The 144,179-nt window shown below is 42.0% G+C and overlaps 2 protein-coding genes and 3 long non-coding RNA genes across 7 annotated transcripts; 4 read left to right on the top strand and 1 right to left on the bottom strand.

Moving 5' to 3' along the window:
* The first annotated feature begins 13,974 nt into the window (after positions 1-13,974).
* Positions 13,975-74,113, top strand: LOC309689540. The gene is made up of 3 exons (XR_014271429.1): positions 13,975-14,362; positions 73,154-73,208; positions 73,589-74,113. It is a non-coding gene; the product is annotated as an uncharacterized lncRNA (long non-coding RNA).
* LOC309689544 lies at positions 36,387-71,578 on the top strand. 2 transcript variants are annotated; one of them, XR_014271433.1, is made up of 3 exons: positions 36,387-36,463; positions 46,065-46,183; positions 71,459-71,578. It is a non-coding gene; the product is annotated as an uncharacterized lncRNA (long non-coding RNA). The 2 variants fall into 2 exon arrangements; XR_014271434.1 differs by lacking the exon at positions 71,459-71,578 and adding an exon at positions 46,721-46,917.
* A 3,239-nt stretch (positions 74,114-77,352) lies between the features above and the next one.
* LOC309689535 lies at positions 77,353-83,543 on the bottom strand. The gene is made up of 3 exons (XR_014271425.1): positions 83,478-83,543; positions 77,580-77,674; positions 77,353-77,471 (listed from the first exon to the last, which is right to left on the bottom strand). It is a non-coding gene; the product is annotated as an uncharacterized lncRNA (long non-coding RNA).
* LOC309690191 (uncharacterized protein) lies at positions 78,095-82,273 on the top strand. Its single transcript, XM_082507117.1, has 5 exons — positions 78,095-78,157; positions 79,148-80,114; positions 80,426-80,593; positions 80,915-81,010; positions 81,488-82,273. The coding sequence occupies exons 2-5, from the start codon at positions 79,149-79,151 to the stop codon at positions 81,818-81,820; spliced, it is 1,563 nt and encodes a 520-aa protein (XP_082363243.1). The 5' UTR covers positions 78,095-78,157; position 79,148; the 3' UTR covers positions 81,821-82,273.
* A 17,871-nt stretch (positions 83,544-101,414) lies between the features above and the next one.
* LOC309690192 (uncharacterized protein) lies at positions 101,415-108,124 on the top strand. Of its 2 annotated transcripts, none has more exons than XM_082507119.1 (11): positions 101,415-102,812; positions 103,390-103,478; positions 103,676-103,825; positions 104,707-104,831; positions 105,258-105,394; positions 105,740-105,833; positions 106,136-106,253; positions 106,392-106,615; positions 106,745-106,916; positions 107,095-107,222; positions 107,711-108,124. In XM_082507119.1, exons 2-11 carry the CDS (start codon positions 103,391-103,393, stop codon positions 108,026-108,028), a joined length of 1,554 nt encoding a protein of 517 aa, XP_082363245.1. In that variant the 5' UTR covers positions 101,415-102,812; position 103,390; the 3' UTR covers positions 108,029-108,124. The 2 variants fall into 2 exon arrangements, with proteins under 2 accessions (XP_082363245.1, XP_082363244.1); XM_082507118.1 differs by lacking the exon at positions 101,415-102,812 and adding an exon at positions 103,071-103,114.
* Positions 108,125-144,179: the final 36,055 nt, after the last annotated feature.

A 144,179-nucleotide genomic window follows, 5' to 3' on the forward strand; every position in this document is an offset into this window, starting at 1 on the left:
TGAAATAACTGTACAACACAAATTAGAATGAAGGGTAAATTTAACTGGGAAGAATAAGATAAAGATAAATATATAAATTAAAGTTGAAAATAAAATAACTGTACAACAAAATACACAATATAGAACTATATAAGCATTTTCACAGACAAGCATTTACATGTGCCAGAGAAAACGTGACTTTTCATATGCTGCACAGTGTCTGATAGTTTCGGCTCCTCTGCCTCTGCTAATAACATTGCCTGGTGGACTCCACTAATGTTAATGCATAGCAGCATCCAGGCTTGTAGAGCATGTTAAGTTTTAATCACAAAGACACTTAGCTACCAGGGTGTTTTATTTAGAAGCGTGCATGAAGTGCTTGTCATTGTGACAGCCTGTTTCTAAATTCGCTGTTGTCATCCAACCTCTGCACAGTGAGCAGGAGGAGGCCCTGCTCCTCTGTCGTCCAGTTGCTCCTGCTGTTCTTTGGTATGTATGACATTAGCTTGGTTCTCAGCAGATGTGCCCATCACACTGTTGTGTCTTCATATTTGTTGGCAGCTTCAATTTCCTGCTGTTTCTTCTTCATCTCAACATGTCACAGGCACGGCTGGCACCAGCACTGCACCCGTGCACCTCTGCTGTGTGGAGATTACACTCTTGTGACCAATGACATTCGTCACTTTCAGGTTTTTGGGGACTGAATTACAAAAACAAACAAAATAAAACAAAAACAAAGCTCATGTTGTTTTTTAGTGATAATTTCCTCCTGATTGCATTCAGAAGTCTTACTTTAAAGTAAATATTTGTTTATTTTGTGTATTGCATGCAAGGAATTTTACTGTCCGTAACTGTCTGTCAGAAAACCCTCAGCAAAACAGATCCACACCTTGCCCCTTTGCACCGTGCAGGCGGAGGATTGTATTGCCTAAATTAATGTTATTGACAGTAAGTGGTGGGTACATTGTAATGCATTTGATAAATATGTGTAATCAAAGGGATGGTTTTTGTTTTTAAGTAAAATCTGTCTGAATCCTTGAAGCTGCGTCATGATATCACCTGCGGCATATTTTTTTCTGAGCTGTTGTGCAGCTCTTGATTTTTGTACCTGTGTATGTGCAGCATGTCATGTCAGGGCTTGAGGCATAAGTGTGTGAGTGAGTCAGTCTCACTGACTCTGCGTGCAGTTCACTGATACATCGATGCATCAACACAGACGTTCCTGGATTACACTAAGATGATTACTGTAAGAGTTGAAAAAGATGAGTCATTCTTCAGAAAACACGGAGAAAACTTCAGGTGATTGCTTTGCTTTCTCTTTGACTTCAGTATGAAGCAGTGATTGTTGTCTCAGCTGTTAGTCATCAGTCTGCAGCGACTCTGCATGGATGTGGTGCTGACATCAGTTTGAGACCAGCATGTGCCGTTACTATCCCAATACTGGGGCTCAAATTAATGCTGATTTGACGTGATAATAACATTTATTTTTATTTTATTTTATTTTATTTAGGACAGTGCGTGTTAATGACCATACATGTAAAAAAAAATTACATGAATGTAAACATACCAGGCTAATTTCCATCTGTTGTCCTTAAACATAAAAAAATAGACATAATAATTCATAAAAAATGCATAATTCATTCATAATAAAAACTCCATCACCAAACTCACACATACACACCATTCTGTTCCCAAATAAAACATTAAAACTATACAACTCATACATGATCACACACTTGATTTGTCCATAACCAGTTTTTAACCTTTGCCTTAAACAAATTGAATGTCGAGCGTTCTCTAATGGGCTGAGGAAGACTGTTCCACCGATGGCCGCCCTGCACAGAGAGGACGTTCTGCCCAAATGCTGTCCGTCTGTGGGGTATAAACACGTCTCTGTGGGTTGTAGCTCGAGTGGTCCTGTCTGAGCTTTCTTTATGCCTAATGAACTGCTTCAGTGGTGGTGGAGGGAGTGTAAGACTTTATATATTAAACACACTCTTTTAAGTTTCACTAAGTTATTGAAGTTCAGTAATTTATGTTTTTGGTGGTGGGAAGTCGGTTTTTTGTCACGTAGTTTTAAACTTCTTTTATAAATGTTTTCAATAGTTCTGATCTCTTATATCAAGCCCTTCAGTCACTACTAAGTCAGAGCAATATGGTATTATTTGCTTTTAGTGCCAGATTTCTACTATTTTCTTCTTTTTCTGCCTCTGCCGCTCTTTCTTCTCCTCTCTATCTCTCTGAATAAGTTAGTGCTCATAGTAACTTCACCTATGGTAGCATGTTCAGCCTCAGTTATGTATCATTTTTGTTTCCACCTCCTTGAACTCCAGATCTCCCACGTGTCAGCCAGCCTCATCTTTGCAACCTTGTCTCCCCGCAGACTCACCCTCCTGCTCTCTCTCAGCTGCTGCTTGCTGTTTCAGCCTCACACACAGGTGGAAAACAACCCAAAACAAAAACACTTGCACTACCGGACTGGTTGAATTTGTGAATTACCATCTGAATCTGCCAGTTCTGGTAAATATGATTCAAACAAGCATCAGTGGCAGAGAAGCCAGTCATTCTGAATTTGGCCTCTCCGGTCACACATGGGCTGTGCCACCTGGGTGAAGGCCGCCTGACCTGTGAAGAGATCTGTGAGAAAAGGATGCACAGTGCCAATATGTTGCTAGCACGACAGCACGATAGCATACCATTCATTACTGTAGTTTCACAGATGACAGAGTTATATGTTTTGTGCTGAGGCTAGTGGAACTTCTTGAAGTGGAACAAGAGGTACATCCTCTGCTTTTCCTGTAGCTCCATGAAACAAGCAACAATAATGGGAAAGTTTTCTGAGATAACTATAATATAGAAAATGTAGTTCCATCAGACTCCAAATGAAAACTTGCTCTACAATTGGTTTGAAATGATACATCAGGACTCCGACATTAATAACATCTTCTTTGACACATTGTATTTCAATATTTTGTGGACCATCCAGCGTATACAGTGACAGGGTAACACCCAGCTGGCACACAGAACTCTTTAATTTGCAAAATAATAACCCTCAGTCATCATCTAACAGAGCACAGATGGTACGCTAACATTGTTCAACCAAACTCCAGAAAGCCACTTCTGATACGTGATTAAACATGTAAAAGGCACTTTTCCAGCCAAATGTTAATCACATTGTGAAATCACATTTTACATTCTACTATAATCCACTTAATGACTTGGCACCAGAAGTGTTGACATGCTAGGGAGCTGCTGTGTCTCAGTACTGCACGCGAACCTAAGGTGAGTTCAAGGGTTGTTTATCAGGGCTAATTCACAGATGAGAACCATTGTCCCGGTGACTGGTATCATGTGACTCTCATGGCTGGTTTAATACTGAAGCAGCAGGGAGAACAGAAGCCTGCACTGTTTCACCTCTCATCCGAGAAGCTTCTTGGATGAGAGGTGAAACGTCTTCAAGCAACTTAAAGAAGTCCAGACGCTTTTCTTTGCAAGCTCCTTTGACTACGATGACCTGGATGACTGAGAACTTTCACAGACAGAAGCCTGCACTGCAAAGCCCGATCTTTGCCCTCCAGTCCAGCCAGCACGTCCTTCCCAGCGTCTCTCAGCTCACATCCATGCAACAGGGGTCTGTATTAGAGGCTTAGTTTATGCTTCAGGTTCAACACCAGTCTTTCAGTGTTATGAATGTAATTTCATAACATAGTTTAAATCTGCAGAGCAGGTTATGTTCAAGACAAATGATCCACATGTAGGGACCCCGGATTGTGGTCCTGTCTCGATGTCTCAGTCTTGATTAAAAAGATGATTTCAAAATAAAAACTGTCAATAGGAAATCAACCTTTTAAATGTCAGCAGGGCATCTTTGTTAGACCTTCTAGAATGAGAAGGTTTGATTATGTCACTGCAAACCTGACTCGTCTGCTTTTTACATCAACGTCTGTCCATCTGCACTGCAACAACAAGAACAGCTTATGAGCCTCAATCCACAGATAGTTAGAGAGTCTATGATTTTTTATATAATCTATTTTTAACATGGATGATGTACATGAATAAATGTTGCTGTAAATGAATCAGAGTTAGCCAATTTTCACCTGTAGGTTACATTTTAAAAGCAACACGGTTTTAGAGATGAAAGTTTTTATCTTTCCCTGCGGAGCATCTTTGAGAATTACAACTATTTCTTGCTTTTATTCTATTCTTTTATTATTGTCTTCACACAATGCAAAGAAATTATTTTGCCTTAATAGCAGTCAGAAAAAGAGTACCCAGGCCTTGTAGAGGTTGACATGATATACATAAAATTAATTATGGCTAAAAATTACAACTGGAACCAGTTTACACATCACATGAAAACATGTAAAAGATCTTCAGAACAGTCAGTGATACATTTCTTGACTTTAGATTTTATCCAGCTGGCCATCGTATGTTTTAATACCTGTAGCATCTCCAGTCAAAGTGCTTAAAGTATTGAAAAATATGAACCAACAGACATGACAGTGGTTGTCACCGTCGCTCATAGCAACAAAGCTCTCAGTTTAAATTGGTTGAAGCGTTTCTATGTGAAGTTTGCATGTTGCCCTGTGTGTGTGGGTCCTTCTATGGTTCAAACACATGCATTTCAGGTAATTGGTGCTTCTAAAATGGCCTTGAATGTGAGGTAGACAAAGTGCACGTAGTTGTGTGGGTAAATATAGCATGTAGTCTGAATTGCTTTGAGTGGTCAGTAAGACTAGAAGAGTGTTAAGTTCGGGAAATGACAATCCATTTTCAAGACGACAGTGTAAGACCTACTCTGAAGTTCTCTAAGACAAACTGAACCTGATCTGCATGAATATAAAAACAGTCCACTGTAATCAAAGAACAGCTTTAGTCACTCCAAAGACTCCTGCATTAACTCAGTGCTGTAGCTAGAGCATCGTTTTGTGGAAATAATGTGTGGGGCGATCGTGGCTCAAGAGTTGGGAGTTCGTCTTGTAATCGGAAGGTTGCCGGTTCGAGCCCCGGCTCGGACAGTCTCGGTCGTTGTGTCCTTGGGCAAGACACTTCACCCGTTGCCTACTGGTGGTGGTCAGAGGGCCCGGTGGCGCCAGTGTCCGGCAGCCTCGCCTCTGTCAGTGCGCCCCAGGGTGGCTGTGGCTGCAATGTAGCTGCCATCACCAGTGTGTGTGGATGACTGGATATGTAAAGCGCTTTGGGGTCCTTAGGGACTAGTAAAGTGCTATATAAATACAGGCCATTTACCATTATATGCTATAAAAATTCATTACAAGCACGACTGAAAAATGTACTCCTCCACGAGCAATAACACACTTTGCCTAACCTGAAATCCAATCAGATACTTTTCTGATAATCAAGTCACGGCGCTCGGTCAGCACCTGTAGACAAATGCGCCTGTGTGAGCAACAGAGACACAGGGAGACTGATGTAGACAGTATGAGGCCAAATTAAAGTGCCCTGCAATTTTGCTAAGGCCATGGGGGTCATAACCATGGTAACCAGGAAGCAAATTTGTGTCTTTGGACGTGTGTGACAATTACTCAGACCTAATCAATCAACTATGTGCAACAAAGCAGGAGGAAAGGAGCCTGTATGATTTAACAATCATAAAGAGATTCCTGCCCAAATGATAAATTGGGAATTTGAATGTGTTATATAATGACACACTTAAAATATAGGAGACTGAATACCTGCTACTAAATGTTCAGAGCTGCGGTGATTGTGACAAGCCATTTTGTGGTAAACATGCTTCAACTTCAGACTTTCAAAATTTGTCTTTGTGTGGTTAACTTCAGGCGTATCCAAATGAAGAGGCCCGCAAGAAAAACTAGAAAAAGTTGCATTTCCTGTGAAAATGCAGTGTGAATGCTGTCTAGTGAAAACTGATGAAAAGAGCTGAAGAAGCTGAAGTTTGTACTGAAAAGAGGTGAAAAAGTTGAACTGTCTGCTGAAAGGAAACGTTGCCATGAGGTGGGTTTGAACCCAGGCTTTCTGGTCTCAAGGCTGCTACTCAGCTCACTGAGCCAAATTGGTTCGCAGGAAACTGAAAAAAAGTGAAAAAGCTGAAAATTCTGCTGAAATGTGGTGAACTTTTTGAACTTTCTGCTGAAAAGGGATGATGAAACAGAAAACTGAGCTGAAATTTTTACTGAAAAGAGCTGAAATTTCTGCTGAAAAGAGCTGAAATTTGTGCTGAAAACAGGTGAAAAGGCTGAACCTTCAGCTGAAAACAGGTGAAGGCGCTGCAATTTTTGCTGAAAAGAGCTGAAAAACTCAAAATTCCGCTGAAAAGAGGTGAAGAAGCTGAAATTTGTGTTGAAAAGAGTTTAAAAAAAGTTGAACTGCTAACTGAAGGAATTGTTGCCATAAGCAGGATTCGAACAAAGAATAAAGAGAAACAGGATCTCAACAGTGTGAATGCCTATGAGGCATTCACACAATAAGGACCGGTAGTGTTTATTTACTGACAAACTGTAGCTTCAGCTGTACGTTCACTACTGCACACTAGCTGTTTTTGACTGCCAGCACCTGCCTGATCTAAACTCGGCTACTCTACTCGGCCAGTGTTGATAGTCAAGCAGCAGCAGGTCTTGAGACATACTGACAAAGAGATCAGACATCTGTGGCACTAAAATGAAACCTCACCCAACCCAAGGAGATGGCATGTAATTTGGAATGGGTCCAGTCCAGGTCTCTAGTTGCATCTTTGTCCTTTACGAGCGGCGTAGCCACCACTGCCCAGCACTGTGCAGTCTGTGTATTACAGCACATCCTGCACAGTGGTGTGAAACATTTTTAGACACCATACAATCCTGTCTCCTAGCAACAATGTTCCCATGCAACTCAACTGTTTTTGTGTAATGTAACGTTTACAGTAATGAATGAAGTGTCCCTTTTATGAACTGTGTTAGTGGGCAGGAGGTGGCTCAGGTGGATGAAGGGCATTCATTAACAGAGGACCTAATCCACTAAGGGGCAGCGTTAATTAGGACGTCTGAATGAAACTAAAACACAGGAAGAAGAAGCCATTCCCTGAATAAGCACACTGTATCTAAAATGTGCTTCGGCGTTGCATTTTTCCTCTAAAAACAAAGGCGTCATGCAAATTACCGAGTGGCCGATTTAGGCAAAACCAATAGCCAAGAAACAAAAGAAAGGCCTTAAGGGATAATCTGCATAGCAGAATGGAGATCGTCTGAAAGAAGGCTCATGTTTGGCTTGAAGGAGCCTGAGGAGGAAGACAATCCCTCTGATGTGGAACTATTTGTCATCAAGCATGGATATTTCCTGCAGAATACTGTGATATTCTAAGCAAGTGCTAATGCCTGTGATTTCCCAAGGCTAAGGTCTGCCTAGAGGGGGAACAGGAAAATATCTTTAGAGCTGTAAAGCAAGAACCCACTGGGAAACGATGACAAGAAAAATCAGAAGATAAAGGACAAAGTAGTAAATAAGCACAAAAACAATTGAACCTATTCCATACCGTCACTGTCATTATATTATGCTGCTATTCATACTGTCATTATATTAATGCTGCTATCCTGTATATATTGTACATACTATTGTTTGAGTACTTACGATTGTTTTTTTTGTACTTTTTATATTTTACATTTATATTTATTATTGAAACTTGCACCAAGGGAGTGGCACTCCAATTTCGTTGTACTCTGTACAATGACAATAAAGGCTATTCTATTCTATTCTATTCTATTCTATTCTATTCTATTCAAAGAACAGTTTATCCCTTGGACAACATCCAGCTTGAGGTTATTGCATATTCAGCTGTCAGATTTGTAAGGAATGCAGCCACATCCTATTCTGACTGAATGATAAAATTGCAAAAATACAATTTAACAAAGCAAAAGATGCCAGAAAGGAAGACATACCATTTAAAAAAATACATTACAAGCAAGAAACAGCAATTTAACCTTCATTCACATTGTGCACAACCTGGGGGCGTCTGGTGAAAAGGGTAATTGGATATACATCAGCATAAAGAAAGCCTGTTGCCTGGAGAGAAGAGTACAAAGTTCACAGGTTGAAGTCTGGAGACAGAGCTGTGGGAAGCAAGATAAATAGTCAGAGCGGTGAGTTTATGGTGAGCCAACAGTCAATGCCTGTAAGCACACTCTCATTTTGGTCAATTAAGGTGATGACTGAAGGAGAAAAATTAAAAAGCGTCCAAAGTGTTAGGCACTGTGGTAACATGCTGGCAAATCAGCCACAGGACGCTGCAGAGGGATCTGAGGTTGTTTTAACTTCCAGTTGTCTAAATTCTCAACGATTTAAATAATGTATTTTTTTTTCTTTAATAATGCTCCACCTGTGTCTGCGTGCGTTCTCTCTGGGCTTCCTGCCACAGTCCAAAGATATGCAAGGAGTCTGTGTTTCTAAACTAAATGTGAGCTTGGCTGTCTGCACATGTTAGCTGTGCGCCTGGAAACCTGCCCACAGTGTGTCCTTCCTCTGAACTTAGAGGATTGAATGAATTTTAATATCATATGATGCAGAGCAACCCTACATGAACATACACAACAGTAGCTTCCGGTGTTTCACTGCTTCTTGTTGGATCGTCGAGCTATGGAGCTATAGCTATGTGGATGATCTGATATCGTCGTGTTGGTGTTGATCCTGGAACAACATAGTAAATGTTGTTCCAGGATCAACATTGCAAGTGACCAATCACATTGTTGTGACATTATTCTTTGGCGCGCCAAGCCATTCGTGCATTTATGAAGTTCCAATGTTGCAAGGACAATATCAATTCTGCTCAGCGTTTATTAAAGGGTCAGGGTCCGTTGATCGGCGGACAGAGGCGGTTTCTCGCAGCTTAAGTACAGTTTTTTGTTTTCGGTGGTTTTTCCCGAAGTCACAAAAGTATGATGTCACAACATTCTGATTGGTCACTTGCAATGTTGATCCTGGAACAACATTTACTATGTTGATCTGGGAACAACACCAGCACGACGATATCAGATCGTGCATAGCTTTGTACAGTCCCGATCAAAAGTTTAACACCACTTGAAAAATGGCAAAAATCATATTTTGCATGGTTGGATCTTAACAAGGTTCCAAGTCAAGCTTCAACATGAACAAGAAGAAATAAGAGTGAGACAAAACATTTTGAGCATGCAATTTGTTGAAAACAGCACTTAAACTGAAACAGGCTGTTTTACAGCTGATCAACTTTAGGACCACACCTCCAAAAAACCCTGTAAACCCCCAAATCAGAAATCAAAGTTCCAAACATAAACTCAGTAACGAGTAGCTCCACTGTTATTGTTAATCACTTCAAAAATTCAGTGCGGCATGCTTGATGCGAGCGTTTCCATGAGGTGATATGAGCATTTCTCCAAGTGGTGAAGACGGCCACACGAAGGGAAACTACTGTCTGGAACTGTTGTCCATCTCTGTAAACTTCCCTTGCCATCCATCCCCAAAGGTTCTCAGTTGGATTTAGATCAGGGGAACACGCGGGATGGTCCAACGGAGTGATGTTATTCTCCTGGAAGGAGGACCTTGTCCTGCGGGCATTGTGTACTGTAGAGTTGCCCTGTTGATAAACCCAGTGGTTACCACACTGACGAGGGCCCTCAGTCACGAGGGACGCTCTCTGCAACATCTGGACATAGCCAGCAGCTGTTTGACACCCTTGCACCTCCCGAAGCTCCATTGTTCCACTGAAGGAAAAAGGACCCCGACCATTATGGCGCCCCCTCCACTGTGGCGTATAGAAAACATCTCAGGTGGGATCTGCTTGTCAAGCTGGTAACGTTGGAAACCATCAAGGTTAAAAAAAAGCTTTCTTCCACCTTTCAAAGTTCCATCTTTGGTTTTCCCTTGCAAAATCCAAACAGTCAGTCCTGTGGCGTTCAAGGAGACGAGGCCTTTGAAGATGTTTTTTGTTTTTGAAGCCGTTCAGTCTCAAAAGCCGTCTGATGGTTACGGGGCTGCACCAGTAATGGCCTTAATTTGGGTCAAGCAGCGAGCTGCAAGAGACCCTGTGTATGCAATTGAACAGCCCACCACGTTCAAAAAGGGAAAGTCTTTTTGTCTTTGCCATCAGAACGTCATGACAGTGTGACTGACAGAAAATGACAATGAATCCACATTTTTGTACAGATTTGGCCTTTTAAAGGCACGTGGTCCTAAAGCTGTAAAATGGCCTGTTTCAGTTTAAGCGATGTTTGTAATAAATTACATGCTCAAAGAAATGTTTTGTCTCACATTTCTTCTTGTTTCGTGTTGAAGCTCTGCTTCGATCCAAACATGCAAAATATGATTTATTTTTTACATTTTTCAAGTGGTCTTAAACTTCTCAGCAGGACTGCATGTAAGATTTTTGTGCTGTTAACATAACTGAAGTGAAACGTTACCCATTGTTGTGTGTTTTCCTGACAATGCTGAGGAGGAGCAGAGTGACTGCAAAAGATTACACAATTACGTTTGAACATTATGAAAACAGCTCTCAGTTAAAAGGTTATGGATGAGATGAGCGGGCACTACCGAAGGCGACTAAAAGTTTTTAAATATTTTTATATTTTAAAATGCATCAATCAAAGCACTGACCATCTGGTGACTGACACACTTATAATATCCTGTGTGCAATCCCCTGAATCCCTTCACGGTGTTTTACGATTGCTGTCACAAAAGATTTGAAGGAAGAATTTTGGTTTTTAATTGGTATTGAATTCCAAGTGGCCTTTAAAATGTCATAAAGTGTGGCCCTTAAGAGCTTTAGAAAGCTGCTCCTGTTGTAAGGACATGACAGGTGTGAATGGGAGGCTGACACAGGCTGACCCGACCATTTCATTGCTCTAAAGCAAAGGCTGTTGGAGGAATTTTCTTGTGGCAGCTGCAGACGAGAGCAGAGAGCTCAGGAGGCTGAGGATGAGTTTAGCGGTGCAGCAATACCCCAGGACCCATTAGAAGCTATTCTGTATCAAATCAAGTTTAAGTCCTCGAGCCATTTAGAGAAGAGGCAGACCAGACATTACATTAAGTAAAGCTTCCATGGCTGCACTGCCGTTACACCTTCAATCAAACCAAAATGCAGGCTCCCTAAAAATAGCTCACCATACATTTGGTTTAGACTGAACTCACTTTGTCCAACATGCGCTGCTCAGCTGCTGGAATGATTTCCAGCCTCCTCCTCAGATAAATGCACCTTGCCTGGAGGCAAGATTAGTCACGGCCTGCTCATCTCTTAAGGATCGTTAACCATTTAGCGCTGTGGCCCCGCCAGGCTCTCTGACAAACTATGCTGACTTTATTGACTGATACATTACGGTAGCATCGCAAATCTCCCAGGAAACATTACCAGCAATAATGCTCACAGTGCGCATGGTTAGTCAGAATTCTTTAAAACTGAGACAGATTTATGTGGTAAGAAGTAAATCTAAATGTGTTAAATATGATGAATTAAGATTACAGGGATGGTACTCTGTGGTATTTGGCACCAAGGTCTTGTCGTGGCTCCTTTAAGTACAGAGAGTTATCAGCTGGAGCCTTCACAGATGAGTGTTGTTCCAGAACAGTACCTGTCACTGGTTCATGGTGTATTCGTCCCCATACTGCTGTCAGTAGGTTCTCACAAACCCTGACATTTCAGAAATGCTTCAACTCAGTCGTCTAGTCGTAGCAATTTAATCCCTGGCTCAGGCCTTCACACCTGCACGGCGAACTGTCCTCACCTGCAGAGTCTGACACTGTTCTATCTACTGTCACAGTGTTACCATCATCTTATTCTGGGTGATATTTTTAAATAAATATGTGCATTTGAGAGAGCATCATCTGCAGGCGAGAGGCAGGACTGGTACAAACAACTCGTTACATTTTGAGGAGGCTTCAGCTGCAAGGAGATAAATTATCCATCATCAAAATCAATCCAAGTGTTTGGACCTCTCTCTCTGTCTCTGTCTCACACACACACTGACTCTGCTTAAGACATACAGGAAAATAGATGGACCGGTCCTGTGCACTCAAAAAAATCTGTTGTTGGATGAACACAATTTAATCACGGCACCTTTTTTCCACGTGATTTAACCAAGTACAATAACCCATTTTTGACCATGTCAAACCAACACATTTGGCATTTGGTGGTTTGATGTAATCAGATTACGTTGGATCAATGTAGTATACTTACATTGACTTGAAGTGATTCATTTAAGTATGTAGAGTGAAATTTGTTTTAATTCATTCTACACAAGTTAAAAACTTTAGGAAAACACAATGAAATCTTGTTGTTTGAACAACTACTTTGTTAATCAAGGCAATTAATGAACCAATATGGGGGTTGATTATTTCATAGAGGTAAAGAACCATTTGCACTTACATTCATGGACAATCTAGAATCACCAACTAACCTAACTCTAACTACACACTGCAAACCAGCCAGATTGTAGATTTGAACTTAGGCCCTTCTTGCTGTGAGGCAACAGCACCAACCATCAAGCCACCAAGCTGTCACTCCAAAACCAAAACTAGAAAAGCTGTGATTGATGCAGAATGTTCTGTACGTTTTTGTCCTTGACAGGTTAAACCACAATAATTAGCAAACACAAGCTGTGGGTGTCGTTGTCTGCCTCTTAAGACTCCAGCCATTTTCCTGCAGTTTGACATCTAATGTGATCTTGTGAACTTTGTGAGTCCAGGCAACGAACCACTCTGACTAGATTGTATCCTGTCATCTCAACAAGAACAAATTAAGTTGCTGAATTTCATGCAGATGCTACATGATGTAATTATGTTCACCATAGAAACATGAAATTATTTAGTTCAAATTACAAGTTTGAATCTTGTACATGTAACAACCACCCAATGTCATTTTTTTTAGTGTGGAAGTTGCTTCCTATGCAAATATTTTGCTATTTGAAAAACTGTTTTACTCTGTTTGTAGCCTCAGTCATGTTTAACCGCTCTTGCTCTGTGTTCAATAAAAAGAGGAATTATACTTTGTCACAACATTGAAACTTTTTTACTTTGTTTGTAATGAAATGTTGCTTCCACCCAGCGTAGCAGCCAACTCGCTGCAACACGAAGGCAGCCGTCTTTGATAAACAACGTTCTCTACCGATCAATTTTAAGTTATGAGACATTCAATAAAATCAGTTTAATCTCATGTAGGCACAGCTAAAATTACAATCAATTCTTGTTTATTTAAGCTCTATATTGTCCTATTTCACTTTAAATTATGTAAAAATGAAAGTTGAATCATATGCACAAAAGAGCAAAATGTATTTTTTCTTTCAGATTTTAAATTAGTAATGTCCTACCTGTGCTGTATGTACACAGTGTGATACAGTGCTACACAGCTCTGCGCTATATTAAAGCGATCTCTTTGTGAAGTCTGTTGGTGAGAGTAGATGATGGTACAATTAGGCCCTTGGAAAAAGCCCATCCTGCTAAAGGCTACACACACAATACTTCCATGAGAAGCAGCTGAAATCAGCTACATTTGCTGAATGTTTGCTAGTGAAGACACTGATCACGGGGAAAGTAAAACACTAAATGGAAACCCTTCCATGATACACTGAGGGCAGGGATAGCTCAGTAGGTAAAGCGGTTGCCCCATGATCGGAAGGTCAGGGGTTCGAATCCCCTGAACGACTACCCTGAGGTGCCCCTGAGCTCCCCGGGTGCTGCACTGGTGGCTGCCCACTGAGTGAATGGGTTAAATGCAGAGAAGAATTTCCCCAAGGGGATCAATAAAAGTGTACATTATATTATTGTTATGAATCCTTCAGGGACAGAAACACACTGATGTATTAACACTTCAGTCTTGATCACAGTTTACCGAAGACTGAAATAACATAACAGCCTTTGAGGCTGTGTTCACACCTCAGCTGTTCAGTGCTTTCAAACGGACTCCTGTTGTTCTGCTTCTTGGTGCTGTTTGTTTGGGCAGATGTGAAACCAAAACCTTTGGATGAAGCGGTCTCAGTGAGATTCCAAACGAACTGCAGAGCAGTTTGGATCCACTGAGATCTGGGGCCCGTTCTTCGTACGTCGCTTACTACATCCAAGATCAAATGACACATCCAAGATCAAATCATCGCGCTAACCGTGAGCTCGCTAATCCGGTTCCCCGAACACACCTGCTGTTGACGATTAGTACAGCTGGACGCAGTAATGTGACATCACTGGGTGTCGTAAAAGGGGCTACGCATCGATAGTAGAAACATTGATCGGCAACCCTCTGATTGGTCGGCGAAAATGTCGACGGAGCGCGCTCGGCTCGGTATTTTTCGGCAGCAGAGCAAGAACTCTTGAGTGAGGGATTTCAGGAGTTTCAGAGTTTAATCAGAACGCAAGGGAACACTGCAAAGGCTGCAAAAGCAAGGAGCGAGGGCTGGCAGGAAGTTGCTGACAAATTAAACTCGTAAGTAATTTAATAATAACAATAATAATGGAGTGGATTTATATAGCGCTTTCCAAGGCACCCAAAGCGCTTTACAATGCCACTATTCAGTCACTCTCACATTCACACACTGGTGGAGGCAGCTACGGTTGTAGCCACAGCTGCCCTGGGGCAGACTGACAGAAGCCAGGCTGCCATATCGCGCCATCGGCCCCTCTGGCCATCACCAGTAGGCGGTAGGGTAGATTTATTATATTACACTATATTATCCAATATTATATTACATTATATTATAATATGTTATATTTTATCCTCTTTCACATTAGAGCCACGACAGGACCCACTAGAACATGGGAACAGGTAAAAGTGAAATATAAGAATATTCTACAGAATGGTAATATTTATCACTTATATTGCTTTTAGTCTCTTGGAAAGAGACCCTGAAATAATCTGTTTGTTTATAACAGCAACCAAGAAAAGGGCAGAGGAAAAAAACACAGGTGGTGGTCCTGCACCCCCTCGTCAACAAGTTGGTTACGTAAATAATACCCTCACGGGAAAATCGATATCTCTCTATGAGCACACTGTCGCGCTGAGCTAAAGGATCCTGTCTATCCCGCAATATACGCTGAATTCTGAGGACTCTCCTTATCAATCTTGCACCTTCCGCAATGGGTGGCTCGCGTATACGGACAGGACATGGCTGCGACAGGCTTCCCAAATCCACCTTGGCTTTTATAGCCGTGGTCTCTCATCTTGATTACACGAAGTAATTTACAATTACTACTCTGAAATATGAATTACATCTGTAATAATCACATACATGTAATAGAATGTTAATAGTACATTTCCCTTTTTTAGGAAATGACCTGTATGTATCTGTGTGAAATCAATAAATGGATCAAGTGCTGCATTGTCTTTAGTTACATTGATGTTATTTATTTATGGTGAAACAGTGGTGGAATATCGCTGTTGCTTTCGTATAAATGAAGCGGACATACCTGCGTGGCTGCGATCTAATCCTGTTTACATAAAGTAAACCTGCTCCCGAGCAGGTTTACGCTTACGGCTCTGTTGCTATGACAGCAAGTCCCGGATGAGCTTCGGGGAACCGACTGATCCATGATCACGCGAAATCGTCAACAATCTAATCCGGCTAACCTACTTAGCGAGGTACGAAGAACGGGCCCCTGATCTCTGTTTGACCAAACTACCAGGTGTACAATGCAAGTTTGAGCTGAACACCTTCCTGTGTGCTTTGATTTCTAGATTTCTTTGATTTCTAAACACTCTGATGTGGTTTATTAGTGACATGCTCGCTTGGAGTTTTGTGTGAAATATGGCCAAGCAAAATGAAATGTGACAATGCTCCGAAACACTTTGTGATTTAGTGTTTTCAGTATTTAATTGTTATACTTCCTTAGCATTAACATGGCTGGTATCGACATTGTGAATGTATATAAATATGATACTTAGGAGTCCTTTAAAGCGTTCAGTGTGACGAAGGTGGAATCAAACACTCACTGTGACCATAAACCTGGTGCCGTATCTCCAGAGCTGAATAACACTGGACATAATTCTCAGATAGTTTGGGAAACAAACCAAAAACAGAAACCATGTCACTGTTTAAAACGACTGATTTTCAAACAATAGTACCACGGTGCACAGTGTTTGTGCAGTTTGTCTGTGTGCAGTAGAGTGTTTGGCTTCTCTTAGAGTGCCTGATTTAAAAGTGGCTTTTCTTTTACGTAACATTTTCTTATCAAGAGGAAAAACATTATGCGATGGAACTTTTTTCAGCCTCAAGCATCTTTTATGCCATGTGTCACTGCCATGCATGCACACACACATGCACTCACACATCTGGGTGTAAAACCGAGGCCATCAGCTGAGATTGTGCTCTAATTCAAGTTGGCAGAGAGGACTTGGGATGAGAGCAACGAGTAATCAAGTAGACAGATGAGAGAGGAGGAGGTAAGAGCAGAGCGAGGGCAAACTAGGAAACATGAAAGTAGAGGAAGGAAGAAATTTGACCCGACAGTATCTGGGTCGTCTTTGGCAGATGAAAAAAGAGACTGTAACAGAATTAGAAGCTCTTCAGTTGCCAAAAAACTCAAAACCTGCACTTTGTGTAGGTTATGACACTGGTTTACCACAACACTAAGAGAAGAGATAAAAATCACAATTTAAATTCTTAAATGGAGAATAAAAACAAGTGAACATGGTGCGTGTGTCCCCGTCATCCCTTAATAATCACAAGGTTTGTAAAAAGCATTTTGATGGTGACAAATTGTTTTTAGGGACATTCAAAAATTAAACCAAAAGCAACAAAAAGCATCAACCCTCTGATGTGGGAGACACTGTCCTCACAGTAATATTGAATATTCATGATGAGCTGCCTGAAACTGACTGTGAGGTTAAACTGGTGTGTTTCATGATGAGAAGAGACGCCCATTTAAAGGAGGATATACAGAAAACTTGGTTGGTTTGTCAAAATCATCAGCTGGATTTACAACAAGGCACGTGTTTAACAGGAAACATAAAAAGGGTCAAAAAGATGAAGGCTGAGGAACACAAGTGAAAATAATTTGTTTATTGAGTGCAGAGCAAACCATCTTTATCAAGCGGAAAGAGAAAACCTTACATACATAAAGAACATTCAGCTAGTTGTGACCTGTCACTGTGAGGCAAACACAAGCATGAATGAGGGTGTGCTCGTACTCTGCACGTACTGTGCTCAAGCATGCTCGCCTGCGCTCACCGTGTGCAGAATAATCTGGGCACGAGTGGGCATCAGCCTGTCTCACCAACCTCACTTCTTCCACTTGCTCTTCGGTGTTTTTGAACAGCATTCTTGCAGAGCGGGAGTTTCATGATTTTATGCACGTCGTTACTTAATTGGAGAAGCAGTGACATCCTGTCTTCTCCTATTTGTTACTTACTTAAAGCAGTTTTTACGGAGGCAGCTGTCAAAGCAGTGCTTGAGAAAAACATTGTTCCATGTTTGGGCCCATGGCTAACCAGGCCCAGTCACACGGGCACGCAGCATTTAGTCAGCTGAACAGGATTTAGGGGGTGAAACACACTCGGGCACAGCACAGGTTGCCTGTTGTTAGTCTGCCTTTAAGCTGGAACCTTCTGTTCAGCTTTGATTTCTAAAAGGGATTAAATAATGAATGCAGACCAAAACTGTTCAAGAATCAACTGGATAGATACAGCCAGTCAAAGAAGTTAACACGATGAGAAAAAAAAAGGAAATCGACATGAACTCGATGAGTAAAACCCAGCCTGGGAAAAATAGATGAGAAAAATCTATGAGTACATATGATCAACAAAGTTATAGGATTGGATAATTGAATTCGATTTTATTTATATAGCGCCAAATCACAAGGTGCCTCAAGGTGCTTAATATGGTGTGCATGGTTTTCCATCGCTCTTACCTGAATAAAGGTGAAATGGAAGAGGCTAAAGCAGACCGCTGGGCCCAAGTCCAGCCTGCTCCCTACACTTTGTCCTGCCTTGTCAAGTCCAAAGCTGCTTTTATGGTCTTGGAAAGGTGACACATTTTGTGCCCACTCTACTCCAAAAACTGCCCGTCTGCCTGCAGTGAGCTTCGTTTGCAGATGGTGCACAAAGTCTGTGGTGCTAGCCGTCTGTTGGCTACTGTTGCCTGTGCTGTTGTTCGTCAGTCAGCCAGCACCGGAGCAGAGCCGAGTTTTAATGTACAAAACGCTGAAATGAAACCGAATGTTTAAAACATTGAAGTGTTGACTGCAGCTACTATCTGTGCTTTTTACACTGCGTTTGTTTCACAGTTCTCCTGTTCCTGGTCAGCTGCATGGTCTGTTATGGCCCACTTGTAAACCAATCATCATCTGCATCCAATAATGTGCAGTCAAGATTTTGGAGGCTGCGTGGACGTGAGGATGCGTGAAAGCTCTTCTGCAAAGAATCGGCTCTGTGGGTGCAAAACTTCGAACATTCACTGACTGCAAACACTTTTGCACAAAAGCTTCAGTATCATGAATCTATTTAAGTTCATGGGTATCTGTCCAATTACTAAAAATCCCTTGACTTCAGAAACTTAGCATTAAAAGAACGTGATCTCCCACACAGTTCTTTCAATAGTGATGCTAACTTGCTCAAATTAAAGCTGAGACTCTGCACTTGTACACTGTAGTGCCCATTATTATTTCTAATTCAATGTGACACTAAGGCAGAATACAATGTCTAAGTGTCTAAAATATTCCAAGTGTTTGTATATATAACCAACATATGATGAAACCTTTAAACATGGTTATCTAATTATTTCTTGTATTTGGAGCAGCACAGTGTATAGTGTTTGCAGCTGACGGATCCATTTATAATGAAGAAACATAAAGTGAGTGGAGGAAAGAGCAAAAACATAAATAAAACAGAGCCGTGGTGAGAGAATAGACGTGGTTAGATGAAGAGAAAGAGGTGCCTTAGGGGAAAGAAACGATGGGGAAGAAAGAGGCTTTAAGAAAGTGAAAGCTGCAGAAATGGAAAGGACAGGAGAGACGGGGAGAGGATGTCTCAGATAAAGAGAAAAAAGGGAGAGATGGAAGGAGATATGCTATGAAACAGCAGCAGGGAGAGGGAGGGGGAGGAGGGGGACTGGTCCATTGGAAGGAAGGAGGCAGACAGTAAAGAGGAAGAGAGTGATGAGAGGAGGGAGTGAAGTGGAGGATGAAGGAGAGCAGTGATCAGTGCTGGGCTGCGACCCCACTTAGTGACCAGGCAGAAAGCTTTCCACTCCAGCAGCCTGCTGGCTGCATGCCCTGCACCACACACACACCAAACACATGACATGCACACTCTGTGACTGATGCCCACTTCACATCACAGTTTAAACCCGCACTAGGCAAGATCTTAGAATGAAGTCCAGCTTTTTTATATCAGTCCAAATAACAACATCAGGCTCCATCTCTGCTTACACCACATATACACCACCAACTCCCCTGATATCCAAATTAACCACTGCTGTTGTATTGTGTTCCCAAGGCCAAGTCTGAATATAAAAGTGCCCAAACTGTGGAACTCAGAAATGTCGACGATCGAGCTCTTTACACTTCCTCTTCCCAGGAAACCATCACATGAACATTTGGTTTGGTAGCACAGAGTGATCCATGTATACATTCTTAGCTGCATATTTGTCTCTATTACCAAAACCATCTAGAGGCATCTCACTGTGAATTTACACAATGCAGCAAAACTATGAACCTAAACCTCGAGCCAGTGTAAGAACAAACTGACCAGAGCAGCTGATGAGCTGACAGCAGAGTCCTGATCGCAACAGTCTGAGTGGCAAGTTCTCAAAAATGCCTGAAACAACTACAATAAACAGTATACAATTATGCCCTGAAGATTTTGCAAATACTTTTATACTCTGGTGTTTATCATTTTCTGTGTTTTTCTACTGTTCTGATATCAAAAGTTAATTTAAGTTAGAATGTTTTCTTAGATTTGGTAAATGTTAAATATGCAATTGTAACTCTCTGGTGCCACCTTAAAACCTGTAGTCGGTAATAGGAAATGATGTCGTCAGTAAACAGGAAGTAAGTCTGTTAATAGGGCTTTGGAGCGTGATGTCACGGGAGGGGGCGTGGCCAGGATTTTTGGTCGACGCGCCATTTGAGCAGACCAAACAAAGGGCGAAAGCACATGGATAATATGAGCCATGGTTCGTACTTGCTGTGTTGTCGATTGCAATGTTAGATCGCACGATCGGGAAGGGAATAAGCTGGAAAATGGGCTCTCTTTTTATCGTTTCCCCTCCTGGAAGCAACGTGAGGGATCTCATGTATCGGATGTTACCAAACAAAGACGTCAGGCCTGGATAGGAGCGGTGAGACGAGCTGATATCGAGTTCTCTACCATCCCCAGATTTCTGTTGGTGTGCTGCTGGATAAGAGAGTTAAGATTTGCTGCGTTTTGGTAAATATGTGCCCAAGTGTGGTTGTCAAACCAGGGCGAATGAAACTTGTTAAATATTCTTAAAAATGCTGTGTTGTTTGTACAGTTCATTGTAACCGATGTAACTTTCTATAAAGTGTTTTCAATAAAACAGAAAAGACACGTTTTTGTTTTTTTAGTCAAGACTTGCTCAGATGTATTTAGTAAGTACATACACATGACATGCAAACTATTAACATGGCTATGCAATGCCTGCTTTATGCTGTCTGTTTGGTGTTAAAAAGAACACTTAATCCCCAGACACACCTTCCCACAACAGTCACACATTGTGAGTCCGTCTGAAGATGCTCCGAGTTCAGGAAAATTTGTGTTCACTAAAAAACCGCATAAACTAACCTGCAGTTTGTGGTGATGTGCTGCCATTGTCTTGGTGTAGGCCTCTTCATGTGTAACGCCACATCTTGTTTGCACAGTGGACACAGACTTTTCGGGGTAACACACACGATTCACAACACTTTGGGCTGGTGTGTCCAAATACAGCATGCATCACCGAAGCTGTGACTCCCTGCACGCCAGCGAAACCAAGCAGGGGTCTTGTGCTGAAATCTGTGTCAGTTTTGACTCATGGCCTGCTAAAATGGTGCAGCGCTCCCACAATGCATTGCGGCGTTATGTCAACTCCAAAGCCCTATTAAGGAGAAGGCATGTGCAGCACGGTGGCCTTTAGTGATGGTAAATTAGATTCTTTTTACTGAATCGAGTTTTCATGAGTCACTCATCAAAGTGAATCGGATTTTTTGAGTCATTTGATTCACTGAGTCAGTCGACCAGAGAGTGCAAAAAATGTACATTTTCCCTCAAACTTAATTTGTTTCTCTTTTCATGTAAATCCTACTGTTAAGATGAATGATTCTAAAAGAAAACAACTATTTTATAGAGCAAAAAAGAGCAAAGGGGGTGAGTGAGTGAGTGATTCGTTCGCTCTATGATTCAGCACAGGAGGGAGGGGGTGAGTAGCTTAAATGTGCTGTTAGCATGTTAGCAGAGCGATGCTACTGTGAACCGAGGAGCTATTTTCTTGATGTGAGCTTCTACTCAGGGTTTTTTCTTCCAGTTCAGAGCAGAAATATTTTTGTCACGATACTGGATGCTGTGTTTTTCTCCACAATTTTAATTATAAGCTAAATATATTGCTGCTAATGAAATTAGTTTGCTAACAGCAACAGGGATGAGTCAGTGAGTCAGTAAAAAGATTCTCGAGTATTGAACGATTCGTTCATGATTCACGCATCACTAGTGGCCTTAGCCAGTTAAATCCAGCGACATCTACATACATCCTATGCCTTTGGTAGCATTGTGGGTATGTACAGACTTGTTTTATGTTTTATGTGCATGTATAGACCATTTTCTTTCAAGTAAGTTCATTTTTCTACAAGTTTAATGATAAAACCAATCTTATGCAATTTACGCAAGCAATCGCTTATGGGGCTAGTCAAAGGGGAACGACAAATTTGAGGCATTCATTACAGCAAGAGTTGTTAAAATCATAATTTAATGTTTGTATTTGAGTTAAAAAGGGAAGTAATTCATATGAATATTGCATGTTGACTTATATTAAAAAACTGGGTTAATATATGTTCATTGTTATACATGTGTGTAATTATGCCTTGTACAGTGTGTTACAGTTTCACCTTTCACCTTTCCCTGTGTCAATAAACCGGGAATCGTATCGTCAGAGTCTTGATGTGGGGAAGGAGTTTAGCTGACTGCCCAACCACAGCAGAGGCATCTACTCTTAATTACACACTCTCATCACGAAATGTGCATTTATTAATTTGCAAGAAAAAGACACAGTGAACATCTAACACATTTCTACATTACGTTGACTGATAGCTATTTTACTGGTTTTTATAAAACTTTCTATAGATATGACAACCCTGAATCAAACTATATAAAGTAGTTTGAAGACTGTGGAACTGTCTTTAAACGTTCCAAGGTGACGTGTTACCGCAATCACATGAACATTTTCAGTAACACAGCAGTTTAATAATTTACTGGACTGATTGTCTTACGTTCCATGGAACTACGTTACATACATTTGAGACTATTAATATGTTAATGATAAGACACCTCTAAAATATCATTGACAGCTAAATTAGCTTGCTAACGAAATTGGCATCATATTTGGTAATCACTTTACAGTTGCAATTGTGCCATATACCTGTTATAAAGATTTTTCTCTTTTTCAGAACGAGAGAAAGGAAAAAAAATTCAAATGCGCCTTTTTCTGGCTGCACGCTTGCAATGCAGTCAGCTGACTTTGGCAGTGTTGCCAACTTAGCGACTTTGTCGCTATATTTAGCGAGTTTTCAGACCCCCTTAGTGACAATTCTGGCGACTTTTGCTGGTGTTATTAGGACGTATCGCTCTTACTCTCAACAAGCAGCACATGCTGCCGTGGGCATCTCGCCCGTGCCAAAGCGCTCACAGGCGGCGGATCGTCGTCACGCAGCAGTCGCCCCCAGCTGCTATCAGAGCAGGAGATGTTGACCCATACGCGTCCAAAACTGCAAATGAATTGTGCATGAGCGAAGCCGCTGCTCCTGTCCTGACTGTAATGCAGTCAGTTCTTCTTTTAATCTTACTTTTTGTGGATCACAGGTTTTAAAACTACTTAAAAAAACACAGACACAAAAAGTAACTCTGCCAGAGCGCCCATTTCGGGTCACTTTTGCTGGTACCAAGCCCGGATAAAGGAGGTGGGTTGGAATTGTGACATTAAAAAAACACAATAGTTGCTAAAAGAAATTTAATTTGTGGTTCTAAATAAATTCTAAATGCATTTATTGTGTTTTTTCCTCACTTTGTCTCTTCCATGATGATATTTTTCTCTCCTACAACGTAGGTTACAATTACATAAGCATGACCAATTATGCAAATTACGCGATAACATCATTTAGCGACTTCTAGCGGCTTTTAGGACAGCCAATAGTGATTTTCCTTACTGAGGAGTTGGCAACACTGGACTTCGGTTCATATGCAGGGAGAAAGAAAATAACAAAGCAGTCCATCACATCTGAGGAGTGGAGATACTTTTGTTTTCATTCCACAAAAGAACAAGAGCACAATTAAAGTAAAATGCAAATTGCATACAGGACAGAAAAAGTTGAATAATGCTGTTAACACGACATTTGCACACACAGCATGATAACACAAAGCTAACAATGAACCAAAGTAGTGTTAAAGCTAAGTGCATGCTAACCCCAGCCTAGCCTGGCCTTTCTGAGCTAACGAATGACCTGATGAGCAGTCACACAGACAAAGCAGAAACACTGCAGCAATGATTTTGTAGTCGTTTTGGCCTGGATACTTGCACTGAAGACATGCTGAATTGTCAAACAACAATTTGAACATGCACTTGACAAAGCCTGTGCTGCTGAAGTACATGCACAAGGACGGGCTTTTTTCATGAGGATGAAGATCATACCAGTTTTTGCAGTTCTTTATACAGCTGGCTTTTTCAGTAAAAAGTAATGGCCTCGTCAAAAAGTGAGTTTTTCATCCATCATGCAGCTATATAATTAATTCTGTCCACAAGGACATGCAGATATTGCTTGTTAAGTCAGAATCAAGCTCGCTGCTTTTTGTTGGTTCTTAACCTTCTAGTGCACACACAATCCGACATACACACTGACCCCTTCAAAGCTTTCACAGCTGATCAATACGTCCTGTGGAAAAGTGTTTTCTTGTAGTTTAATTATCTTTCTTGAATATAGTCGATGCTTTGCAAGAAGCTCTGCATCAATCAGGCCGTTGCGCCCCACAAACACTCCAGATGAGAACATTTGTTTATACACATGTTCGGCTCAGTGGAAAGTGTCAGACTTCTCAGTGTGATCATTCATGGCGTTGTAGTAATGAGTATACCGACTCGAGAGATGTTTGCAGTGTGTGAGCAGGATACATGCATGCACACTACATAATCATGATTCATGTTCTCACAGAAGGATGCCAGACCAAACAGAGGCACACTGTGTAATCTATTAATCTCCATAGCTGTATAATAACCTGCTCTCACATTTTTCCACTGTTATCTTTTGACACTCAGATGTGTCACACATGAAATAACTCAGTGCTTGATTCAACCCAGTGTCAGGTGTGCCTGACCGAGTGGATGAGTGCAGCTTCTTTAGATTGTCTTACATTACATGTACATACATTAAATAGATTTGGCACTAAAATGTCACCTCTGAATATCAATGACAGTTAAGTTAGCTTGCTAATGTAACTGGCAATGTTAGCTTAAGTCCGTTTAGAGAAAGAGAGACTCAAATTAGCCAAAACCCCCCAAATTGTGCCGCTTTTATATTTTCTCCATGTACTTTATAAACTTTTAATCAATGTTTTGTTCGTGTTTTCTGTTTTAGATGACCTGACCGTACTAGGTAGAAGCAGGAAGTCATAAAGCGTAGGAGAGAATTCACCATGAATATTAAACTAAATAACCTTGCTTCAATGAACTAAATGCACTTTTTATTTTTAACTGCTGTGAAGTTGTTTGTTTTTCACATGCTAATAAAGACTATGTTTATTAATATAATTCCAGATTGTATTTAACATCATTTTGACATTTGTCCTAGCTTTAGCTGAAGCAGAGTGTATTTTTCACAGTATTTTGAATTGTATTAATAACTCAGTGTTTGCTGTCTGCAGCTGCTTTTCCTACTGCATTTATAACAAAACATGCACTCTGTTTAATAATTTACTTTCCTTCAATTATTTGCTGAAAAAAAAAACTATTAGGGGCCAATATTTAAGTTTCCAGTTTTTCACTATGTTGGTATTGTTGCACCTAAACACAGACTGTGGTTTGGCTTCTGTCACTGTGACATGATGACACGACTGCTCTTACAGTTTTATTTCAGATCTTTTTTATGTTTTTATTTTGATAAAGGGCTTTGATGACAACATCTCTGCAGATGAAAATGTACTCGAGGCTGCTGCTGATGAGGAGTTAATTAGTGATGGCATTCAGAGTGCATATCAGAGGATATGAGCTGGGAACAGTCAGAATATGTCCTCAGCTGCCTCAGCCATGCTGCTAAAAAACCCATGAGCAGAAAAAGTACCAAAACTAAGAAAAAAACGTAGTTTTGGTAACTGACCTGATTTCCAAAGTTTCTCTTCACTGTCACAGTGAAAACAAATGCAAAAACACACACAAACAAACTCAAATGTGCATACTGTTCATATTGTTCAGGCATAAACATCCTAAACAAACAACAAGTGCTGTACAGAAACAAAGGAGTAAAACATAAAACCACTGACACTCACATAAAAGTATAATAATACACATAATAAACATATCAACTCACACCAGTCTGAATGCTATCAAAAAAAGGTGTGTTTTCAAAAGCGTTTTAAAAACAGGAAAGGCAGCGTGGCTGTGGCTCAGGTGGCAGATCGACTACTGGAAGGTTGGTGGTTCGATCCTTGGCTTCCCCAGTCTGCATGCCAAGTATCCTTGGGCAAGATAATAACCCCAAGTTGCCCTCTGATGCATCCATCGGAGTGTGAATGTGTGTGAATGCTTAGATTACACTTAAGTATAGAAGGAAGTGCGTGTATGAGTGGGTGTGAATGGGTGAATGAGGCAAGTTGTATAGAGCGCTTTGAGTAGAAATGCACTATATAAGAATCAGTCCGTTTACCAGCGTATTCCAAAATTTGGGGGCCATAATGAAAAAGGCTCGTTCTCCTCTAGATGCCTAGATTTTGGGACGACCAAGGTAGCATCTGAACAATAACCTGGACTCTCTGCAGGAGAGGGCAGAGCAGTACCTGCTGCGGAGGCTCAGGTTTGGACCCACTTCCTCTCTGTGTGATACTTTTGTTCTTACATTCTCAGTTTTTAGTTCATGGGAGAGTTTTGTTTAGTCTGATACTGTTGTTATTATTATTTTCAGACCTCATTGTTTTTGGAGCACTTACTTGATTACTTTTCTGGCATTGTCAGTGCGTTTGGGTTTCATTGTCCACAGTTTTGGACTGTGGTCTGTGCTCACCTTTGACTTCATTGTTCAGTGCGTGACCATGTTATCTCATTTCCTGTCTTACTTTGGTAAATGTCTTTCTCTTTAGCCTTCGGGATGATTCCTTGGTCTTCCACTCTGTTTCCACTCTGAGTGTATTTCCTTCATTTTTCTTGCTCTCGTTCAGTTTGTCCACTCTTTTGGACTTTTTGGATGTTGGACCTTTGCTTTAACCGGCAACAAACTGTTCACTTTTTGTTAAATCTGCCTGTCAATCAGTTCTCATATCCCAACATATGAGAGTTCATTTTTCTCTCTTAGTGTTGCCATCTGCTCTAATAGTCATAATAATTATTTACCTGTTATGGAACTGGAGCATGTCAATTTCATTATTTCCTAAATTCCTGAAGTTACACAGAGTTCTGTGTGAGGACAAATACTTTATTACAAACAACTACTTTGGTTTTGTCTTGTTTGGCGAGTGCTGGCATCTCAGATTCAGTCACCATCTGATGTATTCATGCTGTCAGAATGTTAAGAATTTGAAAATCATTGTATTCTGTTTTATACATTTTTAAACCAACTTTGTGTTGTTGTTACAGGCCTTCGATGGGGTCTGTTTTTAAACTGTTTTTTTAACAGAAAAGCAGAGACAGGAGACATCAGTTGCGTTCGGTCTGCAGGCTCTTCCTCGTCTGAGGCAGAGACGCGTTGCAACGGCCTATCGCACTCACCACTGTCTCCCCCTTGTGGCAATGCCACGCAATTACATTGTCCATAACGCTAAATGAAAAGTACAATACTGTGGTGGACCACTGGAGGGCTCCACTCACACCCAGTTCTCAGGAAGTGTTGTTGCTGTGTTTTGGAGGGAAAGTGTTCAGTTCTGTGGTGATGAGTAATAAACTTGCAGTGTTTATCGAGAGCTCTCATGTCGTCTGTGTTTACCTCCACATTGGTGACCCCTGACTCGAATATGCTGCAGTCCGATGGTGGCACCGATTCCGCTCTGGATGCATCAGCAGCCGCCAGCTCTCTGCCTCCGGCTGCAACTACGTTTGCTGTGGTGCTCGAGCTGCCGGACTTTTGGCTTCACGATCCCCCGTCGTGGTTCGTGCACGTGGAGGCTCAGTTCGCCCTTCGTGGCATCTCGGCTGACGACACGAAATATCACAATGTGGTGGCTTCTCTCGACCCGCTAGCCACCCGTCATGCGTTGACGCTCCTCCGGGACCCACCCACCCGAGGGAAATACGCCGCCCTTAAGGAGCTGCTTCTTCGGCGCTATGCCCTCACCGACGCAGAGCGAGCCGAGAAGCTCCTCTCCCTCTCAGGCCTGGGTGGCGGTACGGCCCTCGAACTGATGGAGCACATGCTATCCTTTCTCAGACTGGACGACGGGGGATTCCTCTTCGCCCACATCTTCCTCTGACAGCTGCCGGCGGCCGTGAGGGCCGGCCTCGCCAACTCTCCGCTTCTGGGCACGAAAGATTATCGCTCCCTGGCTGAGGATGCGGATCGTATTCTCCTGGCTACCCGCACTTTCCACGATCACGACCTAGTTCCAGCCTCGCCGCCGGCGCCTTCCACTTCCCCGCTGACCTGCCACGACGTACCCGATCCTTCGCTGACGGCAAAGATCGCGGCACAGCGACACCATGGACGGGACCTCTGTTTCTACCATCAGCGTTTTGGCGCTGGAGCGCGCCGCTGCCTGCCGCCTTGCGCTTTTCCGACCCTGGGACATGGACCCCGCCAGCTCGCTGTAGCGGCCGCGACCGCTGGCGACAAAGAAAAACTGCTCTTCATAGAAGACTCGCGCTCTGGGAGACATTTCCTGGTCGACTCCGGCTCCCAGAAGAGCCTCCTTCCCCCGTCCGGAGCCGACAGTTTAGCAGCAGGCTGCGGACCGCAGCTTATTGTGGCTAATGGCTCTCCCATCGCAACGTTCGGGGAAAGGTTCGTGACTGTTTGTTTTCATGGTTGGGATTTCCAATGGACCTTTGTTGTTGCCGCTAGCTCTGTACCTATTCTGTACCTATCGATGCACTGTCTTTTTCTTCAATGCCCTGTTTCACTCGCGCCATTGAGCCCCTGAATCGGGCTAATTTAGTGACTTCAGGGAATTTTTTTCAGCGGTTGCTCTTGGAGTTCCCTTCACTGACTGTTCCTAATTTCTCGAACACGGCAACGAAGCACGGGGTTGAACATTATATTCCGACGGTCGGTCCCCCGGTGTTCGCACGCGCGCGCCGCCTCGACCCCGCGAAACTCTCCGTCGCTCGGGAAGAGTTTGCCGCAATGGAGCACCTCGGCATAGTGCAGCGCTCGAATAGTGCCTGGGCTTCTCCGCTACACGTGGTGCCCAAGTCAGACGGTCGGTGGCGGCCGTGTGGGGATTTTCGCCGTTTGAATAATGTCACGGAGAACGACCGTTACCCCATTCCCCACATCCAGGATTTTTCCGCCCACCTCGCCGGCACCTCGATTTTTTCTAAAATTGACTTGGTGCGCGGGTATCACCAGGTTCCCGTGCGCGCCGAAGACGTCCCCAAAACTGCCGTTATTACCCCTTTCGGCCTGTTTGAATTTTTGCGCATGCCGTTCGGCCTGAAAGGCGCCGCGCAGACTTTTCAGCGGTTGATGGACTCCGTTTTGCGCGGGCTGCCTTTCGTCTTCGTGTACCTTGACGATATATTGGTGGCCAGCTGCTCTGAGAGTCAGCACGCGTCCCATCTGCATCAGGTTTTCCAGCGCTTGGCGGCACACGGCCTGATTGTCAACCCCTTCAAGTGCCAGTTCGGCTTGCCGGTTCTGGATTTCTTGGGCCACCGCATTTCCGCTGATGGTGTGGTTCCATTGCCAGACAAGATCCGGGCCGTTTCGGCTTTTCCGCGTCCTGCGTCCGTTAAAGCGCTGCAGGAGTTCTTGGGGATGGTCAATTTCTACAACCGCTTTCTCAGAGCTGCGCACCTGCTGCAGCCTCTCTATGCTGCCTTGAAGGGTAAAACAGCTAAGGACCTGATTGATTGGCTCCCTGAACACATCTAGGCATTTTCTGGGGCCAAGACTGCGCTGGCAAACGCCGCCCTGCTGGCCCACCCGTTTCCGTCGCCGGAGATTGCGTTGACCTCCGACGCGTCGGACGTGGCAGTGGCCGCAGTGTTAGAACAGCGGGTCTCCGGTGTCTGGCAACCGCTTGCTTTTTTTAGTCGCTGTTACGTCCCCCCCCCACCATGGCGGAGGCAAAGGTAGGAAGGAGACAGCAACACTGGACAACCACAATCAATGAAGGAGGAAGACCACAGAGCAGTTAGGTATCAGGCAGAATTTAATGGTTGGACAGTCAATCTTAACAACAGAGAAAAGGTGGGGGGGGGGGAGGAGGACTGGGCGGTTGATCCAAATCAAAGAAAGTAATAAAACAAAAAGAGGTCGGTAGCTTCCAGGGCCTAGCCTAACTGAAAGAAAAATGCAAAACAAAAGGCCTACCTAGCTACTCGATAAAAGTCAGTGAAAACATACAAGGGTGGCACCAACCGCATAACCTAGTGTGTCTAACAGAGTAAAATCTACAACCAATGTATAGGGTACCCCGGCTTACCTGTCCAGCCTCCCACCACACACAACATACAGAAGCCTGTTCGCAAATGTTTGTCGAAGCAGAAGCCAGCAGCCCCCAGCTGGCCAGGGAGCGGCTCATTTGTAGTGTTCCTTGGAGTGTGATTGGCCAACTGAGCCCAGTCCAGCCAATAGACACCTGCCAATCAACTTCAAACTGGCCAATCAGAGGAGGCCTGACGCCTGAAAGATGAATAGAACACAAAACAGAGCACAAAAGCAAAGCCACACCCCTTGGCACGTAACAGTCGCACACTTAGAGACAGTGAGCGCAAATATAGCATTTTTGACAGGGAGTTGCTGGCCCTACACCTCGCCTCACGGCATTTTCGTTTTTTTCTCGAGGGTCGGAGCTTCACCGCGTACGTCGATCATAAACCTTTGACATTCGCGATGTCCAAGGTCTCTGATCCGTGGAGCGGGCGCCAGCAGCGCCAGTTGGCAGCCATTTCCGAGTTCACAACGGACATTCAGCACGTGGCTGGTAAGTCCAACTGCGTGGCTGACTGTCTATCCCGCATGCTGGTTTCTCCTGTTTATGTTGGCATAGACGTTGAGGCTATGGCCGCTGACCAACAGGCCGACCCAGACGTCCTTGCCCTTCGGTCTGCGCAAACGTGCCTTGTACTGGAGGACAGACCAGTGTGGAACGGCGGGCTTAGCCTGCTTTGCGATGTTTCCACCAGCCGTCCACGCCCTGTAGTTCCCCTTTCGTGGCGTCGTCGCGTTTTCGACTCCGTACACGCCCTCTCTCATCCAGGCGTCCGGGCCTCGGTCAAGCTGGTCAGCTCTATGTTCGTTTGGCCGGGCCTTCATAAATCGGTGAAAGACTGGGCAGCCGCGTGCATCCCATGCCAACGCGCTAAGATCCATAGGCACACACAGGCGCCCCTCGAATCCTTCCGCGTTCCAGGGAGGCGTTTTGATCATGTGCATGTGGATCGGGTTGGTCCTCTGCCGCAGTCACAAGGTTTCACGCACCTTTTGACTGTAGTGGACCACACAACCCGCTGGCCTGAGGCAGTGCCTCTGGCGTCCACTACAGCAGCAGCAGTGGCCAGGGCATTTTTGTCAACGTGGGTTTCACGTTTCGGTCCCCCCGCCGACATTACCTCAGACAGACATGTGTGGTGGACCACTGGAGGGCTCCAATCACACCCAGTTCTCAGGAAGTGTTGTTGCTGTGTTTTGGAGGGAAAGTGTTCAGTTCTGTGGTGATGAGTAATAAACGAGCAGTGTTTATCGAGAGCTCTCGTGTCGTCTGTGTTTACCTCCACAATACCACCATAAAATCCGATCTTTTACATCAAAAACAATTCACAAAAAAATTACAATTGTGACCATACACTTGTGGGCGTCACATTGTATTAACTTCAAACATAGTTCAGTATTCACAGCTGTCTCCTCTCTCCTCCTTATTCACTGCATTCATAGTTCAATCGCCTTTCAGCGCAAAAGGCCTTCAGTGGTTGTCACACCAAGTACTCATTCTGTTATTTATTCATTGGCATTTCATTTATCCATTTCATAATAGTATAGCTTTAATAGCTTTTAGTTTTTTTCTGTTATGGATCTTTTCATAATCATCCTGAGAGGTCCTTCTCATACATGCTGGTTTAAGTTTAGTGAATCAACTCTCAACTAGTGTTTTCAGTGTTTGAAAAAAAAAATACAGACAGATTAGAGTCAGGATTTTATTTCATTTCATGAACTTCAAAGCTTCACACTGTGGTTAATAAATGTAATCAATTCAAACTGGTGCAATTAAACGTTTCGTCTTTCACAGAAAATGAGTCTCAGCTTTTTCTGTGACCATGTGACATTCATGTTGTAGCCTGTGGCTGTAGTGTTCACATCATGCCAGTTATGTGTTTAATTCCTGTGTTAAGTCTTTTCCCACAGAAACAAATCACATACACTGAAGATGTGTAAAAGATTACAGACATGAGTGTAAATTTGAAAGAAAATAAAAGTTTTATAGGCTCCAGCGCCGTACGCGACCCTGAAAAGGATAAGCGGAAGCGAATGGATGGATGGATAAAAGTTTTATTTTAATGTTTTTCCTTGGACAAAGTGTTTTTAGTGGGAGAAACTTTTGTCACTCATCCAAGCGACTTCTGCAGTCTCAGCTAAATGCAGGTTTCCCCAAATACATTAGCATGCAAAGTGCCATGACCACTGATCAAACACCACTGATCAATAGTCATGAGTACCGTTCACAGAGCTGGGGAATGGCTGCAATCACAGTGAATCCCAAAACATGCTGCACCAAAATATTGGTCACCCACAAGGATCCGGTCCTCAACCTTTGCTCCACAGATGGTTTAATGTCAGACACTAATTTCCTTTAAGGTGTTGCAGATAAACACAACAAAATAAAACGATACAGACAAAGACAAAAACTGTGGTATTTTGTAAATATAACAATAAACGTGAATTCACTGTGTAATTGTGTAACTTTATTAGCAGCGTCCTCCTGAAATGCGCCAACAACACTGAGAGTAACATCCTCCTCTCTGCCCCTTAATGCTCTCTGGCCGCTATGGTAAGGCATAAATATTTCTTTCAAAATAAGACACAACTACAACACGGGAAAAGACCCAGGGAAACCAAGCTAACGATAAAAATCCTGAAAACCATAAACTTCACACCTGAGCCTCAACTCTCACGGCCCGGTACAAAACGACTCGACCGTTACTGGTCCACGGCCCGGCGGTTGGGGACCATTGATCAGTGGTCATGAGAATTTGCATATTAATGATCAAGGAACTGACCTCCCAGCCCATTGTTCATTCAGTGGTTACTGTTTATAAGGTTGGACACCTGCAGTCAGCTGAGACTGAAGACATCAAACGTTTCTCCCACTGAAAACATCCAGATGAACAGAATCAACTTTTTGGGATTTCCTTTCCTTTTTTTCCTTGACTGCAGTGTAAGGAAACTTGTACTATTTTCTCTGCTCACTTTGCCTTTTATTTTGCGAGAGGGCACAGCCAGCTGAACAGGGTACAAAGAAATATATGTTTCTGGTAATTTTCTGAAGGACTGCTCCTGTGGGCAGCTTCTTCACAACATGTAAAACCATCTGTGACTGCTACATGACCAGATGCGTCCCACCTCCCTGGTAGCTTACAGTGAGCCGTGCTGTTCAGCTGTGATGAAAGATGTCGTCACTGGCCTGTGGAATGGGAGCAAGGAAATTATTTATCACTCAACTGCTGCACACCAAACACGGTTTACACAGTATTATTCACCCTGATGGGTTTGCCCTCCACCATAAAGTGGATGCCTTTAATTTTCAGGCTGTCTCATCCATTACAGGGTGGAAATGGAATCATGCAGGCACTGATCTATTATTACCCCCCGCATCCCCACCATCATCCATCACCTGCTTAGTAAAAGAAGTAAACGAAGAGAATAAATTGCTTCTGAAAACCGAATTAGCCATAAAACAGACATCGCGTTTAGACTGTCTCGATGCAGTTTCCAGAAGCAGAAAGCGCCACATGTAAGTGTGAGGACAGTCTGTGGTGATTGTGTCTCGTATACAGTTGATTCACAAAGGAAAACGCTGCAGATAAATGTGTTCTTTTCTCTAATGAGACAGGGTGTGTTTGTCACAGAAGCGCTAACAATATGTTGCACTGCTCCGCAGCCACCCACTCACATTCAGCCTCTCAATCTTTGACACTGTGTGAAAGTGATTAAAACCTCTTCCTGGTAGATGGCTGCCTCCCCCGGTCCCTCGCCTCCTTCAGCCTGCAGGCTTGAGTGGGTGTCCGCATGTGAGCATTTCCATACTATTGACTAAGGTTTAAAGATTTGAACCGCAACACAACACAGTGAGTAGCGCCCATTATTAACCCTGAGCATGCAAACAGATGCAGGTGCCAAGTAATCAGAACTGAATGAATGATAAAAAGAATCGTTTGGCTCAAAGAGGTTGATTGATAAAAGTACAGACAATAGAAAGACATCAACAGTAAATGTTGGCACAGACACATGCAGCAATCAGTGAATCCACCAAACCGATCAGACTGTAGCTCATCCAGTGCCTCAGATCACAGCATCCTTCGCTCATGTTGCAGTATTTCTAATAACTGTGATTTCAATTTATGTCACATTTGGTAAAAAGTGTCAGCGTGAAACTGTTTTGTAAAGAAAAATAATGTCTGCTCATATCGGTTCAACGTGATTTCATTCGCACATGCAAAGATGTGTGTGCGCTTGTGAAAAGAAGATTGTTTGTTGACCCAGTGAACAGGGACTGTTTGGTTTCTTCTTTCACATTACAGCACTGAAAAAGCCCAGCTACTTCCTGACCCACACATACAGAACAAACAGCCCTTCAGGAGATGCATTTCATTATATTCTGTATCAGACACGTCTTCAGAATCTGAGAACATCACGCAGTGCTGTGAAACACGCCCTACAGCAGGCGATCTGCATCAGAGGTTCGAGAGTAACCAGGCTGGGATGGCAGCAGTTTACTTAAGAACTTTGTTTCATGGCTCAGGCTGAGACTTCTTGTTCTTACGCCTCATAAATATGGAGGCACAGTTGGTGAAATAGGCTCCAAGGTAAAACTGAGGCCGACTTTTAAGAGTGTAAGTTGTTTGGGTGTGAAGACAAGCAAAACCTGAGACTGCCTGTCGGGATCCACGTACTGAACTTGTTAAAAAAGTTTATTATTATGCATCTCCTGACTACTTGTAGAAACCTGAGGGTCTAAGGTGAGACACCAGGTGAATGGGGTAAAAAGTCATAACTATTAGACGTCACCATGAAACTTCCCCCGTCGATTATTTTCCTTACGTTATTTTTTTATACTATATTTTCCTCCCTAACCATTTTTAAGTATTGAAATGATCTAATTAAATATGTCCTCATTTACACACATTCAGTCTGATACCAGGTTCAGGCCTGTGCAGAACAGCAGTGCAGACAGAGCAGAGGGTAGATGTGAGGATGGCAGGGATGGGGTGAGATGAAGGCGGACGATCTGATGTGGTGACTCCTAAAAGGTGAAATTGAAATAAGAAGATGATCCACACAGTTCATAATGAAAGCTAAAATGTGACTGCATATTTGGATGTTTTGGTTTTACTTATTCTAAGTAATCAAAGATCTCAGTTCATTCCAGCGATTAGGGACCAGAACAAACATCCCAATTCTTAATCTGTCAAGGGCCAGTGACACCTTGTCCATGCTGTCATGGACCAGACCTAGATAATATTTAATATAAAGATAATATTTAATATAACTGATATAAATCTGGATACAGCTGATTTTAAAATCTTTGATTGACACAAAATTGGACATTCTGCAAATCACCAGTTGCGCAAGGTTGTCTTTGTTGCAATAACTATTGTGTATTTGCCACGAGAGCGCGTCTGTGATTAGTGGTTTGGATTTGATAAGCACGACTCCGTGAGACGTTACTCTGTAATGAAACACAGCAAACAACTGAAATATTCACGAGAGGAAGAAAAACATCCTTAAATGATCACAAACGAAACTGTTAACTTACTACTGCACCATGCCATGCTGCTAATAAACCATTATATGCAGTATATTCAGACAGACTCTTAGTACAAATGATCCCTGTCACTATGCCTGTGCACTCAGCAGGGGTTTATTTTAAAAAATATATATTTTACTTTGTACATCTGAAAGAACAATTTTGTCCCCAGCAAGAATAAAGAAGCTTCGGTGCTTTGCTACGAGATAATGTCCCCTTTGAAAAGGTGCAGATATGTCCCTGAAGGGCTGCCACATCTTCATCACAGCACCTTGCACCCGAGGATGACAAAAGCATACTTTCATATTCAAAGAACATGAATATGTAAATATAAATGAACATGCATAGAATATGTGCTCCCTTTTGCTCTCAGATTACTTTTTGTGCAAAAAGCAATGATGATTACATTTGTGATGCACAAACACAACCAACAACACAACAGCTTGGATGTTATCTGCTGAACAGCTTTAATGCTTTATTGGAAAGTGTTCACTGGCAAAATGCTTCAAGTCACACGTACCTTGCTTTATGTACAATGAAAATACATATTTCTGACTTTTAATTCTGGTCCGTTTACTAGCTGACAGAAGTAGAGCATTATCCTGAACTGCAACTGGATCCAGACTTAACCCAGTGGTTCCCAAACTGTTTTTGCTGCCCCCCCCCCCCCCCCCTTTGTTTTACAAGAAAAATGTTCGCGCCCCCCCCCCGGCGCGCACGCACGCACACATCCTCCAACCACACACGCCCATATTCATCCATTGCGGTTTATTTCACACCTCAAACATTTAGTAAACAATTAAGCAAATACAAGTAATCTGCAATAAATTACAGGTGGTAATAAAAGAAACTACTAACTCTTTTACGCTGCGTCCGCACCTACACGGGTGATTTTGAAAGCGCAGCTGTTTCGTCCACGTAAACGGCGTTTCCAATCACCGAAAACGGAGATTTTTAAAACTTTTTTTTGCATTTTACGAGGAATACAGAGTTCGTCACACAACATCAAAGGTATGCGCCTTTTTCCACGTCACGCTGTGGCCACGTTATTGTTTACATGAGATGAATTGCAGAATGATAGAGACGAAATACTGTTAATCTGACTGTCTGCAGGTTTTACACGCAGTTACTGTCCCTCCATTTACAAAGGCAGAGGCATCACAGTGTCATTATTTTACTGTAGTTGTTTTTTCCTGTGTAATAATGTTCAACATTGCTGTCAATACATTTTTCAAAAAACGCCTCTCTGTTCAAAATGTGTTCAAAAACATAAACAGCTGTGGGATCCTGTTAGTCTGTGATTTAGAACCGGGGGGACAAATCGTGGCAGGATCAGCCTGATGTTATTTGTATCCAGCTGTAACTTTACTGTATAAAGAGCAAACATCTCCAACATGTCAGGAGTAGTTAGTCATTACAACAAGTGTTTGAACTACAAATCACGAATGTGGGATCCTGTTTGTCTGATTTGAAGAGCCCAGCGCTGCTCCAGGGGAAACCAATCCTGCAGGGAGACCTACCTCTGCACCTGTGCAGGTGAAACCAAAGGGAAGAGTTGCTTCACCATATTTTCTAGTCTTTGGCTCAGAATGAAGTTGGTTTGGAAACATATTCAGCGATGCTTCATCTCCTGCTTTGCATTTCTGTGGCCGCCCCGTGCTAGCAGTGTCCAAGCGTTTTGCTTTTCTCCCCCCTTTTCATACCGTGCCCCCCCCTGCAATGGCTCTGCGCCCCCCCCCTAGGGGGCAGGCCCCACACTTTGGGAAGGTCTGACTTGGGGGAAGGTTGGTTATGAAGTACAATGAGCAGACGCTGCACTCACTGGACATGTAACTGGTTAGAGCTCAGCTGGGGAGGGGGGAGTTGCTGGGAATGGTTCAGGTAATGGGGCCATGGAGGCTGATATGCACAGGTGGTTTGTGTTTGCTAATTACTCTCTTCGTTTATCTCGGTCTTGGAGCTCAGAGCCCAGGAGGAAAACACAGCAGAGCAAAGGAGTGTGGCATGTCTCTTTGTCCTGATTGTAATTCTTTAAATTGACTGGGCAGTGATAAGAGTGCACAGCTTAGTGTTAGTGCTCTCCTGGTGTGTGAAATAAACATTGCTGATTGCACCTTTTCTGATTATCCTCTGACCTGAGGGGAAACCAGTAGCCAACAGACTCGTCAGCCAGCTTACACCAGCTCTGCTGTTACAGTACATTTTACAAACTGAAGCTGAGGTGGGTGGTGGGGGTGCACCTGATGGTATTAAAATAAAACAGGCAAAATAAAGTTGAAATTGTGTTGTTAGAGTGCAGAGAAAGAAGGCAAAGAAGGCAATCTTATCTGTTGTAACTTTAAACCCCTTAGTGATGAAAAGACCTACAGGCCATATTTAGAATCTTATGGATTTTACATTTTCATTAAAGCCGGGCTACTATTGTTATTTTTTAAAATGAAAAAGCTAGTCTGAAATAGGCACACTAGTCTAATTTTGTAGGTGTGTGTGGAAGTTCCTATATACATACATACACATAAATACTCCAGTGGGCCATACTGGACCTTGAGTTAGACAGGGTGAGTCTGGCTACCTCATGTAAGCCACAGGTCCAGCTCATATGGGCAGGAGGTCACATTTGGGTCGAATAGAAGCCATAACCTATCAGACCCATCTTATGACATCAGGCCTTATTAAGCAAAACTTGCCATTAGTGCCCGTGATTGGGCCTATATGTGTCTGTTATCTGGAGGACACATTGATTATGGGCTTTATAACCCACTAACACCTCAAAGTGGGATAAGAAAACTCGAAACGCCGGGTCCAATGACTCGTGTCAAATCTACTGACAACTAGCACTGATATTTTACACACTGTACCTTTTTTGTTTTTAATTTCACATGAACTCAAACATGAGAGACTTACACAGAACTGGACTTCTTTGCTCAAATAGGAAAGTAGCTCTTGCTGGAAAGAATGCATTTAAGACATTTCTGCATTATTCTCATTTTACAGATACAGAAGCTACATGTGCCCATCTTTTATTTACAGTCTGTGGTTTGAAAACGTTTCGAAGTCTTCTCTCAAAAAAATGCAAATGGTGCTGATGGCGCTGTAGCCCACCTGGCTGTGCACAAGCATCCTACACTGAAGGCTACATGTCTGCATGTCCCCTCTTCCTCGTCCACTTTCTCCCTGTATTCCCGCCTCTTCTCTGTGCTGTGCAATCAAAGGCTGAAAATGCAAAGAGAGGGAATGTGCAGGAGCTGGATTTCAGTTGAGCCTGTGTGTGATTTTGTGGCCTGCCTGCACTAATGCTCAGTGTGCGATTACACTTGAGAAGAATACCAGTTAAACACCGTGTACCTACATGTCTGTGGTGAAGAACTCAATCTGCTATATGAGCCTCATATAGCATTGGAACCTCAGCCACACAATATTAATACACGATGAATATAGAAAACATTGAATGGGAATTTTCTGAACACACCCTCTGACCATTTCTAATATTCATACTGAGTGTTGTTGACTCATTGAATATTGGAGCTGACTTACGGTGCCATATGGACTGGTGATGAGCTATTTATATGTTACCCGGTCTCTCCCTCATTCAGTCTAAACTTCTTGGCTGTGGGCTGTATAGTCTGAGGTTTAGTAGAGAGAGCATGCGGGAGGGAAATCCACTCAGGTAAATTATTCATCACAAGGCTTGCATCTAATAGAAGAAGCTGGAAGTCTGCAGCACGTGGCCCAACAACAGCTTAAAAAACTGGGATAATATTTGTCAAGATCAAAGTGACACAACCCAAATTATAATTGATGCCACTAAAGGCGGTGACATTGCTCTGCTTAATGATCAAAGACACAGTAACAAGCAGCACAATCAGTCAGGAGCGGCTGTCATGCAAAGCTGTTCCAGGAGGCTGGGCCGAGGCTATGCAGGGCAGGAGCCAGCATTCAGGGCCTGAACAGACACCCCAGTGCTGAGTTTATAACTGCAGCAGCAGCAGATGAAAGGTCTGGCTCACAGAAATCACTTGGACAGAAAAGTACGTGTTCTGCAGAAGATAAAATTCAACTTCAGTGATGAGAATGTTGTAGAAAAATGTACTAAAATTACTTATGGAGAATTAGCACGTAATCTAACTTTATTACCCAGAAAAGAAGTTAGATAAGACTATTTTGACAGCACTGTCGGATGGGATCTGCTTTGCTATGTAACGGCACTTTCACCCAGGATGCTGCACGTGCAGCGATGCGCTGAAACCAGTTCCATTCTATTGCTGGTGCCGCGCAATAACAGTTTCCCGCTACGCTGAACAACGAGTAGCGCAAGTGCGCCAGCGAGGAGTACTCGTTCATGTGAGTCAAGTGCGCTGTGACGTACCTTCGCGTGACCAATAGAAACGAAGCCTACAGCTGCGCTAGGTTCAGCCACATGCTGTAGTTAGCGGTCAGCGCAGCGCCTGATGTGAAAAGGCTTTTATGCGGTGGCCAGTGTGCGCTCACCGGTCCACTTTGGACTAATCATTGCAAATAAAGTTAAAAAGGATAAAAAGTTAAAAATGAGCAATATTTGAAGCACAAATAAACAAGACCTCATAGACCTCAACTAAGAGCATCAAATTAAAAAATACAAAAATAGCAACATCACACAGTGGCTTCCAGCAAAGTGATAAACGTAACTGAAACTCTGCGGAGCAGCAGGTCAGTGGTGGTGCTGGGTTCCTCTAGGGTATTTATATTCTCTTCTTACTTCTTAATTTTGTTTATAGTGTAAGTTTTAAAATTCCTGACTGCTGGGGGCCTTCAGATCTGCCAATATCTTAGTTCTGATTTGTAATTTTGAAAAGTCCCCTCAGTTGCTCACTTCCTGTTTTATTTTTGTGGTCTTCTGTCTCTGGTTTCTTCATAAAACTAAAGTTGTACTTCCCCTCCTGGTTTACTTTCACTGATTGTCTTTGTGTGATTACGTGGAACTGTTTCTTATTCCCTGAGTCATTTCCTCCTCTCTGATTACCCACATGTGCATAAATATTTCTTTCCACTTTGTTTTTGTTGCAGCATCGGTCCCGTTGGGTTTTCCTTGTGTTCTGGCAGTGCCCATCCTCTTCCTCCTCAGACAAAGGAGCAAATATCTGTCCTTAGGGCTGTTCGATATAACGATATATATCGGATGACGATATAAAAACGTCTATCGTTTCATTTTACGCTATCGTTTGTTTCATGGTGTCACAAAATAAACTGTTTTTGTTTATAAACCTGTTTATAACCTGTTTTTCTCATTGTTCTGATGGTCCCTGTAGTGGCTGTATTCAAGTTCTCTCTTTCTCTTATATTTTATATAACCACACTATGGACGAACAAGCGCCTGTTTTTATGTGTTGTCTTTAGCAACAACGACGGTAACACCATCGCGTGTCCGCTTGTTTATGTTCCACATAAACCTTTCACAATAAAGTTCAAGATCCTGTTGAGACTTTTCAAAATAAACTGAATCATGTGAAAGAGCAGATTATTTACGGATGAGAAGTAAAAAAGAGCCGCCAGGTGCTAAAAAATAAACCGTAGACTCAAACGTTAGAACAGGCTTTTCCCCGCAGTACGCCGTGTAATAAATACAAAGAAAACGGCGCCGTTACAACTTATGTCTAAAATGTATCGTTTCATGCATCGGTTAAAACACTCGACTCCAGCTACACGACGCACAGCTGGAAACACTTCATGCAAGTCGAGCTGCCCGAGATTCATATCGCACAGCCCTATCTGTCCTGCTGATGGATTAAGGACTTTCTGTGTCCCCGTCCAGCTCTACTAGAGTAACTGCCTGTCTTCTGAAATGTCCTTCATCTTGAGATTGAGACCATGCTGGGCGACACAGCAAACCTGGCAATGGCACATACTGACGTGCCATCCTGGATGAGTTGGACTTCCTGTAGGTATCACCTCTACTACCAGTAGTGAGACTTACCTGTGCAAAAACAGTCAGGAAATGAGGAAGAAACCTTTAATGAATTATCGTCTACGTGTCTGCATAGAAAGACGTTTCATTAAAAACAAGTAAAGGAAAAAAGGAATTTCAGTGATCACGAGAAAAGTAATTGTGCCATAAAATGGTCACTTCATGGGGAGGTAAAGGTAAAGAAGGTTGACTGGAACAGCACAGTAAGTCTCATGTGTAACGAAAATCCCATATTTTTGTGGACTGTTCCTCTTTAGATGTGCTAAGGTTTTGTTCCCCATATGCATCTTTTTTTCAGAGAAAGGAGGCATTATTTTTCTTTACTTGTAAAAAGTCTATTTATAATTAATAGTTTTGGTTAAGTTTTAGATTACAAATCTGAAATGAGTCTCAGTCATCCAGGTCATCGTAGTCTAAGGAGCTTAGAAAGAAAAGCGTCTGGACTTCTTTGAGTTGCTTGAAGACGTTTCACCTCTGTTGCGAAATCAGTTTCACCCCGGTTCTTTTTTATTCCTCGAGGCATCCAGAGACGGCACCGGACTCAGTAGTCATTTTCACAAAAACCTTTATTCATCTTGATTCATCTTCATGCATGCATCTTCTAGAAGGGGAGACGTGCAAGGCCGGTGTCCCTCTGCAGATCTTCACTCCTTTGTCTGTGAAATACAGTTTTGTAGAAGCCACCCCATCATAAAACCCCCATGGTGTCCTGCAAACTCTGTGTCTGTGTTTATGCACGAGCACGTGAGTGCCTGTGTGTGTACCTGTGTGTATGTGTGTGCACGTGAGTGAGTGTGCATGTAGGTGTGGGTGCGTCATAACAGTCAAAGCACTGTGTGTGTGTCTCTGTGTACGTGACTTCCTGCCGGTCATAAAAGTAATCTCCTCACCCAAGCTACACCAAATTCCTCTACACAACAAAACAGAGTTAACATATTACAAACACTGAGACTCCACGGGGCCAGTGGCCTCTTGCTGTCTTACATTTACAGATAAGCATGTGTAGAGTCTCCTGCAAACCTGCTTCTAAGTTATAACAATTATGAGTTTTTATTGAAGGTACAAGCATCAGCATCAGCAACCCCCAACTGTAGCTTCCTGTCTCCTTTTATGGCAGCAGACCCCCGGTGTCCATAAACTCCTTTCCCTGTACACAATTACACTCTCAGGCTACAGCTAAGCCAAACTGAAACACACAGACAAATCCTTCCCCATTCCTCTCATCTACTGTACTCACACCTCGCATCCGAGAAGCTTCTTCAGTTCTAGGGTGAAATGGTGAAGAGTCCCAGATATCAGGCCTGTGGGCGTATCCCCCCCCCAGGTCAGATGGCCCAGGATGTGAGTGGGCGTTAAGGCGTCTGGGAAGGATCTCAAAACTGGATTATAGATGGCAGAGAGTTGGTGTCGTAAACCCCCGCCTCTGTTCAAAGATGGTCGCTCACAGTGGACATAGATGCTTCTTTCACTCCTCTTTCAAACCATCTGTCCTCTCTGTCCAAAATGTGAACATTAGCATCCTCGAAAGAGTGACCTTTGACCTTTAGATGCAGATGGACTGCTGAGTCTTGTCCTGTGGAGGTGGCTCTTCTGTGTTGTGCCATGCGCTTGTGAAGTGGCTGTTTGGTCTCTCTGATGTAGAGGTCTGAGCATTCCTCGCTGCACTGTACAGCATACACCACATTGTTAAGTCTGTGTTTTGGCGTTTTGTCTTTGACTCTCCTGAGTTCCTCTGATACTCCGGCTACATAGGGGATGACAATGTTGTTGCGTCTGTCATCCTCCCTCGCTGGTGTCTGGTCTTCTTTTCTGTGCCTCTTTGCTGACTTGATGAACGCCCATCTAGGATAACCGCATGATTTAAGTGCTTCCTTTACATGTGTGTGTTCCTTCTTTTTCCCTTCAGGCTTAGAGGGAACATGTTCTGCCCGGTGGTGTAGGGTCCTAATTACTCCAGGTTTGTGTTCCTGAGGGTGATGGGAGTCAAAGATTTCATATGCTCTATTTTTATTTAAAGAAATGTAATCTTAGTTTTATTAATATAGTGGACATTCACAACAACAGTCTCAATGTATATTTAATCATTAGTTAGTTCATCTGTTCATCTGAACGTAGCGCTTTCAGTGGGAGGATCGTTCCTCCACTCGTCCAAGTGACTTCTTCAGTCTATGGGTGCTTCATACAGATACAGATAGATGCTTATTAGCAGCTGTTTAACATACTGAGAAAATATTAGAATTTAACTCACAAAAACTGAAACCCATTTTGCTTGGGTGCACTGTACTACACAGCAAGTTACATTATTTGTAATAAAAACGCATACAAAACCGTCTAAAAGGCACAAACACCACTACAAGCCTATCTTTATGGGTCATCAGTATATAGTATTATAAATGATAAATGAACTGATTCTTGTGCTTTTCTCCTTTACCTGAGAACCCAAAGGAGGCCGAGACTCTGCAGCAGCCCTGAATTCAGTCAGCTGAATCTTCACATCAAAAACATCTATTCTGTTTCACAGACTCCAATGTTTTATCTGCCTTTGAAAACATGCAATTGTGATGCCTGCCAGAGCCTAGAATCTGACTTGTGTTTGAGAGCTGGAGAACACGAGGCGTTTCCCAGAGAGGGTCTGTGTTAGAGAGAATTAGGTTAATATCACTCAGCCATTGATTTTCTCTGGACCCTGTTATCAATGTTTAATAAGCATTTTAAAAGCGGAGGTTGATTTTTTAATCTTTAAAAACTCTCGAAACTGGAGCGTGTTTCAGTCCTCGCTCTGATCAGCTCACATGGCTCCCTGCAGAAACAGAGCAAGTAATCTTCTTCATGCACGGAAAACTATCCCAGTAAATGTAATGTTTTATTCAAGGCTCCTCTCCTCATCAGCTTTAGCCCCCTCCCTCACCCCAATAATCTGAATATACTTCCACAAACTGAGACATACCTTCATGGCAGTCTGAGCTTTGACATTTTGTTGATTTTCAGTGCTTGTGCAGGCGCATGTTGCCAGACTGCCAGTGTATTTGTATGCAGCATTGAGAAGCTTTGATCAGCATTGCCGCTCAGGCTGAAGGGATGAGGGGGTCAGATTTGCATTCTTGCTCATGGACAGACAGAGTTTGGACTTCAGAGTCAAAAGGGCAGGCTGAGTGGCAGAGCTGAAGATGAAGCACTTGCAACTCAACTGCCTGATGTCTAACTTTCTTAACATGCTGATGCTGCTTAAGTCTGGACGACTGGAAAATACAAAACTGGGCCTTTGGTCAGGATCATTTAAAAGATATTTTAAAGTATAGTTACCTCATCCTGAGTTGGTGACAGTCAAACACCTGCCCAGTGACACAGTCAACGGACAGAAAGGGACGGTGGTACTCTTAATGAACGAGACGAGACGTTTCACCTCTCATCTCGTACGAGAGGTGAAACGTCTTGAAGACCGTCAAAGAAGTCACCTTCAAAACATTGATATCCTGATGGGGAGTTTTCTTTTGGAATTGGAAGTACCAATATCCATAGACCATGAGGGTTTCCTGACTGGTTCGAGGATGGAGATCATGTACTATGGCACTGTGGCCTCACTGAATCTTAACCAACTTAAACACCAACGGCAGATTTTATACCAGCGTGTCAGACAATATTCTCACCGTCATCATCAGCATAGTTAGTGAAAGATTATCCTTTGTCAAGGGGATGAATAACAGTTTTTCATAGGGGGTCATATGATTGTTGGGTTTTTCTCTGTATCTATGAAGCGCCTTGAGGCGACTTTTGTTGTGATTTGGCGCTATATAAATAAAATTGAATTGAATTGAATTAACTGTGCAGGGGCGGGTCAAGCAAAGTTTTGTCGGGGGCCAGGTAGGGCATTAACAGGGAGAGGGGGGCACAAATATTTTTCTTTGTTATGTCATTTAAAAATTTTCAATAAATAATTATCTGAATCTTGCAACAAAACTGGTGATCTGATTAAATGTATAGAAATCCATTATTGTATATAATAACTATTAAGTCTAATAGACCCTAGTAAGCTATAGGACTTTTTCCTTTGGGAAACTACCATCTGTGCAGTTCTGCAGTTCTGTTGAAGAAAGATGTTGAATCTATTTAAATATTGTAGAAAAATTATTGATTTCTGTGCATTTGTTTTATACTTGCATTAAATTAAAGTTGATTACATCGATTAAGGGTGGGGGTTGGTTCCCTAATATTTTTGCTGGGAGTTGGCAACCCTATTAGTTAGGTAGGTAAGTACTCTTTAAAATGCCAGAATAGGGAGGATGGTGCAGGTTTAAATTGATTAGATTGATCAGTGTTGCTGAACTATGAAATGTTTTGGGTGGAGTGTATTTTTTACATACAGGTGTAACAGAATAACTTCAGTCTCTTGTTTCTTAAAGCTTGAGTATGAACAAAATGCAGTAAGATATTTATAAAAAACAGTTTTATTGATTAAAAACACACTATATCGGATTCATATCAGTATCAGCAGATATCCAAATTTATGATATCAGAATCGGTATCGGACATTAACAAGTGGTATCATACCATCTCTAGTAGATATTACCACCGTGTGGCTGTAACTGCAGCCATCACAAGCATATTTAATTATTTCAAATTTAACATGAAAAAGGTTTTAACTTTAATTATTTAACTTTGAACATCCGTGAGGTTCACCTGAGGGGGAGATCTTTGGTTGCCAGTCTTGAAGAAAACCTGCACATATCCGTACGTGAAGGATGGAGGGTCCGGATACTTATTTTACACGTGATGGAGCGCCACGGAGAAAAGTGAGTATTCCTTGTACATAAACCAAACCAATTATAAGTTGTTGTTGTTGTTGGTGGTGGTGGTTTGTATGTGTGTGTGTGTGTGTGTGTGTGTGTGTGTCAGGGACACTGCGCTGTGCTGGCCCGAGTAAAATGACTCCAGTGGCAGCTCCTAAAATGGGTGATGAAAACAGAGGATCAGTCAAAAATGTTTAATTTCTTTTATTTTGCTCTTTGTATTTATTTATCTTACAACAAATCTACTGAAAAGTAAAGTTTTTGTTTATCCAATTTTATTAAATGCAACTGCTTTTGCTTGACAGATTTGTTTAGGGTTAGGGTTAGCCTTCAACACAGAGGACATCACATACTGCTGACTCACCTGAGGGAGTGATGTTTGAACAGTGATTGTGGTGGTTGGATGGTGCATGAATGGCTATAGACAGGTGCAGCTTTGTGAACGTGCTAGAACAGAGTCTATTAGGGTGTAAACCGCCCCTCCAGTAAAGCCCTTGTGTTTCCAAAACACCCTCCATGGTCTGGTTGATTCTCCTGAAGGTTGATGGAGCCTGGAAGCTTCTCCTTCATGGAATAAAGTCCTGTTCATCTGGATGTCAGCTGGATGTCTTCAGAGCGCGAGGTGAGATAAGGACACTTTTTTAGTGCTTGCTCATTTGGACTGTGGAGTGAAGTGGACTCATCAGAGCCTTTGATGTGGCCCTTAATGCGCTCCAAAGCCTGGGATTAGGCTGGTCCTGGCCATGGCACAATAACATCGAGCTCTTCTGTAGATGCAGAGTGATTAACACACAGTCCAGCTGCTATTTACCGTTTTACCATTCTGCTAGAGGGCAGAGATCCTTTGCTCTATTAAAGACAAATTATTCATCTAGTTTTCAGGATAAAATCACAAACAAAAAAATTGAGTTAAGCTAGCTGAGACGATCTTTTTTACTGAATGTTATCGTCACGTTTACTATTTAAGAACAGCGCTAGCAAGCACTCTCTGCTTGTGAGAAAGAAAAGAAATGAAAAAACAGCCATTTCCTATTGGTGGCAAAACGTACCACGTCGACCAATCAAAAAATGATATGACAATGTGGTGTTTGGTTGTTTTGGAAGAGGGGGACGTTTCAGGAGTGACGGCGGCGAGAGAGAGAGAGAGAGGAAGAAAGACAGAGGAAAAAAGAGAGAGAGAGTTATGAGATGTGAGAGATTTGTGACATTAAGCATGTTTGGAGTGTGTAGTTACTGTGTTTACTTGTGTAGGTAGTGTGTAGTGTGGTGAATAGTTTTCTGTGTCAGAACAATGAGGCGAATGTCACAGATTGCAGTGTAAACGCTGGAGGGGCGATCCACCTCTCAGGCCTGCAGGCTGTGATGTTCTCCTTTATAGTGGACAGAAATTATTTTTTGGAGTGGCACAAATAATTTCTGTCGCATCTTATTTGATGCAGAACAGCTGATTGTTCTGTAAATAGTTTGAAATGGTTATAAAAAAATGCCTTGGCTGCATTTTTAGGTGCAAATAACTTTGTTGTTTGTAAAACTTGTGCAAAGGTTTTTAAATTTACAATTTATATTTGCATTTCAGGAAAATGATTCCTTAAACACATTTGTAGTTGTTACAGTAAAAAATAGAACTTTTTTCAACTTCATTTTATTTTTTTTGTCTGATTTTAAGATCAGTTGTGTTAATACAGTCCAAATGAAAAAATAATAAAAAATAATAGCTATGCTCAAAAGAATGATACCAAACAAAACGAGGTAAATAGTTTTTATAGGTGAAATGCAGAGGTCAAATCAAAAGTAGTCAAAAATGCCCAATTATACCCTGGACCCCAGAGGGTTAAACTTTTTTTTAAGTAACACAATAGTTACTTTACCCAGTAATTAGTTGCTTTTATAATATTGTAACTCAGTAACTTGGTTACTTTTTTGAAGAAGTAACTATAACTAATTTTTCAAAGTAAAGTAGTCATTTTGGCCTGTGTGATGACCTGATCATAAATTTAATTAAACCCTGTTGGAGAAGTTCATGGCTCAATTTAGTGAGTGAGGCACTGTAGCTGCTGGGGTGGTACTGGTCTCGTAATGGTTTACACTCCTTGAACAGTGAGACATTGTGCTTTCACGTGGTGCATAAACTGGACTATTCTCAATACTGTGGCATGGTTTTCACTCAGTCTGCATTAGAAATATTTTCACTGCAAAGACACATTTCTAGCATCAAACTTAAGCGTTTTCATATCAAAGGCCAACTTTAATTTCCAATCTGGAGAAAATATGTGTCCACATGTACACAGGTATTTTGGGAAAAAATAGCTTTTTAACACTTTGCAACACCAGCGACGTGTTCCTCTATTTCCTTTTTTGATGCGACTGAGACTGTGCACAGTTTTATTGTTCTGCCCTGGGCCTTCCTCCACATCATCCTCAAAACACCTGACTTAGACACATCGAAAGAAACCAGATAGTTGTTCAGGCACCAGGATGTTTTGTAATGTGCAAAACACCTGAGTAGTGACTCTACTCTAAGCTTCCTCACTTTACATCAGGATGACTGCAGCCACCATTCGGAGGAATCTTATTTGGAGCTGCAATCTCATTTTTTGGTCATTACTCACAGGATATAAACACTGAACATAAAATGTAATAAATCTGAATCATGTGTGAAACAATATTTAAACTGTAAGTTTTATAGCATTATTATTATTACAGATAAACTGTGTTCCACAAAATAGTACAAAAAGCCAATTGAGAATCATTCATTAATACAACATGTGTCAGTGCGAGACCACAATCACAGGCGGAACCTTTCACTAGCTGTAACATGTTTACCATGTTTGGTTTAATCATCTCATTATAGAGTCACATTGATAACAAAATATATTCTTGAAAAATGTCAAAATGACTCTTCTTCTAATTTCCTTATTAACTCATGAGATGTTCAGCATGACATTTTCTCCCTTTTAATGTGAAGCTGCTGCTATAAAGGCAGGTTGCATGTGCAGCAGCCTGAACATGTGTTGTGTAAGATTAGATTGATGATGTCTTATGTAATCTTATTGCTTATACTGGAGCTTTTCAAGACACTCTAATATAATGACACTGAAACAACAACAAGCAAAAAATGTTTTGAAAGATGCATGCTGTCAGTGTAATGTAATATACATGTGGGAACAGTCGCAAGATGCAGAATGGTAATATTGTCATGGTGTTTGTGTAGCTCATTATCTATTTAGGAGTAACAGTAAACTCATCTCCCACAAAGTGCCTTACACTGACGATGGGAACCATCAGCTGTCTTCATCAATTTGAGCTGTGACATCATTTCATATTTAACAGACGTATGGGATCCTCCGAGCAGAAGACCCGCAGCTAATGTTTCCTCAAAATAAATAAAAAATGCATTAATAAAAAAGAAAGCTGTACTGATCACAAGAGTGCCACTCATAAATGTGACTTGGGCTACTTTGTGGAATAAAACAAAATTCTGGTCCTTAATCCATCACATGTTGAGCCAGTGGAAATCCTGACATGCTGTGACACAGCACGTCAGCGTTACTGCGACTGCTGTCAGTCAGTGCACACCATGCTGCTGGCTGCTCGCTATGTAAGAGTCACAAAACCCTCTTTATATAAAAGAAGTCACCTCCACCCACGTAACTGCACACACATCTGTGTGTGTGTGTGTGTGTGTGTGTGTGTGTGTGTGTGTGTGTGTGTGTGTGTGTGTGTGAGGGAGAGTCCACCACATCAGCATCAACTTGCTGTAAAGACTAAAAAGCAGCTGCTGGAGTTTTCTGCAATGAGATGCTGAAAGTGAAATTAAACGAGAACCTCTGGGGCTGAAAAATGAAGCAAACACAGAAATGCCATTAGCTGCAGTTGTTTGAGTGGCCTTACCATATCCCACTGGATATTGTTGCTGGGATTGACAGGTGTACTGCTGTAGCCAAAAGCTCTAACTGTGTATCTGTGGTATTTTTTATTTTTATTTATTTTATTTTATTTATTTATTTATTTGTTTTTATCCTGTCCCATTTGGTTCTTTAGCCGTCAGAATTGTTGTCTGAAGACCAACAAGGATACCCAATGGATTTACTTTGCCAAATGGATCATCACGGTCTTGCCGTATTGGTCCATTTGATTGACCTTTGTTGTTATTGTTTATTTTATTTTATTTTATTTTCAGTTGTTACAGACGGGACAGACATGAGTGAGGGATAGGAAAGGGAGAAAGAAAGAGGAAGGAAAAGAAAAACAGAAGGGGAGAGGGACAGTGAGAAAGGGCACTTAAAAAGAGAAAGAAGAGAAAAAAAAATCTCCTGGATCAGCTGTTGAGAGAAAAAGAAGAGAAAACAGGCAAAAACAACAAAGCAACATACTAAACACAACACCATCACGTTAATCTAGCCAAGTGTAAACAGCAGTAAATACTAAATATTGAATGTTGTGGTGCAGCACGCAGGACCGACAGCGCACAATGTGCTTGGAAATAGCACCAATAAAGGTGTAGCTTATGTCTACGAACAGTGAACACCCGTGTGCACACCTGTGTGGATCAGTGCGCTTGTATTCAAAAGATTTCCCATGTAATGGTCTGCTAGTGCACTGAAGATGGTGCCGAGTATGGCAGCCTCGTCGCGAGCTCCCCCAAGCAACAGCTTTTTTCTGTGTTTAATTTTACTTTTCCTTTATTTTTTCACGACTAGCACATGTCTCCTTGTGTACGACCGACAAACCTTACTGGACATAAAAGACGGTCTTTCTTATCACTTTCCGGAGTTCAAGTTTTGCAACACGGACGCTCCGTTTGCAGACCCCCCATTCATCTCACCTGAGACGCCTTTGTTCTCTGTCCCTGGAGGCCGCAAACGCCGACGCAGAGGGAGAAGATCTGGCGTTCTGGTTCGACTGAGACGGCGCACTAACAGACCACCGTTACCCAGTTTATTACTGGCTAATGTGCAGTCTCTGGAGAACAAGCTGTGCGAGCTTCGGGCACGGATCTCATTCCAGCGAGAGATGCGGGACTGCTGCGTGATCTGCCTCACAGAAACCTGGCTATCGGACAAGGTACCGGACTCCGCAATACAACTACCGGGGTTCTCCGTGCATAGCGCGGACAGGTATTTATTAGTTTCAGATTTAGCCATTCTTGTATTTTGCTTGTTTACATTATTGTATTTTGCACAACTCTGTTGCTTGTGAAGCTCGCACACAAGAATTTCACTCACATGTACTGTACCAATGTACCTGCACATGTGATGTGACAATAAAAGTGATTTGATTTGATTTAGAGGGTGTAGAGAGCCATAGCCCCGCCCCCCAGGGCATGAAGCAGGCATGGAGGAGATCCAGGCTCCAGACATCCAGAGGCCCCAGAGTGCGAGAGCCCAAGGAGGACCACCGGAGGGGCATCCGTGCCACCCTCCTGTGCAGAGCTGAGGAGAGCCCCAGATGAGGGGTCACCCAGCAGCCACGGAGCAGAAGCCAGAGGGGGCTGCAGTGGCGTGCCCGCCGGCTCTGCTGGCAGCCAGCTGTGCCAGAGTGAATCGCGCCGCAGGCCCGGAGGCCCGAGGGCCCCCTTTGCCCCGGAAGAGGCCTGACCGAGCAACAGGCGCCAGGCCCCACCAAGTAGCCACTGGGAGTGAGCTGGTACATACCTGAGCGCCCAGCCCCAGACACCAAGAACCACCAACGCACCGACCCCTGAGGGCATCAGTAACTTGCAGGGAGTGTGGTGAGGGGAGATAGGCCTGGGAGGGCGTTATCTGTGTTATCTTATTAACGAGTGTTATCTGCCTGATGTCCGGTAAAAGTTCGTGTTTCAGTTTAAAGGAGTAAAATTCATTTTTTTAATTATTCTGTTATGTAATAACATTCAGTGGATGTATTTACTGACTGAGACAAGGCAGCCAGTGTTTATATGGAAACTTATCAAAACAACTGGCTGTTGTCTCCATCCTTTATATACAATCTATAAAATGCACTTGTGTCATACACAACATGTGAGGATGAGCTCACACGTGTGTACGACTTTCCTCTCTGCGCGAGTCATCGCTCTCTACACTGACTGCAATAAAGCACAGAGCACCACTGCTTTCTGCTTTCAGTCAGCTTATCTGAACTTTGACTTTTAGGATTTTGGTTGGTTCTGTGAGATGTTTGCCATCTGAGCACTGTGTGGTCTCAGAGATATGAAACAACTGAACTGCTCTGAGTAGGTGGAAACCTCTGGGGATGAGAAATAAAGCTAAAACCAAGCATTTCCTTCGATAGCCACTTGGGTCCACACCTCTCACTATGCATGTTAAAACTTGAGTTTATTTTGTAAGTTTACAGCCTTGTACAAAAGTTATTTCCATCACTACATCAAACAAATACGGAAACTATACGGCTAAGAAACCAATGAGTTCCCACAGTTTATTTGCAGTCTATAGTCTGGAGGCAGAATGCAGGTTTTCAGTTTCCTGTTACATTAAACCAAAATATGTCGAATTTCACAGTTTGTCGTCAATAATCTGTCCCACCACATCCATGAATATGAATTTTGGCTCTACGATTTACAAATTGTTTTTGAAGATTTAAAAACGTCCAGCAGTCTTTGTGATTTGGTTACACTTGGCGTTACGCAGCATAGGTCAATATGAAAACGATCATGTTTCAATCTTAAAGTAAAGAAGACTACACTGCAGGCTATTTCTTCAGACTTCCTAAAGCACGCTGAGTCAGAGAGACGTATTACGCCCAGACCCTTACAGATGACTTGCAGCTATATTTGGTATTATAATTGTAATAGTGTCTGAAAGTAATGAGATTATGCTCTGTTGGACTAATTTAATCTCATGTTAGTCATTGCATTAGTAAGCAGGTAATTAATAATGTCTAACAGATTTAGTGAAGCCTGATAGCAGGGCATTTAAACTTGTGCCTGTCTGAGTCTGCGTCTGTGGCGCCACGCTGACGCCTGCTTGAAGATAAGATTGATTTAAATAGCCTCCAAATATCACTGAAAACATTACACAGCAACTCAGCGTGACTCTGTAAAACGAAGTAAAATAATATTAGGGTATTTTTGGCTGAAAGTGGGGCTGAAGATGAATTGAAATGGAAATGATTGGAGAGGATTGATGAATCATTTATGAGCAAGAGATGGGCCCAAAGCAGAGCACAAAGTTAGACTCCATGCCCACCCTCAGCCATCTCCTGCAGCAAGGCGAGGCTGTGAAGCTAAGTGTGTGATTTCTCCATAATTAGGTCCCTCTACTGTCATCTGGTTAACAGCCCCAGTGGGACGTCTCGCTCTGATCATCTAAAGCATCCCAAACTCACTCTCACCTCATTTCACCTTCCCCATCTTCCCCGTCTCCCCTCAAGCCTCTTGTCTTTCTTTTACCACTTACTGCTCGCTGCCATTGTTCCTCCCTTTGCTTCTGACAAGACATTTTGCTTGGTAGAACAAAGAATGACCAAAAATACATTAATGAAGCTTCTTCATATGTAAAGCTCTGATACCTGAAAGCATTTAGGGTCCTTAAGGCCATGACCCGACTGTACAGGGTGCAGATCCTTCTGTACTGCGCATGAAATACTGTGCAGTTCTAATCTTCTAAACACACTCTTCCAATGCAGACTACTGGCTATTGCTGAGTATATTGTAGGAAGAACCCCCCTCGGGGCCAAGCAGTTACCATCAGTTTCATTTCTAAACCTGAATTGTTCTTGTTCGGAGGTCTGCATGGCTGATCTCACGGTCGAAGAAGCTTTCTATGATTTACGAATTTTAACTTCATCTAATATTACTGAGCAAAAGTGACAAACAGGTTTGTTGAATAAATTATGAGGTGATATAAAACACCGTGTGTGGCGTTAGGAACATCTTTACGTTAATGCAGTGAACACAGACATCACGTTTCTGTCATGTTTTCTATATCGTTTGATTCTACACGTGGTTGGCAAAATGGCCAGCACGCTGGAACCTATTATACTGTGCAATGATGTTGCCAACATTACAGGAACGAACAACATGGTTCTTATTGGAACAGAGACCAACTGGCTCTGAGTTCTCTGGCATGTTGGGAGTTGCAGCCAAAACTGGACCTATTAAAGAGACACAATGAACGAGCTTAGGTGCACATTTGAAGGGATTTCACTGGGGCTGAATGAGGCATCCTTCTATCCTGTTTTCTTTTGTAGTGGTTTTGTAGAGTCACAGTCTGAAGAATCAGCTCTATGTGCTGTTTATCACACCAGTCACTGTACACTGTGGGGCTGGCCTCTGTAGTGGGGTCAAACAACCACCGCAGGTGTGGATCTGAGCAAAAACATGGAGTGAAACTGCACATTTTAAGTTGGCCCTCAGGGTCAGAAAATGTTTAAAAACCAAAGAATAAATGTACAGATGGAAAAAAGCAGCAATGCAGATAAATGAATAATAAAATCTACATGTGAATAGAGATCGTCTAGCTTTGTGCTTCCAGCTTGCTCCGATGGACCCAAGGTGGCCAAAGAAAAAGAGATGAGCAGCTGATGAGCAGTCTTACTGTATTCGTTCACTTCACTGTGCCTCTCGTATCTATGGAAGCCCGTTTCCGCCACTAAAAAAAAAAAAAAGGATACTTAACTCAAAATTTCGAGTTATCTTTCTCGAAATTTCGACTTATTTTCTCGAAATTTCAACTTAGCAACTCGAAATTTCGACTTAATAACTCGAAATTATGAGAAAAATAACTCGAAATTTTGAGTTATTTTCTCATAATTTCTAGTTAGCTCTGCCAATCAGTAATCTATGTGAATGACGTCATTTCCGTGTTACCCGGAAGCTGAAGCCCTCAGCTACAAATGCTACAGAAATGCTAATTATAGATACGGATCATGAATTCACAAATTGCTGAGTATTTTAAGCGTGGCTTCACAAATGAGGAGATTCTTGCGTTATTAGCTGAATCACATGGCATTACTATCAGCCTCCGTACACTTGAAAGGATTTTACACAACAACCGACTTTGGCGCAGAAAGAACAAAACAGAGGTGGGAGAGGTGGCAGCTTTTATACAAGCACAATTGGCAACCTCAGGACAGTGTCATGGGTATCGTTGGATGCACCAGAAGTGTTGGATGAATGGCATTGTTACTGACAGAGAAACCGTTCGTCTTCTGCTCCGTTTATTCGATGGAGAAGGTGTGGATTTGAGGTCACGTAGACGACTGCGGAGGCGAGTGTATCATAGCAGAGGCCCCAACTATGTGTGGCATATCGACGGCTACGATAAACTGAAGCCATTTGGGATTGCAATCAGTGGATGCATTGACGGATTTTCAAGGAGTATAATATGGCTAGACGCTTACAAGACAAATAATGACCCGAGAGTAATTGCTGGCTACTTCATGGATGCCGTGATTCAACAAGGTGGTTGCCCTGATCGAGTGAGATTAGATCTAGGAACAGAAAACGTCCATGTGGCTCACATGCAACGATTTTTGCACTTTACAGACAATGAACCAGAAAGAGAGCACGTCATATTTGGAGCAAGTACAGGAAATCAACGCATTGAAAGATGGTGGCTAATCTTACGAAGCCAGTGTATCCAGTACTGGATTGAACTATTTGACAAACTAAGAGAGGATGGCCACTTCTCAGACTCTTTCTTGGACAAATCATTGGTCCAGTTCTGTTTTCTTCACATTATACAGGTGAGTTTACATAGGTGATTGTGTAAACGACATGTATTGTAACTGTTTAATTTGTAACAACTCACACGGCCTTTGTATATTATAGAAACATCAGATATATTAAAGTACACGTGAAAAGTAGTGCTTTTTTTTTTTTTTTTTAAACTGTTTTGTTAAAAAAAAAATTCCACATATATATCAAGGAACACAATTATACATTATAACACATTGATTATTTATGTGTTTAGGCCTCTCTCTGTACTCGGTTAGCATTTTTGGTGGGTCAAAACTAAGTAAATAAGTATCTGTCTGTTCATGATGTGTGTGTGTGTGTGTGTGTGTGTGTGTGTGTGTGTGTGTGTGTATAGGTATGTGTGTGTGTATATATACGGATATATATCATTAATGTAGCTCAAAGCTAAATTAATGGTGTGTAAGCTAAGAAAATCAATGTAGAAGTTAGTTGTGCTTTTGTACATTAACATTTTCATATTGTATGCCTGAAAATGTTTCTTTTGTTCATTTTGTTTTCATCTAGGAAGAATTAAATGAAGTTGCTTTGGCCTGGAATGACCACAGAATGCGCCCAGTCCACAACTCCCGAAGTCCTCATGGCCGACCATCTTTTATGTATGCCCTCCCAGACATTTATGGCGCGAGGGACTGTCTCAAACATGTCAATATGGACAAAGTTGAAGCCTGCCTTGAAGAATGCGTGTTCAAAGACTTTCCATGTGAAGAGGATGTCTTTCATCTCTGTGTAGAACTCATGTCAGAACATAACCTGGATTTCTCAGATGATGTGTTTCATACAGTGGATCTGTATGTAAAGCTAAGGCAGTTGATGCTTACTGAGTTGGAGCTTTTGCCTTAAAGGTTAGACATCGTTATGCATTTTTAATTCTGTATTTTCATATTTAAATTGTAAACTTTTATGAGTTATTAATTTTTGGATGGTTGTCGTTTTTGGGGCACACATACATGGGTTTTGAGGGCCTGAAAATGTATTTCACGAACAGGGCCAATTGAAAAAGGCTATAAAAATTGTATTTAATTTTTGGAGGGTTGTTTTTTTTTTTTGGATGGTTTATTTCAATTAACAAACCAATTTTTTGTTTTAAAAGCCTTATTATTAAAACATATGTAAACATAATGTCTGTTAGACCTGCTATTTGGAGGATATGCAGCGCATGTCTCCTTGGAATTATGATTTCAACTTTTTGTAAATATGCTTTTTCATCTTTCTTTTTATTTGAGTAATTATTGATGTTTTGAAATATCTGGTTATGTAGCAGTAAAAAAAATTTTCACTGTCATTTTTTTCACTGCTGAGACTTTTTATATATACTGACTGTTTTCCTGATTATGGGCAGTATAATTATATATTTTTTAGCATATGGATAACCTAACTGAGTGAGATTTATGGACCTTTTTTTTTTTCGGATTGCGCCTCAGAATAATAAAAACCCAGAAATTACCAAAATTAAAGATGTAATTTGTCTCATTGAACACTTTATTATAAAACACAGATCTTTTGCCATCATCTTGTCTTAAAACAAAATAACTGTACTGTATTTACAGTAACACAAAAAACCTTAAAGTATTCTTATAAAAAGCTAATTGCAAGCACAAGACTTGGAAAAAGTACGATAATACACTCAACAAAAATATGCAATATGTTTTGCAAAAGTTCAATTATTATTAAAAATACAAAAAGAATGGGACAATAAAAAGAGATTGAGGATAATATGGCAAGATCTGATAACAATATCCTACAATTAAAGAATAAGAACGTGTGGTCTAAAACCACTATGAAGCAAATACATTAGGCTCAAACATGAAAACAGAAATATAGGAAAATATCTTTTAAATAACTACCCCATCGGCTATGTAGTTTTGAAAAAGGGGGCTATGATACACAGGGGTTTTTTTCCATTACAAAAATCAGGAAAAGCCAACCAAAAATCAACCTTCAGCTAAGCAATTGCTGATTTCACAGAAATCCAAAATAAAAGCATATAGGTGTGCCTTATGGCCATTCAATTTAGCAAAAGTCACCATAACCCAGATGGCTAAACAGAACTGTACAAACATAACTGTAATAAAATACAATGATAAAGTAAAACCTGACTTGTAAACTGTAAAATGTGTGCACGATGATAAAACATGTAGGAGATATTGCATATATCTCCTACATGTACTATACACTACATATTGCAGGGGTCTCAATCTCTAATTTTCTGGTGAACCACTACAATACATGTCATCTTTTGACATTACATTAATAAAATTTGACAAATTAAAATTAACCTAATGCATTTTTTTAAGTTGATTTTGGATTCAAATAATAGAAAAAATGAATAAAAGGTGGAAAAACTGCTTTCATTGTTCACATGCACACATGCTGACTGAGGAAATGGGAATGCTTATAAATGGTCTCCAGACTGCCACTCTGAGACCTCTGCAGAAATGCATTTCACAAGTGTTTAGAAAAATATTGCCTCAGTTGTAATAGGAAAACACAGAAACACAAAGAAGTACCTCAAATTGCATTACAGTGGTATTTCACCAAATACTTTTTCTTGGAACTCAGTTTTTAAACACCTGAAACCTTTGCTGTGACATTCACATGGGAACACTTTAGTCTTAGTTCACAACTCAAATATAATCTGTTGTAAAACAACAATGGCTTTTAAGCCATTGTCCGTGAATCAAACCTTTAGATAATGTCCATAACCCACACATTTGATTCCAACACACTGTTCATCTCCGATCTGAAGTCAGGATAGCTGTCATAATTTATCGACAGCTCCAGTACACACCCACATGTGTGTGCCACAGGTCGTCTCTGGAAACCTTTCAGTTCGTTAAACCCAATGATGATGTTCTTTCCCAGATGTAAATCTGAACCTGTGCAAAACCTGAGGAACAAACACAAATGTTCCTTCTCAGCATTCTTCACATATGTAGTTAGATATTTCTGAATCAGCTTCTGGTGAGCCGTCATTGTTTCAGGGAAAGTGAGACACTTGAGAACTTTTCTCACAGTTGGTTGGAGGGTTTCATAAACTGAAGATAGATCACAAAGGCTTTCCCATGCAGTGCTGAGTGTTCTTGCCCACTGTTCAATAACATAGGCAGGCTCTTGGACAAGTGTTTTGTGTGCAAGCTCCAATAGGACTTCAGTGGCATTGCAGGCTGTTGGTATCTTTCTGCAGCTGTGGTTATCAAGTATGTCTATAAGTTCTTCTTGGTCCACGGTGCTAAAGTCTGATCGCCACGCCTCTAACACTGTACGCTCAGAGTCAGGCATGAACTTAAGGAAATTCTCCACAATATCACTCTTTACATATCCAAAGGCAGCTTGTTCCAGAATGGCAGGTGCAATTTTCACAGGCAGATATTTCTCTCTAACCCATCCAAATGCAATGATTCTGCCCACACTCTCCCACTCCGGTTGCCCAAGATCATGCCTTAAGAAGGGCACTTTGTAAACGTTTCCAGTGGTGCACTGGTCATAGAATTCTTTCCAGAATTCTGAAAGACAGTCTCTCACAACTCCCCCATCGTCATGGGCCATTTCAGGTGTTCCATCAGGCAGTAAGACCTGGATTTTGATGTCGACATCTTCAAGGTCCTTATCACTAAAATGTGAAATGAGCTCTGACATTACCTGCCCTCTGTGGACCACCACTACTCTCCTCACTCTCTCACTGGATGGACCAGGTTGTGGAGAAAAAATCAGGGTGTCATCCAAATTTATTGGCTCACTGTCAGAAAAGGGGCCAACAAAAATAATGTCACTGCTGTGAGAAGTGTTAGCGCTTAGAGACTGCGTGGAAGATTGTGGAAGGTTATCGTTTGGAGTGTCTTCAATGTATGTCACATCATGGCTGATTGTTTCAAATGGAGCAGATGTTTGGACTGTAGTGACAGTAAAAGAAGAGGTTTGGTTTTGAGGACTCGCTTCAATTTCTGAAGATGGATGCAAACCTGGGTTGGAGCTCTGAAGGCTGTCATTTTGTTTTTTCTTTGTGGTGAGGTAGAACCTGAGGATATTAAGTTTTGTGACATGATAAAGTTCTCCTACTGTCAATGCATCATCGACTATCATCTCTTGATAATCCTTCAGATCACAGTCAAAATCTGTTAAGGGCCCCTGAATGTTTCCTCCATCTGGAAAGAACAGGCCTGTTGCAACCTGTAATATGTCCCTTTTCTTGGCATCCTTGCAGATGTCTATTTTTCTTGTTCCTCCTCCTCGTCTAGCTCTAACCTGCTTGAAAACCTCAGTGTCTTCATCATAATGCATCCATCCTATTTCTATTTTTCTATTTCTCTTCAGAGCATTTCTTTTATGGGTTGTTTGGGAATGTTCTTCTTGCCGTGTGCTACTGCCATCCTCTTCAGATAATTTTCTTTTGGACAGTTTGGATTTCAGCCGTTCAAAAAGCGCTGACTTGCGGCTGCTGCCCCTCCGTCTGCAAAATCCAAATACTGCTAGACGATCACCGTATGATGGCAAATAAGTCTTCAGCTCCTCATCTGTCATTAGACTTATGACACTGGCATCAATCTAAAGATGGAAAAATAATTTAATTTATTGAAACAACCAGCCTTGAAAATACAATTCTATTTTTAACTTAAGAACAATGAGGAAAAGTTGCATTTCAACCAGTATCTTGTTGGAATTAAGTACCTTCTCATTCTCCAAGGTCTGTATAATTTCCTCAGAGACTTCTCTTTGTTTCAAGAATTCAGTCAAGTCTCCCATGCTGTAAGGAAGGATGTAAATTAAAATTACAAAATTAAAATAAAGCCACCATATTATCGTCAAAGTATCTGTGCCTACCTACATTATGAGCTCTGACTATGGTGGAGAAGTGGGAACTGCATTTTTAAGTGTCCATTTGCACTGTAACTACAATCAGCATCACAATACAGTCAATCCCACATTTTCTCAGTTGTCTGGTTACAGTTTTATTGTCAGTCATATTCCCTGTTTTGGGTGATTTGTGATTTTGTTTTATACAGTGCTGTATACTTATTACGCATGCTTTCAGCAAAACGTCTGTTTCATCAGACGTAACAGGTGTCATTAGCGTGTAACAGAAACCTTATAGGTACCTTTGGTTAACCCTGACGTTGCATTCTATTCAACTTTGTATGTAACAATTGTAACGGAGCGGAAAGGCTGATTTTATTTCCACAGTGTCGTTTTTTAAAGGAAGGAAACCTTCCTCCAAACGGACAGAGCAGTGGAGCCGCCAAGGGAAAGCACACGATTAAAAAACTGTAGAATTAAAATATAATTTATTATATTTAAATAGTTAAAAATGTAAGATAAATTAAAACAACCTTGGCCAAGGGATAACACAATAAAAATCAATAAAACACAACATTAAAAGTCCAGTGGGATCCACCACAGCATAAAAGTCCCAGGGAGTTAAGAAATCCAGCGAAGTAAAAGGGAAACCCAGCGGAGTCTTCTCCTTCCTTTCCGCATTAGCGTCTTGATATGCTAGAGAAAGGGAGGAGCGGCAGTCACTATTCTTCCGGCAGTTTTTATTCAATAAAAGGGGATAAGTCGAAGACTTACCCCGGGTGGGCAGAGCTCTCAACTCCGCCCGCCGCTTCTTTAAAACTGCAAAGCCACACAGCCGTCCCGTGCCTTCCGCTGGTGCTGTCTCCGCTCTCCCCGCTGGTACTGTCACTCTCTGCGCTGGTGCCCTGTGCGCTGGTCCTCTGTGCGCTGGTGCTGTCCGTCCTGTTTCGAACGCCAAGCTCCAACCCTCTTATGTGTCACTCAGCACTCTGTAAATTACACTGCCTTTCCTCTCAGGTGTGTCCAATTAGTAAAAATGGGGAAAGGCGGAGTCTCTCCAGGACAATTTGACGGTATAACCAAAACATGCAATCTAAATAAAACACTGCACAAAATATAACCAGTACATGCAATATAAAAATATAAATAAGTACACTTCACATTAAAATACAGCACAGCAAAACAACATCCGTCCTTCCCTGGATGACATCCCCCCACACTGAAATATTAGCAGTCCCTGCTAATGCTCCATCTCCCTATAACGCTCTGGTGGAATCCCACGCGTGGCCCTAATGGACCGTCTAAGGGACATACCTGAATCACTCTGGTGAGGTGACACACAGTCAGTAAGGGGTAAAAATCCATAAAACACTGGCGCTGGGAAATCCGAAGGGCCTGTGGTCGGCTCCTCCGTAGGAGGGGTAAAGTCTGTTTGAGGAGCAATGCACACTTTTAAGGCATTCCTATGTAAAGTTTGTATATTACCCCCCTTTTCTGGTTTGACCTTATACACTAAGCCCGTATCTCCCACCTGTTCCAACACCACATATGGCTCAGGAGACCACCAGGAGCACAGTTTCCCTTTGCCCTGTCTGTTTCGGTCACGTACCCAGACTCTCTCTCCGGGCAACAATGGGAGGGTACAGCCTCTTTTCTCATACTGGCTTTTGTGTTGGGAGGCCGCACTACACATCCTCTGCCCAGCCAAACGGTAAGCTAGGGAGAGTTTCTGTTGATGAGAATACACCCACTCACTTACATCCTGCCTCGCCTGCTGGGGGGCCACGCCTAACACCACGTCCACAGGAAGTCACAAGTGTCGACCAAACATCAAATAGGCAGGCGCATAACCTGTGGGACTATGGATAGTATTATTATAAGCATGAACGAGTTCCGGCAGATTTCCTACCCACTGGCTCTGCCTAACTGATTCTAGGGAGCGGAGCATGTTCAATAGGGTCTGATTGAAACGTTCTACACTACCATTCCCTGCAGGGTGGTAAGGTGTCGTACGGCTTTTGGCTATACCATAGGTATCACAAAGCTGTTTCATTAATGCAGATTCGAAATTAGACCCACGGTCGGAGTGGAGTCGGCCTGGGCAACCAAACGGCTGTATCACATACTTCCACAAAGCCTTTACTGTAGTCTCTGCTGTTTGGTTTATTGTAGGGATAGCCCAAGCGAACCGCGTAAACAGATCAGTCACCACAAGTATGTTTTGATAAGTGTCAGTTGGTCGGCCTAAGGACAGAAAATCCATGCCTACAACCTCCAAAGGGTATGAGACTGAAATAGGGTGCAGTGGAGCCCTAGGTTCTACCCTCTCCTTTTGTAGACTACAGGGGACACAACCCAGATGAAACTGACGTACCTGCGCTTCCATATTAACCCAGTAGAACCGCTGCCGTATCCGAGAGAGGGTTCGATCTACCCCCGCATGGGCAGCAGCCTCATGGATCTTCCGCCACACCTCATGGCACCTGGAACTAGGACACACAACTTGATGACGAGTCTCCTGGGTATATTCGTCCGACACTTTACGGCACAATACTCTGTCTTTAATAGAAAGTCTTTTTTGCTGCTGTAGGAGTCGCCGCACACCATGCGACAATGCCTGACGTTCTGACTTTGTAGGTGCGACCTGAGCTTCCAGAAATTGTTTTACCACTTGAATATCCGGATCGTGAACTTGTGCTTCTGCCCAGTCACTCCCCTCTACCTCACAGGTCAATTCAATGGCTGCTGAAGTGACTCCACGCTCTGATCCAGCCCCCTCCAGGTGCTCTGCTGGGACAGTGGGGAATCGAGAAAGGGCATCAGCATTAATATTGCTCTTACCCGAACGATACTTGATCTCGTAGTCGAAAGAGGCCAGCTGGGCAACCCAACGTTGTTCTACTGCGCCCAAGCGAGCAGTCTGTAAATGGGCCACAGGGTTATTATCAGTATACACAACGAATCGTGCACCAGTCAGATAGTCTTTAAACTTTTCGGTAACCGCCCACTTAAGGGCTAACAGCTCCAACTTGAAAGAACTATAGTTTGCGTCATTCCGTTCCGTGTGGTGTAAACTTCTGCTGGCGTACGCTATTACCCTTTCTTGGCCCTCTTGAACCTGCGCCAGAACGGCTCCCAGCCCGCGGCCACTGGCATCTGTATACACAATAAAGGGAAGAGAGTAATCTGCGTATGCCAAAACAGGTGCCTGCGTTAAAGCTGCTTTGAGGGCCTCAAATGCCGTTTGACATTCTGGGGACCACTGTACTTTACGACAGTCTGTTCTCTTGTTCACAGGGACCCCTGTCAATAATGCATTTAAAGGGCGTGCGATTTGAGCAAAACCGGACACAAAACGTCTGTAGTAACCAGCCAGGCCCAAAAAGGATCTGACCTGTCTGATGGTATCAGGGACCGGCCAATCCATCACCGCAGAAATCTTATCCGGGTCTGGTCTTACACCATACTTATCCACTACATGCCCCAGAAATTTCACCTCTTGTTGCAGGAACTCGCACTTGTTCGGCTGTAACTTCAACCCATGACGCCACAGCCTCTGAAACACTTCATCTAGATGCTGTAAATGAGACGAAAAGTCAGGTGAATAAATGATAATGTCGTCTAAGTACACCAATAAAGACTCGGCAATCTGTCCACTCAAACAGTGCTGCATCAGGCGCTGAAATGTAGCGGGTGCATTGCACAGACCAAACGGCATCCGCTCGAACTCAAACAACCCAACTGGGGTCGTAAAAGCAGTCTTTTCTCTGTCCGTCGGGTCCATTTGGACCTGCCAGTATCCACTGGCTAAGTCCAGGGTGGAAAACCACTTCGCTCGAGTAAGACTTGTCAATGTCTCTTCTATTCGTGGCAAGGGGAAAGCATCTTTATGCGTCACCGCATTCAATTTTCTGTAGTCCACACAGAACCTCCAGGCGCCATCCTTTTTTCTCACCAAAACAATGGGTGCAGCCCATGGGCTACAGCTTTCCCGGATAACTCCCTTTGCCATCATATCTACCAAGAGACTCCTCATTTCCTTATACATTGCGGGGGGCAAAGGACGATACCTCTCTCTAATGGGAGCTGCATCACCTGTGGGGATACAATGATGCACCAGGTCAGTCCTCCCGAAATCTTCGTCATCTTTAGAGAACACCTTCTCCCATTTAAGCAATAAAGCACGTAGCTCGCCCTGTTGCAGTTCAGACAGGTCAGGTCTTTCAATCAGTTTATTCATCTCCCCAGGTAATCTCTCCTCCTCCGTGGGGGCGCCACTATCGACCAGGGCCACCTCCACCACACCGTCCGTCCCAAGGGACAGGCTCAGGTCCTGTGAGCCATGTACGTCAGCTTCATCCACGCAGGATAGCTTTCCCAGTTTCTGGTAGCGACCTATAAAAAGAGGATAGGGGTGTGGGTTACAAATCCTCACTGGCACTCTCCCGGCCCTTACCATGACAAGGGTTCTCGCCACCCCCACATCAGGGGTTTCAGGCAGTGCCTCCACCAAGGCACAATAATCTGTTCCTTGCGGACCCGTCTGAGTCCGGCCCCACACCATTATTTCACTCCTCGGGGGAACTTTAATTTTGCGTCGGCCAGCTAGCCGTACATACCCCACCATTCCATCCTCCACTGTACTTGCTTCTATCCGTCTGCATGTTGCGAAGGCAGTCCTCCAGGCCTGCTGATTCGTTAACTGCTGTGGGGCAGGAGTAGTCTTTTCCGGCCACTTAAATACATTCCAACAGGCAGTCACAACATTCATACCAATAATCAGTGGGTGAGTGCAATGGTCATCTTTTACCACCACAACCCCGCGTCCAGGAACCTTAACACCTTCTATTTCCATGTCCAGGACAGCATAGGTGGTATAGGGAATTTCCAGACCATTGGCGGCTCTCAGCCTAAAGGCGGTTGGAGTTTTCTCAAGCCTAGCCTGGGAAAAATACTCATTAAACAGACTCTCCTGTATCAAAGTCACTTGTGACCCGGTATCCAACAAGCCTTGAAGCTCCACCCCTTCGATCACTATCTTCACTGTTGGACACTGCCCAATAAATGTTTCTGTGGCCCTTAATTCCTTAGGTGAACCAAAAAAACCCGCCCCTCGGACCTCAGCAGCAGGGTCATCTAGTTTAAACTTGGCTGGGAAGACATGGAAGTCTGGCAAAACCTAGCTATATGTCCTGCTTGTTTACACCTCCGACAGATAGGCCGACCTTGTGCATCCCAGCTAGCATTTGATTGTCGCGGTCTTCTCCTAAACTGAGGTGCAGGCGGAAGAGTAGCTACAGCTGGCTGAGTGGAGCCTCTAATTTCCCTTACTAGCTCTTGTGCCAATCCTTTAATTTGTGCCTTAACATCCTCCAGTATCTCCTGTTTTAACACCTGCCTCCAATCTTCTTTCTGTTCAACCTTAAAAGGAGCATGAGACTTATTTACAGACAGGCAGGTTACCTCAGACTGGGGCTGTACATGTTCTGAGTCTAGGAGCAGTGCCTCCTGGCGTATGGCAGCAAAATCTTGGTCTGGATTACGCCGCACATAGACCTTCAGTGCCTGACTTACAGGGCCCTCCCGCAATCCTAGCAACAATTGATCTCGCAGGGCTGCATCAGAGGGGACATTATCTGGATCATGCTTTCGCAACCTACAGTATAATTCTCTTAACCGCAAGATAAATGAAGATACGGTTTCACTTGAGTTCTGAGTGCAACTAAAAAACTGTGACCTAAGAACTGGGGTGGGGACACGATCACCATATAAAGAGTCTAAAAAAGAAAAGATTTTTTGTACTTGGTCTCTTTCACTGGTTTCAAGAACACTGACCTGACGTTTAGCCTCACCTGCTAGCGCTCCCAACACAATAGCAACTTTCCTCACTTCAGGCAAGTCCTGAGATCCCAGCAGCCCCCGCATCTGCTCCTTCCACTCCTGATATTGCACATCCTGATCAGGCCCTTTAAACTTCGGCAGCCATGGGGCTCCGGGATATACAGGCATCATCATATTTGCTATTCCCCTGGCTAACCCAACTGCTCTTGGCTCCGTATCCTATGTCGACAACGCCAATTATGTAACGGAGCGGAAAGGCTGATTTTATTTCCACAGTGTCGTTTTTTAAAGGAAGGAAACCTTCCTCCAAACGGACAGAGCAGTGGAGCCGCCAAGGGAAAGCACACGATTAAAAAACTGTAGAATTAAAATATAATTTATTATATTTAAATAGTTAAAAATGTAAGATAAATTAAAACAACCTTGGCCAAGGGATAACACAATAAAAATCAATAAAACACAACATTAAAAGTCCAGTGGGATCCACCACAGCATAAAAGTCCCAGGGAGTTAAGAAATCCAGCGAAGTAAAAGGGAAACCCAGCGGAGTCCTCTCCTTCCTTTCCGCATTAGCGTCTTGATATGCTAGAGAAAGGGAGGAGCGGCAGTCACTATTCTTCCGGCAGTTTTTATTCAATAAAAGGGGATAAGTCGAAGACTTACCCCGGGTGGGCAGAGCTCTCAACTCCGCCCGCCGCTTCTTTAAAACTGCACAGCCGTCCCGTGCCTTCCGCTGGTGCTGTCTCCGCTCTCCCCGCTGGTACTGTCACTCTCTGCGCTGGTGCCCTGTGCGCTGGTCCTCTGTGCGCTGGTGCTGTCCGTCCTGTTTCGAACGCCAAGCTCCAACCCTCTTATGTGTCACTCAGCACTCTGTAAATTACACTGCCTTTCCTCTCAGGTGTGTCCAATTAGTAAAAATGGGGAAAGGCGGAGTCTCTCCAGGACAATTTGACGGTATAACCAAAACATGCAATCTAAATAAAACACTGCACAAAATATAACCAGTACATGCAATATAAAAATATAAATAAGTACACTTCACATTAAAATACAGCACAGCAAAACAACATCCGTCCTTCCCTGGATGACACAATCGCTGTCACACTGTTTTTATATACCTTTTATCCAGTTATCATTTGTAGGAAGGCATTCAAAACTGAAGAACCTGGCGCCATTTGTTGTTAATACAGCAGCTCACGACACGATCCAGTTTTGAGTGTGCACCCCTTTGCACCATATCCTTCCGGGTAACAAGGAAATGACATCAGCCATGTAGATTTCTTATTGGCAGCGCTAACTCGAAATTTCGAGTTATTTTCTCAAAATTTCGAGTTAATAACTCGAAATTTCGAGTTAATAAGTCCGAATTTTGAGAAAATAACTCGAAATTTCAAGAAAATAAGTCGAAATTTCGAGTTATGGATCTTCTTTTTTTTTTTTTTAGTGGCGGAAACGGGCTTCCATACGTATCTCTGTCAGTGGTGTGGAGACTCTTTAACCTTTCTGTTCTAGTGATGGGTCGTTCGCGAACGAAATGGCTCTTAGAGCCGGCTCTTTGACGTGAACGACGCGAGCCGGCTCCTTATCGCGAGCCGTCACGTGGGTTTTTTTTTTTTTTCTTTCTCTCAGCCTCTCTCTCGCACTTTTTTCCCGCTTCACTCTGCACGCGGGCCTTGTGCTTTACGCTGGGCAGAGGGGGGAGGGGCGGTAGTTACACTCAGTAGCACAGGAACAGAGCCAGAGAGAGAGAAAGAGAGGCAGGGACAACAACATTAGAAAGGTATAGTAATCATCCACAACTATTTTCGGTTGCAGATGATAAAGGATTGAGAAAGTTTATTCATGCAGGTCCATATGACAGAGAATATGCATGTTCTTTTAGTTTTCATATTATAATTTATATTTAATTGTGTTGTGGTTTGCAGTGTTTTGTGTTCTTTTCACTTTAAATTTGTGAAAGGAAAAAGCTGAAAATTTAAATAGTTAAAAGTTGAAATGTGAATAGTTGATTTTTGTATTATATGATTTATTTATTACATTTTATGTGGAGTGAATAAATAAAAGTATATTTACGGTGGCCCCTAGAGACAAAGCACATACAAACTTCAAATCACGTACGAACTCTGAAGCATGTACAAACTCCAAAACACGTACAAACTCCAAAACACGTAAAAACTCCAAAACATGTAAAAACACGTACAAACTCCGAAGCACGTAAAAACTCAGAAGCACATAAAAACTCAAAACACGTACAAAAGACAACAGAAGTGCTCCAGGATGCTGGGCGCAGTGTTGAGCCTATGTTATCTTGTGGCTACACAAGCCAGCAAGTACTAACGACCGGATTTGGTGTGTGGTAATAACAGGTAAATGAACTTTTTTTTAAAATTATTTGAATATATATATGAGTGCCTGTGTATAAATACACAAACAATACACACATGCTTTCAATTGTGTAATTTAAGTGATCTAGTAGCTCTGCTTTGGAAGTTCAGGGCCCTGTGCTTCGTACGTCGCTTACTACATCCAAGATCAAATGAAACATCCAAGACCAAATCATCGCGCTAACTCTGAGCTCGCTATTCCGGTTCCCCGAACACACCTGTTGTTGACGATTAGTATAGCTGGATGAAGTAATGTGAGATCACTGGGTGGCCCAACAGGGGCTACGCATCGATAGTAGAAACATTGATCGGCAACCCTTTGATTGGTCGGCGAAAATGTCGAAGGAGCGCGCTCGGTATTTTTCGGCAGCAGAGCAAGAACTCTTGAGTGAGGGATTTCAGGAGTTTCAGAGTTTAATTAAAACGCAAGGGAACACTGCAAAGGCTGCAAAAGCAAGGAGAGAGGGCTGGCAGAAAGTTGCTGACAAATCAAACTCGTAAGTAATTCAATAATAACAATAATAATGGAGTGGATTTATATAGCGCTTTTCAAGGCACCCAAAGCGCTTTACAATGCCACTATTCATTCACTCTCACATTCACACACTGGTGGAGGCAGCTACGGTTGTAGCCACAGCTGTCCTGGGGCAGACTGACAGAAGCCAGGCTGCCATATTGCGCCATCGGCCCCTCTGGCCAACACCAGTAGGCGGTAGGGTAGATTTATCATATCACACCATATTATCCAATATTATATTACATTATATTATATTATAATATGTTATATTATATCCCCTTTCACATTAGAGCCACAACAGGACCCACTAGAACATGGGAACAAGTAAAAGTGAAATATAAGAATATTCTACAGAATGGTAATATTTATCACTTATATTGCTTTTAGTCTCTTGGAAAGAGACCCTGAAATAATCTGTTTGTTTGTTCATAACAGCAACCAAGAAAAGGGCAGAGCAAAAAAAAAGACAGGTGGTGGTCCTGCACCCCCTCGTCAACAAGTTGGTTAAGTGAATAATACCCTCACGGGAAAATCGATATCTCTCTATGAGCACACTGTCGCGCTGAGCTAAAGGATCCTGTCTGTCCCGCAATATACGCTGAATTCTGAGGACTCTCCTTATCAATCTTGCACCTTCCGCAATGGGTTGCTCGCGTAAACGGACAGGATATGGCTGCGACAGACTTCCCAAATCCACCTTGGCTTTTATAGCCGTGGTCTCTCATCTTGATTACACGAAGTAATTTACAATTACTACTCTGAAATATGAATTACATCTGTAATAATCACATACATGTAATAGAATGTTAATAGTACATTTCCCTTTTTTAGGGAATGACCTGTATGTATCTGTGTGAAATCAATAAAAGGATCAAGTGCTGCATTATCTTTGGTTACAGTGATGTTATTTATTTATGGTGAAACAGTGGTGGAATATCGCTGTTGCTTTCGTATGAATGACGCGGGCATACCTGCGTGGCCGCGATCTAATCCTGTTTACATAAAGTAAACCTGCTCCCCAGCAGGTTTACGCTTACGGCTCTGTTGCTATGACAGCAAGTCCCGGATGGGCTTCGGGGAACCGAACGATCCAGGATCACGCGAAATCGTCAACAATCTAATCCAGCTAACTCACTTAGCGCGGTACGAAGCACAGGCCCCAGTTCATGCTAGAAATGTGTTTTGGAGTTTGTACGTGTTTTGTCTCTAGGGGCCACCGCATATATTTATATATAAACATATATAAATAAAACCACTTGTTTTTACGTTAGTAATTCCTTTTGTGCATAATTTTATATTATTGTTAATAATAAATTAATTAAAGCAACAAAACAACCCGAAGAGCCGGTTCGGAGCCGAAAGAGCCGGCTCTTTTTAGTGAGCCGAACCGAAAGAGCCGCATCTCTAAAAAGAGCCGGAAATCCCATCACTATTCTGTTCTTCCTGCTGGAGGCTCAGCACTTTTGAACCTGACCTTCTGCCCACATACAGCCGTTGGACAGCTCTGGCGCCATGGGGCAGTGGGTTGACCTGCATATTCTCAGCGTGCATGTCTCAGGACTTCATCTTTAACTTCGACATGTATTTTTCTCAGAATCAGCGAGCTGTTCTTCACCCTCCAGTGTGGAAGCTCTGTCTTTCCACGCTGGGCTTTCATTTTTTTTATTAATTAATTATTATTATTATGTGTGTTATTAAGAGCAGAGTGAAAACACAATGGCAGTAGTGATTGGTATTGTGATCAAGATTTAATTCACCTGAGCAGTAGCAGTGTTACCATGGCAACAGCATTCCTGCTGGCCTGTGTCATTATTTTGCCTTTCTCCCTCCTAAAATGCTCAGGAAGTTCCAATTTGCATTTTAGGATGAATTTGAAGGACAAAAAGTTTCCCCCCGCCACGGTCAGCTAGTTAGCTGCAATCATCAGGATCCCTGGTGTAAATCAGTTCCTGATTAGATGATGATACTCTGCTCTGGTGCTGAGGACACTGGGGACCACAGATAATCATCAGCACCTTCACTAAAACTATTTCCTGCTTTCTTTACAGACACAGCTTTCCATGGCTGGCTGATAAGTGGATGGAAAAACTGGAGTGTGCAAATCAGAAGCAGAAACTTTTTAATGAGCCTGAACTAAATTTGGGGCCCTAATTTACAGTTTCACAGCCAGGTAGGAACACACACACACACACACACACATGCACACACATGCATGCAGATGCACACGTGCATGCTTATCTAGACTTCAGAGGACATTATTGACTCATAAGGTGGAATGACACATTTCCACCACACAATCTTTAAAAATATGTCCAAACCCCTGAACTTGAATATCTCTCTGGAAACAAGGATGAAGTTGAAGGGAGTTAAATCTGTCAAATTTAGAGTTTGGCAAGTGAAGACTGTGTTGGTGTGGCTAAAAACAAACCCTCCTGTGTGGGTGTACAGTAGCACAAACCACAGTATAGGTCGTTTGCACCGAATGTTCTCACTTGGTGGCCTCAGGAGGTTTCAGTAAAACTCTGTGTTGACAGTCTGATCCTGGTTGATGAATTCATGATTCTAAACTCAGTGAACAACAAAACATTTCCTGCTTGCAATCCTGACAACAACTGTTTCTATCAAAAAGACATTGATCTTTTAGTCTAACTGGCTCGGATAACTCGTGGTGGACTTTAGACATCAAACGAAGCTAACTGGACACAGACACTAATGTCTGCTCAAGCTCGAGGTTATTGGAGGTCTGAACCGGACGTCGCTCTGGCTGGGAACCCCCAAACATGCAACATGCTTCACGTCTTGTGTCCTACTGATTTATGCTCCATTACGACTGTGAAGTGACATCTGGAGCCTCAGTATTACAGTGAAATGCTATACAACATTTTAAAAACTAAATACAGTTTTGACGAATTTTGCTGCACCTCACTCGATAAATTATATATCAGCTACACATCATTCTCTAATGTTACCATAATCTCATACATGTTTTCACCACTAACATTATGTTACGAGACTGACACCCCCCCAATAATACAACTCTGTGAACATAGTTAAGGCACCGTATAAAAACTATATTAGTGATAAAAAGTAGCTTTTGCAATGCTTTCCTGCCACGTACTCATGCACACTGGCACATGTGCACACTCTTAAGGGCACGCAGGTGCAGACCTGCGATGTCTTCTTATGGCTGGAGGAATTATTCTGAAATTGATTCAGTGATGTCTGTGTTGGCATAACTGTGAGTTTGTGAGTGCTGCAGCTTTACAAACACACCACACCAGCCCTCGAACTGAAAATGGAGCATCTGCCGCAGGCACAGGCATGTTTCTCATCATTAGACGCATACACAAATACATAAGCTCTACAATCTACAGTACAAACGTTCTTTCGTGGTGTGTTTGTTTTCATACTTTTGAATCACAGTGGATGCAATGAAACATTTTTTTCAGTACTGATGTAAATAAAAACACTTTCATAAACTAAACCATAAAAATCTACAGTCTCCTTGCTTGTGAGCAATATAAAATTACACACATATATTTCTGCTTACCTTATAGTTGGTTTTGTTAGCCACTAACACAAACCTACGACTCAGGCAGGCATAAAGAAGGCGCTCAAGGGATGGAGCACTTTCGTATCTACATATAGGGGAGAGTGAGGTAAGATGAGCCAGTGGGTAAGTTGAACCACCCCTTGTATCTAGGTAACTGTGTACATGTTTTGTCATGTGACCATAAATCCAGGAAGCACTCATCATTTCCATCCTGCTATATTAAAGAGGAGCACATTGGAGAAGGGGTAAGTCTGTATTACACAAAAAAATGTTTTTTGCTTGTCAAAGTAAAATTTCTGCATATCAGGTAAATTGACTGTAATATTAAAACAAACGTATCTGTGTCTAAAATGATATATTATACATGTTGGTGGGTTTCTAAAATATAATATCATCTGAAGAAGTTTTCTAAAGATTAGCCTAAATTGCTAAGCTAGCCCGTTTTTTTCAAAATGGTGGCTATGGGGCAAAGTGAGCCAAAGGCTATGGGGTAAATTGATCCAATGGTTCAACCTACCCCACCATAAGGCACTGAAATTTATTTAAGGCTCTGACTTATTAAATGGTATTTTAGTTCAGTATACTGAACCCTTTTGTTGTATTTGTCATATGTTAACTATTATAGAAAAGATATCATGCCAAGGACCTACAGACGGAAGACCAGCTGGGGCTCAACACCCCTGGAGGAGATTGAAAGGGCAGCGAGTGAAGTCAAGGGAGGAAAGTCCATAAGATCAGTGGCTAAAGAAAGACAAATTGACAGGTCAACACTCAGGAGATATATTAAAAAGAGGGACACATAGGAGGTCAAATCGGTTGGCTATAGTGGAACAGCTTCAGCAAAGAGAGTCTTCTCTGAGGAGGTGGAGAAGGAGCTAGCAGAGCATATCAAGAAGCTTGCAGAGCAGTTCCAGATTTTTACCAGACCCTGTACATGCATGTGGTTCACGAAGTGACCCCAACCATGCTCGATATGTGTCTCCCACTGATATTCTACCCTTACCCAAAAGTCAGCAGCCCAGGAAACAAACAAATCGAAAGCGTGTGAAGACACGAATCCTGACTGATACACCTGAAAAGCAGGCAATTGAGAGAGAGAGCCCATGAAGAAAGGACAAATAAACTGAAAGGCAAAAAAGAAATAATCCACAAAAAGCAAGGAATGTGGACGAGGAAACAAACCCAGACAAAAATTGCAGTGGAAAGCAGCTCTGAGGAGAGTGATGTTCCCATCCCATTTGAAGACACTTCTGAGTACACTTCTGACACGCTGAGTTCCAGCGATGAAAGAAGTGAACCAGATGTCTCAGACCTGGTAGTTGGTGACTTTGTCATCGTAAGATTTGCATCCAAATCCAGGAGCCACCATTACATTGGCCTGGTTGACAGCTTTGCAGACAACGAAGTGAGTGCCAGATTTCTCAGAAGAATCCGAGGGATCACTAGCAGTAAGAAACCCACGTTTGTGTTCAAGGAAAATGATGAGGCATCTTTCCCACGCAAGGATGTGCTGAAGAAGCTACCTCAACCTCAACAGGCTGGAGGAACTGCAAGGAGGGAGCAACAGTTCATATTCCCCTGCAACCTTGATCATTGGAATATTGAATAGTTCTTTTGAATAAATGGTTTTGAACTGGTGGTTTGTTTAGAAACCACCAGTTTCCAGGTTTGTTCTCACAGGTTTACAACTGTTAAAATGGTTTTTTTCACAATATGATCAGTTTTACATTTTAAAAACTACATGGTCAGTTTGCCCCAAGATGGCTCAGTTTACCCACTGACTAGGTTCAATTTACCCCTAATCTGGGGCAAGTTGAGCCAAAGGAGCATTTTTTTTTAATAGGTCATTATTTTGGGCAGCGTCATCAGACATAGATTCTGATCATTACATTTGAAAGGAGACATCCTGAAATAAAGGAATATGTTATCATTCTATTTCTGTGTCATTTTTTCTCACATCCAGGGCAACATGAGTAAAAAGTGGCTCATCTTACCTCACTCTCCCCTACAGTAACTTATTAGAAGAAAAACAAACGTAAATGAATGAAATGAAACCAGGTTTTAGGCACTTTGTTACTGGCAGCTTGTCATTGAAACATAAACATTTCATCTCACATCTGAATAAACAGGTTTTTCTGAACTAGCTTAGCTTTTGCAGTTTACTCCATCTGTGCCAAACTGTTTAGCTCACAGAGTCACTGTACACAGTTAACAAGTGAAGCCATTGGATTATGATTGTTTCTGTATTCTGGTAAACTTGGAGCATGACTGTAATGTACAGTAAATAACAGCAGAATAACCAGTGTTTAGTAAACAGTGAAAAGCTCCACACTGCAGGTTTGATCAGTAACAACAGTAACTCAGTGTAGTCCTCTAATTAACATGTGGCTATATGAGTCATTTAAACATCCGGCACCTTCCCTCCCTCTCACTTGCCCTCTCAGACTTCTCTCTCATGAACATGATGTTCAGCAGTGCTGCAGCGCCATATAACTGAACCAGGGGAGCAGAGTTGCAGCACTGCTGGTTGGAAATGGTGTCAGTGGTTCATTAATGATTGGCCCTCGCAAATTATATCAGCTCGGCTCATAAATATGTGTTGCAATCGATCCATGTGACTGCTCTCATATAAAACAGTGCTGTATTCCTGCTTGTTGAACATGTGGAATTTATATTACTGACTGTTCATCTACGAGGATGGTGACATTCACACTCTGTCACTGTAGCTCTGAGGAGACATTATAAACATTAATCCCTTTTATTGATTCAGTGCGACTTCACAGTGTTGTTGGGAAGAGATAAGATTTAGTTTTTACATTTACACTATCAACACCTTTGCACTTATCATCAACACAGAGGCACCGTCAGCTCTGTCTTTCTCAGATTTACATAATATAAAAATATCTTATGAGGAAAATGCGTTTCTACATCTATTTTAGGCTCTCTGCTTTGTATCGTACTTAGATTTGTTTTTTTGAGTTCATCACTTTTTTTGTATTTTCTATTCTGCCTTTCTGAGCTATTTTGTTTTTCTGATATAGTGCTTATGTTACTATAGTGCTTATGTTACTATAGTGCTTATGTTACTATAGAGCTTATGTTACTATAGAGCTTATGTTACTATAGTGCTTATGTTACTATAGTGCTTATGTTACTATAGTGCTTATGTTACTATAGAGCTTATGTTACTATAGTGCTTATGTTACTATAGAGCTTATGTTACTATAGTGCTTATTATACTATGTGATTGACTGTTGTTGTAATTCAAGCCCTGAGTGTAGAGCAGGTAAGATATAAAGTTTAGGGCTGGGTATCGTCACTGATTTCTAGAATCGATTCAATTCCGATTCACAAGGTCCCAAATCGATTCGATCCACGATTCGATTTAATTCGATTCGATTCGATTTAAATCTGGGAAATTTTGACAGTCAGAAGTATAATTCAGATCAGAACATTTACATATTTTTGTATCTATAAAAAGGAAGCTGACACTCGCAAGACTTTATCCAAGGTGTGAGCATCACAGCAGATGCCTTTGTGTCAAAGTAGCTGAGGATAAAACACAGAAAAACATGAAGGTTTTCCTGGCTTGGGATTTTATAAAAATATTCTGCAGTACATCAAAAACGAAAGAAAACCATTAATTAATGAACATTACCTCTGACGTTACAGCGGTTTTATTAGACACACGGCTAAGCATTTTGCATTTTGAATAATATTAAAAAGTTTAAATTTGTTCAGTATTGAACAGCAGAAATGAGGTTTTCTTTTCGGAAGAATGTAAAAGGGAAAAAAACAGCGGCCGACAGCCTGTAAAAAACAGTAGACTTGTGTGTAACAAGCAAGCGAATAATGAAGAAAGCGAAACTGTTCGAGAGAGAGGGGGGGGGGAGGGGGAGGGAGAGAGGGAGAGAGAGAGAGCTGCGCATCGCAATGGAAGCAAAACAGTAAAAGAGTGAATTCATGACGATGTTTATGTGAAGCGTTTGGATCTTCTTTTGCTGCTGGTTCGGTCAATATTGTTTGGAGAGAGATCAAACTAACAGCTTTAGAATCAGCGCATAAAGGGCGTGAACACAAAGCGCGGACCCGGATCAGCGAGCTGTCGGCTTTCAGCCCCGACTGTGAGAAAGGCGACATCTAACTGATTCTGATCCGCGGGTTGCGCTGTGTGTTTAAGTCTATGTGCAGAATCCCTGTACCTGCTCTCATTTACTGTTTGGTGGTTCTTGAAATTTTGTGAGATGTCACCAGAGATTCTGGCATTTCGGACAAAATAAATTTATATTAAAAAATCGATTCAGGATTTTAATGAATCGATTTTACGTTATCCAAGCCAGAATCGATTTTAATCGATGAATCGATTATAAAAACCCACCCCTAATAAAGTTGCATCCTAAATTCCATGCTCATGCAGAGTGTTTAGTTTATGACTTTTTCACCTGGTCATTTCTTGATGAACAGATGGTCTTTTAGGGTTGACCAAGCTGGTACCTTGACTCTGTTCTCTGCAAGATGTTGCAAAAAACAAAATCATATGGAGACAATATTGGACACAAAATATATAACAATTTAGTTAAATGTAGCATTAACTCATAGGTCTTGCTAAAGTAAACCTTGTATTCTGATTCATCACAGCAGCAGTTCAGTTGGATGATGTCAGTAACTGCAGCAAGTGTCTTGCTGACTGAATAATTACATCTTGCATAATCTGAAACAAACACATAAAGACAGAAACAATTTATAAATTAACGTTTGATAAAATCTAAGAATTAATCATTTATTAGATACCAATATGAATATGTCTACCATAAAACTTGTGTGGAGCGAAGTTACATTCAATCAAGATGGTCTGGCATGCTACAACTTTGTACACTGTAAACCCCAACAGTCCACCTGACTTATAAAGTTTGTGGATACAACAATTAAAATGCGTCACAAAATTGAAACAACTTAAAACTTTTCTGTTCTCTTAACGATTCAAACAGTTATAATTGTACATGGCTTAGAAGTTAAGAGTAAATACTGCTTTTTTAATTATGATTTTTGAGTAAATGTTTTTTTTTTTCGAGCTCCGCATTTGTACGTCATGACGTCATGACGTTTTCTCTCTAACCTGAACGACGTTGACAGAAAATTCTGTTCAATATGGCTGCCCTTCTCGAGCGACCGGAGAGCACATTTGGAGAAACTTGTAAGTAAAACGGAACCTTCGTTATGTTTATTTTTTCCGTAAAAAAGCAAGTATATTAATATGTTGCAGCCATTAACTTGTTTTTGAATGCGCCGTTGTGTTAAACAGCACAGACCCAGGTAGTGAATTGTTGTTCGCTGTTGTTCGCGCTCTTTTTCAAACCGATGATATCGTCAGTTTTACAGTTTTAACCGATTAAAACACAGTTTTAATAAGAATTGCACATAAAGAAAGTGTCTTAGTGATATTTTAACGACCCATTGCCAACGCAAGAAAGTTGGCGTTTTTACAACAGCAGCCTCATTGTTCGGCCGGGTTTTTTTCTTCTTCTCATTAGCATCATTCAAAAGTGACTTAGCTAGCAGTGGCAACTTCTATCTTAAGCAGCAGCCTGTAAAAGAAGTAGTTTGTAAGTAGAAGTTCTGTGTAATATTACAAGTATCTCACTGATGTATTATGTACTATTGCATAACAATGTGTCTTTGCAAAGATTTATCCCGCAGTTTGGCTTGGTTTTTTAAAATAACTGCAGTGTAAATTCATATGTATTCTGTGCTTTTTTTTTTTTTTTTCTTTTTTTTTTTCCCAACTTAACAGAATTTATACATGGTGAGACAATGTTGATTATATGGTAAAAACTTAAAACTAAAAGAGGGTTACTGTTTACCATGACTAAATGGAATGATGGCCTGTGACTTTGTAACATCTGAAATTCTTACCTATGTTTTGGACTGTTGGATGATCGGCCATAGAATTCAAGACTGCACTCAAAGTAAACAGCAGTAATTGTAAGGTTTTTTTTTACCATGCTAAGTGTTTATTTTGTCATGAAATGCACAGTGTACTTTTGAAATTTTTGAAAGCTGTAATGATGGCTCAGTATATAATTATCACTGACCATAATAAGGTTAATGGTATGATGTACAGTGTTTTTATATATGAGACGATTCATTTTTTAAAAATCATCTCCATTCCTTGTTTTATTCATAGGATGATGGCAGTATCCCAAAAGTTCCTGCTGAGAGTTCACCTCACCACAGATGTTGTTGTGAAGGTTTCTCTAACTAAGCGGCCTGAGTCGGTGGAAGAACTAATCACCATACTCCGTGAGAAGCTCAACCCAAGGCTGGACTTTGAGTTTACCTTACAATACGAAGACCCCGACTTTAATGGGCAACTTACCTGCCTACTGGATATTCAAGAGTTGCTGGAGAAGGGCACACTAAAAGTACTGAGATCTGAAAGTGATGTCAGTTCTTGTGCAAGTTCTGATACAGACATCCTTCCTCATGTGCCTTTAGCTCAGCGTCTGAAGTGTTGGCCTGACACTTTCCCAGTACCTACCTTTTCTTACGAAGTTGAACATCTCCTTGAGGAGGGAAATAGAGCCTTTGAGATGTTTGGAAAACATCTGAAGTTGACTCGAGCCCAAAAGCACAACATCTTGGAGACCATGGCTTCAGTGATGCACACCTTCAAAGCCTATCCGAGTGATGGAGATGTCGGTTTGGCAGCAGAAGCTCTTGTTACCACTCATCCATGTCTTAAAGAGCCTGGAAGTAGGAATGGAAGTTATGGTTGGAAGACCAGTTTAAAATTCAAGATGGGAAATTATCGCACCAAGCTAGCCAGATCTGGATGTGTGGAGGTGTCTGTCAACGCTGGCAGGAGGAGTGTTAACAACCCTGAAGGAGAGCATCCCCACTCAAACATAAAAAGAGCCAGAAGAGCTGAGGTGAACTACCTCCCAAACTTTCCAAGAGGAGAAGATCAGGTCAGTTTGGAGGATATGAGAGTCCAGATAAAAAATGAGGTTGAGAAGACTGAGCCCAACAAAGTAATGATTGAAAAACTGATGCAGACTACCTTCGCACTTCGTCGCCATGAAATTGTTCAAGACAACCCAATGGTAAAGAACTTCTTAGAGAAATGGCCTGCTCTGCGGTTTGACTCGCAGGTATCTGTGCTTTGATTTTTTTCTTCTTCTTCAGTTTAACATGAAACAATGCAAGTTCAGCAGATCTCTTCAGATTCAGATAATAAATAAATAACACATAAATAAATAATAGATAACAAACAAAAATATATTTCAGCTTTGTGATACATTTGTGCTTGTGGTTCGGGTCCAATTTAAAGAAAAAAAAAATTCATAGGACATCTATAAAGCAAGGTTAGACAGAAGTTGGACAATTCCTCTTTAATGATAAGATGTAAATTTGGTCAGTAATTTGGCTTCATGTTGGATGTTTTTGTCCTGTTTTATTTTAGATTTGTGCGGAGTTCCACCGAGTCACAAACATTAACCTGCGGAACCAGTTCTACGCTGAACTTGACAGACACACACCACGACTTATGGCTCTATACAGACAGAAGGCTGCACGGACTGGCAAGATATCAGAGGCTCTGCGAACCATCCTGAATCATTATGATCTTCAGGTGAATATTGATAATGATAAAATTAACACAAATTAAAAGTTTCACTGATAAAAACTCAATTTTTCCTTGCTTTGAACATCTGTGTTTTATACAGATTACAGCTCTGATCTGGTATGTTACTTTAAAATACTGTGTAGGATTTTTGTCAAATGAGTAAGATACAGACTCTTTGTCATAAGAGACAGAAAGGTTGTGTCTTAAAAGAAATGTCTCCAAAATTATGTAGAGTCACATGTCATGCAGTTTCATAAACATGTATTCTCCCCAAAGAATGACACCTGAAAACTTTGTGTTCAATGAACTTTTCTTTTCCCTTTTTAGGAGGCACCTGATATCAACGTGAAACGCACTGCAGTGCTTCGTGCCCTTCCTGTATACCTGCGGGAGGAGGACCCAGAATTCTTTAAGACATGTAATGTAAGTGTATTTTTGCATCACTTAAATTCTGCCAGTGAGATAAAACACCATGGATTTTTTTAAATACAATTTAATACCCTAGCAGCTACCAAATTGTACAAGCAAAATACCCTCTCTTTAGAAAACCCTCACACACACACACAGGGTCAGGGGCAGGGCACAGGCGTATCACAGCACTTCGGCTACGCTGCAGGTGGCCCCAAAAACAAGGCTGAAGTCAAGATTTAGTTTATTTTTGAGATAAAGTCATAAAATAAAAAATTACTTCTTTTTTTTTTTTTTTTAAGAAAAATAACAAACATACTAATTATGTAATGCAAGAAGCTAACGCGTTAATGTACATTTTTCAAAAAAGTAGAGTACCCTAACCCGTTACAAAGTAACCCACTACACTGCTGAATTTTTTGCTAGATTACAGGTCTTGCTTGTCACATTCTCTCAAACCAACCTTACTTATTGATACTGTGTCTATTCCAGGCGGACACATTGGATGAGTCGACCCTCATTGACACTCCAGTTGCCCTTCTCACAGTGGTTACCGACGGCGCTTCCCAGACCAGTCCAGTCCATTTTACTTCCTCAAGCATGGCCATTGTGGTGGAAGGCGACTTGGTGATGCGTGATATTCCCAGATTTGCAGATGCATTTGCCTTATTGTTTGGCTTGATCTATGCTCTGCATTTAGACTACCCCAGGAAGCTCGTTCACACATTTACCTTTGTCCAAAAAATCTTCATGGGGCTTGTTGACGGCAAACCTCTGAAACCCTGCCTACATGCTCTTAAAAATGATTTGTTGCTGAAAGAGTAGTTCTGGAAGGAATATAAGGCAATGTTTGTTAGGACATGCACTCTGTTACTGAGCACTTTGTTTTAAGCACTTTATTTAAAGCACTTTAAGTTTACTACGGACTTTGGGTGGATTTAACTCCATCAGTTTACCTAATTTTGCTCTGGTTATTTGGAAGATGATCATCTTTATTTGTACCCATTTTATAAAATTGTTTTTCATTTCTTTTTCAAACAAAAGTGATTAGTATTTGACTTTTTATTTTGAATTTATGTATTTTGAGAAAGATGCAATTAGGACTGATGTTGTCCTTTGTGATTTTATAAAAAGATACATGTTCTACATTGAATTTATAATGCTCACTTTATGGTGCCAATGTCCATGTTAGTGGTTTTATAAAAACACTAAGTGATGTTTTTACATTTCCATAAAAAATGTTAAATAAACAAAATGTAAAGTAAATGAATTTCTCTAATTTTTTTTTACTAGTCTACACGCAAACATTTAATAATAAATATCTTTTAATTAATAATCATATAATTTGCGTTTAGTTTGTAATATAATTGCATTGTGTTGGATCAAAATAGTAAACTACAACAAACACAAAAATATTAAAATTAAAGTATATAGTTTTTAAGTAAAGCTCAATTAATAAAATAAAAATATAATTTAAAATTTTTAAGTTAACAATAAATACAAATTTTGAGTACCCCATACTTAGAAAAGATGAGTTTGTGTACTTAAAACTTTTGAGGTAATCAGTTTCCACAAATGTTTTAAGTTCAGTCAACTGATTCGGGTTTACAGTGTAGTTGTTAAGTTCTGGCTACAAGTATACATACCCATCTTGTACATGTTCTTTAACATTATTATTATTATTATTATTATTATTATTATTATTATCATCAAAATCATCATCATCATCCTACCCAATTATCTGTTTCTTTTAATCAGAGTATGCTGTTTTAATGACTTTACAATATCGTTTACATTGTGTTCCTTACATTTTCCCCAATTGTATGTTATATTAATCCTATATTTCCGTTTTAATATTTCTAATGTTTGCCTTGTTTTCTTCACTGTCTGGTCTGCCTCTGTCTCACCTTTATGGATGCATTTACACCTAAATGTCCCCAACAAAGGATGTTTTAATTCACCACTATTCCAGTGAAACACGAGTCTCCCATCTTCCTGCTACCGGTCTCGAGTTTTTGTTCACCAAAGCACACACCAACTTCATACTGACGGACAGATCACTGCCCTTTTGCCGCCTTGTCTGACCGTGTTTTGTGGCTGTGGTTCACTTCGCCTCACTCTTCCCCATTCTTGTCATTAAATCAGGCCGTTCTGCAACCATGGCAGCCATTCAATCTATGGCTTTATTCATGGTGTATTTTACCACTTCACCAAAGGCTGTTTTCGTTTACAACATTATATTTGCAGTGTTCGTCTATCTATCAATATCTGCGGAGTATTTTTTAACGAGTATCCTATTTTCTAAAGCACAGCATGTAAAGGGTAGCTCGGTTAGCAGGATGCTAGCATGTAGCGCTTAGTGAGACACGCCTCAGACGAGTTGAGCAAAGACCCCGTCTGTGTACTTTATACGTGAGCAACGGATTTAAATAAAATTAACGTTTCAAAAGACAAACTTGAAGATAAAAAACAATATACTTACCGGAGAATCGCCAGGGTTTGCCGCTTCCATCTTGCTGCTCCTAAATTCAAAACTGCCTCTGCAGTCTATAGTGCTTTTACTATAGTGCTTATGTTACTATAGAGCTTATGTTACTATAGAGCTTATTTTACTATAGCGCTTATTTACAATAGTGCTTATTTTACTTTAGTGCTTATGTTACTATAGTGCTTATGTTACTATAGTGCTTATGTTACTATAGAGCTTATGTTACTATAGAGCTTATTTTACTATAGCGCTTATTTACAATAGTGCTTATTTTACTTTAGTGCTTATGTTACTATAGAGCTTATGTTACTATAGTGCTTATGTTACTATAGTGCTTATGATACTATAGTGCTTATTTTACTATAGTGCTTATGTTACTATAGAGCTTATGTTACTATAGTGCTTATTTTACTATAGTGCTTATGTTACTATAGTGCTTATGATACTATAGTGCTTATTTTACTATAGCGCTTATGTTACTATAGAGCTTATGTTACTATAGCGCTTATGTTACTATAGCGCTTATGTTACTATAGCGCTTATGTTACTATAGTGCTTATGTTACTATAGAGCTTATGTTACTATAGTGCTTATGTTACTATAGTGCGTATGTTACTATAGTGCTTATGTTACTATAGTGCTTATGTTACTATAGAGCTTATTTTACTATAGTGCTTATGTTACTATAGTGCTTATGTTACTATAGCGCTTATGTTACTATAGTGCTTATGTTACTATAGTGCTTATGTTACTATAGCGCTTATGTTACTATAGTGCTAATGTTACTATAGCGCTTATTTTAGTATAGCGCTTATGTTACTATCCGGTTGTTCAGTGATGACGCGACGAATCCTACTTCCGGGTCTAAAGTAGTCTGCGTTTAATATGGCTTTTGTGTTGTTAACATGTTTAATGTTATGTATTTTCTTCTATTTGATCTCAAAAAGCTCCTAAAACAGTCAGTGATCCCTGTTGACCTCCCTCGGCTTTTATTACTGCTAATCATTTATTTAAGCTCAGTCTTTAAAACCTTAGGATGTAACTACAGCCCAGCCTATGCAGCAGTATATGAATGACTAACCTCGTATTGTGGATGGATTATCTCAGTTGTTCTCCTGGCTGAAGTTTGGTCCTTTTACAGCATCCTGCCATGCGATTACATTTGTTCCTGACCACCGAGAACACTCACGTTAACTTTTATCGAGTGGAAAAAAAGTTAGCTTGTTTATATTATGCTAACATAGCTGTGTCGCTAGCGGTCACCTAGCACAGCATTATATACCAGCTAGCCAAACTTCAGTAACCCTACAAACGTCACTGCTGTTTAGTTTTCTGTCTTCATTTATGTTGGAAGTGATAGCAGAGCTGTACGTTTTAATTTGTTTCCAAAACCCTGCAGTCAGGACATGCTATATTGTATTTAGATAGAAGCTAGCGAGCTAACTCCCTGCTAACTTCTAACTCCGTTAAATGTCATAAATTCCGTTTTCATGGATGCCTGGATGTTAAACTCAATTCTTACACCTGGTAGAGCAGAACGCTGATCATTTTATTAAAGATGAAAGACTTTAGACAGTTTTTCAACTCTCAGTAATGCCACAGTGATCGTTTGATATGTGGACCTGCAGCGGAGTTTAGACCCAGACACGGCTAGTGACGTCAGACTGAACAACCGGATAGCGCTTATGTTACTATAGTGCTTATGTTACTATAGTGCTTATGTTACTATAGTGCTTATGTTACTATAGTGCTTATTTTACTATAGTGCTTATGTCACTATAGTGCTTATGTTACTATAGAGCTTATTTAACTATAGTGCTTATGTTACTATAGCGCTTATGTTACTATAGCGCTTATGTTACTATAGCGCTTATGTTACTATAGTGCTTATGTTACTATAGTGCTTATGTTACTATAGTGCTTATGTTACTATAGCGCTTATGTTACTATAGTGCTTATGTTACTATAGAGCTTATTTAACTATAGTGCTTATGTTACTATAGCGCTTATGTTACTATAGCGCTTATGTTACTATAGCGCTTATGTTACTATAGAGCTTATTTTACTATAGTGCTTACGTTACTATAGTGCTTATGTTACTATAGCGCTTATGTTACTATAGTGCTTATCTTACTATAGTGCTTATGTTACTATAGTGCTTATTTTACTATAGTGCTTATGTCACTATAGCGCTTATGTTACTATAGCGCTTATTTTACTATAGTGCTTATTTTACTGTAGTGCTTTTTTTACTATAGCGCTTATGTTACTATAGCGCTTATTTTACTATAGTGCTTATTTTACTGTAGTGCTTTTTTTACTATAGCGCTTATGTTACTATAGCGCTTATTTTACTATAGTGCTTATTTTACTATAGCGCTTATGTCACTATAGCGCTTATGTTACTATAGTGCTTATGTTACTAGTCCCCTAGTCCAGAACCCTTGCTTTAATTAAACGTCCAGAACGGCTGAACCGGGGAGGTGGAGAGCTGGCGGAGGGGAAACGACCCTGAGGGCCAGGCTGGCACGGGCGGTCAGGAAAAACTGAAGATAGCTCGGGCCCCGCCAGGTGTGGGGCGCTCCCAGAGGAAGAAGCAGGGTTGTCCAGTCCAGTGGAAGGCGGGCGGCCACGGCGGGGGGCCTGAGCCAGCACCACCTGGTCATCCAGAAGCACATGTGCTGGTTTAAGTCTGTCAATAGAAACAGACTCCCAAAATCCAAATGGAAATGCTTCCGGCCCGGTTGAATAACCCGAAAGGGGCCGTCATACAGTGGACGCAGCGGAGGCCTATGAGCGTTATGCCTGACAAAAACAAACTGCGAAGAGTCCAACGACCTCGGAACAAAGGTGTCAGGCACACAATGGTGCACTGGGCCAGGAAGAGAAAACGAGTCTCTTGGGGGACGGAGAGACGGCACAGAGGGAGCGAAGCACGGGGGTGGGCTCTCAGGCAAGAATTCCCCAGGGACCCAGAGGGGCTGACCAAGGACAAGTTCAGCCGGGGAAACCCCAAGGTCTTCTTTAACCGCGCAGCGCAACCCCAGTAAAACCCATGGAAGGCGGTCAACCCAGTTGCCATCTGTGAGAGAAGCACGGAACGCGGCCTTAAGCGACCGGTGGAAATGTTCGCACATCCCGTTGGCCTGCGGGTGGTACGCAGTGGTGCGGTGAACCTTGACCGCCAGGCCGTCAGCCTTGGCAGACCAAAGCTCGGAAACGAACTGGGGGCCCCTGTCTGAGGTAATGTCGGCGGGGGGACCTAAACGCGAAACCCACGTTGACAAAAATGCCCTGGCCACTGCTGCTGCTGTAGTGGACGCCAGAGGCACTGCCTCAGGCCAGCGGGTTGTGTGGTCCACTACAGTCAAAAGGTGCGTGAAACCTTGTGACTGCGGCAGAGGACCAACCAGATCCACATGCACATGATCAAAACGCCTCCCTGGAACGCGGAAGGATTCGAGGGGCGCCTGTGTGTGCCTATGGATCTTAACGCGTTGGCATGGGATGCACGCGGCTGCCCAGTCTTTCACCGATTTACGAAGGCCCGGCCAAACAAACCTAGAGCTGACCAGCTTGACCGAGGCCCGGACGCCTGGATGAGAGAGGGCGTGTACGGAGTCGAAAACGCGACGACGCCACGAAAGGGGAACTACAGGGCGTGGACGGCTGGTGGAAACATCGCAAAGCAGGCTAGGCCCGCCGTTCCACACTGGTCTGTCCTCCAGTACAAGGCACGTTTGCGCAGACCGAAGGGCAAGGACGTCTGGGTCGGCCTGTTGGTCAGCGGCCATAGCCTCAACGTCTATGCCAACATAAACAGGAGAAACCACCACGCGGGATAGACAGTCAGCCACGCAGTTGGACTTACCAGCCACGTGCTGAATGTCCGTTGTGAACTCGGAAATGGCTGCCAACTGGCGCTGCTGGCGCCCGCTCCACGGATCAGAGACCTTGGACATCGCGAATGTCAAAGGTTTATTATCGACGTACGCGGTGAAGCTCCGACCCTCGAGAAAAAAACGAAAATGCCGTGTGGCGAGGTGTAGGGCCAGCAACTCCCTGTCAAAAACGCTATATTTGCGCTCACTGTCTCTAAGTGTGCAACTAAAACAAGCGAGCGGTTGCCAGACACCGGAGACCCGCTGTTCTAACACTGCGGCCACTGCCACGTCCGACGCGTCGGAGGTCAACGCAATCTCCGCCGACGGAAACGGGTGGGCCAGCAGGGCGGCATTTGCCAGCGCGGTCTTGGCCCCAGAAAATGCCTGGATGTGTTCAGGGAGCCAATCAATCAGGTTCTTAGCTGTTTTACCCTTCAAGGCAGCATAGAGAGGCTGCAGCAGGTGTGCAGCTCTGAGAAAGCGGTTGTAGAAATTGACCATCCCCAAGAACTCCTGCAGCGCTTTAACGGACGCAGGACGCGGAAAAGCCGAAACGGCCCGGACCTTGTCTGGCAATGGAACCACACCGTCAGCAGAAATGCGGTGGCCCAAGAAATCCAGAACCGGCAAGCCGAACTGGCACTTGGAGGGGTTGACGATCAGGCCGTGTGCCGCCAAGCGCTGGAAAACCTGATGCAGATGGGACGCGTGCTGACTCTCAGAGCAGCTGGCCACCAATATATCGTCAAGGTACACGAAGACGAAAGGCAGCCCGCGCAAAACGGAGTCCATCAACCGCTAAAGAGTCTGGGTGGCGCCTTTCAGGCCGAACGGCATGCGCAAAAATTCAAACAGGCCGAAAGGGGTAATAATGGCAGTTTTGGGGACGTCTTCGGCGCGCACGGGAACCTGGTGATACCCCCGCACCAAGTCAATTTTAGAAAAAATCGAGGTGCCGGCGAGGTGGGCGGAAAAATCCTGGATGTGGGGAATGGGGTAACGGTCGTTCTCCATGACATTATTCAAACGGCGAAAATCCCCACACGGCCGCCACCGACCATCTGACTTGGGCACCATGGGTAGCGGAGAAGCCCAGGCACTATTCGAGCGCTGCACTATGCCGAGGCGCTTCATTGCGGCAAACTCTTCCCGAGAAGAGAACAGACGAGGCAGGACCAGACGAGGCAGGACCAGACGAGGCAGGACCAGACAGTGGCGTGGCAGCCACAGGCAAGGGAGCCGGACCAGGCGAAGGCGATGCGGGAGCCGGACCGGGCGACGTTGAAGGCGATGCGGGAGCCGGACCGGGCGTGGGTGCAGCTGATACAGAGGCCGGACCGGGCAATGGCTGAACGGGTCCCCCGGACCCTCCAGCGGAGACGAGGAGGTGCTGGCCGGGCTGACCTGAGCCGCCAGCGGTTACGAGGAGGTGCTGGCCGGGCTGACCTGAGTCGCCAGTGGAGACGAGGAGCGGCTGGAGAGGTTCCCCTGATCCGCCAGCGGAGACGAGGAGGTGCTGGCCGGGCTGAGCAGAGCCGCCAGCGGAGACGAGGAGGTGCTGGAGAGGTTCTCCTGAACCCCCAGCGGAAACGAGGAGCGGCTGGAGGGGTCCTCCTGAACCCCCAGCGGAGACGGATGCAGAGCCAGCAGATGCGGGGACCTCTGGCTCAGCGGACGCTAACTGTAGCTGCACAGGGCACGCAGTTGGCTTGGGATGCAACGGCTGGGGCTGTGCAGGGCAAACAGTCTGTCCAAAGTCCGTCAGTACCACGCAGTCCTCAGCTGGTGGAGAAAGCCCACAAAGGCTTCCAGCTGAGGTTGACAGTGTCTGAGCGGGTTGCTGAGCTATGAACTGAGCTGGTGACAGAGGTAATGACAGAGCTAATAATGACTGAGCCGTTAACTGAACAGGCAATGGAGTAAGACGCTGAGGTGGTAACAGAGCGGATGACTGAGCAGGTAATGGAGCTGATAACTGTGCTAGAGACTGAGCTGGTGACAAAACAGGAAACTGTGCTAATAACTGAGCTAATGACTGCGCTATGGACAGAAGTGCAAGTTGTAGTTGTGGTTGTAGTGATGGTGGGTCAGCAGGTAGTTGAACTTGTGATTGAGCAGGTGACTGGCTCTTGGCTGCTCTCCTCCGGGGAACAGGAATGGGTGCTGGGCCTGGCCGAACACCAGCCATCCCCATCCGAGGAACAGATACGGGTGCAGGGACGAGCTGGGCTCTGGCTGCCTTTACCCTGGGGGCCGGTGTAGGTGCAGGAGCTAGCTGGACCTCTGTCGCTCCCACCCGAGGAACTGAGACGGGTGCAGGAGTCGGCAGGGTCACGGCTGACCTCACCCGGGGAACCGGAACAGGAGCAGGCAAAGGCTGGGTGTCCATCAACCCCACCCGAGGAGCAGGTACGGGCGCCGGGATGAACGGAGCCTCTGCCAGGCTGGGGACAGAAGCGGGGACCAGCTGGACCTCAGCCACCCTCTCCCGAGAAACTGATACGGGAGCAGGGGAAAGCTGGGCCCGCGCCGCCCTGGTTACAGGAACTAGAGTTGGAGAGCTGAGTTCAGGAGCAGTAACAGACACTGGGAAAACCAAGTTAGTGGAGCCAAACACAGTTTCAGCAAACAGAGACTTATGGCAGGCCAATCTTAGCAACTCTGCTGTTCTTAAGCTGTCCATGTTAGAGGTAGCAGTCTTTAAAACAGTCATCGTACAGAAAGATCCAGGCTTAGCAGAGTTAGAGTCTGTAATTCTTGGCTCAGAGGGAGGCGTTATAGACATAGAAGCATTCTCATAGACTGTTTCTAAATACGCAGGTTGGAGAGCAGCATAGTCCAGGAGTGAAGAAACACCATCCACAGTCTTATACTCAGCAGGTACAGGAGTATACCCATATGGAAAAGAAATAGTAAAAACTTATATGTGATTACTCATGAAAGTGGCCACTTTCATGAGTAAATCATATAAGGCTTACATGATTTACTCATGAAAGTGGCCACTTTCTCATTACTTTCATACATTGTTTTCGTAAGTATCCAAAACATACAAGTTTCATTATATAATTTTTCAAGGGATCTTATATCTGTTTTCACTCTTATATGCTTTACATACAAGTTTCACACAAGACAGATACAAACTTTATAAGATTTATATATATCTTTTCCATATGGGTACTCAGTAACACAGGTGGTGTCTGAGGCAACTGGGTGCGAAACTAACTCAGGAATAGTCAACCTGAGCTTTCCTAGCAGTTTACACATGACGGACGGTAACTTGTTGCCCTTAACCTTAACAACTGTGATGGAATGCACAGTCTTAGTGTTTTCCAAACCCGAGTTAACAGACTTCGCATCAGCTAGTGTTAACTCGAGAGGAGCAACATTCTTTATCCCTGGAGAAACAGAGTCAGAGCTAACAGACAAGGCAGGAAGAGTTAAATGTGACAGCGGGTCAAAAGCAACCTGAGGAACAGAAAGCGCAGCCTTTGAAGGTTGGAAGACACACAGGTCAGTTTCCAGGGGGTCCCCTCTGGTTTCAGCAGGAACAGGAACCACAGGACTGTTTGTTTTAATATTCAGTTCACAAGTATGCAACTCAAAATTAGTCTTTTGCTTCTCTAAGGTGAGATTATTAGCCTGTGTGTTAATTACTGCTGACCTGGGAGGAGCAAAGGAAAAACAGTCATTCTCAAACAGGGACGTGAGGGTAGGTAATGCAGGCTGTGGATTAACTGACCCAGAATTACCAGACACAGAGTTAACGGTCTCTGGGATGACACACACAGAACTGCAGTCTCTAGGGGGGCAATGAACTCAGTCTCATACTTAATAGGTGCAGAGGTGAACTTAGAAATGTTGTGAGGCCTGGAAACACAGTCATTTTCAAACTCACTATTCGTCTCTGATGAGTTACAGACGTGGAAAACTGCGGACTCAGGAACATAATATTGTCCGAGTCGGTCCGACTTGGAAGTGGCATGGAAGAAAGAGTCAGATTCACTCACCACCGGAGTTTGCTCAGTAACTTTAGGGTGGCGACGGCGTGAGCGTCGTTTTTTCCTGGGAACTGTGCCGTAAGTTCCCGAGGCTGTAGACGTGGGCACCCCAGAGACGTCGGCTGACCGAGCCGATGACGGGCCGGGCTGCGCCGAAGAGACAGGGAGCTTGTGCAGCTCCGAGCGTGGAAGTCCCATGGAAGAGCGCAAAGGACTGCAGCGGAGATAGGCTGCTTGTCGGAGGCACGAAATCTCTCCTCGGCCGCCGAGTAACCCTCTTTTTTGCGCGGGACGTGGGCGGCGACTGGGGAGGTGAACCGGAAGTTGAGAAGGCCGGAGGAGTTGTGGCAGGCGGTAGGCTGAATCCTCCAACTCTTATCACCGTGGGACGATGTGGGGAAAAGGCAGCAGCGTTTGTAGTTTGGAGGCTGCGCGGCCCACCTAGAGCCAATCGAGTCCCATAAAAGGCAGACTCGCGCTCCCGGGCATGCCGAGCCTCCTGCCTTCTCCTCTCGTTAGGGAAGGCGGGGTCTGCACGCTGCCGGTTCCGTAGGGAGTTTGCTGGGTCCATTACTGGTCGCGTCGTACTGTCATGAACCGGCTGTGTGGAGGCAGATGAGGACCCAAACGCAAAACTCACGGAGGCAGGAACTGAACTCAAAATCACTGCTTTATTGCAGGTTTCACAAAGGAACAGAACTAAACTGGGAATACTAACAGAAGACCGTGGGAACACAGAAAGACACACAGGTTCGGGGAGAAGACATTGACGACGCAACACTGACCTGATGGAGACATGCACATAAATACACAGAGAGTTAACGAGGGAAGTGGGAGCACACGGGGAACACAGCTGACACAGATAATCATAACGAGACAGGGCAGGAGTGAACACAACATGACGCATACTGACGAGAGACTATCAAAGTAAAACAGGAAGTACACAGAGGTTCAGACAGGAGGAGAGAGAGCACGGGGAGAACACAGACATAACGGGCTGGGGAAAACATGGAATAAAACACAAGGAGAGACGAGGGCTCACAGATACACAGGGGCACACAGGAGGTAACCAAATAAGAAACATCTTAACTAAATAACCTAGGAACCAAGGCATAAATAGGGAACAAAATACAAAACACACAAAAACTAAGAATACTGGGCCAACATGGCGCAGGACCATGACAAAAAAAGTAAAATAGATATTTGCAAAATTCTGCCTAAATATGTATTTTACCAGGTTAATATGTGTGGTGGGGCGTGGTCTGCAGCGCCGCAGCAGGGGAGTCGGACGCACCTGAGCGGCACCCGCAATCACGCCTCGCCGCATTAACGTCTGTGCTCTCTCTGCTGTTGTTGGTATACAGTGGGGCAAAAAAGTATTTAGTCAGCCACCGATTGTGCAAGTTCCCTCACTTAAAATGATGACAGAGGTCAGTAATTTGCACCAGAGGTACACTTCAACTGTGAGAGACAGAATGTGAAAAAAAAATCCATGAATCCACATGGTAGGATTTGTAAAGAATTTATTCGTAAATTAGGGTGGAAAATAAGTATTTGGTCACCTCAAACAAGGAAAATGTCTGGCTCTCACAGACCTGTAACGTCTTCTGTAAGAAGCTTTTCTGTCCCCCACTCGTTATCTGTATGAATGGCACCTGTTTGAACTCATCATCTGTATAAAAGACACCTGTCCACAGCCTCAAACAGTCAGACTCCAAACTCCGCCATGGCCAAGACCAAAGAGCTTTCGAAGGACACCAGGAAAAGTATTGTAGACCTGCACCAGACTGGGAAGAGTGAATCTACAATAGGCAAGCAGCTTGGTGTGAAAAAATCAACTGTGGGAGCAATCATCAGAAAATGGAAGACATACAAGACCACTGATAATCTCCCTCGATCTGGGGCTCCACGCAAGATCTCATCCCGTGGGGTCAAAATGATCATGAGAACGGTGAGCAAAGATCCCAGAACCACACGGGGGGACCTGGTGAATGACCTGCAGAGAGCTGGGACCAAAGTAACAAAGGTCACTGTTGTGATATTTTGATACCATGGTAGCATTTACAGGATATTGTTTTATAGTGATATTATACAGGAAAACTGTTACTCAATAAGGCCCATTTACTAGTTGTTTTTCTCTTTCTCTGTGACCCAAGAATTAATGTGTAAGAATCACAGGATGGTACCTCAAGGTTGAAAACACCACAGAGATCACTCCCTTACTCCCATCCTCCCTTCTTTATCTCCTAGAAAAGAGCTTGTTAAAGGCCAGGTGGTTTGTTTCAGAATTCACTAATGAAAGAACTCTGTATTCTATGTCTAGGAGTGTATTTTGCTGGGATGATCATAAATTGTAGCTGAACTGATAAACTACACAAAGGATACTTCTTTGCTCAGAAGGCAGGAAGACGTTTCCTTATTTGGTCTGTACCGGTTTGAACTGAGAACCTGCTGACACACGAACCTTTTTTTCTTCTATATAAACTGTTGTATACTGAATAAACCTTTGAGTTGATTGTGGGAGAGCAACCTGAACAGTCTCTGTATCGCTTTGTTCTCCTAACTGCTCCCGACGTCGTAACTAACCTGCTGAACGGCATACCTGAGCGTTACTTTGAATAATTAGGAATCTTATAAGGAAAGGACAAAACTCTGCTTATCGGTGCTCACGCCTTGGAGGAAACCCGATCCACGGAGAAACCCGGGACGGAGATTTCTTTCAGTCACCATCAGTAACACACTACAACGGCAGGGAATCAAATCCCGCAGTGCCAGACGTGTTCCGCTGCTGAAGCCAGTGCATGTCCAGGCCCGTCTGAAGTTTGCCAGAGAGCACATGGATGATACAGCAGAGGATTGGGAGAATGTCATGTGGTCAGATGAAACCAAAGTAGAACTTTTTGGTATAAACTCAACTCGTCGTGTTTGGAGGAAGAAGAATACGGAGTTGCATCCCAAGAACACCATACCTACTGTGAAGCATGGGGGTGGAAACATCATGCTATGGGGCTGTTTTTCTGCCAAGGGGACAGGACGACTGATCCGTGTTAAGGACAGAATGAATGGGGCCATGTATCGTGAGATTTTGAGCCAAAACCTCCTTCCATCAGTGAGAACTTTGAAGATGAAACTAGGCTGGGTCTTCCAACATGACAATGATCCAAAACACACCGCCCGGGCAACAAAGGAGTGGCTCCGTAAGAAGCATTTGAAAGTCCTGGAGTGGCCTAGCCAGTCTCCAGACCTCAACCCCATAGAAAATCTGTGGCGGGAGTTGAAAGTCCGTGTTGCTCGGCGACAGCCCCAAAACATCACTGCTCTCGAGAAGATCTGCATGGAGGAATGGGCCAAAATACCAGCTACTGTGTGTGCAAACCTGGTAAAGACCTATAGTAAACGTTTGACCTCTGTTATTGCCAACAAAGGTTATGTTACAAAGTATTGAGTTGTATTTTTGTTATTGACCAAATACTTATTTTCCACCCTGATTTACCAATAAATTCTTTACAAATCCTACCATGTGGATTCATGGATTTTTTTTTCACATTCTGTCTCTCACAGTTGAAGTGTACCTCTGGTGCAAATTACTGACCTCTGTCATCATTTTAGGTGGGGGAACTTGCACAATCGGTGGCTGACTAAATACTTTTTTGCCCCACTGTATGTCGGGCTGTGAGCTGCAAAGCTACAGCTGGCTGTATGCACACAGCAACTGTGTGTGAAAAGTGGTCAATAAAGAGATGCTGAAACGCGTGTTCATGGAAACATCGTCAGGTCTGCCGTGGTATGTTTACAATGGGACTTATGGTCCCGAACCTCTGCGCACAGCGTCTGCAGATCGGGGCTGTACGAAGTCACTTTCATCTTTACGCAGAACTATAAGCTGTCATCTGTGAAGCGTGAGCGGCGTTTGTTTTCATCATAGTTCAGGGTGGAGAACAGCTGCCGACATAATGTGGATCCGAAGATCCATAACTGGCCTGGCTGGGGTTGAAAGTCTCCATAAATGCACACGTTTTGGTGGGTACACCGGCTTACACGAGTGTGACTCTGATTTTGAGCGATGAAAAAATAATTAAATATAATTTTATTTTTATATGTCAATATCACAATAATCTTCCAATTTAGAACTAAAAAAATAACTAACATAAATAAAATACACTTCAGCTAAAACCGACCCCTGATCTAGACATCTAACACCAATTATCCAAGTCCAGTGGATGGATTGGATGCAGATGTTCTGAAAGTTCTTAGGTCTCGTTTTGGGGCCTTACTCCTTTGTAGACATTAGAGAAGAGCCTTGAAAATAATGCTATACATTTTGATGTTTCTGCCTGATGAAGGTTTTTTTAGAGAAATGCAAAACTAAACACCTCTTTAGCGTGTGTGTGCTGATGATACATACACAGGGTGTGCAGCCTGCTGTTTGTTGACCTCTGAATATATTGATTTGACTTCATATCCTTCACCACATAATCCACAACTAGCATGGTAATGTTTCTACACAGACTCGAGTTACTGCTTGTGGAGCAGCGTTCAGGTTTTACTTCACAGTGGGAAGGATGAGCTCCTCAGCAGATAACTTAATATGATCACAACAGTACAAAACACTTGTTAGCTGTGTGCCAAGACAAGGAAACAGTGTGAAACACTATGTGTTCATACAACACTTTGCATTTAATCATTAGCTATTATTAATCTCTTTATGTCTTCCACACTGTGTCTTTTGTCCTGCCCCCCTTCCCTCACCCCCAGTTTGATCGTGGCAGATGGCTGCCCTCCCACAGCTTGGTGTGCCCGAGGGTTCTTCCTGTCAAAAGGGAGCTTTTCCTTCCCTCTATTGATTGGTGGGGTTTTCTCTCTATTATTATGAGGTCTTTACCTTATAAAGTGCCTCAAGGTGACTGCTGTTGCGATGGTACTATATAAATAAAACTGAACTGAACTGAATTGGAATGGTGTGTGTGTGTGTGTGTGTGTGTGTGTGTGTGTGTCAGAGTAAAAGGAACAAGGAAATAAGGCATCAGTTTGCTCATCATGCTAACGTAAATAGCTATTCTGCCAGTATAGACATTCAGCTACTCAACATTATTGTCATGGCTACTGAACGGACCCACGCGCAGACAGTTCTTTCAAGGAAACAAAAGGGGATTTATTTACAATAGGGATCACCTTAGTGCAAAATATATGTACAGTGAGTTGGGAGGGGGTCCAGGGCTCCAGGGAGAGAAGGGGGGGGGAATCCACACACACGCTTCCTCTTCCACTCAGTCACCGCCACCGCTCCTCCGCACACACGCACTCCTCTTCAGCCGCACTCGCTCCAACACTCCACACACTGCCCCACTTGGACAGGTCCGGTGATTCGGTCCAGAATCTACAGACAGAAGGTCAAAGGTTAGTTCCACAACATAAAACACGTGTAAGCGATTCTTCTTTGAATATGCCGCGAGCACGAACTCAGGTGGTTCGACGTTCCAGCGGTGAGCTGCTCTGTGCCACTGCCATAAATAGCAGCTGGGGAAATCAGCCAGATCAGCCGCAGGTGGACACCATCCACAGGGGTGCGTGGGCCAAGAGTGAGAGCCCGTAATGAGCTCCACCCAGGCAGAGAGGAGGAGGAGAGACAAAAAACTAAAACTAACAACAACAAAACCTGTAGCCAGCGTGGGCCAACCAGAGAGACACGGGGACCGTGACAATTATTCCTACTGCTTGAATCACTTCTTTTCCCCTTGCTAAGTTTAAAATTATTACCTATAAGACTACCAGGAGCAGCTCAGTTTCACTCTGGATGCCGAAGCAGTGCAGATATACTCACAGGTATGAATGCAAATACAGACATTTCCCACTTCAGATTCATCAGAGGACTGTGGTAAATGGACTGATTCTTATAGAGCGCTTTTCTACTCTCACTGAGTACTCAAAGCGCTACAACATGCCTCATTCACCCAATCACACCCATTCTCACAAGCACTTTATCTACACTTAGTGCTTTCTAACGACATTTATACACATTCACACTCCGATGGATGCATTGGAGAGCAAGTTGGGGTTAGTATCTTGCCCAAGGATACTTGACATGCAGACTGGAGGAACCAGGGATCAAACCACCGACCTTCCGATCAGTAGGTGACCTGCTCTACCTCCTGAGCTACATTTACACTCACAGTCACACCAGTGGCCAACTTGACTTGCCAGTTAACATAATATGCATGTGTTTGGAAGAACCGACGCACACGTGGGAGAACATGCACACACCGGCCAGCTGGCAGGTTTCAAACCCAGGACATTCTTGCTCTGAGATAACAGCACTAACCTCTGCATCACCATGCTTTCATGCTTTTTTCTGTTGTGAAATGGATGTGAATCATTTATTGGGTCTGACCTTTTTACTATGACCTTTTATTAATAAAACGTTTTACTACAGAGGGATCACAAACACGGTGAAAGAAAGCATCATTTTCCTGCCCTGTGCTTACTTCACATGAATGTGTGGGATATGAACATTAGCTAATATAACAAGCAAACACAGGCATGTAAGAGATTATTATACACAATTGTACAGGGTCAGTGCTGTGACTTAGATTTAGTTCATGTCCAAAAACTGGCTGTTTGCGTTAATGGCGGAGTCTCTCTGTAGAAGACAAAGACAGAGCTCACACATCTGAAGGATTTCTTAAAAAAAATGTTCTGATGTCAATCAAAGCAACAGAGAAAAGTCCTGCGATTGTTTCCCTCTTTTTCTGTTGCTGTAAGAGTTTTCTGTATCATCTACATGTCACACACTTCCTTTGTTCTGAGACCTTTGCTGTTTGTTTAGTTTAAGTATTGCATCCATCAGATTTTTGTTGGAGCCGATGTACAGTCTGCATTGCAAATTAATGCCATCCGTGGTCCACAGTGCATTTGCTGCCTCTTCCAGAAAGCCTCCAGTTTCTAACATAATCGCCTATTAGTCTTTTTCTGATATTAGAATCGCTCTCCTTTGTTGCCGTGCTGCACCTTCTCCTGCCTCTGTCAAACACAGGCATTACTGGGAGTTTGAGCTAAGTTGAAAGAGAGACCTGTTCATTTGCATCGTGAAAGCAAAGCCAGGCAAATTTATTTAAATAGCGCAATTTATTCAGAGCAGTTTCAAAATGCTTTGGAGACATTTAACCTCTAAAAGGAACTGGAAGAAAGTGACAACATATGGAAGATTAGAGACTTCATCCACAGGACATACTCTCAGGATCTGTGTCGCTCTGCCCAGACAAATCTCTCTCAGGAAAAGCCTCAAAGCCCCTCCTTCATCAAAGATGTAGTTCTTGAATGTTAAATATGCTTTTGCTGCCCACAACGCAAGGTCTGTGTTCCACATTTGAATGTCAACATTGGTCCAAAAGCATTACACAATGTGTAAAACACATAATTTCTCTGACTTTTAGATTGGATTTTATTGTAGTGGATGTTTTTGGTGACACTAGAGGGAAACTGGAACCTGAAGTTCAGGCTGGGGTTATACACACACTATCATAGACTCTTATAATAAAGTTACAACAAGCTTTGAAACACTAAAATCCATGTTTATTTAAATATTCATAATGATCCATATATAAAACCCATGTCGACAATCATGTATAATAAAGTGTAGATGTAAATATATATTTAAGTTAATTTCTAAAAAAACAAGTTTACAGTGTGTGATGTTAACAATAGGCATGTTTGTGTTTATATTTACTACTTACTAGTGGTGTGCGGATCGATATTGACATATCGATTCTTCCGATGCCAGTAATTTATGTTCTAGAATCGATTCTCATATTAAAATATCAATATTTTAGTACTCTGGGGTAAATTTGTAGTTTTTCATTAACAGGAACACAGTGGAAAGAAACTATATCATTCGGATCATCTAAATTGGAAGGAACTACTTCCTCTACCGACTTTCACAGTCATGTGCAAAACACGGCTGTATAAATGTGTCACAGCCCCTGGCGTGCGCACTCACAGCAATGGCTGAGTGTAAACAGAGTCATGTGTGGATTTGATTTCAACACTATTAAAGTGTCTATATGGGTCCACACCAGAGAGTGTTAATTTAACTCTTTTTGGAGAGTTGGTACGTTAACTCTGATTTAGTGTTAAACACCAAATCTGTCTGGAGTTGATAATTTAACACTTGGTGTTAAGAGTTTATATATTAACTCTCAAAGAGTATTTTAGTTTAACTACGTAAGAGTTATCTTCTAATTCATTCTAAAAAGTGGGAATTTTACTGTTCTGAACTTCTAGAAATTTCTTTTGGAAATAAACATTTACTAAAAAGATGCAATGGTTTTTGAAAAACATTTATTCTGAACTGCGCACCACAATTTCAAAACATTTTCTGAAAGATGTAACAGTATACATGTTCTCACTTTCATTAGAATTGTGTTTATCAAAAGGTCTGACATGGTAAATGCAAATAACAGCATCTCATCACTTATTTCTTCAATACAATATGCATGTCCTTCATTCATCCCTTTGTGGAACTTCAACACACTTCTGCTCTCCCCCATATTCCATCTTCACAAGCATATCCTGTGCGGAGATTGAATAAAAATTAGTTGACACTAATTAATGGCACAAATAATCCAGTAAACAATTGCAGCACAGTAAAAAAAAAAGGAATCCTCTTTGAGCCATTACTTGTGTAAAGTATTTTCCCAAAAGACAAGGACACAGGCAACAGGTAATACTGAACTAAATGTAAAACCGCAACCTTTTTCATTTTTACCTAAACCGTGTGCACAAAACTCTGGAGGGATCTATGCTAACGTGGAATCCAGTCAGGGCGTCAGCTACTGCTGTTTGCTCGGTTTTTTTATGGGCGATCGTTTTCAGGCTTCAAGTAGCACCATTATACCAACATTTCACATTCTAGACATTGTTTTAGGTGTATTTGACCAAAAGTTTGACTGAAAATTCACATGCAAGCTTTTTTCAAGGCTGTGGTATTTGCCCGCAAACAATACCTTTCAGCTAGCTAAAACAGAATGTTATGCTATCAGCGAGCAACATGGCTAATGCCTTTCACACAGCTTTGTCTCAACTCCAAAGAGCCACAGAAGTAAAAGCTCATAATAATAATTGAAACAATCTTTGAAAAAATGACTTACCAAGCATGGCAAACAACTCAAATATGTAGAGCAAAATGTTCTGAAACGGCTTCACTTCAGCTTCGATTGGAGCCGTGCTGGGGCGGAGTCTGTGAATTTACTCTGTTGGTGTCATAGCCCCTGTAGGAGTTCAGAGTTAAGAGGTCAAGAGTTAATGTTTCCATTGTAACACCTCCAGATTTGACAGAGAAACACTCATTTTTAACACTCGATTTTAACTACTATCATTTTACACCTCAGAGTTACATTAAAAGAATGTGACTCTACTTAGAGTAAAATTAACTCTACTTTTGCAAGGAGACTATTAACACCAAAACATTTAACACTTTTGAATTTGCTGTGCACAAACAGCCAAGACCTGGTTTGCGATACATCCGGGGCCTGTGCTTCGTACCGCGCTAAGTGAGTTAGCTGGATTAGATTGTTGACGATTTCGCGTGATCCTGGATCGTTCGGTTCCCCGAAACTCATCCGGGACTTGCTGTCATAGCAACAGAGCCGTAAGCGTAAACCTGCTGGGGAGCAGGTTTACTTTATGTAAACAGGATTAGATCGCGGCCACGCAGGTATGCCCGCGTCATTCATACGAAAGCAACAGCGATATTCCACCACTGTTTCACCATAAATAAATAACATCACTGTAACCAAAGATAATGCAGCACTTGATCCTTTTATTGATTTCACACAGATACATACAGGTCATTCCCTAAAAAAGGGAAATGTACTATTAACATTCTATTACATGTATGTGATTATTACAGATGTAATTCATATTTCAGAGTAGTAATTGTAAATTACTTCGTGTAGTCAAGATGAGAGACCACGGCTATAAAAGCGAAGGTGGATTTGGGAAGTCTGTCGCAGTCATATCCTGTCCGTTTATGCGAGCAACCCATTGCGGAAGGTGCAAGATTGATAAGGAGAGTCCTCAGAATTCAGCGTATATTGCGGGACAGACAGGATCCTTTAGCTCAGCGCGACAGTGTGCTCATAGAGAGATATCGATTTTCCCGTGAGGGTATTATTTACTTAACCAACTTGTTGACGAGGGGGTGCAGGACCACCACCTGTCTTTTTTTTTGCTCTGCCCTTTTCTTGGTTGCTGTTATGAACAAACAAACAGAGTATTCCAGGGTCTCTTTCCAAGAGACGACAAGCAATATAAGTGATAAATATTACCATTCTGTAGAATATTCTTATATTCCACTTTTACTTGTTCCCATGTTCTAGTGGGTCCTGTTGTGGCTCTAATGTGAAAGGGGATATAATATAACATATTATAATATAATATAATGTAATATAATATTGGATAATATGGTGTGATATGATAAATCTACCCTACCGCCTACTGGTGTTGGCCAGAGGGGCCGATGGCGCAATATGGCAGCCTGGCTTCTGTCAGTCTGCCCCAGGGCAGCTGTGGCTACACCTGTAGCTGCCTCCACCAGTGTGTGAATGTGAGAGTGAATGAATAGTGGCATTGTAAAGCGCTTTGGGTGCCTTGAAAAGCGCTATATAAATCCACTCCATTATTATTGTTATTATTGAATTACTTACGAGTTTGATTTGTCAGCAACTTTCTGCCAGCCCTCTCTCCTTGCTTTTGCAGCCTTTGCAGTGTTCCCTTGCGTTTTAATTAAACTCTGAAACTCCTGAAATCCCTCACTCAAGAGTTCTTGCTCTGCTGCCGAAAAATACCGAGCGCGCTCCTTCGACATTTTCGCCGACCAATCAAAGGGTTGCCGATCAATGTTTCTACTATCGATGCGTAGCCCCTGTTGGGCCACCCAGTGATCTCACATTACTTCATCCAGCTATACTAATCGTCAACAACAGGTGTGTTCGGGGAACCGGAATAGCGAGCTCAGAGTTAGCGCGATGATTTGGTCTTGGATGTTTCATTTGATCTTGGATGTAGTAAGCGACGTACGAAGCACAGGGCCCCGGCAAGAAAGTGCGGTGTTGTGGCAACATCACTAACCTCGTCAAACATCTCAGAGTAAATCATATCACAGAATATGACGAGCTTATGTTGAGGCGAACTGAAGAGGAGGAGAAGGACACACAGGAAAACGGAGAGAGTAATTTTTCCAGGGTCAACATCATTTTCATCTAAAAGAGTAGTTATTGCACGTTTTGGAACCTAATCACTTCAATTGGCCGCTAGAGTTGGAGCCAAAAAACAGAGGAAATTCTATCAGAGTAATATAGAAAGACCACGCCCATTTTCGCTTCTTAAGTTTAGTTTCTGCCGCCATTTTCTTATCCCGCAGTGGAACGGAGGCGACTGTCAGCATAAGCCAGGTAAGTGAGCAAAGTGCTAAATAATGATTTTATATAGAATAAAATGTGGAGTTTTTGTTTATGTGAAGGGTAATGCATGTATTATATTACAGCTTCTGAGTTTGTGGGTCTTACATGCTACATAATTGCCAAGGTTTATGCTAATGTTAGCTTCCAACAAAATTAATGTTGTTCGACCACTCAGACAGCTATATTTCAATAAACTTAATTTAGCATTGCTGAATAGCTGTTTTTAGGTAGTATAATTGACCAGGGAAGTGTGTTTTTAACAAATCCTGTGCACCAATGTTTTATCCAAAATGGTAGGTGAGCACATGTTTTTTACTCAGAATTGAATTGTGTGCATGGTTGCAGTCTGTAGCCCCTAGTGTATTAGATTAGCATTATACAAACTTCCTATTGCTGCAATGTAGAGCTTTCTATTACTTATGTGTTTTTTTTTTACATGCTTTTTCATCAGAACAGAGCATCGTGAGATTGTAAGACATACAAGGAATATATGTGTGTGTTTTGTTCAATTTTGCAAGTATTTGTAATAAATCTGATTATTTAACAATATCCTTTTCATATCATGAAGGATGCAAGCTGTGCGTGTAAAGTATAGAGAACAACAAAAGTACATCTGTTTTGAGGGCCAACTGACCTACACATCGTTTTTGGAACGTGGTGAGTAAAAAAATCAAAGTTTCCAGTGTGTTTCATAGCTTGTGTGAATCAGTCAAGCTTTGGGGATGGTGCTATAATAGCTGCTATACCAAATGTTTAGGCTTTTTTTCTGGTTCAGTTTATGTAATTTCACTTTTTTTTTTGCCTTGTTCTGGTATTAATTTCAAATGTATAATGCAATTTTATAATGTTCACAGTTGCCAAGAAGTTCAACATTCCAAACTTGGACTTCAAAGTTTTTGATGACTCAAAGACTGAAGTTGATGAGGATGTTTTTGATTTCCTTATGAAAAAACAAAACCTTGGTGTGCTAGAGATTTGTCAAGCACAAGGTCCAAATCCAGATGGTAAGTATCTTGGAATGTCATCATCATCGTCATTTTTAAACTTTTAATTGACCGGGTAGTGGGGAGAGAAACCACAGTCCAGTTTATTTCCTGGTTGCAAGTTGATAGGGTGTGAGCAGTTACGTAACACAGTCAGTTGTCCTATCAAATTACTTGGTCCAAATATTAAGATTGGCCAAACTTTTTTCAGGATCCCACGGGAATGGAATAATGATGAGTTTCTATCCCTGATGGAATTTTTAACAGTTTAATGTCCCATCAGCTTGGTAACAGCATTTTAACTTAAGCAAAGAAAAATCTAACATCTGCAGAAAGGTAAATGTCACTAGAATCACTCAATCACTGAGCCACTGTGTCATTCATGCTTTAAGTCCTGGCTAGTAGAACATGTTCTGTGTAAGGCAAGCTAATAAATTTACTGAATTGTTTTCAAATAATCCTATATTTTGCTGGGTACTACAATGTTTATGATTGTGTAAATAACACTAACCATCATACAAACTTAAACAAGAAGGCAAGAAGACATGAAACACTAAACATATAAAGGCTAATTTACATCATGGAGCCCTGCTCTCAAAAACTGACATGGATTTAACTATTTCTGAAGCTGGATTTAAGAAATAACTGCTAAACATTTAAAAAGATTTTCTGTTTGTTATGGAATGTGATGTCATGTGGTTGGTTGTGACTAATAAACTTAAATTAGTTTATGTTATCGATTCTGTCACTCATTGGCTAAAACAGGAACATCAAGGCACTACAACTAAAAATCTTCAACACTGCTCACTCATAAAGCACTTTACAAACCCAGCTACATGAACCTCATTGTTGCAGTCAGGGGCAGCACAAAAGTGACCTCTATAATTTTTATGATTTGATAGATTCTTCTGCAAGCACCTCCTTTACCAGTTCCAGTGGAGAAATTGAAGTGGACTCTGATGACACCATATTATTGGAACACAGTCCTACAACAAGACGGAGAGCTGACGACACTTCTCTTGCCCGAGTAAGCTATGTAGTTTGCTGTATACCCTTTCAGAAAGTTGACACAAATTTGAATATATTATATGTATTATTATCACTGTCATAAAAGCACAAGATTCTGCTGTCTTTCCTTCAGCACAGGTCTGCAAATTGTAGACCAGATCGGCAACATAAAAAGTTAGTGTGCTTGAGAGACAGACAAATTTAAGGGTAATTATTTGTGCTTTTTAACAGAACTTTAGGTGGCTTTGAAGCACAGTGATCATGAATATCTAATGAACCTCAATTCTATACTAAAACATACTTTAAAAAAAATAACATGTATTCGTGACTATAGACCTTTGATTTGATCTAGAACGAACCTGAAAGCTTTTTTAGTATCACAAGAAAAATATTTATGATATATTGATTATATATTATTATATCGCTCTATTTTACTGTAACTTAGATGGTTGAAGATGTTCTAAAGAACAAACCAGGAGGAGAGAGGATCATCAATGAGTATGCCCGGACAAAAAGCCTAACGGATAGCAGACGGCGTGACATGGTCAAGATATTAGTTGCACATATGACAAGTGAACATGGGTATGCTGACATAGTTATTTCATAAGTATATATATGATAAATTCATTTATCATTTTAAGTGTGCGTGTTAGTCCCCATAGAGAAATAGTTCCTCTGCATTTAACCCATTCACCCAGTGAAGCAGTGGGCAGCCGCCAGTGCAGCGCCCGGGGAGCAGTGTGTAGGGACGGTACCTTGCTCAGGGGTACCTCAGGGTAGCCGTTCAGTGGAGTCGAACCCCCGACCTTCCGATCATGGGGCCACCACTCTACCTACTGAGCTATCCCTGCCCTGCTGTCATTTATTCATTCATTTATTTTCTTAGAGGTGGTATTTAGACTTTCAACTTTGTGTTTGTCTGTGTAGGACAAGTCCTTCAAGACGTGTTAAAGAGAAATATGCAAAGGGTATCATCACGCTGTTCCCATACCTGGCTGATCCTAGGAGCAGGCTGGGCTATGTAAGTACAAAAAAGAATAAGTTCAAACAATTTACTTTTCACTCGTGAATGTAAGACATTTTTCAGGCATGAAATATATGTAGAATTTACTTAACAGTTTGGCTCTGGATTGAGTAAAGCTGAAGATGTTTTTCTTTTCGCAGGACTTTCCTCTGTGCTGCCTTTTCTTAACTCTCATTATTTAAATCCCTTTAGAGTTCAGCGCTCCAGTCCCGAGCAAGGGAGCTCAATTGCTGCAATTTTCAGATTGAAAGTGTAAATATATTTTAACATGTTAATTAAAATATTTCATTTAATTTTAGGAGCATTTTTACAATGCAGAAGATGGGAGTGGGTATCTGGCTTGGAGATTGAAGTTTATCCAAAAGGAAGCTTCTAATGGACAAAACAAGACTCCCAGAATGTCAAAAACGCAAATGGGTATGTGATATTGTTAGTAGTTATAATTCAAGTCTCACTCATCTGGAGACTAAACTGCATGCATGAAAATTCTAGCTGAGTTCTCAAGCCTTGTAGGACACGGTGTCACTTTTTTGTCTTATTCATATCCACTGTTAGGGGGCCCAACATCTGATAGAGACTGTTTCAGAGAAGACAACTGCCTAATGACAGACAGCTTGTGTTCTGAGGCTATTGCACTGATGAAACATACAGCTGATGAAGGAATTGTTATGATGAAGATGAAGCAGACCTTCAACTATCGCCAAAAGATGATTCATGATCCAGTGAAGTCATCTGATATCTTTTTGGACTTCCCAAGATTCCTGGATATAGGAGGATTAGTATGTTTATCTTACCTTCAACTTCCCTCACTGTTACATTTATAAGTTGAGGTGCATCTGAGAAAAAAGTGAGCATAAAAGTTGTTTGATACAAGGAGTTTCAAAAACTTAATTTCATCTCTTCTGCAGATTGAACAAGATTTTACTTTGATGTTCGATGAAGCCACCTCTGCAAAGTTCCTGGAGAAGTGGCCCACTATCTACAAGCAGAAAGTCCTCAAACAAAGCCGTGGTCTCACGCAATCAGATGACCTTCAGTACCTTGTGCAAAATGCTGAATGCACAATAGAAGTGGAAAATGGTGAGATAAAATAAATGGAATTTTATTGTTATGTTTTAATTGGAGCATTTGAAAGTGTAACACCGTCACCTGCTGTCGCTTTTTTTTTTTTCAAAACTTTATAATGTAAGTGTTAACACAGTTGCAGATAACGTGTTTTGGCAGCTAATTATTGTTTCCAATTTACTTATGTTTCCAGGATGGGACAGTGACATGTCATCCATTTTGATCCTTGTACACCTGTTACCACCATCACCTCATGGCCGCAAGAGACCAGGAAAGCTCTCAGCCAGACAAGCCTGTGACCATCTTGTCAAGTTTGTCAAGGTAAAGTTACAGTAAAGGAAACATAACTAGTTATATTTACATTGATAACAATATTTCAGACGAACTAAACGGTGTATGTTTAAATACAACTATGAATTTAGTCATTACCAAGAGATGTATACAGCTCAGTCAAGCAGCCTTTATGTCTTCCACAACCATATGTAGGCTGTATTTGCAACATCACGCATTTCTTTTATCACTTGAGTAAAGTACACAAACAACAAGTCATTCCAAACTTTAAGTTCATTGTAAATAGAAATGCTACAATTTCAACAAATTAACTGTCATGGTAATTAACATATTTTTATAGATTATATCTGCATATAGATTTTTGTAGATATACAGATAACAGATACTAGTTTTGACAAGCTAGTAGTTAAAATTGAACTAGTTTTGTCTGTTTTGTATCTGTCCTTAATTCTGTCAGCTTCTTGTTTTTTAACCGAAGTCTTATCATGTTGGAACGTTTATCTGTCTTTGTGTCACAGACGGGAACTAGCATCCAGGGGCATCTCGATGGCATCACAGAGAGCCTTCAACCATACCTTCTTGCAGTGGGCACTCAGAGGAATGTGATTCACAAGTACTTCATTGTGATAGACAAACATGCAGTACCTTGTAAGTCACCAGGCTCTCTTGCTTGTTTTGATGAGCTTTTCAAAGCTCACTTTGTCTTTGGTACGTCATATGACCACGATCTGGTCAATATGTACAACTTCCTGCAGACCACCATTTACGAGATAGATGTTGATACAACCAAAGTGAATCCTAGGGTTGCAGAGTTGAGGGCTCGGATGCTGCGTTGAATATTTTTTTTTCTACTAAGAGTGTTGAGCTGGAATGTTTTGTTTCATTTGCAAGAGGTCCCAGACAAATGCTAATTCCTTGATAAAGCATTTCAAAGTGATCCATGGACTCTGTTCTAGTAAGACTCTTCGTCTTAAATGTGGCCAGTTTGGTTGTGCTCAAGTTTATGGCACATTTTCTGGGTTCAAGTTTTGTGTACAAGAGATGGACCTCATGTAATTTGTGTTGAAGAGCTTTTCTGTTGTAAAGCATTTGATTTACAGGTGTCATACAGTGATAGTGATTCCAGTTTTTATATTGTACCATACTGTTTCCTGTGAACAATAAAGGTGGCTGTTAAAATATAAATAATTTCTGATTTATTTATTGTACCTTGCAGTGAATGATAATACATAGAGGGCGAAATAAAGTCACATATTTTTCTTCTTTTAATTCTATTTAGAGTAAAATTTAGTTGTATGTAAAATTTTAATTCTATTTGGAGTGAAAATGTTGTTCTATTTGAAATAAATTAGAATTCAATTCTGAGTAAAATTCTGCTCTATTTAGAATAAAATACTATGTAGAGTAAAATTCTGTTCTACTCAGAGTAAAATTAGGGTGGAGTTGTTTTTATTTTATACTAAACTGAGTAAATTATCATCATGTGTATTAAAATATTTGCACTGAATAGAGTAGATTTAACTCTGAAAGTTTAACTCTACCGTAAGAGTAAACTTTACTCCATTTAGACTGGGACCAAATACTGTCTTTTTTAGAGTAAAATTTTTTTCAATTTGAGTAAAATTTACTCAGTGAATTATACTGTGCAGGTGCTGCTAGGGCGAGACAGACGTCTCAGGGAGTCCTTTAGTGCTGCAGGCAAGGTGTTCAAATAGCCACAACTTCAGGTCTTTTATTTCTATATGATAATTCTGCATTATTAAGTGATAAGAACAAGTAGTCTGATGTCCTGTAATCATTATGAAGCTATATTATTGTATTATTATTACAATTACACAATACAATTATATATGGTATAACGAAATACAATGAAGCATTAAGTTTTGTACAAAGTATCGGTATCGGATCAGTATCGTCGATACCACTTATAGGTAATACTATTTATTAGGGGTGCAACGATACTCGTATCGATATTGAACCGTTCGATACAGTGCTTTCGGTTCGGTACGCATATGTATCGAACAATACAAAATTTTAAATTTATTTTATCAACTTTCCTTCTGACGATGCTGTCTGTGTTGAGCGCTCAGTGGATCTGCGCTCGACAGTGCAGCCTAGGCGGAGTAGTCGAACGCAGATTCACTGAGCGCAGCGCAAGCTAGCGAGACAGAAGTTAAGCTCTCCTTGCAACATGGCAAATTGAACCTCCCCCACCCTCATTCAGATTTGGCGTTTGGAACTATTTTGGTCTTCATGTGACGTATGACCCTGAAGGTAAGCGCGTCATGGACTAAAGTAAAACAGTATGTTGGATGTGCCACGCAGTGCTCAATTACATGGGTGGGAGCTAGTGTGTTAGCGCAGCTAGCTCGTTAACGTGTTGGCCGTCCAGCCCCATGCACGGGGCGATCCGCGGTAGCTTGTTAACGGAGATTTGCCGTGTTGTGGCGTTAAGGTCATTTCAACGAGATTAACGCTGACAGCACTAGTGGGAACACAACGAATATGACTGCACATTTACTCCGACAGCATCCTAGTGCAAAGACAAGTGGAAGCAGACAAAAACAACAAGCACGCATGCTACAAACTTTAGCCGAGTCATTTAGACAGCCGTTAGCACATGATTCTCCTTATGGGGACCTGATATGTTTAATATGCTGCTGAGAATATAGCCCAGAAGAAGTGGATAGTATAGCTTTTATTTTGAAAGAGCCATTTCTCTGTAATAAACTCTCTTTTCCAAAGATGAGGGATTCCTCCATCAGATAGATTTATTATTTTGTTGTTTCAGCAACATTAAATTTAAAAACTGTACTTTTGAGTTAAAATATATTTTTATAATTTTAATAAATGACAAATTAAAAAACATGAACATTTTTTGTATCGAAAAACTATCGAACCGTGACACCAAAGTATCGAACTGAACCGAACCGTGAATTTTGTGTATCGTTGCACCCCTAGTATTTACATGATAAATGTGTTTTTTCTACATGTAAGCCAGCCTTCTGGCTTCTAGCTGGTTCGTTCAGTTACAGACTATGAGCCGTGTTTGGTGATGCTGATAAAGTGTGGCAAGAGTAAAGGTGCTACAGTCAACGCACACACTACTCGTGGCAATCAGGTGCAAAACTTCACTTTAAACCTGCAGAGACAAAGACAAAGCAAAAGGCACAGCATGAAAGATGATGTTACCTTCATGTGCTGCATCTTGATGCTTTTTGATTCAGTATTTTGCTACTTTTTCAGTAACGGTGTTGTCAGTGTAATATTTTTTTAGATTTTAAACTTGATGGTTGAAATTACTAGTTTGATCTCTATTATTTAATTACAATCTGATGCATTCTAGGGAATATTTTGGCTTTTCACAGCAAGCTGAGTGCTGGAGATTGATAAATGAATTGATAAAACATGAATTTCATTCACATCTGTGGTATCGGTTTCATGCTATACACATTGTTATTGTGTGTTCCATGCTGTGTGTGTCATGTCGATGCCATGTTGTCAGTATTCTCTGTTGTCTGCTCTGTTGTGTACACTGAGAGAAAAGTCAAATTCCTTTATATGTGCAAACATACTTGGTCAAAAAATGCCCCCAAATAACACCAACAGTCAGATGAGCCCCTGTGAACAAGCGCTTTGGCAACAGTAGGAAGGAAAAGAAGAGTGCTTCCTCTTTCTTCTCCTAACTTTTCAGTGCAGTCACAAAGAGGATTTGGCAGGAATTAGGACATTAGGACATTTGCCTATTTGCACTACTCTGCCTGGTTTACACTCAATGTCATTTACCCTTACCTGAATATTGTATATTGCATAGCTTTCTTGTTAATTTGTATTGTATTTATTTATTTAAATTTTTACTTTTTAATTATTTTATTTGCATTTTTTAATCACTCTCTTATATTTAAATGTTCATTTGCTATTTCATCTAGGGTTTGAGAGTAACGGAATTTCTATTCTCTGTATGTCCTGTACATGTGGCAGAATTGACAAATAAAGTTGACTTTGACTTTGACTTTGATAAAATACAGATGACATTTTTAAAAAGACAGATTATTAAGGCTAAAACCACAGACAAATGAAAGTAGGGCAAGAGAAAATCTGAGACAGTAGGAGATAAACAAACATGCTTTACTTCTAAAGACTTGAAGGCCTGATATTTCTTTTTCACATCATACTGGTCAGTGATGAACACTGCTCCAACTGTAGACACAGCTGTGGTCAAGCCTTTTGTGCCTCTCTGAGCCACAACTTCTTCAGTGGACTGACCCAGCCACAGAAGTTGCAGTTTTGAGCCACTGAGGGTAAACAGGAGTAAGCACTCACTCACACTCGCCCCTGGGCAGGGCCACCTCCTCCTCCAGCTCCTCACACCTGGAGCTGATTGCAGGCAATCAAGGCAGAGGGATTTAAGTCTCACGCTGATGCTCATTCACCACCAGTTAGTCATCGACCCAGTTGGTAGCTGACTCTCATGTTTCAAGCTCTCTTTGTGATTTACCTTACTAACCTCACTTACTAACAGTGTTGGTCAAGTTACTTGAAAAAAGTAATCAGTAACTAATTACTGATTACTTCCCCTAAAAAGTAATCCCGTTACTTTACTGATTACTTATTTTCAAAAGTAATTAATTACTTAGTTACTTAGTTACTTTTTAAAAACACGATTTACAACCTGAAGAGGTGATAAAGCGATAGATCTTTCAGCCCAATTCTACTTTTTCTGCATAATCCATCATACAAAATGTAATCAAATGGAAAAGTCTCTTTTTAAAACTTTTATAGTTTTATTAATTTTAATCTTTTAACTTTATGCATCAAGCAAAAATTGAATTATATGCAACATTCTCTGACTGGAAGAAATTTGTTTAATATTTAAACCTATTTTCTGCACATTCCAGCACATAAAATATATATATTTTTTTGTGTTTACACTCAGTCTTTCAAATAGATGCAAGTAAAACACAGCAGAAAATAAATAAAATCAAAGACTCAGCGGTCCTGTTGCTCTATTTTCACCTGTACAGCAGGAGTTGGGTAGGCGGAGGTTTACCCTGGTGCAGGTGTGCCGCAGCGGTCAGTGGAAGGATACGGCAGTTTCTCTGTGAATTTTCCATTACGTCATAGCGCACTCGGAGCTTGCTTGGAAGTTTAGGGGTTTTTTTCGCTGTAAAAATACGTTTTCTTCCCACGCACAATGCTAATGGACACTAATGTTTTTGTCACTTTTTATGGAATCAAACTCAAAGTAAGGTCAGTACTTCCACGCTTTAAACGCTGCACGCTCATACTCTCTCCCACAATCGATATGTGATCCATTGTTGATCTGCACACAGCTGTTGTCACAACCGTAGCACTCGCTTACGTCACTGTCATGAGACATTCTCGCAAAAAAATCACGGTTTTAGTAACGCAGTAACGCAGCGTTCCTACGGGAAAGTAACGGTAATCTAATTACCGTTTTTGCAATAGTAATCCCTTACTTTACTAGTTACTTGAAAAAAGTAATCAGATTACAGTAACGCGTTACAAGTAACGCGTTACTGCCCATCTCTGCTTACTAACCTCACTTTCTTGTGCTACAGTTCCTGGACTCACCTTGTCTTAGACCTCTGCTTCACTCTGTGCTCCACCTGCCTCCCCTCCTGCACCCAGGTCAGCTTTTCCACACCGCTCAGCTCACCCCGGATTCTTTTGTCCACGTTTTCAAGTCCAGTCTAACTAATAAACATTTTTTAAAAGCACTCTGTCTCTGCCCTGGGTTTCTGCACCTGAGTCCAGTTTTGGGGCTGACCTCTCGGTCCCGTGACAGAGTGTTTACTTTGCATGATGCTCTTATATTTTATAGATATTTTGACAGCATACTAGTATGTCAGTGTTACTACTTTGCCTGATTTATTGTGCATTGTCTTTCTTCTGCTAGCCTCTGTAATTCTTCTCAAACATGGCTTTGAGTGAGTACAATCATTGCTGGGTAAAGACCAGGAAAGCCTGTTCAATACATTCTGCATGATAAATATTTGTAATATCGTTTTGTGGGTTTTTATTTCAGATTGCATGATATTTTGTTGATCACATCACCACACCTATTCTTTAAATCACTGAACAGTTCTGTCCTGCAGAGCATTATTACTTCAGTGACTGAGAGCAACAAAATGGACATTTATATAAATTAAAATGCAGGAACTATTATCATAAAAGCTTCGTGAAAATGGTGATGGTTTCCTAAACGGCTTCAGTCATTAAGGCATAAAAAACACATCCTCAGATGTTATTAACAGGAAACGACTTCAGATAAAATCCTGTTTCTGTTGCCATCAGTACATTCATTTTCTTCACTACCCACTGTAATCGCATCAAAGCTTCTGCATTTGTCTTCAAAATTAGTATGTCTCTCTCACAACACACACACTCACACACACAGCCACACACAGCCATACACACACACACACACATAGCAGGTGCATACACTTCCCAGTGACAGGCCTCACAGGACGTGTCACAGTGATACCGTCTCTGTCCTTTAGGGCAGTGGAGGGGACATACATTAATTAAACCAGTCTGCAGCTGATTTGGTGTGTATGGGTGCGTGTGTGTGTGTGTGTATGGGTGCGTGTGTGTGTGTGTGTATGGGTGCGTGTGTGTGTGTGTGTGTGTGTGTGTGTGTGTGTGTGTATCGGTTCGTGTGTGTGTGTGTGTGTGTGTGTGTGTGTGTATGGGTGTGTGTATAGGGCTTTGGAGCGTGATGTCACGGGGGGTGGGCGTGGAAAGGATTTTGGCCCGATCCGCCATTTTGGGGGTCTAGCGCAAGTGAAAAGGGAGCGAAGTCACACACACCAGCCATGGTTCGTATTTGCTGTGTGGTCGGCTGCAATGTTCGATCACACGACCGGCAAGAGAATAAGGTTGAAAATGGTTTATCTTTTCATTCTTTCCCAACCTGGAAGCAACACGAGGCAGCTCGTGTATCGATGTTACCAAACGAAGGCGTCCAGCCTGGATAGCAGCTGTGAGACGAGCTGATATCCAGTTCTCTTCCATCTCCAAATATCTGTTGGTGCTCCAGACATTTTCATTCCGGTAAGTTCTAAATATGTTCATATCACTCTTTATAGCCTATTAGTTTTATTTTCTATGCGCTCTGAGGTCATAGCAAATTAGAACAAACATCCTACTGAGTGATTTTGCAGAACTACCTTCTATCTATAGAGATGCTAATTATTTGGCATTATTGCAGCAAACCAGCCTATGAAATGGATGAAACATCGTGACTGGGTTCCAGCGCTACACAAGGGACCTGCTGCAAACAGACCACCATGCCAATCAGATTACTTCTTCCATGTGAGGGTGAAGAGGTGACCCTCCTGGATAAGATGGTGAAGGTTTGCTGCGTTTTGGTGAACAGTGTGATAATAAAACCAGGGAAGAATGAAACCTGCTCCTGTTAAATATTCTTAAGTCTTGTGCTGTTAAAATTGCTGTATTTTTTTCAAAAGATACAGTAAATAATGTTAGTAGTGGGTGATGTCATGTAAACACTCATGATTTTGTGTAAACATTTTGTCATTTGTAAACTATAAATGACATCATCATTGCAACTGATGTGATGTTCTATAAGGTGGTTTCAATAAAAAAAAAAAAGAGGCAAAAATTAGTTTGTTTCTTTATTCAACTTTTGAACAGTGGAACTCAGTCAGTATATATTCAGTAAATGCAAATTATTTACACGGCAGTGTACTACAGGCATAAATCTAGACCCCTAGATAAAACATTATGGGTCATTCCCACAACCCACAGCTTTACTGTGTTCCAGCAAAGTATCCAATAGCAGTGACAACTCCTCCAAAGTAGCAGGTGGGATTTTTCTGTTTTGAGGACGGCTCCTTTTACCTGTCACTACAGATGGTCTGTTTAGGTTTTGATCAAGAGCCTTTTTTTGGGCAGCTGAAGAGGAGAAGTCTATCTTATGGCCAACCTCTGGCTGTATCTTGGTCATATTACCCAGCAAAACCTAGTATGCAGGTTCATCTGTAACAGTCCTTGTGCCACGGATCAACACTGTTGCTTCTACATTAAACAGAAGAGCAGTGACGTGGCTGCAGGTCTCTGCGACTCCGGCCATACAGGTGCAGCGGGCGGCTTCAACCTTCCCTGTGATGCTCACAGTGACCCATGGCTGCAATGCTGGTTCATTCAGTCTTTGAGAGTGCAGGACCTGAAACACACACAGACAAAGTTCATTTAAAGACAAGAACTATGAGCCAAGGCTGACGTAAATGTTCAAATTCAAATTTTATTTGTCACGTACACAGTCATACACAGTACGATATGTAGTGAAATGCTTGGTGAAATGTGTTTTATCTACTTTATCATAAATTCAATTCAATTCAATTCAATTTTATTTATATAGCGCCAAATCACAACAAAAGTCGCCTCAAGGCGCTTCATAGATACAGAGAAAAACCCAACAATCATATGACCCCCTATGAGCAAGCACTTTGGCGACAGTGGGAAGGAAAAACTCCCTTTTAACAGGAAGAAACCTCCGGCAGAACCAGGCTCAGGGAGGGGCGGCCATCTGCTGCGACCGGTTGGGGTGAGAGAAGGAAGACAGGATAAAGACATGCTGTGGAAGAGAGACAGAGGTTAATAACAGATATGATTCAATGCAGAGAGGTCTATTAATACATAGTGAGTGAGAAAGGTGACTGGAAAGGAAAAACTCAATGCATCATGGGAATCCCCCGGCAGCCTACATCTATTGCAGCATAACAAAGGGAGGATTCAGGGTCACCTGGTCCAGCCCTAACTATATGCTTTAGAAAAAAGGAAAGTTTTAAGCCTAATCTTAAAAGTAGAGATAGTGTCTGTCTCCCGAATCCAAACTGGAAGCTGGTTCCACAGAAGAGGGGCCTGAAAACTGAAGGCTCTCCCTCCCATTCTACTTTTAAATACTCTAGGAACAACAAGTAGGCCTGTAACAAAGTGTTTAGAAAGTTAGCACATACATGTAATTTTTCATTTCTTTATGTGTCCATCTATAGAACGCTGCATGTTATAGTGTAAATCTGCCTGCAGAAAATGAACCTAAAGTATGTACCGGTAATGCAAGGATGTCATCACTTTAGAGATGGAGAAAGCATAAAGTGACAATTATGAATCCCTTAATATGATAAGGAGATTCTGCAGGTCATTGATCAATATATAAAATTAAAATAAATTGTACTTTTAGTGACACAAGATACAAACATGGAAGCAAGATGTTTAATTAGGATTATTTATAATAAATATGAATAAATCATTGCAATTTCTTTAACCATAAAGAATAACAATCCTTCAGGAGAATGTCACATCAATGCACTGAACTCGCTATGTTATCCCTCTAACAGCCTCCACATGTTCTCACTGTAATTTCCCCTCATGAATGAATTTATGCTAATCTGAATGTTTGCAAGGAAATCAAACGCATTTCACTCGCAGTACTCGAGCTGACTTACCTTTGCTTGAATGACGACTTGTACGCGCTGATTCCACAGATAAGGTACGAAAATATGTCAGGCTACGTCAGTAGCGGTTGGTCTTCAGGGTTTCTACTCCACGGCCGTATTTCATACGGGTCCACATTTCCAATGCATGCTATTTTCTGCAAGTACCGCTGCTTCGCCTCTGAATGAAATCGGTCTCTATACAGTTCATTCTCTTTTGAGCTGCTTTTAAGCATCTTTCTTGTAGTCGTCGTTCCAACACAGTGTGTTTGGTTTGATTCGTAGACCCCGAAAATGGCGCTGCGCTCCCATAATGCATTGCGGCGTGACGTCAACTCCAAAGCCCTATGGGTGCGTGTGTGTGTGTGTGTGTGTGTGCGTGTGTGTGGGTGTGTGTGTATGGGTGTGTGTGTGTGTGTGTGTGTATCGGTTCGTGTGTGTGTGTGTGTGTGTGTGTATGGGTGTGTGTATGGGTGCGTGTGTGTGTGTGTGTGTGTGTGTGTGTGTGTGTGTGTGTGTGTGTGTATCGGTTCGTGTGTGTGTGTGTGTGTGTGTGTGTGTGTATCGGTTCGTGTGTGTGTGTGTGTGTGTGTGTGTGTGTGTGTGTGTATCGGTTCGTGTGTGTGTGTGTGTGTGTGTGTGTGGTAGCCTGAAGGGAGATGGATTAGTTTCGCTGTAGTGGGGGAGGTAATGGTGGTGCACCTGGAATGACTAAAGAGGGTATAATGCTTGTGATGTTGTGGCCTTTGGCACTGGACTTAAATGGGCTGATTGTTAATTTTTTTCTTTTTAATGGCTAATCTCACAGGATTTCACAAACACACAGAAAACAGGGGGCAGAAATCAGTGGTCAGGAGCTGACGCACCACGTAAACACTCGACTTTGATTGGCTCTCTGAGGCAAACAGTATGGTCCTTACTGTTTGGTACAACAGGAGTAAAGACAGATAGCAGGTTTCATGAAGCCATTCAAATAATGCAAAGAATGAGTATATTTGGGACATTTTGTTCCATGATGTTTGGATAAATAACAGTTATGTCTGTTTCATAGATGAAATTGCTTTTCTTATTTTTGCTTGAGCTGATGTTACAGGAATGCCTGAAAGTATGTTTCAACTTTTTGTGTGAGTGCTCGTTGTAGGATGCTACAGGCGGTGATCAATTTTAAGATTCCTCTTTCATTTCATTCTTTCAAACTGGTGAAAACATTTATGTGTCTGTTTTACTCTGTATTGTCTGTTGGAAATTTATGGAAACTAGTGCAATTTTTTGGAGATAATAACTAATTTGGATCTTTTTATTCCCTGTGCTGCGCCTGTTAGGGGTCACCACATCTCCTCTGTATTTTCCTTTGTCACATCGACCCTTTCACACCCTTTCATAATACCTAATTTACATAAACAGAACATTTTAGAAAACTTGTAATGAAAGTAAGCAATCAAGTGGGGGAAGCTTTGTGATGATATCCATTAGTTAAAATCTCATCCAAACACACTGGTTTCTCATAAAAACACAGGAACTTTTACCATCATTTCACAATTTCTTCTGTAAATCGGAGCCAGAAAGCGACTGCAGCCACACCAATCCTTTATCTTTATTTCCCATCTTAAGATAATATTAATTTTAGAAAATTATATCTTTAAAAACAAAGATTATTGAGGGCTTTGACAGTATTTGATGACTTATTGAGTGATTTAAACTAATTGAGTGATTTTTAAAAGAATCTTTGTATAAAAAATATTTTCAGATGTATCACAAGCAGTGTTGGTCAAGTTACTTGAAAAAAGTAATCAGTAACTAATTACTGATTACTTCCCCAAAAAAGTAATCCCGTTACTTTACTGATTACTTATTTTCAAAAGTAATTAATTACTTAGTTACTTAGTTACTTTTTAAAAACACGATTTACAACCTGAAGAGGTGATAAAGCGATAGATCTTTCAGCCCAATTCTACTTTTTCTGCATAATCCATCATACAAAATGTAATCAAATGGAAAAGTCTCTTTTTAAAACTTGTTTTATTCGTTTTAATCTTTTAACTTTATGCATCAAGCAAACATTTAATTATATGCAACATTCTCTGACTGGAAGAAATTAGTTTAACATTTAAACCTATTTTCTGCACATTCCAGCACAGAAAATAAAATATTTTTTGTGTTTACACTCAGTCTTTCAAATAGATGCAAGTAAAACACAGCAGAAAATAAATGAAGTCAAAGACTCAGCGGTCCTGTTGCTCTATTTTCACCTGTAAAGCAGGAGTTGGGTAGGCGGAGGTTTACCCTGGTGCAGGTGTGCCGCGGTCAGTGGAAGAATCCGCGAGTTTCTCTGTGAGTTTCCCATTACGTCGTAGCTACTCGGTGCTTGCTCAGAAGTTTAGGGGTTTTTTCGCTGTAAAGAGAAGTTTTCTTCCCACGCACAGCGGACACTAATGTTTTTGTCACTTTTTATGGAATCAAACTCAAAGTAAGGTCAGTACTTCCACGCTTTAAACGCTGCACGCTCATACTCTCTCCCACAATCGATATGTGATCCATTGTTGATCTGCACACAGCTGTTGTCACGAACATCGCACTCGCTTACGTCACTGTCATGAGACATTCTCGCAAAAAAATCACGGTTTTAGTAACGCAGTAACGCAGCGTTCCTACGGGAAAGTAACGGTAATCTAATTACCGTTTTTGCAATATGGTAAATGGCCTGTATTTATATAGCGCTTTACTAGTCCCTAAGGACCCCAAAGCGCTTTACATATCCAGTCATCCACCCATTCAGACACACATTCACACACTGGTGATGGCAAGCTACATTGTAGCCACAGACACCCTGGGGCGCACTGACAGAGGTAATCCCTTACTTTACTCGTTACTTGAAAAAAGTAATCAGATTACAGTAACGTGTTACTTGTAACGCGTTACTGCCCATCTCTGATCACAAGGCAAAAACTGGCTTTGTTAAATGTTATTGGAGTTTGTCACACACATTTTTGAACTTACTTTGTCAAAGTATATAAAATAGCCAAACAATACACTTTAACACTGCGTACCTTCTGTTGTTTACAAAAGAGGCCATGTAGCTGTTTTAATACACTTTCCAACATTAAGGAACCCGAAGAAGTTTAGTTATTAAGAAATTCATTGTAAAAATGGGAGGTGAGGGGCTGGATAATTGAAGCTAATGTGGTTGGTATTATCAACCAGCCTCAAACCAAAACATCACCTGTTGCAGTAGTTTGGAAAAGTCCATGGTGACAACAAACCTGGACTAGTGAGGATATTATGTTTGTTATTAAAACACAAAATGCATAAAAGGCAAAAAACAGAAGAAAAAAACGTGTTTTTTGTTGTAATTTAAAACACTGGACCACAATGTCTGCATGTTCATATAATGGTAAGGTTGTGGGTGTGTTTGGTGAGACACATTCTTAATTTCACTTCAGTGGTTTTTACTGGCACTGGCAGATTTTAAAAGCAATATTTCCAGTGCATCCAAATACAATTTACAGTACAATGAAAGAGCAATAGCCAATAGTAATAATAGGATGTGTGTGTGTGTGCGCGCCCAGGTTATTCATCGTTCCTCAGGTTATGAGATGTTTGTATATACTGGGAAATATGCTATATGTTTCATTCTGACATGCAGGGGCTGTTACACACTGGCCTAGGGGAAACCGGAGTGCAACACAAGGACTACAAGAAAAAGACCACAAAGAAGTAAATCACACAGCCACAGCTTTACAATGACTAGACGTTTTATTAACTCGACAGGTAGTGAGCATCAGGGTGGGCGTGGCCAAAACAACAAAATAAACACACTAGAAATTAATCCGAACTGACTTACCTACAGTGAGACAACCCCAAAAGAAAATACAAGCCTCTTTGTCATGTCTGTGTGTAGGCAGGCAGGAAGAGAGGACCCAAAATGCAGGACTCACTGAGACGGAAGTAACTCAAAACACACAGCTTTATTGCTGGTAGGAAGCAGAACAGAAAAACACTAACTAAACTAGAAGAACAGAATAACTAGGCAGGAAGGCTGGTAAACGGAACACACAGAGGAAGCGAGAGTGAACAGACGTTAACGACGCGACACCGAGTAGGGGAAGACACAGACACTAAATACAAGAGGTGAACGGAGCGAAGAGGAAACAGCTGGGAGACACGGCTGACGCTGATTACACTGACGAGACAGGGAGAGCACAAAGCTGAACGCACTGACAAAGGACACAGACCTACAAAATAAAACAGGAAGCACACGACAGACAGAGACACATGCGCCAACCAGCGTGCAGCCTGTTACAGTCACTCCTGCTTTTCTCTTAGTTTAGCTCTTTTTTCTTACGTATTCTTTTTTTTTATTCTTAGTTAGTGTATTGTCTGTCTTGTCTTAATGTTGGTTTATAATGGAGCACTGTAACAAAAAATAATTTCCCCCAGGGATCAATAAAGTATTCTGATTCTGATTCTGAAACAGGCATAATGACGTCATGGGCAAACAGAGGGACATACGGGCAGAGAAGACTAAGCACAGGCAACCTGAACCAAACACGAGGGCGAGATAACAAAACCTAAACCAGAAATAATCATCATCGTCATCATCATCATCATCATCGGATAACTAAAGAATCAGAATATAATTATAATCAAAACGGTATCACCAGAGAACAAGAACTAATCCATAATGCAAAAATAAACCAAAACATAAGAAACTCCTCCACCTCCACCCCTACAGCCACCATGTCCAGATAGAAGTCTTTCTACACTATTTTCACTGCAGCCTAGCTCTTCTCATCTCGGAAAACTCAGTCACACGGCACAAAGAGGCCAAACGCGCGGCTCACTGGAAACAGGAAGTAGGAGGGGCTGCCGGCCCAGTCAGGTCCCAGTTTGTAGCCGGCCTCATTCCATCTTCCACCAATGGTCAGCCTCACCTGGAAACTTACATAACACAAACATCACAGAGTACAAACAATGCTCCCGCCTGGTGTGGCGAGTAACAGCAAGTGTACTTCAAATGCATACTTCAAATGCATACTCCAAATGCGCTGTCGATTTCCCCAAATATCAAGCGTGGTCGTGCACGCTTCGTGGTCCCATATATCCCACAATTCATAGCGCGGCGGTGGGTGTGGATAATTTTGCCGCAAAATACGGCAGAAGGTAGCGGCCGAAGAGTGAACTGTCAAAAGTAAGTACTGAATATGATGTCACTTATTTATGTGCGAATGTTTAATAACGAAGAACATTAAGACATTTTAGAACATTTTAAACATTTAAACCTTTTAAAACAGTTTATCCTTCAAGCTCGGGTCCTCTACCAGAGGCCTGGGAGCTTGAGGGTCCTGCGCAGTATCTTAGCTGTTCCCAGGACTGCGCTCTTCTGGACAGAGATCTCCGAAGTTGTTCCCGGGATCTGCTGGAGCCACTCGCCTAGCTTGGGAGTCACCGCACCTAGTGCTCCGATTACCACGGGGACCACCGTTACCTTCACCCTCCACATCCTCTCGAGCTCTTCTCTGAGCCCTTGGTATTTCTCCAGCTTCTCGTGTTCCTTCTTCCTGATATTGCTGTCATTCGGAACCGCTACATCGATCACTACGGCCGTCTTCTTCTGTTTGTCTACCACCACTATGTCCGGTTGGTTAGCCACCACCATTTTGTCCGTCTGTATCTGGAAGTCCCACAGGATCTTAGCTCGGTCATTCTCCACCACCCTTGGGGGCATCTCCCATTTTGACCTCGGGACTTCCAGGTTATACTCGGCACAGATGTTCCTGTACACTATGCCGGCCACTTGGTTATGGCGTTCCATGTATGCCTTGCCTGCTAGCATCTTGCACCCTGCTGTTATGTGCTGGATTGTCTCTGGGGCATCTTTACACAGCCTGCACCTGGGGTCTTGCCTGGTGTGATAGACCCCAGCCTCTATGGATCTTGTACTCAGAGCTTGTTCTTGTGCTGCCATGATTAGTGCCTCTGTGCTGTCTTTCAGTCCAGCTTTGTCCAGCCACTGGTAGGATTTCTGGATATCACCTCCTCTATCTGCCGGTGGTACATACCGTGCAGGGGCCTGTCTTTCCATGATGGTTCCTTGTCTCCCTCCTTTCTTGGGTTTCTGCTGCCTGAGGTATTCACTGAGCACTCGGTCAGTTGGGGCCATCTTCCCAATGTATTCTTGGATGTTCGTTGTCTCATCCTGGACTGTGGTGCTGACACTCACCAGTCCCCGGCCCCCTTCCTTCCGCTTAGCGTACAGCCTCAGGGTGCTGGACTTGGGGTGAAACCCTCCATGCATGGTAAGGAGCTTTCTTGTCTTTATGTCAGTGGCTTTTATCTCTTCCTTTGGCCAGCCTATTATCCCAGCAGGGTACCTGATCACGGGCAGGGCGTACGTGTTGATGGCCCGGATCTTGTTCTTACCATTCAGCTGACTCCTCAGGACTTGCCTGACCCTCTGCAGGTACTTGGTGGTTGCAGCTTTTCTAGCGGCCTCTTCATGGTTCCCATTCGCCTGCGGGATCCCCAGGTACTTGTAACTGTCCTCTATGTCTGCAATGTTGCCTTCTGGTAGTTCAATCCCCTCAGTTCTGACTACCTTCCCTCTCTTTGTTACCATCCGACTACACTTCTCCAGCCTGAATGACATTCCAATGTCATTGCTGTATAGCCTGGTAGTGTGGATCAGTGAATCAATGTCTCGTTCACTCTTGGCATACAGCTTGATGTCATCCATTTACAGGAGGTGGCTGACAACTGCTATATATATATATATATATATATATATATATATATATATATATATATATATATATATATATATATATATCAATCAAATCAAAATCACTTTTATTGTCACATCACATGTGCAGGAACATTGGTACAGTACATGTGAGTGAAATCCTTGCGTGCGAGCTTCACAAGCAATATATATATATATATATATATATATATATTAAAAAAAAAACACCCAGCACGCCCCTGCGGGCGGTTTATCCTTCAAGCTCGGGTCCTCTACCAGAGGCCTGGGAGCTTGAGGGTCCTGCGCAGTATCTTAGCTGTTCCCAGGACTGCGCTCTTCTGGACAGAGATCTCCGATGTTATTCCCGGGATCTGCTGGAGCCACTCGCCTAGCTTGGGAGTCACCGCACCTAGTGCTCCGATTACCACGGGGACCACCGTTACCTTCACCCTCCACATCCTCTCGAGCTCTTCTCTGAGCCCTTGGTATTTCTCCAGCTTCTCGTGTTCCTTCTTCCTGATATTGCTGTCATTCGGAACCGCTACATCGATCACTACGGCCGTCTTCTTCTGTTTGTCTACCACCACTATGTCCGGTTGGTTAGCCACCACCATTTTGTCCGTCTGTATCTGGAAGTCCCACAGGATCTTAGCTCGGTCATTCTCCACCACCCTTGGGGGCATCTCCCATTTTGACCTCGGGACTTCTAGGTTATACTCGGCACAGATGTTCCTGTACACTATGCCGGCCACTTGGTTATGGCGTTCCATGTATGCCTTGCCTGCTAGCATCTTGCACCCTGCTGTTATGTGCTGGATTGTCTCTGGGGCATCTTTACACAGCCTGCACCTGGGGTCTTGCCTGGTGTGATAGACCCCAGCCTCTATGGATCTTGTACTCAGAGCTTGTTCTTGTGCTGCCATGATTAGTGCCTCTGTGCTGTCTTTCAGTCCAGCTTTGTCCAGCCACTGGTAGGATTTCTGGATATCAGCCACCTCCTCTATCTGCCGGTGGTACATACCGTGCAGGGGCCTGTCCTTCCATGATGGTTCCTCGTCTCCCTCCTCTTTCTTGGGTTTCTGCTGCCTGAGGTATTCACTGAGCACTCGGTCAGTTGGGGCCATCTTCCCAATGTATTCTTGGATGTTCCTTGTCTCATCCTGGACTGTGGTGCTGACACTCACCAGTCCCCGGCCCCCTTCCTTCCGCTTAGCGTACAGCCTCAGGGTGCTGGACTTGGGGTGAAACCCTCCATGCATGGTCAGGAGCTTTCTTGTCTTTATGTCAGTGGCTTCTATCTCCTCCTTTGGCCAGCCTATTACCCCAGCAGGGTACCTGATCACGGGCAGGGCGTATGTGTTGATGGCCCGGATCTTGTTCTTACCATTCAGCTGACTCCTCAGGACTTGCCTGACCCTCTGCAGGTACTTGGTGGTTGCAGCCTTTCTAGCGGCCTCTTCATGGTTCCCATTTGCCTGCGGGATCCCCAGGATCCCCAGGGATCCCCAGGTACTTGTAACTGTCCTCTATGTCTGCAATGTTGTATATATATATATATATATATATATATATATATATATATATATATATATATATATATATATATCATAATAATCTGACAGTACTATAATATTGGCCATATTATATTTACATTACCACAGTGAGATGACTTTAGTCTCATGAACAACATGAGCTAATTGTTATTTCCTAACTACTCTTGAAATGACTGTTCAGCACAGAAATGAAGCCCAACAATCATGTTTACAGTCCTGTAGTCTCAGCCTCAGATACTCACCTAATCAAAGTGATGTCATGACAAAAATGAATGACCAACAAAACATTTTTCTCCTTCATTTCTGTCAATCAAAGCTGTATGTAACGTTTCTCGCGGTTAGTATCATGGTTGCTAGGCAACCTGGACAGTGCGACGAAGGCTAGACCGTCCCATTTCACAAGCCTCTCACTTCCGCACTTCTCGTACTCATAGTACGCACCGTACGTAGTACGCGTAGTGCGCGTAGTTCAAGCGCGCAGACCCTGAATTGGGACACAGCCAATGACCTGGGTCATAACAGGGGCGTCACATGGTTTTAAGTAAAGGGGGGGCCTTAGCCCCCAAGAGAAGCACACAATATGAATGAACATAGTACATGAGCACAAAATTTCACAAACAGAAAACAAAGACTGAGAAATTGCTTTTCAACTTTTTTGGACAGATTAAACATCTTAGGCCACAAAGAGATTTTCAGTTCATGAACCCACAGTTGCCTCCAGCACAAAATCCTCCATTTTCCTCTGTTTGTGCCTTGACTTGGCACCTGGTTCAGGGATACTGTATAGGGTCTTGGTGTTCTCATACAACTCTGTGGCAAATGCATCTGAGTGTGTCACAGACAGCTTGTTTGCAGATAAAAGCTTCTGCCAGGTTTATATCACTGGTACTAAATATACAAATAGTATAATAATACTATATTAACTCAGACCAGCTGGTTATTGTTTGATGCTGACTTTATTATTTCACAGGAACTATTTTGATTATATTTAAGGACAGATTTTCCACAAAAACACAATGTGTTTGGTGTTTATACACCTCACACGACAAGTTCGAATCCCAAAAAATTCAGAATTTCACTGTAATAGACTTAAAGTTTGGGGCATGTCTGTTTTGGCTGGCAGGTGCTGACTGTGCTGGCAGATGTAGCTGACCACTGTCTGCTGAGCCTCACCTTCAGTAATCTGAGCCAGTGAACTGTGTCTTACATCCCAACTGTGTCTTTCAGTGAAACTGTCATATTTGTGTGTTTCTATGTGTTGATTACAGACACGTTAAGGCACTAATGAGTACAGAGTTATGTTAATATAAGTCCATTTTTGAACATGGGGACACTTCTGGACTATGAAAAATTATGCTTGCAGGACCAGTAATCTCAAACAGACAGTTAATGGTAGCGTTACTTCCACAAAAGTGTGAGTATGATATCAACCAAAGTGTCTCAGCTGAACAAAACACAGGATCTTTGAAGAGCTTTTCAGCATTTTCAGCTGGTAAAACACAATTTGTTCGACACAGCCCACACTAATACTGTTATACTAAATGACCATATGATATGCTTATGTCAAGTGGAGAGAAATACCATATTTGTGTGTATTATTTAAGTAGGTAGGCCTCAGTAAGCTCTGCAAAACAGAATTAATTGACAAAGTTTAATTACATAAAGACTATAATTATACTTTCAACAAGCAGATTTTCAAGTACAGAATTATATGATTTCAATGCATTTAAACTCATTAAAACATAAATGCAGAACTTAAATGGGTGATTTGTGTGGGAGTAGGTGCGGGGCGGGAGAAGAGTTTATTATTATGCATGCCTGTGTTTTTGTATTTACCGTGTGTGTGTGCGTGCGCTAAATGGGCATGAATAATATGTGGAACTGTGTTTTTCTTCTTGTGTGAATCGTCAGTCCTCTGGAGGAGTGCCAAATGAGATCAACTGCAGTAGAATTCTTTGCTTCTGGAGACACAAACACATCAATTACAGCTCACATCTCTGCCCACCCCAGCTCTCCCTCTGATCCCTGCTATCCATCCCTTTCCCACTCAACTCACAGCCGGCCTTTCCTCATCACTGTCAACGCCCCTCAGCCCTGTTTTTCAGGGAGAGGAACCAAAGGGAACATAAGCAAAACACTCAACCATGAGCTCTACCTGCCGTTTTCTATAAATGGAGCTTTATATATGTAAATGAAACATGTAAATACTGTGGTGGGTAGGTTTCTTTGCATGCTGAAATATGACCCACAGGAGTGTCTGCACACTTTCATCTTCACATTAAACCTCACATACTTATATAAAGCTGTGCTTTGAAAACACATATGTAATATTTCACACACCAGCGCAGACTAAGCATCATTAGGAATAATTGTACACACTTTGCACTGACATTCAGCAAAGCCTTCATTCTTCACAGGAGAAATAATAGCAAAGCTTGTGATTGGCAGGTGATAATGTTAGCGTGCCCTTCATAAAACTCACCTGATAATACCATTGCTGCTGATTGAGAAACCACACTCGTTTCCAATTACATAGGCACATACTTCTACACATCCTGTGTTAATAAATGCACTGAACCCACAAGTGTGTCATCTCGGGGGACACAGGCACACTTACATAGAAGAAGAATGCAGTAGAATTGAGACAGGCACTTCTTTATCACCCACACTGAGTGGAGTTAGAGGAGACACAGCTGACAGAGTGATGGAGGAAGAACTCTGGATTAGGAAGCAGCCTCTACAACAACAGCTTACAGAGTACAAACAAGGCTAGAACTCATTAAACAAATGTAATTCAGTGTTACTCATTAAATATTTTTATGTTTATCATTTTAATGACTGCAGGTTTTCTTCAATATTTACAATTAGTTTAGTATAAAAAGAGAATAGAAGAGAAGAACACGTGCAAATACCCATCTGGTCAAACCACACCTACACATTGTTTAAAGACTTGCTCTTGTATAAAAAAAAGTCTGATAATTATTAAGATAATAGTTGTTCAATTCAATTCAATTCAATTTTATTTATATAGCGCCAAATCACAACAAAGGTTGCCTCAAGGCGCTTAATATTGTACGGTAGATACAGAAAACACCCAACAGTCATATGACCCCCTATGAGCAAGCACTTTGGTGACAGTGGGAAGGAAAAACTCCCTTTTAACAGGAAGAAACCTCCGGCAGAACCAGGCTCAGGGAGGGGCGGGGCCATCTGCTGTGATTGGTTGGGGTGAGAGAAGGAAGACAGGATAAAGACATGCTGTGGAAGAGGGACAGAGGTTAATAACAGATATGATTCAATGCAGAGAGGTCTGTTAACACATAGTGAGTGAGAAAGGTGACTGGAAAGGAAAAACTCAATGCATCATGGGAATCCCCGGCAGCCTACGTCTATTGCAGCATAACTAAGGGAGGATTCAGGGTCAGCTGGTCCAGCCCTAACTATATGCTTTAGCAAAAAGGAAAGTTTGAAGCCTAATCTTGAAAGTAGAGATAGTGTCTGTCTCCTGAATCCAAACTGGAAGCTGGTTCCACAGAAGAGGGGCCTGAAAACTGAAGGCTCTGCCTCCCATTCTACTTTAAATACTCTAGGAACAACAAGTAGGCCTGCAGAGCGAGAGCCAAGTGCTCTAATAGGGTGATATGGTACTACAAGGTCATCAAGATAAGATGGGGCCTGATTATTTAAGACCTTGTATGTGAGGAGCAGGATTTTGAATTCTGGATTTAACAGGAAGCCAATGAAGGGAAGCCAAAACAGGAGAAATCTGCTCTCTCTTTCTAGTCCCTGTCAGGACTCTTGCTGCAGCATTTTAGATTAACTGAAGGCTTTTCAGGGAGTTTTAGGACTTCCTGATAATAATGAATTACAGTAGTCCAGCCTGGAAGTAATACAGTAAATGCATGAACTAGTTTTTCAGTGTCACTCTGAGACAGGATATTTCTAACTTTAGAGATGTTGCACAAATGGAAGAACGCAGTCTTACATATTTGTTTAATATGGGCATAGAAGGACATGTCCTGGTCAAAAATGACTCCAAGGTTCCTCACAGCGTTACTGGAGGCCAAGGTAATGCCATCCAGAGTAAGAATCTGGTTAGATACCATATTTCTAGGCTTTTCAGGGCCGAGTACAATAACCTCAGTTTGATCTGAATTAAGAAGCAGAAAGTTAGCGGCCATCCAGGTCTTTATGTCTTTAAGACATTCCTGCAGTTTAACTCATTGGTGTGTGTTATCTGGCTTCATGGACAGATAGAGCTGGGTGTCATCTGCATAGCAGTGTAAATGTATGCTATGTCTTCTAATGATACTGCCTAAGGGAAGCATGTATAATGTAAACAGAATTGGTCCTAGCACTGAACCCTGTGGAACTCCATAATTAACCTCAGTGTGTGAAGAGGACTCTCCATTTACATGCACAAACTGGAGTCTATTAGATAGATATGATACAAACCACTGCAGCGCAGTACCTGTAATACCTACAGCATGTTCTAATCGCTCTAATAGGATATTATGGTCGACAGCATCGAACGCTGCACTGAGGTCTAGCAGGACAAGCACAGAGATGAGTCCACTGTCAGAGGCCATAAGAAGATCATTTGTAACCTTCACTAAAGCTGTTTATGTGCTGTGATGAGCTCTGAAACCTGACTGAAACTCTTCAAATAAACCTCTGCAGATGATCTGTTAGCTGTTTGACAACTACTCTTTCAAGGATGTTTGATATAAAGGAAGGTTGGAGATTGGCCTATAATTAGCTAAGACTGCTGGGTCTAGAGATGCTTTTTGAGTAAAGGTTTAACTACAGCCAGCTTGAAGGCCTGTGGTACATAGCCGATCATTAGAGATAGGTTGATCATATTTAAGATCGAAGAATTAATTAATGGCAGGACTTCTTTGAGCAGTTTTGTAGGAATGGGGTCTAAAAGACACGTTGATGGTTTGGAGGAAGTAATTATTGAAGTTAACTCAGAAAGATCAATTAGAGAAAAAGAGTCTAACTTAACATCAATGGTACTAAGAGTAGCTGTAGATAATATTACATCTGTGGGATGATTATTGGTAATTTTTTCTCTAATGATTAAAATGTTATTTGTGAAGAAGTTCATGAAGTCATTACTAGTTAACGTTAAAGGGATGGTTGGCTCAACAGAGCTCTGACTGTTTGTCAGCCTGGCTACAGAGCTGAAGAGAAACCTGGGGTTGTTCTTATTTACTTCAATCAGTGACGAATAGTAAGATGTTCTGGCTTTGCGGAGGGCTTTCTTATAAAGCAGCAAACTATTTCTCCAGGCTAAATGATGATCCTCTAAATTTGTGACACGCCATTTCCTCTCCAGATTACGAGTCATCTGCTTTAGGCTACGTGCTTGAGAATTATACCACGGAGTCAGGTACTTCTGATTAGAGGTCTTAGTTGTTAAACTGTATTACGTGACATGAGCAGGGACTTTTAACACTAACTGCTGTCTGTGTGGAATATAAACAGGCCAGACAGATCTATGTCCTTTTTGCCTAAACCTGCTGAATCAGGCACTGAGGCTATAGTACACCCTGTGTGTATCCGTGAGACACCACAGGCTGTGATTAAATGGATACATATGCTGCCCTGGGAAAGAAACCAGACCAGATAAAACACCAATAGAGCAGAGCTGTACTCTATGCAGTGAATTGCTTTCCATGTTCACTGTGATGATGATAATCATCCTATATGTTGTTTTCAAAAGAAAAAAAAACCCATAAAATGAGAACATTACATCCAATTAAATCTATTAATTTCTTTTTTTGTCCCTTTCACTGTAAAAGTCAATAATAATTCAGTTGAAATACTACTACTACTAATAATAATAATAAAAGTAATAGTAGTATTTAAAGTTATGTCTTAGTTTTTTGCGTCAGGCCTTCATTAATTATAATGAGTCGCAGATTTCAGATGCAGAGTTTACACGCAGGTTTGTGTGAATGTTCTTTAAACGTCTCTGATGTTACCTTAAGAGTTTCAGTGTGTCTGTCCCAGCTGAGAGAGCGATCAGTGCACATATTAAATTGTGTGTAACACTTCTATGAATAACTGCTGGACTGTGATCACCTATTGACTCATCCCAGACATCTATTAAAAAAGTACACAATCTAGAGTGGAAAGATTCACCGATTGCTGTCGATTTCTTTTACATTTTAGTACCAACATTTTTTAAGTTCACGCAAATGAAAATCCCTCCCTCAAAACAGGAAAACTCTACAATTAAATTGGGTTATAAGTCACGCAAACCATTTAATGTGTCATACTGAATTCTCTCTGTGAGCAAATCAATGATAATAATATGATAAAGTTCCTTTAGCACTGTGTAAAACCAGTGTGGTTAAAATGTTTGCATAGAAAAGAAACCACAATAGAGTACAATGAAAACTACACCAATGTTATTATTATTATTGAGATCATTCATATTCTGCAGTAAAATAATATTGTTTGTGAGATCAAACACTGCACTGAGGTAGAGATGAATCCAGTGACGCCATAAGAAGATCATTTATAACTTTAACCAGCGATGTTTCTGTGCTGTGATCAGTTCTGCCTGAAACAAACCATTTGACCAGCTGTTAGAATATAATGTATATGATTTGTCTATAATTTCTTAAGACAGTTGGTTCAAGTCAGGGCTTTCTGTCATATGGAATGTGTTTTCTCACAATACACTGGAAGAAGAAGCACTACACTCCAAAAACATGCCGTTCATAATTACAACTATTTGATGAGGTGCACAGTCCTTGGTTAGATGTCATCATAGGACATAAACAGCTGAACAACCTGTGAATTACAGACAGGGAAGTCCGTTGGGAATACTGAAAGGAAACTGTAGGATATTTTTAACTGTACTTGTGTATTTGACTGTTTAAGTATATATGTATATATACCGGTATATGGATGAATATGTACAGTATGTACTTTCAGATATCAGAATCAGGATCATGGAAACAGAATTAGAATCAGAGTTATTGGCCAAATATGAGCACACATACAAAGACCTGGACTCTGGATATTTCTTTGCTTTCAGTGTGCATAACAGACTGTGCAACAGACAACAACAGGGCATTTAGCATGTTTATATGTATGGTGCAGTGATGCAGAGGGCAAAGATATTATAATAAATTATTTAAAAAATAAGGATATGGATAACTAGTGTGTATGCAGTATATACACAGGGTTTGACTATCAATATATATGCATAGTGGGTATACAAATATGTACAACAGAACTAAATGTACAGCGAGCTTTCATTCAGCAGCTGTCACAGGCTGGGTCTCTGACCCCGCACTCTGAGTGTAGTTTGTATTTGTCTTATGTTAGATTTGTGATTATATAGTTTGTTTGGTTCTTATTTAGGTTTTAGTTGAGGATAAGTTCAGTCATTATTTGTCATTGTCTCCTTGGTTTCTGGGTTCTTGTCTAATTTTTTAATGTGTGCCAAGTCTGTTAAGTTGGTATTGTCTTGTCTACGTTTCCTGTTTTATTTTGTAAAGGTCCTGTGTTTCCCTTAGCTTTACACCTCCCCTGTGTGTCATTATGTGCATTTGTGTCAGCTGTCTCCTCATGTGTTTCCATTTATTTATTCTGTTTTCTATTTATTCTTCACATATGGTCATAGTTTAAATCATAGCGTATGTCATAAAGTCATAATAGTCACAGTCGTAGTAGTTTCTTTGTTTTTCATAGTCTTCATAGTTTCATGTGTATCACTTGCTTCCAGCCAAATAAAGGCTCCCTCTTCGTTCAGTTCTGTCTCCTTGTCTGTGTCAGCTCCTGGTTCCTCCTCACACACTCCACACGATTTGTACAAATCCAGAATCAAGAACAAGTCAGTTTATCTGCAGATCGCACTGTCCATTGTAACCTGTTCTTGTCCTGTTTGGCGTCTGATCCAAACCATATAATGATGGATGAGCAGAGAGCCTCAGTTACTGCAGAACTGGATCAGCAGGTTGAACTTCCTGAGCTGGAGTTTATCTTTAGCTGTTAATGATTGATGATTGTGTCTAAATTGGATGATCACTTCAGATCCTGTGAGATTGCGGAACCCAGACACTGATTAAGGTGAGGGGGATAATAGAGACGGGGTCCTTCTGAAGTCCATTGACATCTCTACTGTTTTCAGCATAATCAGCTCCAGGTTCTTCTGACTGCACCACAGAGTTGACCCCATGTCTGCATGCAGACCCATCCCTGTTCTTGGTGAGTCCATTAACTGTCATCTCATTAGGGATGGGTATCGTTTAGCTTTTATCCGATACCAGTACCAAAGCGGTACTTTTGAAACGGTGCCGGTGCTTAAGCGGTGCTCGAACCGGTGCTTAATAAATGGAGAACACAAAATTGGTCCAAAAACCTCTCGTGTTCAGCTGTTTTTATGTAAAAAGATAACAATGTTAGCCTTTTCTGCAGCTATGGGGCATATATGGCATCACTCTTGGCTGGAAGCAGTGCTTAAACAATGGAAAAAACACAAACTTTGTCCAAAAACCTCTCATGTTTAGCTGTTTTCCACTTTTTCTTTGGTCATTTTATCCTTTTTGGCCAGGGTGAAGGGAGTATCTGCCATCAAACAAGAAGACAGCCTCATGTAGCTATGATGATGTTTGCTAGTTCACCTTACATGCATTAATGTAATAACGTGGTTAGCCTACTCAATGTAAATTACACACGAACAACATTAAGCTACTCACGCAGAGAAGAACGGCTGCTGCTGCATCATCATCCTCATCATTTCTGCTACACTGGCAGGGCTAGGGGCCAGGACTCTCCTCTTCGGGTTTTTGGGGGATGTTGCTAACTCCGGGTCCGATAACAGGCACCACACCCGCAGTAGATGTGCTCGGTGTGAGGTCTCGCAGCAAGCTATCAAATACGGCGCATTTCTTGGCTTTTAAAAAAAACGCTATGCGTCGCCAGGTGTTTCATCAGATTCGAGGTGTTACCTCCTTTGACAGTATCACAGTATCAGCTTAAAGCACTTGTTGCTGCTGAGTTTGCATCTTTTGCTGTGAAGTACAGCCAGCGTTTGGCCGCTTCGCCTTGGGCATTTTTAATCTGTAGCTCTGCTCTAAAAGAACGGACGTACCTGGGCCCGCCTACTATCCTCGGAAACGTAAAATGATTGGCTACAAGTGTATCACAGCTCAGGAAAAAAAAGCACCGAAATAAAGCACCGAAATGTGCGCTGCTTTTCGGTCTGGTTACTACCGTTTATGTCAGAACCGGTGCCATTACCGGTACCCATCCCTACATCTCATCTGCAAAATTTACAAGACTGACAGACGGCCCATTTGAGGTGCATTCATTTGTATAGAGGGAAAAAAGCAGAGGAGAGACGACGCATCTCTGGGGGCCTCCAGGGCTGATTATCCAAGTACCAGATGTGATTCTTCCTAGTCTCACCTGCTTCCTATCTGCCAGAACGTTTGTGATCTACTGACAGATGGAGGCTGGTGAGTTTGGCATTTTACACCATCATGCCTGAAGTCTGAAGTTTCTGATGTCCAAAAACTGAACCCTAGCATATGTCCCAGGGCACACAAAGTGCCTTTAGATAACAGCTTCTGTGTCTACTACTGTATTAATGAAACTGAACCAACATGATCCATACTTCTCCCTATCTGTATGCAGATTTGCAATGGTTGAGCACTGGAATAATTGCAGCTATATGTAGTTAATAAAGAAATTAATGTTTACAGTAAGCAAAACCCATAGAATGGGAACCATGTTTCTTCTGGACTGGTATGAAGCTCTTTCATCTCACCAGGGTGGATAACAAAGTGAGGCTGCTAGGAAAAATGCCACCACGGGATCAGTGCCTCTCAGAGGTGATGGGCTGTGATATTTCTCAATCCATAAGAGACTGATGTAAAAACAAATAAATAAATAAAAATTGAATATAAAAACCAAGCTGTCATAAACGGCAGTTTTCCATATTGTCTTAATTTCTGTATTTTATCAAAGCTGCAAGAGAAGAACAATAATTAAGTTTTCCAAATCATATCTCGTTTTAAAACTATTTATATTGTTGCTTCATAACTAACACTATAGGCCCCCAGGGCTGTATGAAACTTTAGCCTTCGTAATTACAAACATAAATGGTTAAACAAAGGCTGATAATCTTAATGTGGCTGGTAACAGGAGGGAGAGCTTGGTGCTAGAACTTGTAGTGTCTTGAAAAAGCTTCTCAATAACTGTAAAACAGAAGAAATTTCTGTTTATTCAAAATGGACCAAGATGGTGTGTGTACTGGAATTTTCTATTGGCCTAAGACCAGTGAAAAAACTCAGGTTGGTAGATGGGTAATGAGTGCTGGCATTGTGGTCCTGTATTCCTGGCCGGTTCTGTGATGAGTGCTGGCGTGTATCTGTCCACACTGAGACGCTGACACCAGGTGGCTTCCCTGGAAACCCAGCACTGATTTCAAGGGCAAACAGCTGGAGTGTGCTCTAATTGAATTCCAGGCTAATTATGAGGGAGTCTGTTTCTGCATCGAACCCCAGGTAGGAGTGTGCTCATGCATCAGTCTGCCGATTTACTGTGAGGGAGCCTAAATGGCACACATGCTTTACATAGACTGCAGTGCAATAAATAACCTGGCGAGAAGTTCCAAGGAGAACTCACACTAGCACAGAGCTATTAGCTGTATGATGTCAGTAGGATATATGAACACCTGCTATTGAAATCTTTTGTTTATGACAGCAGCCAATCAGAAGAAAGTTAACAGGAGAGGTAGAGGAGCTAAATGGGCTGCTCTAAACAGCAAGCTGAAAAATAAAACTGAAGCTATGATTCCTGGAGTGCCATTTGAAGCTACCTTCAAAATAGAGTCAATCGTAGATCGCTCTATTAAAATACCAAAGTAATAATCACCACACAGCATATTTACAGTCTGCTGCAAAAAAGTTGTTTGTCTCTATGCAAAGTCATCCCTTCCTGGGTGGGTGAAACTGATCTCCAGTGGTGATAGCAGTTACATTACTAGTCGCTTCTATCAAAAGTAACTCAGTTACTTCAAGTTACTCATTACTTTCAAAGTAACTAGTTACTAGGGAAAGTAACTTTGGTTTTACTCAGAGTTCTCTTATTAATGTGTTGCTTCCCACACTGGATACCAAGCAAGGATGCCAGTCTTCTAGCTTGCTCGATTTTTTTTGGAAGGGTATAAATAATGAAAGGTGTTGGATTGGCCAATTGGTCATGATCGACTCTGGGCTGGACCAATTACAGCCGAGGAGGTCGGATGCACCCTCCCCCTTGTTTAGCAATCTTATAGATGGACTAAAGAAAATGGAGAACAAAAAAAGGAAAGAAGGTGCAGAAAAAATTAGGGCCAAAAAGAAACAAGCCCTTCAGGCAGACGCTGCCAAATGTGTAAAAATAACTGAATTGTTTGGCGGTAGCTATGGCATAGCTTCCACAGATTTAGCAACATCAGCAAGTGGTGGAGGCCAGCAGGTGGATAAGGGAAAGGGGAGGCAAGAGGAGGAGAGACCCGAGGCGGCCGCCGGTCATAGTGGCAGAGGAACTGAACTTCAGGTAAGAAGTTATGACCTGCTGTCTATCTGTGTCAGATATAAACCAAGTTTAGTTGTAGTTTGTTTTCGTTGTGCTGACTTTTTACAGTCGCTTAGAATAACTGGTACTGTGTACTAGCTAGCATGACGGAGTTTATATACTGCTGGGCGGGTGCTATGAAGTTACTGATAGTTAATTTTATTTTATGCTTAAGGTTAGTTTCTCAAACTCCTCAAAATCTTAACAAATTGTGCCAATCCTTACATGTTGCACCAGGCTGATTTATCATCTAAAGTGGAGAAGTCTGTGACAGAGGAGACAGAAGAGCAGCAGAGAGAGATGGAGAGATGACTTCATGTCATCCATGAGGGATGCATTTGACATGTGTTTCACATATTATAGCCCAACAAGTTACTTATAGCAATTTAAATACGAGCAATCAGTTTTTGGCAGACAATCAGTTTTTGGCACAACACCGGCTATTGCAGTAATAATACAACAGCTTCTTGCCATTGTTTGTGTTTCTTCTTATCGCTGTGTGACTGAGTTCAATTGAAAGCCTGCATGCACTAGTACCTCTTGCCACAAGTTCCCAGAATCCTTTGCGGTTTTACCCCTGAATGACGTCACATTTTTGGTGGGCCGGTCTCTAGTCAAAATGCCCGGGCCGATTTTTTGTCCCAGTCCAGCCCTGCTGCCACAGTGCACTGTGCCACCTATCAACAGAAAGAAAAAAAATGTGCATATTTCCACGAGAGAAATCCCACTAATCTATTAATTAATTAATCAATCAATCTAATAAACCTAAACCTACACCATCCTCCCTATTCTGGTATTCTAAACAGTACTTAGCCGAAACCCAAAAGACTGCTTGGTCGAGTTAACCTCCTGAACTATCTACAACAGGTGGTGGAAACCTGAAATTAAAACAGAGAAAACTAGAGGTGAGAGTTGATCATTACTGAATATTAAAAATAATAAATGACAGATTTAGTGATATTTTCATAAACTATTTATTTACCACATCAATAAACAGCATGGAAAGCAAAATATTTTTTTCTAACATGGCAACCTTTAAAAAGTGAAAGGAGACAGAGAGACAGGTGAGAAACAATAAAACTTAATTGACTGGTACAGTATCTAGACAATGTGGGAAAATACTGGCATCGTTTACAGTACTTACTTCTGAAGAAATTAAGATGGGACCCTGAAAAAAATTACCATGTACAATAATGGATTTCTATGCATTTTACATCGGATGAAAACGTTGGTTGTAAGATTCAGATATTTATTTGTTAAAAGCGAGACATTTTAAATGAGAATAAGAAAGAAAAGTATTTCTTTGTGCCCCCCCTTTCCCCTGTTAATGCCCTACCTGCCCCCCTGGCAAAACATTGCTAGACCCGGAACAGGCGAGGGAGGGGAGAGGATGAGAGGAGAAGAGGCAGCTGTAGCGTAAAGACAGAATAACTCCAGCTTTGTGTCTTTTTCATTGTAGCTGAAGTGCGGGACAAACTGTTCCTTTTCACCTCAATGAGAAACGCGTAATAATTTCTCTGAATGCGGGACAATTCCGTCTTTTACGGGACGGTTGGCAACTCTACTAACTAACCTTATGAATAAAGTTCAACATCAGTAACATCATAGCACCACCCAGCTGTATAGAAACTCCATCATGCTAGCTAGCACGCAGTACGAGTTATTGTAACTGACTGTAAAAAGTCAGCACAACGAAAATAAACTCCAGCTAAACTTGGTTCATATCTGACCCAGATAGACTGCAGGTCATAACTTCTTACCTGAAGCTCAGTTCACCTGACACTCGGACCGGCAGCCGCCTCGGGGCTCTCCTGCCTCCCCTTCCCTCATCCACCCGCTGGCCTCTGTGGAAGCTCCGCCATAGCCACCACCAAGCAACTGAGCTATTTTTACACATCTGCCAGCATCTGGCCAATCCACCACCTTTCACTGTTTATACTGAAAAAAAAGAAAAAAAACCATCAGCCCATAAAAACAAAAAATCACCATCAGCCCACTGAGTCCAGCTATGGCTGCATATGTGTTTAGTAGGAATTTCTTTTTGTAGAGAGCTAGCAAAACAACCGTTTTCGAGGGCACTGGAATCCCGACTTCTCTGACGAGGCTAACCAGAACTCCGTTTACTCGAGTGTGACATCATTCCCAGGTTCGTGTTCTGATTTCGGAGGTAAGTCGAACGAACACATGAAGTAACGAATAACGAGCCTATCTAAATCCCAGTAACGATTAACGCTTTCCTAATTTTGGCATAATAACTAGTTACCGTGCTCGTTACCACAATAATACCGTCGATACTGTAACGCGTTACTTAATAACGCATTAGTCCCTAAACTGATGGTATGTACCACCATCAGATAGAAGACGTGGCTGACCTTCACAAAACTTACCAGGGGCTGGATAAAGCTGGACTGAAAGACAGCACAGAGGCACTAATCACTGCAACACAGGAACAAGCTCTGAACACAAGATCCGTAGAGGTTAAGGTCTACCACACACGGCAAGACCCCAGGTACAGGCTGTGCATGAGGTCCCTGAGACAATCCAGCTCATAACAGCAGGGTGCAAGAAGCTAGCAGGCATGCATATATGGAACACTGCAGCCATGTGGCCAGGATAATATACAGAAATATATATGCTGAGTACGGCCTGGATGTTCCCAGGGCGAAATCGGATCTGCCCCCGTGGGTGACTGAGAATGATCAAGGTAAGATCCTGTGGGACTTCCAGATACACACAGAAAAACTGGTGATAGCTAACCAGAAAACAAATAGACATAGTAGTGGTCAACAAGGAGAGGAAGATGGCTGTAGTGATAGATGTAGCTCTACCAAGTGATAGCAACATCAGTAAGCAAGAAGCAGTGGTCTCTGTGCATTCGTGGAGCACTTGGGGCAGTGAGCAGATCCCAGGAACAACATCTGAGATCTCTCTCCAGAAAAGCACAGTCCTAGGAACAGCAAAGATATTGCACAGGACCTTCAAGCCTTGGTAGAGGATTTGAAGGGTAAAGGCTGCCCCCTGGGTCAGTGGGGAATTTCAGTGACTTTGTTTCTAAGCTGTCCTTTAGTTTCTTTACTGTGACATGATTCTTAGAAAGCTCTTAGTCTAGCCATGATTTTTCTATTTTTCTCTTATTTTTATAAGACTGATATGAATAATACAGGAAAGACAGAATGCCTGTACTGTTTGGGTTGGGTGATGCCAACGAGTCCTCTGGTCCTAGGCCACTACACCCCTCAGTCTAAATGTGAAGCTGCTGCTGGTGCACAACCCTTCTGAAAATTTGTCACTGTAATGCACAGTTCTGATAGTTCTGATAGTGTTTAATTAAGGACTATAGCAAAGGTTATCCATGGCCATCCTTTGTTAAATATATGATAAAACATTGATAGCTGACTGAACACTTCATATCTCTAAGTACTGCAAGAGAAGCAAGGGAAAGCTGTATTAATGTGAAGACCTTGGTCCTTGTGGTTCCTTTTTAGCCCAAGATGCTACTTCACAACATACCTTTGAGGATAGATCATCTCTCATCAACGAGAAGTGAAAGTGGTCTTGTATCCAATTAGATTTGACCTTTCTCCTGGAGGAGAGAGTAGTCCAGTCTTAACCATGCTCTAATTACCTGATGAGGCTGACAGTCACTTAACATAGTTTTACTTTGAACACATTATTAAGGAGATGTCAGGAAACAAAAGCTAATAGGTAGGAGGTGTGTGCTGATTGTTTTGTTGCATTAGACTGATGATGTGAAAGGCTGATAGTTATTTAATCCTCAGATCTCTCATTCACAAGTTCAGCTCAGTCAGTACAGTTTGCCTCTTTGATACAACAGGCAACAAAGTGATAACCAGTGTGGTCACCAATGGATAAAACAAGCTTTGTGTAGTGACTGAATATTTTTTGTGTTGTTAATCTGCTATGTTGCCCTTTGGAAACCAAAACATCTGTTTCACACCTGTTCTGCTTGAAGTATGCTCTCTCAGGTGTTCGTCCATTAGTTTTTTTTAAAAAATATTTTCTTTGTAATTTCTTTTGTAATAATGTTTTTTTCATTTGTTTTAAGATCTGAAGACATAAACGCTTAGTGCTGTACAGGTTTAAAACCCCTCAAGTTAAATTTGTTATTTGCCTCAAAAGGCAAATTGGGTTCTAAGTTATCATGTTAAGTTAAGCCTTCAAACAGGTGACTTTTGTTTTTGTTTTTAATGGAGTATCAGACCCCATTCATACACACACACACACACACACACACACACACACACACACACACACACACACACACACACACACACACACACACACACACACGTTGTAATATATAACAACTTTGTCAACACCCAACCTTTATCACATTATGTAAAGCTCTTCAGTTCTTTAAAGTTTTTGACCAACTCTTCATGTTTACTTCCTTCTGTTGGAAGCTTGTTTCAGACAATGGACAACTGAGTGCTTACACTGGTCTTTCAATAATGTACAGCTCTTTCATACTGGTAATGGAGGGTGGAGGGTGAATTATTTTGTTCTGCTTATTCCCTTTTTCTTGGCTGGAAACATCATTTCAAGACATTTCTTTATTACCAAGCAATTAAGCTGGTGAAAGAATGATTTCCTTCATTAGTCTTCTTACTAATTATTAGTTCAATTATAAGTCAGAAAGGCTAAGGTGGGTGCTGGTTTAGCTCAATGGTTTGAGCAGCCTGCACATTGTATCGTCACCCTGGCACAATGAAGTTGGGTATCTGCAGAACCCTTTTATTTAGTTATGTGTTTTTATATTTACTGTATCGTGCATCAGTAGCTAGCAGTCGAGCTAACATAGCATGGTGGAAGCTAACAGCACAAAGTTAAAAGTCTGAATGATTTTCACACCTGCTGTCCCAACAGCTGTTCTTTATATATGGTAAATGGTAAATGGCCTGTATTTATATAGCGCTTTACTAGTCCCTAAGGACGCCAAAGCACTTTACACATCCAGTCATCCACCCATTCACACACTGGTGATGGCAGCTACATTGTAGCCACAGCCACCCTGGGGCGCACTGACACTGGCGCCACCGGGCCCTCGGACCACCACCAGTAGGCAACAGGTGAAGTGTCTTTCCCAAGGACACAACGACCGAGGCTGCAGTAGTTTGGGACTTAACAAAGTGCAGTAATGAGATTTTATGACTTTAGTGCTTTCATTGCACTGAAAACAAAGATTTGGTGTTTCTTATAAGCTGCACACAGAGCAGGTTTTGTGTGTAATTTGCACTGAGAGCAAGGAAATGAGAAACTAGTGGGACTGTAAACAAAATCAGTTTACAGTACAGTTATAATAATCATCTGATATCAGATGATTTATAACATAAACAACACTTTTTTATTTTACTACTTCAACGCAAATTCAAGAACTTTAAGGTTTTTGAATAATTCTTTGTTGAATTTCTTACATAACGTTAGAAAAGCTGTAATTACATTTTCTCTTACTTATGATATCGTATCAGAACTGAAAAAAGTTGGATTTGTTCATACCTACCTGCTACACCTGACGCCTTAATTAATATTTGTGTTTCTGTAGGCACACATTTCTATCCATAGAATTCATGCACCAATTTCTTCTTGTTCATCAAATACAAATCTATTTAGGATGCCTTTGTGACCAGCTGTATCAACAAAATTCACTTATTCATAAATGGATGTCTAAATAATAATCATGCACAGACAAACATGCTACTACACAGTTTTGCTAAGTTGATGTTAAAGCTAGAATACACAGAAACAACACTAAAAGCATTTAGCCACTTTTAATTTGGTCTACGGTCACACCTGTCATGTAGCAACACGTGTCAGGCATCAATTTGTAGCTTCATCTCAGCAAGTCGCCTCTGGTAGTGTGAAAAAGTGCCTTGAGGTGACTGCTGTTGGTGCAGATCTGCCTGCTCTGCTTTTATCTGCTGTCATGTTCTGACACCGTTTATTTATTTTTGCTTAATTTCTGCTTGTTGCTTTGACTCTGTCCATTTTTCTGCCAAATATTATGATTTATGTGACGGTTGCTTAAGTAAAATTTACTTTGTTTCCATGTTGTTTTATTTAGCTTTTTTACTTATGCTTCTAAATGTTCCCTTTAAAAAATATGAAATGTTGTGAAATATTAGACAGGACCAAAGACTATAAGATTCAATAAGATGACTATATCATACTTTTAATTGACTAAAATTGAGCAAATTCAGCTGATTATAAATGCAAAGTATGGGGTCACCCCCTTTGCTCACCTTGCAGATCTCATCCCTTATTCCCAGTTTGAGTTTTTAATGGCTTGATCCAGTCCCAGGGCCCATGCTGGATGTCATTCCTTGCTCTCCACCCACCCACCCTCCCCACCCACCCACCCACCCACTCTGTAGCTGTCACTAGCAAATGAGACCAAAAAACAAAAAAACTAATCACATGACTTGTAAAACAGATTGATGATCAGAATGATTAACAGAGCTCAAGTTTCCCAACTGCAGTATCAATGAATTATATTCTAACTTCCTATAAAATTGACAGTGTAACATTACTGAATACTACATAATATTTTAACCATGGTAAGTACATGGCTGTGTCTCAGGCTTCTCATCAAGAGCCCACTTTCCAAATCCCATCTCATTTTATTAACAATGCCTTTTTTGCAATTCATGACAAAATTAATTTAATTCTTAAAGCTTCTCATCCCAATCCTGATATCCTAATATCATCCTATCAATGAAGTTAAGTATAATAATAACTATAATGATCTCACTTTCAATAATTTTGTTATCAGCATAGCTAATCTAGGGAAAATTAGGCTGCTGATCCCATCTTTCACCCGTTGTTCAAATGGTCTTTAATGCAACTATCGAATCAGTCCCACGGCAGCAGCTCAATGCATGTATATGTCTGAGCTGTTGAAGTTCAAATTGAGCATCAGAAGACCAGAGCAGTCTGGGTTATGATTATGATTGTGGATGGCTGCTAACTTTCTGCTTCTTAATTCAGATCAAACTGAGGTTATTGTACTAAAATCTTAGAAATATGGTATCTAAGCAGATTCTTACTCTGGATGGCATTACCTTGGCCTCCAGTAACACTGTGAGGAACCTTGGAGTCATTTTTGACCAGGACATGTCCTTCAACGCACATATTAAACAAATATGTAAGACTGCTTTCTTCCATTTGTGCAACATCTCTAAAGTTAGAAATATCCTGTCTCCGGCCTCTGGGCCTGGGGCTCGGTCACTCAGGCACAGCTGGCTGCCGGCGGAGCTCACGGGCGCGTCACTGCAACTCCCCCTGGCTTCTGCTCCGCGGCTGCTGAGTGAGCCCTCATCTGGGACTCTCCTCAGCTCTTTCTGGGACAGTGGCGCGGCTGCCCCTCTGTTGGTCTTCCTTGGTCTCTTTTGTTCTGGGGGCCTCTGGATGTCTGGAGTCTTGCTCTCCTCCATACCTGCTTCATGCCCTGGAGGACGGGGCTGTGGCCCCCCCACACCCTCTAGCAGATCATTACATGAAGGAACCTTTTAAAAACAAGCGCGTCCATGCTCACAGGTGTACACACGGGTGATCACACCCACAAACTACACCCTTTTTGGCTCCTACCTCAAAGCACACTGTGTTCTGT

The sequence above is a fragment of the Aulonocara stuartgranti genome (assembly GCF_965226115.1).
Source record: "Aulonocara stuartgranti genome assembly, chromosome: 15".
Lineage (NCBI taxonomy): Eukaryota > Metazoa > Chordata > Actinopteri > Cichliformes > Cichlidae > Aulonocara > Aulonocara stuartgranti.

Excerpts from the sequence above, each read along its gene's own strand:
- LOC309690191 (XM_082507117.1), top strand. The coding sequence starts at position 79,149 with ATGATGGCAGTATCCCAAAAGTTCCTGCTGAGAGTTCACCTCACCACA. Across the intron at positions 80,115-80,425 it reads CTCTGCGGTTTGACTCGCAG|ATTTGTGCGGAGTTCCACCG; the intron begins GTATCTGTGCTT and ends GTTTTATTTTAG. Across the intron at positions 81,011-81,487 it reads AATTCTTTAAGACATGTAAT|GCGGACACATTGGATGAGTC; the intron begins GTAAGTGTATTT and ends TGTCTATTCCAG.
- LOC309690192 (XM_082507118.1), top strand. Across the intron at positions 103,479-103,675 it reads CACATCGTTTTTGGAACGTG|TTGCCAAGAAGTTCAACATT; the intron begins GTGAGTAAAAAA and ends TAATGTTCACAG. Across the intron at positions 105,395-105,739 it reads CATATGACAAGTGAACATGG|GACAAGTCCTTCAAGACGTG; the intron begins GTATGCTGACAT and ends TTGTCTGTGTAG.